At 41.4% G+C, this 144,179-nt stretch overlaps 2 protein-coding genes and 1 long non-coding RNA gene across 5 annotated transcripts in view; 2 read left to right on the top strand and 1 right to left on the bottom strand.

Moving 5' to 3' along the window:
- Positions 1-60,735: 60,735 nt before the first annotated feature.
- Positions 60,736-68,642, top strand: LOC117509300. The gene is made up of 3 exons (XR_004560371.1): positions 60,736-60,746; positions 63,248-63,253; positions 67,728-68,642. It is a non-coding gene; the product is annotated as an uncharacterized LOC117509300 (long non-coding RNA).
- Positions 68,643-68,980: 338 nt separating this feature from the next.
- Positions 68,981-127,527, bottom strand: LOC117508797 (pannexin-1-like). 3 transcript variants are annotated; one of them, XM_034168627.1, is made up of 8 exons: positions 127,383-127,527; positions 118,001-118,212; positions 111,418-111,533; positions 98,378-98,565; positions 89,692-89,970; positions 89,184-89,406; positions 85,785-86,034; positions 68,981-70,750 (listed from the first exon to the last, which is right to left on the bottom strand). In XM_034168627.1, the coding sequence occupies exons 2-8, from the start codon at positions 118,179-118,181 to the stop codon at positions 70,638-70,640; spliced, it is 1,350 nt and encodes a 449-aa protein (XP_034024518.1). In that variant the 5' UTR covers positions 118,182-118,212; positions 127,383-127,527; the 3' UTR covers positions 68,981-70,637. The 3 variants fall into 3 exon arrangements, with proteins under 3 accessions (XP_034024518.1, XP_034024519.1, XP_034024520.1); XM_034168628.1 differs by having other exon boundaries at positions 127,393-127,473; XM_034168629.1 differs by lacking the exon at positions 127,383-127,527 and having other exon boundaries at positions 118,001-118,292.
- Positions 127,528-132,022: 4,495 nt separating this feature from the next.
- Positions 132,023-144,179, top strand: part of rsf1a (remodeling and spacing factor 1a) — a 63,155-nt gene continuing 50,998 nt past the window's right edge. Inside the window, exon 1 of the mRNA XM_034168626.1 lies at positions 132,023-132,244. Coding sequence (XP_034024517.1) covers positions 132,091-132,244 — 154 coding nt within the window. The 5' untranslated portion in view covers positions 132,023-132,090. The remainder of the gene's footprint in view (positions 132,245-144,179) is intronic.

The following is a 144,179-nucleotide window of genomic DNA, read 5'->3' as shown; positions in this document are numbered from 1 at the left end:
ATGTAAAACTATTGACGAGATACTCTATCTCCCTTACAGAGTTTAGGTAGCTACTCTGCACTGTGTTGTTCTCTGGCATAGAGAACTACATAGAAGGAATCATATCCTTAAACCCTAGTTACAGCGCTTTCAGAAAGACTTCTAGTGTAATGAAACTTATTCCCTACTGCTGGGTAGTCCATCAGAGTAAATGTAAATGTTATTAAAAAATGATCAGACAGAAGGGAGTTTTCAGGGAATACTGTTAAGTCTTCTATTTCCATACCATAAGTCAGAACAAGATCTAAGACATGATTAAAGTGGTGGGTGGACTCATTTACTTTTTGAGCAAAGCCAATAGAGTCTAATAATAGATTAAATGCAGTGTTGAGGCTGTCATTCTCAGCATCTGTGTGGATGTTAAAATCGCCCACTATAATTATCTTATCTGAGCTAAGCACTAAGTCAGACAAAAGGTCTGAAAATTCACAGAGAAACTCACAGTAACGACCAGGTGGACGATAGATAATAACAAATAAAACTGGTTTTTGGGACTTCCAATTTGGATGGACAAGACTAAGAGACAAGCTTTCAAATGAATTAAAGCTCTGTCTGGGTTTTTGATTAATTAATAAGCTGGAATGGAAGATTGCTGCTAATCCACCGCCCCGGCCCGTGCTACGAGCATTCTGACAGTTAGTGTGACTCGGGGGTGTTGACTCATTTAAACTAACATATTCATCCTGCTGTAACCAGGTTTCTGTTAGGCAGAATAAATCAATATGTTGATCAATTATTATATCATTTACCAACAGGGACTTAGAAGAGAGAGACCTAATGTTTAATAGACCACATTTAACTGTTTTAGTCTGTGGTGCAGTTGAAGGTGCTATATTATTTTTTCTTTTTGAATTTTTATGCTTAAATAGATTTTTGCTGGTTATTGGTAGTCTGGGAGCAGGCACCGTCTCTACGGGGATGGGGTAATGAGGGGATGGCAGGGGGAGAGAAGCTGCAGAGAGGTGTGTAAGACTACAACTCTGCTTCCTGGTCCCAACCCTGGATAGTCACGGTTTGGAGGATTTAAGAAAATTAGCCAGATTTCTAGAAATGAGAGCTGCTCCATCCAAAGTGGGATGGATGCCGTCTCTCCTAACAAGACCAGGTTTTCCCCAGAAGCTTTGCCAATTATCTATGAAGCCCACCTCATTTTTTGGACACCACTCAGACAGCCAGCAATTCAAGGAGAACATGCGGCTAAACATGTCACTCCCGGTCTGATTGGGGAGGGGCCCAGAGAAAACTACAGAGTCCGACATTGTTTTTGCAAAGTTACACACCGATTTAATGTTAATTTTAGTGACCTCCGATTGGCGTAACCGGGTGTCATTACTGCCGACGTGAATTACAATCTTACCAAATTTACGCTTAGCCTTAACCAGCAGTTTCAAATTTCCTTCAATGTCGCCTGCTCTGGCCCCCGGAAGACAATTGACTATGGTTGCTGGTGTCGCTAACTTCACATTTCTCAAAACAGAGTCGCCAATAACCAGAGTTTGATCCTCGGCGGGTGTGTCGTCGAGTGGGGAAAAACGGTTAGAGATGTGAACGGGTTGGCGGTGTACACGGGGCTTCTGTTTAGAACTACGCTTCCTCCTCACAGTCACCCAGTCGGCCTGCTTTCGCGGCTGCTCGGGATCTGCCAGGGGGGAACTAACGGCGGCTAAGCTACCTTGGTCCGCACCGACTACAGGGGCCTGGCTAGCTGTAGAATTTTCCACGGTGCGGAGCCGAGTCTCCAATTCGCCCAGCCTGGCCTCCAAAGCTACGAATAAGCTACACTTATTACAAGTACCATTACTGCTAAAGGAGGCCGAGGAATAACTAAACATTCACACCCAGAGCAGAAAAGTGCGGGAGAGACAGGAGAAGCCGCCATGCTAAATCGGCTAAGAGCTAGTAGCTACGCTAAGCTAGCGGATTCCTAAAAACACGCAAAGTGAATAATGTGTAAATAATTTAGAGGTGATTCAGCAGAAGGAGTGCTTTAGTTAAGGCACGTAAAGATTACACTGGGAAACAAATCGTAATCTAGATAACTAGATCAATCTAACTGCGCAGATTAAACAGCTAACAGATACAGAAAAACACCGCTGTGCTCCGGAACAGGAAGTGATACAATACCGCAGTGAGAGCCAACCACCAGTAAATCACAACAGAGTTGCCTCAAAGTGCTTCACACAGGTAAGGTCTAACCTTACCTACCCCCAGAGCAACAGTGGTAAGGAAAAACTCCGGTTTAACCTGCTTTAACCTTGACATACTCTGTTATTCTGTCTGGTGTGTAATCACACGCGGTGCTTCACTCAGCTGTTAAGCCCCTTTCACATCGGCGTATTCGTAGAGCTGCTCATTGTGGTGTATCGTCTACGCTGAGTTGAGCAGCTCTGTGTTGAGTTTTTGCTTCTTACGCAGCAGTATGTTGAGGGTTACGCGCGTAGGATGGAAGATATTAAACATGTTTAATTTTCTTCAGCGTAGAGCACTGGACACAGTTTTAAGCAGGTCTGCACAGCGTTACTGCATGCAAGTCTGTGCAACACGGCGCTCCTGTACACAACCAAAAACTGAGTGCGTGAATGATTCAGCTGAGAACATAATCACACAGCCCACAGTGCCTGTGTGTGATAAGAACAGGGAGTCGAACCTCAACTCAGAAATCCAGAAACAGCAAGTCTCTCTCTCTGTCTCTCTCTGTGTGTGTGTCTGATCAAACTTGTGACTTTAAAATAAAAGCCTCGTCGCTGCATGTTGGTGCGATCATCAGAAGCCCTGATTGATCAGGTCTGATCAAATCAGCAGACCTGATTGGAGCAACCGGAGCTTTAAAAGTTTAGAGTCACAGCGCTTCATTCACGGCAGCTTTTACCACAGCCAGACTCAGCAGCATCTGTACACAATGAAAATGATCCACCAAGACAAATAAATAATAAAAATAATAATAATGTTAAATGACTCTGTTTCTGATGTGAACCATAATGTGCAGGAGAGAACAAAGCGCACTTCCACAGAGGCAGAACACATCACTGCACTTGGAAAACAGTGGACTGTATCATGAGGTTTTTACAGTTTCATTACTGCCACGTGTTTAGCCAAAGCTGCTGTGTTCTGCACAGGCAGCAGGAGGGAACTGGTTTTAAATAGCGACAACATGCGACTGTGTGCACACATTAAAAAGCGAACACACGCAGCTGCAAGCATATCCACAACACGGAAAAAAGGCTGAGTACCCGCGCATTTTGGGCATATTTAAATGAAACACAACACTGCAATACGCAGCTCTACGAATACGCCAGTGTGAAAGGGGCTTTAATTATCAGAGTCCGTTCATCTCTGCGATGCGTAGTGTTCAGCAGGTATGCTGCTCTTACTCCGTTCCTCTTCATGGAGTTCTGTAAACATCAATGGTTAATCTGTAGTTTGGGTTTTTTGCGCTTCTGCGCTGTTCAGGAACAGTGAGCACAGTCATCTTGTTATTCCAGTGGTTGAACCGTTCAGTTACTTTATGATCTAATCTGCTGACAGTCTGGAGTGATCTATACACAGTCGCTAAGTTTCTGAGTCAGTGCAACTGTAGTTCTCTGAGTGCAGTTTCCCAGAGAGTGTGAGCTGCTATATTGCTGCATGCATCTAAGCCTGGAACTGGAGCTGTCAATCTGACTGTCAGTCTGCCACATGTGCCCACCTTTAGGGGGTGTCATGTAGAACTACTGTAACATCCTGAATGAACAAAGACTGTGATCTGAACTGGACTCCTGAATGAACTGCACTTTTGATCTAAACTCCAGTCTGGAATGAACTGAGACTTTGCTTCTGAACTGAAAGCCTGAATGAACTGAACCTCTGAATGAACCATTTAGTTTAGGTTTATTTTCACTTCCAGATGTGTGCCCAAATACACCTTCATTATCTCACCTGCCCTCTCCCTTTCCCCCGCATTCCCAGCAGGGCCGCAGGCTCGCTTCCCTGGTTCCTGTCCCTGTCTTGTGGTCCTGTCTCATCAATCCAGTCCACGTGGTCCATCCTCCTTTTGTGCCTCCACTGCGCAGTCCCTTGTTTGGTTCAGTGAAAAGTAGCAGGGCTTGGGGGGAAAAAGCATAGACTTCATAGACAACTCTGTCTATTTCTCTCAATTTTCAATTCCGATGGAGCTTTATTGACATGGGAAACATACGTTACATTGTCAAAACAAGTGTTATATACAGCAAAAAGTCCTCCTGCTTATGTGCTCTCTGTCTGTTGTACTCTCTCTCTCCAAGAAATTACCTCTTCTTAAAACACCGAAACATGCACATTTCCAAAATGCCACAAAACCATCAATAAAAGTACTTAATTTCCTCATGTTTGAAGTCTGTTTCCGTAGATGATTGGATCCTTCCTCCCGTTAAAAGTCACAGCGACCAGCGTTAGCGCTCTGACTCAAACTGCAGACACTCCTGCCCCACTGCCCTGCACACAGCCCAGCAGCAGCCGCGCACAGCAGCCAGTCAGACTTTTCTGCCCACATACAGACAGGTCCAGGATCGGAAAACTTTCCAGGTTGTATCGGGAAATAACGATTTGTGAATCACACTGGTATTGGAAGCTGATCTCGATATTGGATCAGATCGGTCCGTCCCAGTCAAACTCCTCACCTGTCACTGTCCCAGGAGTGGGTCACCCCCAACGGGGCCGGGCGATGACATCTGGGCTCACCTCACTGGCTGTAGTGACACCTCCACCCCCCAAAAATTGATACGGTTTCCAATAAAGATTTCCTTAACCAATTGATCTGTAAACTGAGTATAAGCCAGTTTTGACTTTTCAGTGCCACAGTGGCTGCTGTGTAAGTTCAAAGGTCAATGCATATAAACATTGCGCATTCCCAGGATAATGGTGGCAAAGTACTGTCAAGTCTGCTTGTAGAAACGGGAACGATTGCAGCAGGTTCGTCGACTTCCCGAAAGGTTCGCTCGGTAAGTTACTGCATTTATAAGAGATATATATAGATGAAGATTATCACAGTCTGGCACTTTTTTTTTATTTCCTTCTGCACGTGTGTTGTGGCTGACGTCACCCAGAAAATTACACATCGGTAGGAAGCTCGTCAACTTGCAAACAAAAATCAAAATATTATCATGAATATAAATAAAGTTCATGACAAGCTTAGAACAGTCATCACTCCAGCTGAAGAAGTTAATTCAACATGATTAAAAGACGTTTAACTCTAAACAGACAGCACTGTTAGAACAGTTCAAGTCGTTAAAGTTTGCTGGCTGGTGCAAACTGATGAATGCTTAAAAATGTAGGAGTGATGCGTGTTCTCAGCAGTTCATAAACTTTATGTTCACCTGTCTTAATATTTTAATTTTGATTCATAAGTTATTTTTAGCCATTATTCCTGTTTCCATTTTTATTTGCACATTATGTACATTTGGCCACACTTTCTGTCTGACATGCAACGAATGAAAGAATGAAGTCAAATCATGTCTTTATTATAATATATAATAACATTTTATTAGGAGAGGAGAAAGGAATCCATCACTGGCTACCCTGTATGTCCTGCTACATATCGGAACATCTCATCAGTGGAGAGGAGAGAAACCTGCAGACGGGCTCCTTACAAACTACAGAGAAGGAAAAGCCGACACTGATACTTTGATTCACAGTGGTTGAAGGAAGTGTATGACCATCCATCTCGATTCTTTTTACTGCTGTGACCGCAGGACCTTTGTGGCCGGGATGGCGGTGGGATTGAACCCAGATGGCTCGCACTAAACACCATTCCTTTACCACTGTGGTATCGTTCCTTCTTGCACTGAGGGTGCCTCAGTCTGTCACTGAACAAGCTGGTCAGCTCCACTACAGTCCGATGCAGAGGGTGAGAGGAGTTGTCCATGATGGATTTGAGCTTGGTTAACACCCTCCTCTCAGCCACCTCCTCCAGAGACTCCAGAGGACAGCCCAGGACAGAGCTGGACTTCCTGACCAGCTTGTTCAGTCTCTTTCTCTCCCGCTCTGTGCTGCCCGGTGCCAAACAGACGACAGCATAGAAGAGCAAGAACAGAAGAGCAAGAACAGTCTCTTTCGCTTCAAACTGTAAGAAATTTACAATTATTGACCTTGGTGGTGAGCCAGTACCAGGCTGTTGTATCAGGGACCTGTGTGCACACTGGATCTGCAGGGAAATGTTATCAGGTAGCTGTAGCTCAGTTGCTAGCAGATTTGATTTGAATTTTATTGCAGAGTCACCTTCTGCATTTTCAGGTATCCCATAAATACAGATGTTGTTTCTTCTGGATCTGCTCTCCAGGTCAATCACCTCTTCGTGTAGTTTGCGCTGTTCTTTTAGTAGATTCATCAGGGCTTCTTTCATTACTGGGCCGCTTACTTCCATCTCCACAATGTGGTCTTGTGCTTCGGCAATGGCTTTGCTATGTGATGCTAATGTAGCCGCCTGCTCCATTAGCTCGTCCTTAACCTCCTTTTTAAACAAAGTAAGCTCTTCCCTCAATGTCTTTGCCATTTCCACCTTCATAACCAAAAATGCCTCACTTATGTCCTTTTTAAAGCTCCTGAAGTCTTCAGAGAGTTCTTTGGCTGTTGTAGAATGATCGTTTGTACCTATTGTTAGCTTGTTAGCAACTAGCTCATTGCCCTCTTCCTCCATCCGTATTTCTTTATTCTTCGACGTTTCTTCGTCACTCTTTGTAAAGACTTACAGTAGTGTTCAGAATAATAGTAGTGCTATGTGACTAAAAAGATTAATCCAGATTTTGAGTATATTGTTGTGTGGGCCGCCAGAAGAGGAGGTACTGCTGGCCCACCACCAGAGGGCACCCTGCCTGAAGTGCGGGCTTCAGGCACGAGAGGGCGCTGCCGCCACGGACACAGCCGGGAGTGACAGCTGTTACTCATTATGTCCTGACAGCTGTCACTCATTCTTCATCATCCCACTCCATAAAACCCAGACGTCATCTCCACCTCATCGCCGAGATATCGTACTTCAGTGGAGGTAATGTCCTCAGCCATTTGTGGTAACTAATAATCTGTCTATTGTGAGTGTTTACAGGAGTACCGGTCCTTAGTTTGTGGGGGCTGAGTAAGTGCAGGACGGCACTCTTTTCCCCTGAGGAATCACTGCGGTACTCATCAGCATATTGAGTGAGAGGTGGAGGTGGCATTCCCACCGTTGTTGTTACTGGTGTACACACACCCACACTTGACTGTCTTTGTTCTTCGCCAGCAGTACCAGATCCAACAGTCGGGGACGGTGATCACCTGGGAATTTGGGACTTGGCAGCTCCAGTATTCACCAGGTTCGGTGGCGGCGGAAATCGTGTGGTTCCGGCTCTTCTCAGGACAGACGTCTTCTGTCCTCGAGCCTGCCCAAACGTCACCTTTGTGGATTGACTGTAATCATATTCTGAGATTGTCTGTGTATTCGTTGTGCACCTTCACAACATTAAATTGTTATTTTGGCTCATCTATTGACCGTTCATTTGCGCCCCCTGTTGTGGGTCCGTGTCACTACACTTTCACAACAGGATATCTCGGCCAGCGTCATGGATCCCGAGGGGCGTCATCCATCTGTTGGACAGCCAATGGAAGAGCAGGGTGCACAGGCGTCTGCAGGAGGTGTGCTCGGTGAGTTGCAGCAAATCCTCACCGCCTTTACCGCTCGGCTGGATTTGATGTCCGAGCAAAACATCATCCTTAATCGCAGGATGGAGGCTCTCACCGCACAGGTGGAAGCGCGCGATCAGAGCGCTGCTGCGGCTCCTCCTCCTGCCAACCCGGTGCCGGGTATTAACATTCCACTGGTCGTTCAACAAACCCCCCCTCCATCCCCTGAAGCATACATAAGTCCCCCTGAGCCGTACGGGGGTTGTGTGGAGACGTGCGCGGACTTTCTGATGCAGTGTTCGCTCGTCTTTGCACAACGACCCGTGATGTACGCGTCTGACGCCAGCAAGGTGGCTTATGTTATTGCTTTGCTTCGGGGTAAGGCACGCGCCTGGGCTACGGCGCTCTGGGAACAGAACTCACGGTTGTTAGCAGCATACACTGGGTTTGTGGGGGAGTTCAGAACAGTGTTTGATCACCCTAACAGAGGAGAGACCGCTTCAACAATGCTGCTGTCAATGCGACAGGGGCGCCGGTGCGCAGCCGAATATGCAGTCGACTTCCGCATCGCGGCTGCGAGGTCCGGCTGGAATAACGTTGCGCTCCGCGCCGCCTTCATAAATGGACTGTCATTGGTCCTGAAGGAGCATCTGGTAGCTAAGGAGGAACCGCGGGATTTAGATGGGCTTATCGAGCTCGTTATACGGTTAGACAATCGGTTGGAGGAACGCCGTCGGGAGCGAGGCAAAGGACGTGGCCGGATACGCGCCGTCCCTCTCCCTTCCGGGTTCGAAAAGGGGCCGCCCTCCCCACGCTCCACAGCCGCAGCGCTCCGTGGGGCAACAGCTCCCCCTGTTGACGTTGTTAGGGAAACGCACAGAGCCAAAATGAGGAGGCTGGTCCGCGGGGAGTGTTTTCTCTGCAGCTCAAAGGAGCACATACAGAAAAACTGCCCCAAACGGCCACAACAACAACCGCCCTCAGAGACTGGGCTAAGGGGGGGTCAAAACATTCACGTGGGACACACACAGATTGCCACACGACTCCCAGTTACAATCCTGAGCGGGGATTTAACCCTTCAAGCCCCAGCACTGGTGGACACGGGGTCAGAAGGGAATTTGCTAGACAGCAGATGGGCAAGGGAGGTAGGGCTCCCTCTGGTGGCGCTTCCTTCGCCATTGCAGGTGCGGGCACTAGATGGCACCCTCCTCCCTTTAATCACACACAAGACACAACCAGTAACTCTGGTGGTGTCTGGAACCATCGGGAGGAGATTGAGTTTTTGTAACTCCTTCTACCTCCCACGTGATTTTGGGCTTCCCATGGATGTTGAAGCACAATCCCCGGATTGATTGGCCGTCTGGGGTGGTGGTTCAGTGGAGCGAACCTGCCATCGGGTGTGTTTAGGATCCTCGGTTCCTCCCGGTTTACAGGCTAAGGAGGAGGTCAAAGTCCCTCCCAATCTGACGGCAGTGCCGGTTGAGTACCACGATCTTGCTGACGTCTTCAGCAAGGATCTGGCACTCACCCTTCCCCCGCACCGTCCGTACGATTGTGCCATTGATTTGGTTCCAGGCGTTGAGTTCCCGTCCAGCAGGCTGTACAACCTCTCACGACCTGAGCGCGAATCAATGGAGAACTACATCCGGGACTCATTAGCTGCCGGGCTGATCCGGAACTCCACCTCCCCGATGGGGGCAGGTTTCTTTTTTGTGGGCAAGAAAGATGGCGGACTCCGTCCATGCATTGATTACAGGGGGCTGAATGAGATTACGGTTCGCAACCGATACCCGTTGCCATTGTTGGATTCCGTGTTCACCCCCCTGCATGGAGCCAAAATCTTTACTAAGCTGGATCTTAGAAATGCGTATCACCTGGTTCGGATCCGGATACAATACTGCGGTATTGTATCACTTCCTGTTCCGGAGCACAGCGGTGTTTTTCTGTATCTGTTAGCTGTTTAATCTGCGCAGTTAGATTGATCTAGTTATCTAGATTACGATTTGTTTCCCAGTGTAATCTTTACGTGCCTTAACTAAAGCACTCCTTCTGCTGAATCACCTCTAAATTATTTACACATTATTAACTTTGCGTGTTTTTAGGAATCCGCTAGGTTAGCGTAGCTACTAGCTCTTAGCCGATTTAGCATGGCGGCTTCTCCTGTCTCTCCTGCACTTTTCTGCTCTGGGTGTGAAATGTTTAGTTATTCCTCGGCCTCCTTTAGCAGTAACGGTACTTGTAATAAGTGTAGCTTATTCGTAGCTTTGGAGGCCAGGCTGGGCGAATTGGAGACTCGGCTCCGCACCGTGGAAAATTCTACAGCTAGCCAGGCCCCTGTAGTCGGTGCGGACCAAGGTAGCGTAGCCGCTGTTAGTTCCCCCCTGGCAGATCCCGAGCAGCCGGGAAAGCAGGCCGACTGGGTGACTGTGAGGAGGAAGCGTAGCCCTAAACAGAAGCCCCGTGTACACCGCCAACCCGTTCACATCTCTAACCGTTTTTCCCCACTCGACGACACACCCGCCGAGGATCAAACTCTGGTTATTGGCGACTCTGTTTTGAGAAATGTGAAGTTAGCGACACCAGCAACCATAGTTAATTGTCTTCCGGGGGCCAGAGCAGGCGACATTGAAGGAAATTTGAACTGCTGGCTAAGGCTAAGCGTAAATTTGATAAGATTGTAAGTCACGTCGGCAAGTAATGACACCCGGTTACGCCAATCGGAGGTCACTAAAATTAACATAAATCGGTGTGTAACTTTGCAAAAACAATGTCGGACTCTGTAGTTTTCTCTGGGCCCCTCCCCAATCAGACCGGGAGTGACATGTTTAGCCGCATGTTCTCCTTGAATTGCTGGCTGTCTGAGTGGTGTCCAAAAAATGAGGTGGCTTCATAGATAATTGGCAAAGCTTCTGGGGAAACCTGGTTTTGTTAGGAGAGACGGCATCCATCCCACTTTGGATGGAGCAGCTCTCATTTGTAGAAATCTGGCCAATTTTCTTAAATCCTCCAAACCGTGACTATCCAGGGTTGGGACCAGGAAGCAGAGTTGTAGTCTTACACCACCTCTCTGCAGCTTCTCTCCCCTGCCATCCCCTCATTACCCCATCCCCGTAGAGACGGTGCCTGCTCCCAGACCACCAATAACCAGCAAAAATCTATTTAAGCATAAAAATTCAAAAAGAAAAAATAATATAGCACCTTCAATTGCACCACAGACTAAAACAGTTAAATGTGGTCTATTAAACATTAGGTCTCTCTCTTCTAAGCCCCTGTTGGTAAATTATATAATAATTGATCAACATATTGATTTATTCTGCCTTACAGAAACCTGGTTACAGCCCACCCGGAAGCAAACATTTGCAAACATCAAACAAATGTTCATATAATGTTCGTGATGTTTGTCTGTTTGCATGGAAGCGAAAATTTGCGAACATCAAGTGAACGTTCATAGAATGTTCATTTACTGTTCAGCAAGCTTGCAAATGTTCATATAATGTTTGTGATGTTTGTCTAATGTTTGCATGAAAGCAAACATTAGACAAACATGTAAGCAAACATTTGCAAAAATCAATCAAATGTTTATAGAATGTATGCTTAATGTTCAGTGTGTTTGCGAACATTCACATAATGTTCATGTTGTATGTGTAAAGCTTGCCTCTAAATAAATGTATAAATTAAATTATTATTTAATTATTACAATTATTTTGTAAAATTTCATATTACAGGAAAACATTAAATATCATTTACTGCCTACAGAAAGTTAATGTTGGACTCCATTTAAATTATGTGTGCAAACATAGGTAGAATGAACAATAGGAAATGATTTCAACACTCATGGTAACCAATAATATGTCGATTTATGATTTATTCAGACCTACTGAATATACGAGAGTAGGCTGAAAAGTTCTAAGGCTCCCCATGAAGGAGTAATGCATTAACTGCATTATAGTGAGCCTTAGAACTTTTCAGCCTACCCTCGTATAATTTCAAGATTACTGTGATAAACTGACAGAGCTAACTCAGAAACATGTCTTGGGGCAACTTGCATAAACATGCACTCTGTTAATTGGAATATTATTTTTGCAATAAAAAATGTACATCACTACAGACTGTGATTGTCAGCTACTGAAATATGTTTTTTTATGGAAACATTGCAATGGCAGCTTATTATCCAGAAGTCCGACAGACCTGAGTTACATACATTTGCCATATTTTCTAAAAGCATAATATCTTTAGCATTTTTGGAAATAAGGAAAAATACATTAAAGGTATTAAAATTGATTTACAACATAATGTTTTCAACATGCATGAGCAGGAAACTGACATTTAAATAAAACAGCTCATAGACAAATAATATTTTTTACTGGTCACTTCACAACTTGCAGTTCAAACATTATCAGACATGTTTTTAAACAAACATGCTGAACATGAGATGAATAGTCACACATGTCACAGTCTAACAGTGTTTGGTGGGAATTATTACCATAACAACATATTTCTTCCTTTCTGATTCCTTTAATTTCAGCTGCTCAATTCATGTTTTCAGTGAGGCATGATATTATAATTATCCAGGGTAAAACATGTACATTGTACACATTATAACACCTGGATACAATCATTTCTGAATGTAAAATGCAACATTCTCATTCTGGTTAAAAAAAAAAAAAAAAAAAAAAGCTTGTAGTGCTCTCCACCAAACAGTTGGTGGCAGTGGTGCACCGAGTTGGGTTAAAACCCGCTGTTTAACAAAGAAGAAGAAGAAGAACACGACTTGGCTAACTAACAGTGCTGCATGCTCTCTGCTCTCTTTTGGCAAATAAAAGTTTATGTTCAAGACGTTAATTTGCCTGTTCAGTCTCTATACTACGATTAAGAGACCACTGAGAGCAGAAGAGGAGACTAACGCTGGATGATCATCGACTGGATCACAGAAAACCAACACAACCACGAGTTAGCAGCTAGCTTCAAATGGCGAGGCCTTCCTACAGTCATCACGAGGTAATGGAACCTGATGTGAGCACAAACCCATTTTAGACAGAAAAGACAGAACTTGCTTGAAGCTTGATTATGCCAGACATGGACTAATGAGAACCAAACCAGCACATTTTTGACTAGCACGGAGCTAACGTTAGCCACAGAGAGGCACAGGCCTAATTCATATTTTGTCCATGTTTTAATATATTCTGATATTAAGCCAGAAGCCTAAAGGTGTCAATAAGGTGTGTGGGCATCTCACTTCCAAGGACATGCAGGTTGGGTGAATTGGAAACTTTATAATTGTCCAGGTCACTTATAAAAGAGGTCTCGAGCCCAAAGGGACTAATTTGCTTAAATAAATGCTAAATTTAAAATATACATACTTTTTATGACCATGACTAATATATATACTCTGTCTTTAAGTTTAAGTAATGTCAGTGCCCAGAAAGAGACTTTATAAGGATAAGTTTGATAATATTTTCTGATCATTGTTTGTTCCCCACCACAGTACCATGCCTGCTGCCTTAAGAGTTGTTAAATCACTGAATCCTCCATCTGACCAGTCGGTTGAGTGTGTGTCTGCAGTTGATTCACATCAGCCCGATCTTTATCCCGAGGTTTGTACTATAATGGTTAAATAAGATGTTTCAGTGTCTTGTGCCAGAAGATTCTAAAAATTCACATCAGCAAGCAAAATATTCAAAATTTCTGGCAAGAAATATTCTGTTCTATTTGGGATATAATTTGAAAATACAGTAAAATCTGCCAGTAATGAAGTTGTATATACTACTTTCCTTATTTAAGAAATAATTTACAGGTCTTGTTACTTAATTGACATGTTTATTTATTGCTGATATAAAGTTACAGAATTCCTTTATAAAAACTCAGTTTCTATGTCCCTTGCATAATGTTTCATTTGCATAGTGTGTGCATACTGTCTATGGTACCATACACTTGAAACAGGAGGACTTGTATGCTATACTACTGAGGTTTACCACCTTATCTGGTGTGGGAAAAGTGATCTGTCCAAAAAAAAAAAAAAATTTTTTGAGATTCTTTTGGTGGGTAAATAGACCTGAGAAAGCACCAGAATTAGGGCTGAAACGATGAGTCGAGTAACTTGAATAATTCGATTACAAAAAATGTTTGAGGCAAATTCTGTGCCTCGAAGCTTAGTTTAATGTTGTAGCACATATGTCAGGCCTGTGTGTGGCGCTGTCAACATCCGCAGAAAAAAAAAACAAAAGCAAGCATACAGCTATCAAATTAGCAACGATAGCTACCGCTTTCCAATGTGACAATAAATAAAATAAAGCCTTTTCAAGAGAAAGATGGTCCACACTGATCATCTGAAATAGACTTACTGTGCATTTAAAGCGAAGGCATGTGTGTTTGCCTATTTTTCTGCTCTATTGGGGAGGGACCTATGACCCGGGTGGCCGCTGCTGTCTCTCTCTGCCCAGCGTGAGGAGCTCTCAGACCGGGCGAGTCACAGCTCTGTCCCCGGCTACATTGACAAACAGCAGAAGTCCACCCTTTCTTCTGTGTTTACCTCAGACTCACACTGAGTGTTTCACTTTTTAATGATGCATTTTTGGGCAACACACAACACTTCACAAACACGGTAACTTAAATAATAAAAAACTGACTGCGATGCTGCATGTTCAACCTCCAGCTGAAATGCATCTGCTGAAGAGAAAGAGGATAAAAAAATCACGCAGGGACCAGTCCATCAACCTTATTTAAAAAAAAAAAAAAAACTTGGTTAATTTTTACAAATGGACAAAACAAAATAGAAGGCTACATCCCATCGCCATTTCAGCAAAATGACAGTGACATTTGTCATGCTTATAGACAGCCCATTGATGTTGTTTAAAACGCAAAAGTACTTTTATCCGATTACTCGATTAATCGCCAGAATAATCGATAGAATACTTGACTGCTAAAATAATTGATACCTACAGCACTAACCAGAATGCATTTGAGATTTCACATTTTTCTGGGGGACAACCACCTGACCAACCATCAGGGCCTTGCCAAGATCTTTCAAGTTTGTTTTTTTTTTTTTTTTTGTTGTTTTTTTCCTCCATGGCTTTCTCTCATCACTGAGTGGTGGCCAAGTGGTTAATGCGCTTGGTTTCGGTGCAAAAGGTTCCGGGCTCAAATCCCACCCCTGCCACATTTCTCCATGTAATGTGGAGTTGCATCAGGAAGGGCATCCGGCGTAAAACCTGTGCCAATTCAACATGCAGATCCACCTCAGATTTGCTGTGGCGACCTCGAGTGCAAACAAGGGAGCAGCCGAAGGGACTTACTTACCTACTTACTTTCATCACTCAGTTCATTCACAGATTTGTCTGTGCTGAAGATGAAAGGTCAACAGCATTGGTTTAATCCTTTGTGAAGCATAGGATTTAATGTAAAGTGAGAACTTCTGTATTAAGGTTGTAACATATGGATCTATATACATTTTGTGTTCCAGGAAGAAGCAGAATGACATCATTCACAGTATCAACAGCTAAATGACAGAGTTGGTGCACTGCATCCTTGGGACTGTCCGAAAGTGTCGGTTCCCAGACATACCAGAGAGAGAACCATGTGGACGCTGCTAAGATGATCATCCGAAGAATGGCCAGCTAAACAGAAGTGTGGGCTTGAACAATTCTAAGCAGTGCCTGAAGTAATGGGCCTTCCAATAAAGTCACTCAAAGAAGTGAGTTAATGTGTTTCTGTTTGTTAGATCCTCATCACCTTAATAAAGTTTTGCTGTTTCATTTTTACGCAGTATATTATGAAACATGCTGTATTTATGGAAATACGGTAACTAAAGCCTTCACTTGCATGCTTTATACGCATCAGGCAACGCGTCGCGTCAACGCCTCCCACACCCCCGACGCGTTCCGTGTGGCAAGGGGGCGGAGACTTTTGCTCCAGATTGTTTTTTTTTTTTCTTTCTCTTCCAGAGGAAAGCTGAGTGATCGCCATGTTGTATGTGCGTCGATGAACCACGAAAAAGCTTTAATACAGCAGTCAAATTAATTTGAGGTTTAAAAAAAAAACATTTGCAAGGATTTTTCTTCAGAAAACTGCTCTGTATAAATGAGCAGTTCCCTGTGACACCTTCCTGTTTTGTAGGCATCAGTGGTTTCTGCCGCTAGTCTTCCATGTTTGGACCCGACACATTTTCTTTTGGACAGTGTGAAGCTTTGTCACAGTTCAGAGCGGCAAAAGTTGGATTGGGTTGAACTTTTACCACGTCAGCCTGTTGACAAGCAGGAATGTGCACACTCCCGGCAGAAGCGATGGTTTAGCTCGGCTTTGACGTGACGCTTCAGACACCTCTTGTTAAAGATTTGTATATATGTTATCACTGTTAAACATTTGGACCTTTGTCTTCTTTCTCATGAGAACGGTGTTGTGTTGTTTGCACTAACCCTGAGAATGTACGTGTTATTCAACCTTGTTTTAGCATGCTGGGGTCAATCTGAACTGGGAATGAAGAGCTGGATGTACTTATTATTATTATACAACTTGTTTTTGTAGCCGCTAACGACTGGGAGTGAGCATGACGGGGTCAGTCATGAACTGGGAGTAATAGACCTGAAGGTTGTTTTGACTGTTGTGATGTGATGCTTAGTGTGAAGACCAGGACACTCCAGGCAGATGCACAACAGCTGATAACTGCAACAGACGAACGAGATGTGCTGACCTCCGACGATAAGAGTAAAAGAAAGAAACTGTTTTTCCTTACAGCTGCACTTATTGACGTATGTGTTTATGTTACGGGAAGAAACTTGTCTCGCGTTGTTCCCCCCCCCTTAGGACAAGTTTTATGATGTAATGAGGGCTTCTCTAATAAAAAGAGCGGGAGCACAGGCCAGACTTTAGTGTAGCCTTGGTGTACAGCCTGGACTGCACTCCACGCGTGATTAATTTGACTTTCTGTCTCACTGGTGTTTCTTGACTCTGTTTGTCTTATCAAAGGTTTTAAGAATGTTTGGAGGAGAAAATACCCAACACCTCTAAAAAGCAATGCGTTTCATTGAAAATACTTTTTAGACCGATTTGTGGCGCCTCTGATGCTTCCAAAGCATGTGGTGTGAAAAGTCCTTTACACAAATAACAGTGGGTACAGAGGATTAATCATTTTTGTCTGATCTGCTTTCACCTGTGTGGTATACCTAATAACTAAATTGAGAAAATTCTGGAAGCAATATAAACAGCTTGTTAAAAATATAGGGCCTGTCCAATAAGGTGCTGAGTTGAATACCAGTTATGACCATGTAGCTCAAATTATACAATATCTGAACAGAAAAATGTATATAATTGCTTATGACTAACAAAGGAAATTTTCAACTTGCAGCTCAAGAGTACTAATGACAGACTTGATGGTGAGGACGAGGGAACCAGGCACCAGAGGAATGCCCTAATCAATACCTTAACTGCATACACCCCTGGAATGGAACAAGGGAAGTATACAGTAACAGTCATTGTCAGGGGCGGCTTGAACGCTACGGCTCCTGTTTATCTTTGGCAGCCAGGACAAGTCAGGAACTGTCAATTGCCAGGGACGTGCCACAAATTTAGAGTTGTCATGGCAACTGCAATAAAAGTCACATCAATGGACAGTACTACCATTATTTCTACAATTGTGCCATAATCCGAAGATGTCCTGTCCGAGCAGAATCAAAGAAGTATAGACGGGACCATCCTGAACTTTTTCCTGACCCAGATTACAGGTTTGAAAAACTAACAATCTTGCAAATCTGTTTTTTTTTGGGGGGGGGGGGGGCAGTCACAGTAGAGAGGCACCGTGACGTCTGGTCTCTGGCTGCGAATCCAACATGGCAGAATCCACTTCAAAACAGCTTCATTTCTGTGTAAATCTAACATGTCTATCATATATTATGTAAAAGCTACTGAAAAACACTTGAAAACACTGTTTTCACAACCTGATAACACCTCTGCAGTGATTTACAAGGAGCCACCAAGACACCCAGACAACTTAGGAGAAGTTAATAGGTTTACGTGGCTGTGACTGGAGAAATTGTGCACAGTGCAAGCTTTGCATTTTGCATCACTACTCTTAGCTTCATAGTGGAGTAGAGCACAGAAGGATTTTCTTTCACCAAAACAGATCCAATCCAGGCATCTCAGTTGTATCTTCTGGCCAATTTGTAGCTAAAGGTTCAGGTCTTCTTTTTTAAGAAATCCTCCTCTATACAACTTCATCATAAGATGGATAACTGGTGATACAAAATGCAAAGCTTGAACTGTGCATAATTTCTCCAATCACAGCCACGTAAGCCTATAACTTCTGGGTTGTCTGGGTGTCTTGATGGCTTTCCTCACTCTTCTTCTTCTTGCACACTCACTCAGGTTTTTCAGAACTGTTCATGCAGATTACCATAGAGTGCCATATTGTTTGTATTCTTCATAATTGATGTAAATAAAGTCCAAACCATTCAGTGGCAGCTTTACCCTCAGAGAGCCTCATCCACAACCACCACAAAAGACAGGCAGTACATGGTATTAAGAAGAGGGGTATGTAATCTTTTGATCAGGTTAATTTGAGTAGTTTGTGTTGTCATTATGATTTGAAAAGAGTAAACACTGTTGTTTGCTGGTAAATGGCTTCACCCAACCATGAACCATAAGCGAAAAAAAAAGTTTTTATTGTTCATATTCTCTGAAAAATGGCCAAAAAAAAAAAAAACTAAACTTCTGCCAGGGTATGTAAACTTTTGGCCCCACCTGTATACATATAGATTCAAATTAAATAATTATTAAGAAGACTGCACATATGGCTGAGGGTATTTTATACTCAACAAAAATATAAATGCAACACTTTTGGTTTTGCTCCCATTTTGTATGAGATGAACTCAAAGATCTAAAACTTTTTCCACATACACAATATCACCATTTCCCTCAAATATTGTTCACAAACCAGTCTAAATCTGTGATAGTGAGCACTTCCCTTTGCTGAGATAATCCATCCCACCTCACAGGTGTGCCATACCAAGATGCTGATTAGACACCATGATTAGTGCACAGGTGTGCCTTAGACTGCCCACAATAAAAGGCCACTCTGAAAGGTGCAGTTTTATCACACAGCACAATGCCACAGATGTTGCAAGATTTGAGGGAGCGTGCAGTTGGCATGCTGACAGCAGGAATGTCAACCAGAGCTGTTGCTCGTGTATTGAATGTTCATTTCTCTACCATAAGCCGTCTCCAAAGGCGTTTCAGAGAATTTGGCAGTACATCCAACCAGCTCACAACCGCAGACCACGTGTAACCACACCAGCCAGGACCTCCACATCCAGCTAGTTCACCTCCAAGATCGTCTGAGACCAGCCACTCGGACAGCTGCTGAAACAATCGGTTTGCATAACCAAAGAATTTCTGCACAAACTGTCAGAAACCGTCTCAGGGAAGCTCATCTGCATGCTCGTCGTCCCTTATCGGGGTCTCGACCTGACTCCAGTTCGTCGTCGTAAACCGACTTGAGTGGGCAAATGCTCACATTCGCTGGCGTTTGGCATGTTGGAGAGGTGTTCTCTTCACGGATGATGCGAAGGAGATGTGTTGCACTGCAGGAGGCAAAATGGTGGTCACACCAGATACTGACTGGTATCCCCCCCCCCATGAAACAAAACTGCACCTTTCAGAGTGGCCTTTTATTGTGGGCAGTCTAAGGCACACCTGTGCACTAATCATGGTGTCTAATCAGCATCTTGGTATGGCACACCTGTGAGGTGGGATGGATTATCTCAGCAAAGGAGAAGTGCTCACTATCACAGATTTAGACTGGTTTGTGAACAATATTTGAGAGAAATGGTGATATGTATATGTGGAAAAAGTTTTAGATCTTTGACTTCATCTCATACAAAATGGGAGCAAAACCAAAAGTGTTGCGTTTATATTTTTGTGGTTTATATTCTATAATATCAAAGCTTATGGTCAGATTAGTAGCATTACTTAATTTGCATTGTACATGGAATATTTTTGATAAAATTAAATTTTACCTCCAGAGAACCTTTTATTTGTGGATTAAACATTAATTTAAATTAATAATTTTGTATTTTTGTATATATTTTTTCATCATGAATTTCCTCAGGAAATTTATTGATTGTAATATGTTTGTGTTAAACTGTTCAGTTTCGCTAACTGACTAATCTGACTAATGTCATACTGAGTCTTCAAATCTGCGATTAAAAACTTCCATAGGAATTTTCTCAGGGAATTTATTGATAGTAATGTTTGTGTTAAAACTGTCCACAGTTTTGCTCTTAAGTATGACTTTTATTAATTGTATGTAGATGTAGTTTTTGTTTCAAGTGGTGATTTATGTTTAAGTTGAATTTATTTTTGCTCCTAAAATGTGTATTATTGGTTGTATGTAGATAAATAGATGAATTATTATTATTTTTTTTTTTTAAGGTTTCATTATTAATTCTAGAAGAGTTATTCTTATATCTGAACATTTTTTTTGGAGTAGCGTTTGTGGTTTACCGCTTAAGAAATGTTTTGTAACGTTGAAAATTTTTCATTTTCTGTGCTTTTTGAGCAATGATGTTTAATTCTGTAAAGATGAATTCCTTTATCAATTAAGTGATTTCAAAAGTTTGTCCATTACTTATTTTATATGTTCCACAATATAATTCCACATTGCAAGTCACTATTGAAATAAAACCTATTGAATTTTAAAACATTTATAAAGCTTGTTTTACTTTTGTTTTTAAAAAAAAAAAAAAAAAAACTGTAGGTAATTGAGCAAGAACATTGCACGAACATCATATGAACAAAGAATGAGGACAGGTAATGTTCGCATGCGAACACTCTACAAATGTTCATTTAATGTTCTGCTGCAACTGTTCATTTGGTGTTTGTGAACACTTGTGAACGTTTGTATAATGTTCATTGAATGTTCGCATGCAAACATTACCTGTCCTCATTCTTTGTTCATATGATGTTCATGCAGTGTTCATGCCACGTTTGCAAACGTTCTCATGCAAACGTTCAATGAACATTCAAAGAACATTTGGTTTCTGGGTGGGAGCAGGATGAATATGTTAGTTTAAATGAGTCAACACCCCCGAGTCACACTAACTGTCAGAATGCTCGTAGCACGGGCCGGGGCGGAGGATTAGCAGCAATCTTCCATTCCAGCTTATTAATTAATCAAAAACCCAGACAGAGCTTTAATTCATTTGAAAGCTTGACTCTTAGTCTTGTCCATCCAAATTGGAAGTCCCAAAAAACAGTTTTATTTGTTATTATCTATCGTCCACCTGGTCGTTACTGTGAGTTTCTCTGTGAATTTTCAGACCTTTTGTCTGACTTAGTACTTAGCTCAGATAAGATAATTATAGTGGGCGATTTTAACATCCACACAGATGCTGAGAATGACAGCCTCAACACTGCATTTAATCTATTATTAGACTCTATTGGCTTTGCTCAAAAAGTAAATGAGTCCACCCACCACTTTAATCATATCTTAGATCTTGTTCTGACTTATGGTATGGAAATAGAAGACTTAACAGTATTCCCTGAAAACTCCCTTCTGTCTGATCATTTCTTAATAACATTTACATTTACTCTGATGGACTACCCAGCAGTGGGGAATAAGTTTCATTACACTAGAAGTCTTTCAGAAAGCGCTGTAACTAGGTTTAAGGATATGATTCCTTCTTTATGTTCTCTAATGCCATATACCAACACAGTGCAGAGTAGCTACCTAAACTCTGTAAGGGAGATAGAGTATCTTGTCAATAGTTTTACATCCTCATTGAAGACAACTTGGATGCTGTGCTCCTCTGAAAAAGAGAGCTTTAAATCAGAAGTGTCTGACTCCGTGGTATAACTCACAAACTCGTAGCTTAAAGCAGATAACCCGTAAGTTGGAGAGGAAATGGCGTCTCACTAATTTAGAAGATCTTCACTTAGCCTGGAAAAAGAGTCTGTTGCTCTATAAAAAAGCCCTCCGTAAAGCTAGGACATCTTTCTACTCATCACTAATTGAAGAAAATAAGAACAACCCCAGGTTTCTTTTCAGCACTGTAGCCAGGCTGACAAAGAGTCAGAGCTCTATTGAGCTGAGTATTCCATTAACTTTAACTAGTAATGACTTCATGACTTTCTTTGCTAACAAAATTTTAACTATTAGAGAAAAAATTACTCATAACCATCCCAAAGACATATCGTTATCTTTGGCTGCTTTCAGTGATGCCGGTATTTGGTTAGACTCTTTCTCTCCGATTGTTCTGAGTTATTTTCATTAGTTACTTCATCCAAACCATCAACATGTTTATTAGACCCCATTCCTACCAGGCTGCTCAAGGAAGCCCTACCATTATTTAATGCTTCGATCTTAAATATGATCAATCTATCTTTGTTAGTTGGCTATGTACCACAGGCTTTTAAGGTGGCAGTAATTAAACCATTACTTAAAAAGCCATCACTTGACCCAGCTATCTTAGCTAATTATAGGCCAATCTCCAACCTTCCTTTTCTCTCAAAATTCTTGAAAGGGTAGTTGTAAAACAGCTAACTGATCATCTGCAGAGGAATGGTCTATTTGAAGAGTTTCAGTCAGGTTTTAGAATTCATCATAGTACAGAAACAGCATTAGTGAAGGTTACAAATGATCTTCTTATGGCCTCGGACAGTGGACTCATCTCTGTGCTTGTTCTGTTAGACCTCAGTGCTGCTTTTGATACTGTTGACCATAAAATTTTATTACAGAGATTAGAGCATGCCATAGGTATTAAAGGCACTGCGCTGCGGTGGTTTGAATCATATTTGTCTAATAGATTACAATTTGTTCATGTAAATGGGGAATCTTCTTCACAGACTAAAGTTAATTATGGAGTTCCACAAGGTTCTGTGCTAGGACCAATTTTATTCACTTTATACATGCTTCCCTTGGGCAGTATTATTAGACGGTATTGCTTAAATTTTCATTGTTACGCAGATGATACCCAGCTTTATCTATCCATGAAGCCAGAGGACACACACCAATTAGCTAAACTGCAGGATTGTCTTACAGACATAAAGACATGGATGACCTCTAATTTCCTGTTTTTAAACTCAGATAAAACTGAAGTTATTGTACTTGGCCCCACAAATCTTAGAAACATGGTGTCTAACCAGATCCTTACTCTGGATGGCATTACCCTGACCTCTAGTAATACTGTGAGAAATCTTGGAGTCATTTTTGATCAGGATATGTCATTCAAAGCGCATATTAAACAAATATGTAGGACTGCTTTTTTGCATTTACGCAATATCTCTAAAATTAGAAAGGTCTTGTCTCAGAGTGATGCTGAAAAACTAATTCATGCATTTATTCCTCTAGGCTGGACTATTGTAATTCATTATTATCAGGTTGTCCTAAAAGTTCCCTAAAAAGCCTTCAGTTAATTCAAAATGCTGCAGCTAGAGTACTGACGGGGACTAGAAGTAGAGAGCATATCTCACCCATATTGGCCTCTCTTCATTGGCTTCCTGTTAATTCTAGAATAGAATTTAAAATTCTTCTTCTTACTTATAAGGTTTTGAATAATCAGGTCCCATCTTATCTTAGGGACCTCGTAGTACCATATCACCCCAATAGAGCGCTTCGCTCTCAGACTGCAGGCTTACTTGTAGTTCCTAGGGTTTGTAAGAGTAGAATGGGAGGCAGAGCCTTCAGCTTTCAGGCTCCTCTCCTGTGGAACCAGCTCCCAATTCAGATCAGGGAGACAGACACCCTCTCTACTTTTAAGATTAGGCTTAAAACTTTCCTTTTTGCTAAAGCTTATAGTTAGGGCTGGATCAGGTGACCCTGAACCATCCCTTAGTTATGCTGCTATAGACATAGACTGCTGGGGGGTTCCCATGATGCACTGTTTCTTTCTCTTTTTGCTCTGTATGCACCACTCTGCATTTAATCATTAGTGATCGATCTCTGCTCCCCTCCACAGCATGTCTTTTTCCTGGTTCTCTCCCTCAGCCCCAACCAGTCCCAGCAGAAGACTGCCCTTCCCTGAGCCTGGTTCTGCTGGAGGTTTCTTCCTGTTAAAAGGGAGTTTTTCCTTCCCACTGTAGCCAAGTGCTTGCTCACAGGGGGTCGTTTTGACCGTTGGGGTTTTACATAATTATTGTATGGCCTTGCCTTACAATATAAAGCGCCTTGGGACAACTGTTTGTTGTGATTTGGCGCTATATAAAAAAATTGATTGATTGATTGATTGAAGGGAGACGAATGGAAGACGGCATTTAACACCCCGTTAGGTCACTTTGAGTACCTGGTCATGCCGTTCGGCCTCACCAACGCCCCCGCGACGTTCCAAGCCTTGGTTAACGACGTCTTGTGGGACTTCCTGCACCGATTCGTCTTCGTATATTTGGACGATATTCTCATCTTTTCTCCGGATCCTGAGACCCATGTCCAGCATGTACGTCAGGTCCTGCAGTGGTTGTTAGAGAACCGACTGTTTGTGAAGGGCGAGAAGTGCGAGTTTCACCACACGTCTTTGACCTTCCTGGGGTTTATCATCTCCTCTAACTCCGTCGCCCCTGATCCGGCCAAGGTTGCGGCGGTGAGAGATTGGCCCCAACCAACAAGCCGTAGGAAGCTGCAACAGTTCCTCGGCTTCGCTAATTTCTATAGGAGGTTCATTAAGGGCTACAGTCAGGTAGTTAGCCCCCTGACAGCCCTGACCTCTCCAAAAGTCCCCTTCACCTGGTCAGATCGGTGCGAAGCCGCGTTCAAGGAGTTGAAACGACGGTTCTCTACTGTGCCAGTTTTGGTGCAGCCCGACCCTAGCTGCCAGTTCGTGGTTGAAGTGGACGCCTCTGACTCAGGGATAGGAGCCGTGCTATCCCAGAGTGGAGAGACTGATAAGGTTCTTCACCTGTGTGCCTACTTTTCACGCAGGATGACCCCGGCTGAACGGAACTATGACGTCGGCAATCGAGAACTCCTTGCGGTGAAAGAGGCTCTTGAGGAGTGGAGACACCTGTTGGAGGGAGCGTCTGTGCCGTTCACGGTTTTCACTGACCATCGGAACCTGGAGTATATCAGGACCGCCAAGCGGCTGAACCCCAGGCAAGCCCGCTGGTCACTGTTCTTCGGGTGTTTTGACTTCCAGATCACCTATCACCCCGGGACCAAGAACCAGAGGTCGGATGCCTTGTACACGAAGAGGAGGTCAAAACTGCACTGTCGGATCCACCGGAGCCCATCCTGCCTGAGTTGACTATCGTGGCCACCCTCACCTGGGACGTGGAGAAGATCGTCCGGGAGGCCCTGGCATGAAGCCCGGACCCGGGAACTGGACCAAAAGACAAGCTATACGTCCCACCAGAGGCCAGGGCTGCAGTCTTGGACTTCTGTCACGGTTCCAAGCTCTCCTGTCATCCAGGGGTGCGAAGGACTGTGGCAGTTGTCCAGCAGCGCTTCTGGTGGGCGTCTAGGAGCCGACGTCCGGGAATACATCCAGGCCTGTACCACCTGTGCCAGGGGCAACGCTGACCACAGGAAGTCCCAAGGTCAGCTCCAACCGCTTCCTGTGCCTCATCGCCCCTGGTCCCACATCGGCCTGGATTTTGTCACGGGTCTCCCACCGTCCCAGGGCAACACCACCATCCTCACGATAGTGGACCGATTCTCCAAGGCGGCCCACTTCGTGGCCCTCCCGAAGCTCCCTACGGCCCAGGAGACAGCGGACCTCCTGGTCCACCACGTCGTCCGTCTGCATGGGATACCTACTGACGTAGTCTCGGATCGTGGTCCCCAGTTTTCCTCTCATGTCTGGAGGAGTTTCTGCAGGGAACTGGGGGCCACCGTGAGCCTCTCGTCCGGGTACCATCCACAGACGAATGGACAGGCAGAGCGGGGCCAACCAGGAGCTGGAACAGACTCTCCGCTGTGTAACATCCGCGCCACACCGACGGCCTGGGAGTAAACCATCTGTCCTGGATCGAGTATGTGCATAACAGCCAGGTGTCTTCTGCCACCGACCTCTCCCCATTGAGGTGTGTTTGGGGTACCAGCCCCCATTATTTCCCGTGGTGGAGGGAGAGGTCGGTCTGCCCTCGGTCCGGGCCCACCTTCGGAGGTGCCGTCGGGTGTGGGCACACCGCCCCTTTCTGCCTTGTTGAAGGCCCGGACGAGGGCCAAGACCCATGCAGACCGCCGGCGGTCCCCGGCCCCTGCATACCAGCCCGGGCAGGAGGTGTGGTTGTCGACGAGGACATCCCACTACAAGTACAGTCACCAAAAACTGATGGACAGGTTCATCGGCCCATTTCGCATCCTCAAGGTCCTCAGCCCTGCCGCAGTGAAGCTCCAGCTCCCAGCTTCACTGCGGATCCACCCGGTGTTCCACGTCTCCAAACTCAACCGTACCACACCTCACCCCTCTGTGCTCCCGGTCCGGCGCCGCCTCCTGCCCGGATCATTGACGGGGTGCCGGCTTCGACAATGCGCCGGCTCCTGAACGTCCGTCGAATGGGCCAGGGGTTCCAATATCTGGTGGACTGGGAGGGGTATGGACCCGAAGAACGCTCCTGGGTGAAGAGGAGCTTCATCCTGGATCCGGCCCCTCCTGGCCGATTTCTACCGCCGACACCCCGATAAACCTAGTGGGGCGCCAGGAGGCGCCGTTGAGGGAGGGTCCTGTTGTGTGGGCCGCCAGAAGAGGAGGTACTGCTGGCCCACCACCAGAGGGCGCCCTGCCTGAAGTGTGGGCTTCAGGCACGAGAGGGCGCTGCCGCCACGGACACAGCCGGGAGTGACAGCTGTTAGTCATTATGTCCTGACAGCTGTCACTCATTCTTCATCATCCCACTCCATAAAACCCAGACGTCATCTCCACCTCATTGCCGAGACATCGTACTTCAATGGAGGCAATATCCTCAGCCATTTGTGGTAACTAATAATCTGTCTATTGTGAGTGTTTACAGGAGTACCGGTCCTTAGTTTGTGGGGGCTGAGTGAGTGCAGGATGGCACTCTTTTCCCCTGAGGAATCACTGCGGTACTCATCAGCATATTGAGTGAGAGGTGGAGGTGGCATTCCCACCGTTGTTGTTACTGGGTGTACACACACCCACACTTGACTGTCTTTGTTCTTCGCCAGCAGTACCAGGTCCGACAGTCGGGGACGGTGATCACCTGGGAATTCGGGACTTGGCGGCTCCAGTATTCACCAGGTGCGGTGGCGGCGGAAATCGTGTGGTTCCGGCTCTTCTCAGGACAGACGTCTTCTATCCTCGAGCCTGCCCACACGTCACCTTTGTGGATTGACTGTAATCATATTCTGAGATTGTCTGTGTATTCGTTGTGCACCTTCAACAACATTAATTGTTATTTGGCTCATCTATTGACCGTTCATTTGCGCCCCCTGTTGTGGGTCCGTGTCACTACACTTTCACAACATATATTTCTTATTGTTACATGGGAAACAAGGTCTCAGTAGATTCTGACAAAGCCAACAAGACCAAGCATTCATGATATGCACACTCTTAAGGCTATGAAATTGGGCTATTAGTAAAAAAAAAGTAGAAAAGGGGGTGTTCACAATAATAGTAGCATCTGCTGTTGACGCTAAAAACTCAAAACTATTATGTACAAACTGCTTTTTTTTTTTAGCAATCGTGTGAATCACTAAACTAGTATTTAGTTGTATAACCACAGTTTTTCATGATTTCATCACATCTACGAGGCATTAATTTTGTTGGTTTGGAACCAAGATTTTGCTGGTTTACTAGTGTGCTTGGGGTCATTGTCTTGTTGAAACACCCATTTCAAGGGCATGTCCTCTTCAGCATAAGGCAGCATGACCTCTTCAAGTATTTTGACATATCCAAACTGATCCATGATACCTGGTATGCGATATATGGGTGATTCTTAGACTACGGGCACTTATGTCCTTTGATCATATTGTATGAAAAACAGAAAAAAGGGGAAAATTCACACTTTTATAGTTATCTTTACAATGAAAGTGTGTTAAGAAATTTGTTCTAGTAGTCTATGATGACTTTTTCACCTTTTTTCAGCATCAATATATGCAAATATTGCCGTTTTGTGCTTGTCCCACACCCAGACTTTTGATCTTCAGTGATAAAAATGAATGGTAAAGAAACGTTTTTTCTAATGTTTTAAAATATCTCTGAATAAAATATCAGTAAAATAATCAAAACATAATTGGGGTATTCAGTGTCATACAACTGTTGTGATTTTTTTTAAACAAAATGTAGTTGTCCCACACTATTGCCGTAATTTCCACCACAACCCTGTAATGTCCCTAAACAGTTTGTATGAAAGATTGTTTGGATAGTTTCTATGGAGATAAACAGTGACATCATAGCACATCTATATAGCGCCAAATCACAACAAACAGTTGCCCCGAGGCGCTTTATATTGTAAGGCAATGGTGTGGTGGAAATTACATTTACAAGGCCAATAGTGCCCGTAGTTAAAGAATCACCCATATAGGCCCAACACCATAGTACAGGGGTGGCCAAGTTCAGTCCTCGAGAGCCGCATTCCTGACACTCTTAGTTGTCTCCCTGCTCCAACACACCTGAATCCAATGAAAGACTCGTTAGCAGACTTTTAATGAGCCTTTCATTGGATTCAGGTGTGTTGGAGCAGGGAGACAACTAAGAGTGTCAGGAATGTGTCTCTCGAGGACCAAACTTGGCCACCCTTGCCATAGTAGGAGAAACATGCCCATATCATGATGCTTGCACCACCATGCTTCACTGTCTTCACTGTGAACTGTGGTTTGAATTCAGAGTTTGGGGGTCGTCTCACAAACTGTCTACCCAAAAAGAACAGTTTACTCTCATCAGTCCACAAAATATTCCTCCATTTCTCTTTAGGCCAGTTGATGTGTTCTTTGGCAAATTGTAACCTCTTCTGCACGTCTTTTATTTAACAGGAGGACTTTGCGGGGGATTCTTGCAAATAAATTCTCTTCACACAGGCGTCTTCTGTCACAGCACTTAGAGGTAACTCCAGACTGTCTTTGATTATCTTGGAGCTGATCAGTGGTTGAGCCTTTGCCATTCTGGTTATTCTTCTATCCATTTTGATGGTTGTTTTCCATTTTCTTCCATGCGTCTTTTTTTTTTTGTCCATTTTAAAGCATTGGAGATCATTGTAGATGAACAGCCTATAATTTTTTGCACCTGCGTATAGGTTGTCCCCACTCCAATCAACTTTATAATAAAACTACGCTGTTCTTCTGAACAATGTCTTGAACGTCCCATTTTCCTCAGGCTTTCAAAGAGAAAAGCATGTTCAACAGGTGCTGGCTTCATCCTTAAATAGGGGACACCTGATTCACACCTGTTTGTTCCACAAAATTGACGAACTCACTGACTGAATGCCACACTACTGTTATTGTGAACACCCCCTTTTCGACTTTTTTTTTTTTTGCTAATAGCCCAATTTCATAGCCTTAAGAGTGTGCATATCATGAATGCTTGGTCTTGTTGGATTTGTGAGAATCTACTGAATCTACTGGTACCTTGTTTCCCATGTAACAATAAGAAATATACTCAAAACCTGGATTAATCTTTTTAGTCACATAGCACTACTATGTGACTACGAGTTTAAGAGTCTTTTAAAGAACTGGTTGAGACGGAGCTCACTACCACACGTCTGTCACATAGTGTCCCCCTCCCTTTCCGTGAAAGAAGCTTCTTATTTCAATGACATAATGTTCCAAATGTGACTCTCAATGTATTGATAATAAAACACTCTTTAATTTCTCTCATCTGCTTTTTTTTAATATATATATTAAATAAGAAGAAAGCTACCTTTATGATAACCTAGTATGGTGTTTGCATAAGTGAAAAGCTGATACATACAAAGAGAAAAATTACCATGACATAATTAACAATTTTAAACATGAATACAACAATTTCAGCAGTTTAGTTGTTCTAAGGAGAGCATGAGAGCTACATACTTTCAGAGAAAAAAACGAGCTTAACGGCGTGAAGTTAGACAGTAGACAGTAGTTCACTGTTCAGACAGTAGTTCGCGATGAAGCAGTTCTGGTTGCATTATGGGAAAAAAAATGTTTTTAAAATGGAAATAAAGTGCCCTGTTGAATTCTATCAATCAATCAATCAATTTTTTTATATAGCGCCAAATCACAACAAACAGTTGCCCCAAGGCGCTTTATATTGTAAGGCAAGGCCATACAATAATTATGTAAAACCCCAACGGTCAAAACGACCCCCTGTGAGCAAGCACTTGGCTACAGTGGGAAGGAAAAACTCCATTTTAACAGGAAGAAACCTCCAGCAGAACCAGGCTCAGGGAGGGGCAGTCTTCTGCTGGGACTGGTTGGGGCTGAGGGAGAGAACCAGGAAAAAGACATGCTGTGGAGGGGAGCAGAGATCAATCACTAATGATTAAATGCAGAGTGGTGCATACAGAGCAAAAAGAGAAAGAAACAGTGCATCATGGGAACCCCCAGCAGTCTACGTCTATAGCAGCATAACTAAGGGATGGTTCAGGGTCACCTGATCCAGCCCTAAACTATAAGCTTTAGCAAAAAGGAAAGTTTTAAGCCTAATCTTAAAAGTAGAGAGGGTGTCTGTCTCCCTGATCTGAATTGGGAGCTGGTTCCACAGGAGAGGAGCCTGAAAGCTGAAGGCTCTGCCTCCATTCTACTCTTACAACCCTAGGAACTACAAGTAAGCCTGCAGTCTGAGAGCGAAGCGCTCTATTGGGGTGATATGGTACTACGAGGTCCCTAAGATAAGATGGGACCTGATTATTCAAAACCTTATAAGTAAGAAGAAGAATTTTAAATTCTATTCTAGAATTAACAGGAAGCCAATGAAGAGAGGCCAATATGGGTGAGATATGCTCTCTCCTTCTAGTCCCTGTCAGTACTCTAGCTGCAGCATTTTGAATTAACTGAAGGCTTTTTTAGGGAACTTTTAGGACAACCTGATAATAATGAATTACAATAGTCCAGCCTAGAGGAAATAAATGCATGAATTAGTTTTTCAGCATCACTCTGAGACAAGACCTTTCTAATTTTAGAGATATTGCGTAAATGCAAAAAAGCAGTCCTACATATTTGTTTAATATGCGCTTTGAATGACATATCCTGATCAAAAATGACTCCAAGATTTCTCACAGTATTACTAGAGGTCAGGGTAATGCCATCCAGAGTAAGGATCTGGTTAGACACCATGTTTCTAAGATTTGTGGGGCCAAGTACAATAACTTCAGTTTTATCTGAGTTTAAAAGCAGGAAGTTAGGGGTCATCCATGTCTTTATTTCTGTAAGACAATCCTGCAGTTTAGCTAATTGGTGTGTGTCCTCTGGCTTCATGGATAGATAAAGCTGGGTATCATCTGCGTAACAATGAAAATTTAAGCAATACCGTCTAATAATACTGCCTAAGGGAAGCATGTATAAAGTGAATAAAATTGGTCCTAGCACAGAACCTTGTGGAACTCCATAATTAACTTTAGTCTGTGAAGAAGATTCCCCATTTCCATGAACAAATTGTAATCTATTAGACAAATATGATTCAAACCACCACAGCGCAGTGCTTTTAATACCTATGGCATGCTCTAATCTCTGTAATAAAATTTTATGGTCAACAGTATCAAAAGCAGCACTGAGGTCTAACAGAACAAGCACAGAGATGAGTCCACTGTCCGAGGCCATAAGATCATTTGTAACCTTCACTAATGCTGTTTCTGTACTATGATGAATTCTAAAACCTGACTGAAACTCTTCAAATAGACCATTCCTCTGCAGATGATCAGTTAGCTGTTTTACAACTACCCTTTCAAGAATTTTTGAGAGAAAAGGAAGGTTGGAGATTGGCCTATAATTAGCTAAGATAGCTGGGTCAAGTGATGGCTTTTTAAGTAATGGTTTAATTACTGCCACCTTAAAAGCCTGTGGTACATAGCCAACTAACAAAGATAGATTGATCATATTTAAGATCGAAGCATTAAATAATGGTAGGGCTTCCTTGAGCAGCCTGGTAGGAATGGGGTCTAATAAACATGTTGACCTACCTTTAAAAAAAATCCAAAATAAAACAATGATTTGGTTTTGATGCTTAAAACAGTAATTTGGTTGTAATGCTTAAACCAAAAATTAAATCTGTCAACTCCTTACACCTCACTCTAGTAACAAGTGATCACTCTAGTCGAGTGATCAACACGCAGTCACTAAGTTCAACATCACAAATATCATGCACCAACACGCATTATTAAGAAACCTATTCAGGTGCATTAAGTCATGTTAAAAATGTCAGAAATGTGCCAAGAATGACGCAAATATGACATTCGTAACGCGTCTTGCCTATGTGTAAACGTACCATTAGAGATAAGGTGAGAAGTTTGGTTATCCATGAGGAGCTCGGAGTAGAGCAGCTGCTCTTTTGCATTGAGAGCTGAGGTGGTTCGGGCATCTGGTAAGGATGCCCCCTGGGCACCCTTGAGAGGTGTTCCAGCCATGTCCAGCTGGGAGGAGACCCTTGTAAGACTCAGGACTTGGTGGAGAAATTATATCTCCACACTGGCCTGGGAACACCTTGGGATCCCCCAGTCAGAGGTGGTTAATGTGGCCTGGGAAAGGAAAGTTTGGGCTCCCCAAATTTGGAATGATCTGCCTGTGCACATTAGGCAGGCCTCTTCACTGTGTGTTTAAAAGCAATCTTAAAACCCACTTTTATTCACTGGCTTTTAACATTGTATGAGACTTTGCTCTGTTTTAGTTGTTTTTATTTGTTCATTGCTGTTTTTATTGTTGTTGGGTTGCTTTGTTGTTTTTTTATAACCCCCATGTACAGCACTTTGTTTCAGTTGGCTGTTCCAAAGTCTTCTATAAATAAAGAGGGGTTGTTTAAAATACATAAAAATCAAAAAGTTAAAACCATCAATATCGGCTCCAGTAAGAAGAGAATTAGCATGAATAAAAAGGCTAAAGATTTCAACATTATAAATTTAATATCAGCCAAAAGACATTCATTTAGACACCACATTAAAATATCTTCATTAGACAAGGCATTTATATGCTGTTAAATATCTGCCAAAGAATCCACCAGTTTCCACAGTTTGTCCAAGTCTGCTTTTTCTCTGGTGCGTCTCTTCTGAAAATGAAAATAAATAAATACATAATCAGAAAACTCCATGTTTGCACTTTAGATTCGTATTAGTAGATCATGTGGTTTTTCTAAGAGAGTTTGAAAATTTCAGTGATCAAAAGGGACACCTGAGACAATCTCACCTTAGATAGTTGGCATCCCTGCTGCAACAGTGGAGGAAGGACGCAGAGAGAAGGACTGGCCTGATCTCTGAGTGGAGGACTGGAGCAGAGAGGACTGGAATGATCTCTGAGTGGAGGAAGATGTGGACGGATGGGGGGCTGTAAGCAAAACACACAACAGATTTGTTACTAATCTGCAACATAACTGAATTCCATAATAAAAATGAGGAGAAGGTGGAGCAGTGTAGACCTGCAGGGACGCCTGTGAGAATCTTACCGGTGGTCGTGGTCTATATGGTTGTTTTGCAGTTGAGGGCGGGTGAGGGACAAAAGGTCTCTGTGGAGGAAGGAGAGAGTAACGTAAGTATGAGACACATGACAAATTCACTTCAAAAAGGAAGATTATGATTTTTCTCACTGATGCACCACATAACGGAAATTCCAGCAAAGTCCACAGACTTCAACATCGTCTGTCCACACAAGACTGACTTTGACAAGAACTGTTTTCTCCAGAACAATTCAAAAACTGCTGTTCTGTCAATAAGACAATCTCACCTTAGATAGTTGGCATCCCTGCTGCAACAGTGGAGGAAGGAAGCAGAGAGAAGGACTGGCCTGATCTCTGAGTGGAAGAAGATGTGGACGGATGGGGGGCTGTAAGCAAAACACACGACAGATTTGTTACTAATCTGCAACATAACTGAATTCCATAATAAAAATGAGGAGAAGGTGGAGCAGTGTAGACCTGCAGGGACGCCTGTGAGAATCTTACCGGTGGTCGTGGTCTATATGGTTTTTTTGCAGTTGAGGGCGGGTGAGGGACAAAAGGTCTCTGTGGAGGAAGGAGAGAGTAACGTAAGTATGAGACACATGACAAATTCACTTCAAAAAGAAAGGAAGATTATGATTTTTCTCACTGATGCACCACATAACGGAAATTCCAGCAAAGTCCACAGACTTCAACATCGTCTGTCCACACAAGACTGACTTTGACAAGAACTGTTTTCTCCAGAACAATTCAAAAACTGCTGTTCTGTCAATAAGCTTTGATTATTGGTGTTTTCTCAAATTCCACTCTGAGCTTTTTAAATGTTCTCATCTTCATGACATTTCTATTAATTCATTTTTGATGTTATCAAATATGTTCTAAGAGCATTGCTGTAAAAAAAAAATATCCACTCACTGTTCTGTTGCTCAGCTGAAGGGAAATCAGCAGCCCTTCTATTTCTTCCTTTTTCGCAGCAACAGACTGTGTTTTCACAGAGTCAAAAGTGCTGCACAGTTTGTCTGCAGCTTCACTTTTCTCTTCTTGCTCATCACTAAGTGATGGTGACATGCCTAAGTCACTGTCGGTAGAGATGGAGATGCAGCTACTGCAGGAAACATCAGATTTTGCAGGAGAAGCTTCAGTTTCTGAGGCAGAGTTTGACTGAGAACTTTCTTTTTCTGAAACTGGCTGTGAACCATGATGGTCCTCAATGGTCAATGACTCCAGATCACTGGTATGGTCTTCACCAGCTGGAGATAATTCACCATCAGTCCTGACTGCTTCTTCCTGTGGGCTTGACAGGACTGTTGGCACATGTTTGTCACACTGTTCTTCAGAAACTGCAGAGGATCTGCTATCATCATCCTGAGGAACCACATCTAATATGACAAAAGCAAATCACATTAGGAGATGTCCTGAGCACATTAAAAATGAAAATATTGGACATATGATCACATTCACAATGGTACATTGTTCAACACTCACGGCAGTTCACTGGAGAGTCACAGGCCTGTTCAGAATCAGCCGTTTTCTGGGTTTCAGACCTGAGAAGGGAAGATTTTTTTTCATTGATGACATATTAATGACAGAGTTATAACAGGTGAGCACCACAGTGTTTGATTTTCAGCTGGGTGAAGGAGGTGGTTTGATACTTACTCCTCTGTGGATGAGGTGGAGTCTGAGACCTGGAAGTTGGGATCCCACTTCTCATTTAGTCCTTCCTGAGTTCTTTGATAGAATTTGCTGTAGCTCTGAAGAAAAATGGTCAAATAAGAGTGAAGATATGAATAAAAAATATTTATGCTTGAATTAATGAAAACAGATAAAGGAACTGACACGGGAGCACACACACACTGTACTTTAAACATCCAGACCAACTAAAAACCAAATGGATCCTGTGGTTCTTGCTTTACCCTGATCTCCTTCATCGGGTTGGCCTCCTTTACTTTCATGTGCTCATTCTTCTTCATCTTCAGCTCCTTCTTCAGCTGGATGGCGCGGGCCCTTCGGATGTTCACCTGTTCATTGAGGGCCTTGATTCTGTCCTTGATGTCAGCATTGTCTGAACTGGAGTCTGAGAGCAAATTAAGACAAATTTAGGATACAAAACCACATCCAGGCTTCTGTGAGTAGCAAAGGCACCTGGAGTTACACTTTCCAGAACAAGTAGAGATCTGTCAGTGACGAGTGGAAGGATTCTGTCATTAAATATGGACATTATATCTTGAACATGTAGAAAAAAAGTTACAGCTCAGCAAGTTCTAAAAATACTGTGATAAAACTGATAACGTTATCATTTTGGGTTCTATAATTGTGATGTTAAAGTTTCATACTGTTTCCCACGTGCACTCATATTGTGTTTGTGTGTGGGGCAACTGGGAAACTCACCAGTCTCGATGCTCAGAGGAGACTTGGCACGCTGAGAGGTGGAGTGACGCCGTTTCTGGGTTTTGGTGCTGTCTGCAGAGTGAGAGGCAGCTTTGGTGACGTTTTCCTCAAGTGAAGGAGACTGAAAACACCAAAGAGAGAGAAAAGTGTGACTCCAGGACATGTTAACAACACACTGAACTCTGAAGAATGTTTCTCTGTGTGACAAATATCATGCCATTCACACACGCAGACTGCAAGTTCCATGAAAAGTGTTGTCACGTGACGGCGTGTTTCTGCTCAGAACAGAAGCTGTTCAGGGCAGCAAACTTCACTATCTGCAGTCAGCGGGGACCAGTTTAAAAACAGATATAGAAAATATCCAAAAGAACAGAACGCACAAGCAAAGAAATCCTCAAGTTACCAAAAGGAAAAATCCTGCCACAGGCAGTAGGATTGACCTCAGACACTGGAAAATAAAATAAAATAAATCACCCTTTTAATGAATGGTCGGGGAAATGACCCAAACTGCCAATTATGAGTGATTTTTGAAGCAATCAACAGACTGGAGGTATTCTTCAAAATATGGGCCCCTGTATGAATCCAACACTGATGGTAGATTCAGGAGACGTGGACTCTGTCCTTCTGTGTAGACATTATGATCTTGTTGTATGAGATAGGGCTGTGTTCTACATCACGCAATCATTGTGATAAACATCTGAGAGCAAAATGTAGTATGATGTTTTGATGGTAGCACGAGGGGAAGACATAAATTAGGCAGTGACTGTCAATGCTTCTCCTACAATTACTATTATATTTTAAATTTTAATATGATCTTAATGTTTCTGTTTTTTTTTTTTAATTAGGAACTCTTTGGTGCAGTTCAAAGAAATGGTGCAGAGTTTCTGCACTCCCATCTTCAGACTGAAACCAGGACAATGTGATGAACATCCTAATTAGTATTTCTGCCTGATAAATAATGACAGTGTTTATGCACTGGTAGATGTTTTCGTTCTCTCACCTTGATGCTGCTGTGAGCTTCTGTGCCTTCTGATGCATCCTGACCACCTCCATGTTCTTCTGATGGGATGCTTGTTTCTTTTTCCTGCACCACGCTGCTGTCGTCTGAAGAGACGTGGTGGCTGCTGCTGGATTTGTCACTGAGAAGAAGTTAGAAAACCAGTTAAAACAATGTTGCCAAAGAGACTCCATTTGGAAGCTTAAAGACTTTGTTCTTATTGCACCTGTCACAGTCGGGGTTGTGCTGCACCTGCTGGTCTTCACTGGAGGCACGGGATTCGGTAGGAACCACCAAAGTTTTCAACATCAGAAACTGTACCAACTCTTTCAACTGAGTGACAAGAACACAAAGACCAAAATGTTGATTGGTTGTGTGCATTTACTGAAACTTAACTGATCAGTCGTTGCTCCAAAATGAGGTTCTGAGTTATTTTAACAGACAACACGGGGGTGATTGCTTACCTCCCTGATGTTTTGGGCAGCATCAGCTGTATTCTGTGCGATCTGTACCAGACTTTCTTTCATCTCGACATGATCCTAGACACGAAAAATACACATAGAAAAATAAAAATAGATACGTACTGTATATACCCTTAGAATTCAGATGAAACGTACAGTAATTCCGCCATAGTATTGTAAGCTCACGAGAACCCCCTGGGAGACCAGAAATATTTGGTTAAAAATGCCAACAAAAAAATCTTCTATGGAGTAACTGTTATTTTCAGTGTATTTCAAGTTATGTCGCTGGTCCTCCAGATCCTGTAGATGAGTCCCTTTTTTGAAAGATCATCTCAGCATTGACACTTTGCCACCACAAAATAATTTGCAGTGAAAAAAAATCTTAGTACCTGCAGTATTTGGTAGACAGACACAATCTGTTGTGCTGTGGAACTTCTGCATTTGCTCTCAGTATCGTCCAGCTGCTGGGTGGAGTCGAGGCTGTGGAGTTCTGCTTCCAACACAGATTTCTCACTGTCCAACAACAAACAACAAACGTGAAAAAAATCTGCAGTTTTAACATCTCTGTGTGCAGCATGAGTTAAAGAAAAGCTCATTATGTTGGTGTGCTTGTGATGAGTGTACCTGGAAGATGAAGAAGATCTCGGAGAGGTCAAAGACGTCTGTGTGTCTTCCTTGTTCACTTTCACCTCCTCCACCTGATCTTTGCTGCAGGTCTTCTGCTGTTTCTTTTGTGTAGGTGTCACACCCGCCTTTGAGGGAAGACCAGAAGACTTACCGAATTGTCTTTGCTTCATTTGTCGATCCTGCATTGCCTGAATTCTCCTTTCTTCTTCTTCCTTCTGTTTCTGCTTCTCTTCTGCTTGCCGCTTCCTTCTTTCTTGCTGTTGGCGGGCCATGTATTTTTGCACCTCATTGACATCATAGGGCTTTTCTTTTCTATCTGTTCAACATTTGGGAAAAGGCAAAATCTTACAATCGGAACTTGAGAAAAAGGACACAAACACCCTGAGACACTGACAGAGACCTTAAAGCCTCGGTCCCACCGAATAATAATCCATGAATAGAGTCAGGCATGGCTGTGTAGTGATTATTCGAAGAATGACCCACATTTTCATCGATCACATATCCACTACTAAGGCGCCTCTATGTGCCTCTCTGTACCCCGCATGTGCCACGTAGCAGCCTCTAGTGAGCCACGACCGACCAGTCATTAGAGCCTTGAATGGCTCATATCAGCCATGTATGAGCCACGCAGTGCCATGTAGCACAACATCGGTGCACGAATGACATGTTCGGTCCTATCGTCTGCCCCTCCCGCACTTGTTTTCCTCATGGAGCACACACACACATTCACATTGCCTCAATTCGGATGACGGACTGTCTTAAAGTTTAGTGTACATAAACAATCAAATGTATATGTATGATGTTTTAATTCTGATGTGTGCCATTATTACGTTCAGCTTGTAATAATTGTGAATTAATTGTATTTTTGTCTGAGGTGATTGGGTGGGAAGAAATTTCGTTGCACTTGTATTTTATTTGTCGCTGTTATTGCTTGTCAAATGTTTCTTTTGTGTCACTTATTACAATCCCAATTCCAAAGAAGTTGGAATGTTGTGTTAAATGTAAATAGAAACAGAATAAAATGATTTGCAAATCCTCTTCAACCTATATTCAATTGAATACACCACAAAGACAAGATATTTAATGTTCAACCTGATAGACTTTTTTGTTTTTGTGCAAATATTTGCTCATTTTGAAATGGATGCCTGCACCATATTTCAAAAAAGCTGGGACAGTGGCAACAAAAGACTGGGAAAGTTGATGAATGCTCAAAGAACACCTGTTTGGAACATTCCACAGGTGAACAAGTTAATTGGAAACAGGTGAGTGTCATGATTGGGTATAAAAGGAGCATCCCCAAAAGGCTCAGCCGTTCACAAGCAAAGATGGGGCAAGGATCACCACTTTGTGAACAACTGCATGAAAAAATAGTCCAACAGTTTAAGAACAATGTTTTGCAATGTTCAATTGCAAGGAATTTAGAGATTCCATCATCTACAGTCAAAGTGAAAGCCATACATCAACAACATCCACAAACGCTGCCGCTTCTCTGGGCTCGAGCTCATTTTAAATGGACAGATGCAAAGTGTAAAAGTGTGCTGTGGTCTGATGAGTCCACATTTCAAACTGTTTTTGGAAATCATGGACGTCGTGTACTCTGGACAAAAGAGGAAAACGACCATCCAGATCGTTACCAGCGCTAAGTTCAAAAGCCAGCATCTGTGATGGTATGGAGGTGTGTTAGTGCCCATGGCATGGACAACTTACACATCTGTGATGGCACCATCTTTGCTGAAAAGGTACATCCAGGTTTTGGAGCAACACATGCTGCCATCCAACCACTGCTGCATTATCAATTCAATCAATCAATTTTTTTATATAGCGCCAAATCATTAGTGACATCTTATATATTTTTAATGGGATGAGCCAGCTGTGACTCGTATACTGATGTTATATACAGACAAGAGGAGAAAAATGAGTCATGAATTGAGCACATTTTGCTTTTCTGTGGTTTCTCCTCTTTTGCAACAGTTTTCTTCATTCTTATAAAAAAAATTACTTGTGCTTTCAGTATCTTGAGGTACAAGGTTGCAGTAGAAAAAAAATGATTGGTGGAGTTTGTTGTTTGTCTGCGGGTCATACCTGTTCTAGTTTGTGTTTCAACTGGCTGTGGATGTGGCCTGTCCTTTTTGGACAACTTGGAAGGTGGACTCAGCACCATTTTCTCCAATGTTTGTCTCTGTAGATGTGGAACTGATTACTGCAGAGGAACAGAAAGGGAACACCTTACATGTTGCCACCCTCATTATTTTTATAAAAACATTTGCACAAATACTCATGAACAATTATCCAATCCAATCCACTTTATTTATATAGCACATTTAAACAACAGAACAGTTTCCAAAGTGCTGCACAGAAAAATAATTATGCAAACTATACAAGACAATAAACCAACTCAGATACTAATAAACATAAAAACAATAAAACAATAAATAAATAAAACACTGGGCCAAAAGACAACAGAGGACCATACAACTCACGCAGAGCTAAAAGCCAGAGAATAAAAGTGGGTCTTCAGACGAGACTTAAACCACTCCACTGTGGAGGCTGTTCGAACGTGGAGAGGCAAAGCGTTCCAGAGTCTGGGCCCAGCCACAGAGAAGGCCCTGTCCCCCCTGGTCTTGAATCTCGTCCTAGGCACCACGAGCTGGAGCTGGCCCTCAGACCTCAGAGCACGTGCTGGGGAGTAAATTTGGAGGTCTACAATATATTGTGGGGCCAGTGTGTTTAAGGCTTTAAAAACAAATAATAAAATTTTAAAATCAATTCTAAAATTAACAGGGAGCCAGTGCAGACGCAAGAATGGGTGTGATATGTTCATGTTTTTTGCTCCCAGTTAAGAGGCGTGCAGCAGCGTTCTGGACTAACTGCAATCTGTGAAGTGTATTTTGATTAATTCCGAAAAAGAGTGAATTGCATTAGTTCAGGCGTGAAGAAATAAAAGCATGCATGATACGCTCCAAGTCTGAAAAGGATAACATTGATTTAATTTTGGTTAAAAGACAAAGCTGATAAAAGCTGGATTTAACAACCGCATTGACCTGCCTATCCAGTTTAAAATCAGAGTCCATAATGATGCCAAGATTGGTGGCTGATTTGAGTGTCATCTGCATAAAAATGATAAGATATGCCATGTTTACTAAACACCTGAACTAAAGGGACAAGGTACAGAGTAAAAAGAACAGGCCCAAGAATAGAACCCTGGGGGACTCCACAGTTCAGAGGAACAGAGGACGAGGTGGACTCCCCCAGCCTAACAGTAAATGAGGGGCCTGTAAGGTAAGAGTGGAACCAGTCCAAGGCTGTCCCCCTGACACCCACACAGTTCTCAAGAAGGGATAAAAGGGTTGCATGGTCGACTGTGTCGAAGGCAGCAGTCAGGTCCAAAAGCACCAAAACGGCAGAGTCACCAGAATCGGTGATTAAAAGCAGGTCATTAAAAACCTTTAAAAGTGCAGACTCAGTACTGTGAAACAATTTAGAACCTGACTGAAAACTGTCTAAAATGTTGTTCGTTCCCCAGACCTCTTCTGGGATTACCAGCATTTTTACACTACTCCTCTATCTACCAAGCGCTGCCAAATGGCAGCACTGGGGTACTTTACATCTCATTAGGCCACATTTTGTTATGTACATGGGGGCCATTAGATCAGAATGTGCAAGTGCTGGAAAGCCAGCTCACAACACATACTCACTCTGTTGACTGAGAGACACAGAGATGGCTAAGCTTTATAGCACAGAGCATATAATATATTTTGGACATCCAGTGTGGGCAGCAAAGTACTGTGCATATGACAATAAAGCTTTGAATCTTGAATCTAAATTTCTTCTACTAAGTGTTGTGTTTTTTGTAACAAGTTCACAGAAAGGAGATGTGGCAGTGCCAGGTGTGTTCAGACAAACTAGGTCAAATGTCACCTGGTAACAATAGAAATAATAAGAATATAGAAATAACAAAACATTAGCATAATAACTATTGAAGTAATAGTGGTACAAATATCATTCCTAAAGCTATGGGTATGTCTTTATGGTCAAAGAATCTGATAAAGTTGAAAAGTTTATTTTATTCTTTATAACTAAACATCTGTTTTTTTCTTATGTACTTGGGTTCTGTCTTTAGAGTTACTTCTTACAAATGTAACTGAAACTATTTTTTATTTTTGCTGACACAAAGAGGACAAATGTGCAAGCTGAATAAGGTGCTACTGTGTATTAGCTCATGAAAGGGGGTCGTTGAGATGTAAATCCAGGGAGTGCAGCTGCCATTTGGCAGCACCTTGGGATTTAAAGGTATAACTGCCATTTGGCAGCACCTTGGGATTTAAAGGTATAACTGCCATTTGGCAGGTCCTTGGGATTTAAAGGTATAACTGCCATTTGGCAGGTCCTTGGGATTTAAAGGTATAACTGCCATTTGGCAGGTCCTTGGGATTTAAAGGTATAACTGCCATTTGGCAGGTCCTTGGGATTTAAAGGTATAACTGCCATTTGGCAGGTCCTTGGGATTTAAAGGTATAACTGCCATTTGGCAGCACCTTGGGATTTAAAGGTATAACTGCCATTTGGCAGGTCCTTGGGATTTAAAGGTATAACTGCCATTTGGCAGGTCCTTGGGAGTTCTATTAAAGAGTCATGGGGGATACAGTCTGAGGGACAAAATGAAGGTTTGAGATTTTTAACAATGTTTGATAGATCTGAAGATAACACAAGTTCAAACCGGTCTAACACAGCAGAACAGGTGTGAGCCATGACTGAACTGGCCAAAGTGACAGTCATCCCAGCCCTAATACTGGCGACCTTATCAAAAAAGAAATTTGAAAAAGCCATTACAAACAACTTGAGTCACTTCCAAAGTGGTGGATTGGCCAGGGTTTAGCAAAGATCCAATAGTTTTAAAAAGAACACGAGGTTTATCCCAGTTATCAGAAATTAAATTAGAAAAATATTTTGCATTTTCAGACCTGACCATATTTTGGAATTTTCTCCACCTATTTTTAAGAATTTGATAGGAGACGGTCAGTCCATCTTTCTTCCATTTGCACTCCGCCCTCCTACACTCATGTCTGGCCTGTCGCACAGTTTCATTCAACCAGGGCTCCTGCCTGGGTTTAGGGCGCATAGCTTTGAGTGGAGCAATAGTGCTCATAATGGTATTGCATGCCGAAAGAAAAGTAGATGCAATTTGTTCTGTGTCTTGGCATGTGACAGCTACATTGTTTTTTGAGGCAACAAAAAGGGAGGAGAAATTATCTCCCGCTCCTGGCCTCAGTTGCCGGCGACAGCATGCAGAACTGCTGGGTTTATTACTGCTATCCAAAATAAAATTAAATAACACCGGACGGTGATCAGAGAACACTGCATCCAAAAGCTGAACATTACTGACATCAAAACCATTAGTTAAAAGCAAGTCCAACCTATGACCAAATATGTGCGTTGCTTCAGTAACATGTTGCATAAAATTAAAGGTATCAATCAATTCTAAAAACTCAGTAGCCAAAGGCTTGGACGGACAGCAAACATGAACATTAAAATCACCCAGAAGTAGGATTCGATCATACTGTGGAATAACAGCTGCAAGCAAGTCAGAGAAATCCTTTAAAAAATCTTTGTTGTGCTTGGGAGGCAATAAATAAGTGCGCACAACACAGGGTTGCGGTGTCCCAGTTCAAAACAGCACAATTCAAATGACGAAAAACATCCAGGCACCATACTTTTATATGCCAAACTGTCTCTGAAAATAGCAGCAATGCCACCACCCCGACCACTGCTTCTTGGAACTTTAATGAATGAACAGTTTGAAGGAACCAGGTCAACAAAGGCTGAGGACTCACCCGCAGAGATCCAAGTCTCAGTCACAAACAATACATCCAGAAAGTATGTGGAGAAGAAATCCTGCAAAACGAAAGTCTTATTCATCACGGAGCGCGCATTAACTAGCGCACAGTTGATAATCTGGATATTAGCCACCGAAGCTACCTGGCTAAGGCCTCGGAGGTTGGCGTGGTTTATGCCTGGAGAGACTTCAGCTCAAAGTGTCTTGACGTAACGTCCAGGGCTCCACATCAAGCAGAGGGACCACAGGAACCAGCCAGGCCCCAGAAAAATTCAAAGCGCAGCGTGACGTGATACGATGAAAACAGTCCACATATTCAATGGGGATATTGTACAAATCTGCAGAATGTGTCAGCTAAAGCTTCAGCTTGACAAGAGTACCCCCACGCTTCCCTTGATGTCTCCTCTTTCGTTTGACAGGTAAGATGCAAGTACGCAGGAACATTAGCCAGCAGAGGAGGGGAAAAATAAGTTCCACTATTACGATATGCCTCCAACGAATACACCGCCGATTTTATTTTCAAAAGCTCATAGCGGTTATAGCTCAGCAGAGAGTCAATGGACCTTGTCATCAAACATAGTATGATTAAAAAACATACAACTATCACCAGTGCAAGATGGCGTGCCAAGCATGCCAGCGCCATCTTGAGCCAAACGACTGTCTGTGAAGATTAGTCTCTTACAAGTAAAGTAACAATATCTGGGTCGTCTGCTGCAAACATTTCTACTACCACACATCTGTGAAGAAAGCAAACTGAACGTAGACCAAGGTGCTCAGAGCACTGGGAAATTATACTGGATACTTGAATTGGCTTCTCCCACTCACCCAGTTTTATTATGATCACATTTCAGCACACCCCACAATCTACCAACAAAATACTGTCCCAATACTTTTTGAACCAAGTTGTACGATTGGCTCCAAATCATTTGAGTTAAGCAGATATGGACTTCAGTTTCACCTGCCTCTGAGGGGAAAGTGCTGTGTAAATGCAGTTCATTCACCATTTCACAAAGAGTGATACTTTGACATACACAAACCTTAGAACTGAAGTCCAACAGAAAGATTCGCTTCAAATTCAGAAGTTTAGTATTTCACTGCTGCTATCACCAAATGCCAAACTGCCACTGAATTCTGACTGAACCACAGACCTATAAAGTAAAAAAGATTAAAGACAGTATTGAAGAAGATTAATATAAATAAATCAATACATACATACATACATACATACATAATCATCACAAATTACAGTACAGTATATTGTTCCCAACAAGTTCACCTAGAGCCTATTAAGGAATCTAATGGCAGATGGGACAAAGGATTTTAAATATCTATTTGATTTGACTTGACAAGCGAACGAATACCTCCTCTTGGATGGGAGGAGTCAAAACTCTGCATGAAGAGGATATAGTGAGAATACTCACTATAATTATGCCATCAGTCAATTTAATTTTCAGTTCAACAACTGTAATTTAAATTACAACAGATTTACTATCAGCTAAATATTACTTCACTTGGTTACATAAATAATCAATATATAACATAACAAGGACCTTTGTTCATGGCACTTCCACTTTATGCAACAATTTTGGATATTGAAGACTTAACAGTATTCCCTGAAAACTCCCTTCTGTCTGATCATTTCTTAATAACATTTACATTTACTCTGATGGACTACCCAGCAGTGGGGAATAAGTTTCATTACACTAGAAGTCTTTCAGAAAGCGCTGTAACTAGGTTTAAGGATATGATTCCTTCTTTATGTTCTCTAATGCCATATACCAACACAGTGCAGAGTAGCTACCTAAACTCTGTAAGTGAGATAGAGTATCTCGTCAATAGTTTTACATCCTCATTGAAGACAACTTTGGATGCTGTAGCTCCTCTGAAAAAGAGAGCTTTAAATCAGAAGTGCCTGACTCCGTGGCATAACTCACAAACTCGCAGCTTAAAGCAGTTAACCTGTAAGCTGGAGAGGAAATGGCGTCTCACTAATTTAGAAGATCTTCACGTAGCCTGGAAAAAGAGTTTGTTGCTCTATAAAAAAGCCCTCCGTAAAGCTAGGACATCTTACTGCTCATCACTAATTGAAGAAAATAAGAACAACCCCAGGTTTCTTTTCAGCACTGTAGCCAGGCTGACAAAGAGTCAGAGCTCTATTGAGCCGAGTATTCCTTTAACTTTAACTAGTAATGACTTCATGACTTTCTTTGCTAATAAAATTTTAACTATTAGAGAAGAAAATACTCATAACCATCCCAAAGACGTATCGTTATCTTTGGCTGCTTTCAGTGATGCCGGTATTTTGGTTAGACTCTTTCTCTCAGATTGTTCTGTCTGAGTTATTTTCATTAGTTACTTCATCCAAACCATCAACATGTCTATTAGACCCCATTCCTACCAGGCTGCTCAAGGAAGCCCTACCATTATTTAATGCTTCGATCTTAAATATGATCAATCTATCTTTATTAGTTGGCTATGTACCACAGGCTTTTAAGGTGGCAGTAATTAAACCATTACTTAAAAAGCCATCACTTGACCCAGCTATCTTAGCTAATTATAGGCCAATCTCCAGCCTTCCTTTTCTCTCAAAAATTCTTGAAAGGGTAGTTGTAAAACAGCTAACTGATCATCTGCAGAGGAATGGTCTATTTGAAGAGTTTCAGTCAGGTTTTAGAATTCATCATAGTACAGAAACAGCATTAGTGAAGGTTATATATGATCTTCTTATGGCCTCAGACAGTGGACTCATCTCTGTGCTTGTTCTGTTAGACCTCAGTGCTGCTTTTGATACTGTTGACCATAACATTTTATTACAGAGATTAGAGCATGCCATAGGTATTAAAGGCAGTGCGCTGCGGTGGTTTGAATCATATTTATCTAATAGATTACAATTTGTTCATGTAAATGGGGAATTTTCTTCACAGACTAAGGTTAATTATGGAGTTCCACAAGGTTCTGTGCTAGGACCAATTTTATTCACTTTATACATGCTTCCCTTAGGCAGTATTATTAGACGGCATTGCTTAAATTTTCATTGTTACGCAGATGATACCCAGCTTTATCTATCCATGTAGCCAGAGGACACACACCAATTAGCTAAACTGCAGGATTGTCTTACAGACATAAAGACATGGATGACCTCTAATTTCCTGCTTTTAAACTCAGATAAAACTGAAGTTATTGTACTTGGCCCCACAAATCTTAGAAACATGGTGTCTAACCAGATCCTTACTCTGGATGGCATTACCCTGACCTCTAGTAATACTGTGAGAAATCTTGGAGTCATTTTTGATCAGGATATGTCATTCAAAGTGCATATTAAACAAATATGTAGGACTGCTTTTTTGCATTTACGCAATATCTCTAAAATTAGAAAGGTCTTGTCTCAGAGTGATGCTGAAAAACTAATTCATGCATTTATTTCCTCTAGGCTGGACTATTGTAATTCATTATTATCAGGTTGTCCTAAAAGTTCCCTGAAAAGCCTTCAGTTAATTCAAAATGCTGCAGCTAGAGTACTAACGGGGACTAGAAGGAGAGAGCATATCTCACCCATAGAATAGAGCAACAGACTCTTTTTCCAGGCTAAGTGAAGATCTTCTAAATTAATGAGACGCCATTTCCTCTCCAACTTACAGGTTATCTGCTTTAAGCTGCGAGTTTGTGAGTTATACCACAGAGTCAGGCACTTCTGATTTAAAGCACTCTTTTTCAGAGGAGCTACAGCATCCAAAGTTGTCTTCAATGAGGATGTAAAACTATTGACGAGATACTCTATCTCACTTACAGAGTTTAGGTAGCTACTCTGCACTGTGTTGGTATATGGCATTAGAGAACATAAAGAAGGAATCATATCCTTAAACCTAGTTACAGTGCTTTCTGAAAGACTTCTAGTGTAATGAAACGTATTCCCCACTGCTGGGTAGTCCATCAGAGTAAATGTAAATGTTATTAAGAAATGATCAGACAGAAGGGAGTTTTCAGGGAATACTGTTAAGTCTTCAATTTCCATACCATAAGTCAGAACAAGATCTAAGATATGATTAAAGTGGTGGGTGGACTCATTTACATTTTGAGCAAAGCCAATTGCGTCTAATAATAGATTAAATGCAGTGTATGTTTACTGTAAATATGTTTGCTGACATTTATTAGCATATGGTTTTGTTATTTTAAATGAAATGTTGTTGACTTGAATGATTATGCAAATTAAATGAGTTATATTGGTAGTTAATTTTAAACTTTCTGGACAATATTCCTGCAATATTTTCATCTGCTGTCTTGGGAGAGGAGTTATCACGGGTTTGTGACCCACCGCTGTACAGAGGAACCAAGCTGTACTATTGGCTCCAAACCATTTGAGTTAAGCAGATATGGCCTTCAGTTTCACCTGATGGACAAAGTGCTGTGTAAATGCAGTTCATTCACCATTTCACAAAGAGTCATACTTTGACATACACAAACCTTAGAATTGAAGTCCAACAGAAAGATTTGCTTCAAATTCAGAAGTTTAGTATTTCACTGCTGCTATCACCAAATGCCAAACTGCCACCAAATTCTGACTGAACCACAGACCTATATAGTAAAAAAAGATTAAAGCATTGAAAAAGATTAAAGCCAAGTAAATAAATAGCAAAGAATGCTTTAAATATTAAAGATTAAAGGCAACATTCTAGTATTCAAAACATCAATAACATCAATCTTCATTATATTTAAAGTGTCATTTTATGTTATATTATTCTCAGACTGTTACCCTGTTAAATCCAGGGATCTAACATCTGTTTGAAAACAAGCAAATCACAAATATCATATAAATGTCTCTTACAATGTTTTATGTGAATTTTTTATCTGCCTTTTTAACAATGCTTTAATCTTGCAGCACTTTGAGATTTGACCTAAATCTAAATTGTTACCTCTGCCAAGGAGGTTATGTTTTCGGTCACGTTTGTTTGTTTGTCTGTCTGTCAGCAGGATAACTAAAAATGTTTTGAATGGATTTTGATGAAATTTTGTGGAGTGGTTGGAAATGACAAGAGGAACAAGTGATTAAATTTTAGTGGTGATCCGGATCACGATCTGGATCCCGATGCTAATGCGTTAGCATGTCTATGGCATTTTCAATGTTAAAAGTTAGCATTAAGTTAGCATCAGCAGCAGTTAGCATCACCCATATTGGCCTCTCTTTATTGGCTTCCTGTTAATTCTAGAATAGAATTTACAATTATTCTTCTTACTTATAAGGTTTTGAATAACCAGGTCCCATCTTATCTTAGGGACCTCATAGTACCATATCACCCCAATAGAGCGCTTCGCTCTCAGACTGCAGGCTTACTTGTAGTTCCTAGGGTTTGTAAGAGTAGAATGGGAGGCAGAGCCTTCAGCTTTCAGGCTCCTCTCCTCTGGAACCAGCTCCTAATTCAGATCAGGGAGACAGACACCCTCTCTACTTTTAAGATTAGGCTTAAAACTTTCCTTTTTGCTAAAGGTTATAGTTAGGGCTGGATCAGGTGACCCTGAACCATCCCTTAGTTATGCTGCTATAGACTTAGACTGCTGGGGGGTTCCCATGATGCACTGTTTCTTTCTCTTTTTGCTCTGTATGCACCACTCTGCATTTAATCATTAGTGATTGATCTCTGCTCCCCTCCACTGCATGTCTTTTTCCTAGTTCTCTCCCTCAACCCCAACCAGTCCCAGCAGAAGACTGCCCCTCCCTGAGCCTGGCTCTGCTGGAGGTTTCTTCCTGTTAAAAGGGAGTTTTTCCTTCCCACTGTCGCCAAGTGCTTGCTCACAGGGGGTCGTTTTGACCGTTGGGGTTTTTCTGTAATTAATGTATGGCCTTGCCTTACAATATAAAGCGCCTTGGGGCAGCTGTTTGTTGTGATTTGGCGCTATATAAATAAAATTGATTTGATTTGATTTGATCATGTACCCGAACGCATTTGTTTTCAAATTGTAATATTTCTTAAATTTATTTTTGTTTGATGAAATTTTGTGGAGTGGTTGGAAATGACAAGAGGAACAAGTGATCAAATTTTAGTGGTCACGATCCGGATCCCGATGCTTACGCGTTAGCATGTCTATGGCATTTTCAATGTTAAAAGTTAGCATTAAGCAGTTGCAGCTGTCATCACGTTCGGGTGCATTTGTTTTCAAATTGTAATATTTCTTACATTTATTTTTGTTTATATATTAATAATCTAATGATTATTATATACAATTTTAAAGAAAGAGACAAAAAGAAATAGATCACTGTGCCAAGGAGGGAATCTCTTTAGGGTCAGTGACCCTATGGCCTTGTTTAGAGAAGTGTTTCATAAATGTTAAAAAATTCATATATTTGCAGTTTAGTTGAATAATAAATTGAATTTTGTCAATTATTTGTTTTTGTCTATAAGCACATGCAATATCAGTATCAGTGCTCAGATGACAGTAGCTTCTGGGAAAGGTGCAAGTTGCAATAAACTGTGATGCCAAGCGCTAAGGATACATGCTATCCAGTCACAGCAGATGAAACTTTTTTTTACTACTGAGCAAACATCATTGTTACATTTTTTTAGGTTCAATGTTTCCACGGCGTGTAGATGTTATGCCGTCAGTGACCCCATGGCCTTGGCGGAGGTTTGCACTCTCTGAGTGCTTCTAGTTTTAAATGAAATGTATTATTATTATTATTGTTGTTGTTGTTGTTGTTATTATTAAAACACTGCCTGAATAAAGAGAATGTGTGAGCTATAACCAGAGAGAAGCACTGAGTCCTGAGCACTGAACTCATTTTATGCAATTTTGCATTCTACATGTGATTATACCCTGAATTGAAATGAACTGAAACTCTTTAATGTCCCCAGAGGGCAATTTGGTTTGCAGCAAAATTTCAGAATTAGACAATAAAATCTCACATGGCACATGTGATAATACAAATCAATACATACATACATACATACATAATCATCACAAATTACAGTACAGTATATTGTTCCCAACAAGTTCACCTAGAGCCTATTAAGGAATCTAATGGCAGATGGGACAAAGGATTTTAAATATCTATTTGATTTGACTTGACAAGCGAACGAATACCTCCTCTTGGATGGGAGGAGTCAAAACTCTGCATGAAGAGGATATAGTGAGAATACTCACTATAATTATGCCATCAGTCAATTTAATTTTCAGTTCAACAACTGTAATTTAAATTACAACAGATTTACTATCAGCTAAATATTACTTCACTTGGTTACATAAATAATCAATATATAACATAACAAGGACCTTTGTTCATGGCACTTCCACTTTATGCAACAATTTGACAATCAATATCAGAATGTTTGGTTCAGTTATTTAAGGCCAATCTTAAAATATGTTTGCTGACATTTATTAGCATATGGTTTTGTTATTTTAAATGAAATGTTGTTGATTTGAATGATTATGCAAATTATATATATATATATATTGGTAGCTAATTTTAAACTTTCTGGACAATATTCCTGCAATATTTTCATCTGCTGTCTTGGGAGAGGAGTTATCACGGGTTTGTGACCCACCGCTGTACAGAGGAACCAAGCTGTACTATTGGCTCCAAACCATTTGAGTTAAGCAGATATGGTCTTCAGTTTTACCTACATCGGATGGGGAAAGTGCTGTGTAAATGCAGTTCATTCACCAGTTATTACTTTGACATAAACAAACCTTAGTACGGAACTCCAACAGAAAGATCCAGTTCAAATTCAGAAGTTCAGTATTTTCCTGCTGCTTCCACCAAATGCCAAACTGCCACTAAGGCTCACTGAACCGCAATCCTACAAAGTAAAAAAAAAGAAGACTAAAGACAGTATTGAAAAAGATTAAAATCAGCCAGCTGATAACAACTAGAATGTTCTGAGATTAAAGGCAACATTCAAAACATCATTAACATCAATCATCATTAAGATTTAAATGACATTTTATGTACAAACCTGGACTGTTTGAAGACAAATATCATATAAATGTCTCTTATGATGTTTTATGATAATTTTAATCTGCATTTTATGATGCCTTTGATGTTTGGAATTTCAGAATGTTGCCTTTAATCTCATAAGATGCTGTCAGTAATCTACTGATTGGCTTTGAGCTTTTCTATACTACTGTAACCCATCTAAAGATGGGTTAAATAATAATTTTTAGTCATTTACTGTACTATGGATTTTATTTAGAAAAACTGGAACTTTATTTTGGGTGAAACCGGAAGTAGTATGCTATAATATTTGCGGTAGCTTAACATATAATGCACGGACTGAGCACTGCTTCTGTTTCTTCTGTGAGGGTTGAAAAACGATAGAAAGGGGTATGAAAATGTGCTTGTTTTGCACTAAAACTAAGAAATGATTTAGTCAATGATGTAAACTGATTAAAATTCTGTTTTAGAGATTGGAGAACCGTCGAAGAAGCACTTATTTGTCCTGGCTTCTCCTGTTGAAGACGGCCTAGTTTTTTTGCTTGTTCATAATGAGTGTGTATGTGGAAATAACCACAGGGTGACCATGCTAGCTGCAATTAAAGGTGTGTTGCACATTTTATGTTTGTTTTTGAAGAATGTAATGTACTAAAAAGTATTGATTTGATGGTTGAGTCAAAAATTCATATTGATTCATCCTGTACTACTAAAATAAGCACATTGTGAGACTTTTAACACTGAAATGCTTAGTCACCTACGCTATATGTGACTGAAGGTTAAAGCTGTACTCAGTAGAAAGGTAAAATGTCATTTTAAGTTCATTAAGATGGGTAAAAGCAGCAAAGTTGTAATCTATGTTAATTTTGTTAATTATAAACAATGTATTTCCTTTATCTTATTAAAATCTAAAATCCTATGTTAAAAAGGGTTCAGAGTAAAGACTTTTCACACTCTGAGAATGCGCATGCATGACTTCTGTGGGTTCAAAGGTCGAGAGGTGTAAAAACGTAAACAGGAAGCTCGGTCGATCAGTGACAGTGTCAGTCAAACAACTGTCTAAAGTCTCATTTGTCTGAGCTGTTTTGGTGTTTCGAGCCCACTCGTTCTGTACACAGAGACCATAGGAAGATTCCAAGGCAACATTATAATGTACAAATCACAGATGATGTTTGAGAAAGCCTATATTAGAAGGCAAAGGCTATACACCCAACCGTTGGGCAAATAAATATAATGTCCTACCTTATTCGCCCAACCGTTGGGCAGATAAGTCATACATTGAGCGTTACATGCACAACCGTTGGGCACATAAATATAATGTCTTATCTTATTCGCCCAACTGTGATCGTGTATTTGACATGTTTTGTGCATCTAAACTACATTTTTTACACCACTTTAAGGCTCTGTTGTGGCGTATGTTTGACACATTTAACGGCGCCATCTTTAATTACTGCGAAAACACCGCAATGGATGAAAGCAGACAAACTTCATAAGCATTTTGAACGGAAGCCTGTTAACAACGAAACGGTTTTTGAACAAAATGCTGCTTGTTGGCTGTAAGATGGTGTTAGTTTGACACAGTTCCCTGGGTGTGATGAGCCAAACAGAAAGGCTTTAGATCACAGCCCCTCCGCAGGGTGCAAACCCTCCCGCAGCCAGCGAAAAAATATCCGCCTTTTTTCCCTCCCACGTTGAAACCGGAAGTTAACTTAAAAGTGCGCTCATTGGTCGGTCGTGATTGAACGTATATGCTCGTGAATTTAGTTTATTGACCCAACAGTTGGGCGTATAGCCACTCTCATATTAGAACGGAGTGACTATACACCCAACCGATGGTTCAATAAAGTAAATACGCGAGCATATACACCCAACCACAACCAACCAATGAGCGCGCTTGTAAGTTCACTTCCGGGTTTAACGCGGGGAAAAGGACAGATATTTTCTCACTGGCTGCAGGAGGGTTCGCAGTCCGCAGAGGGTTTCTGTGATCTAAAGCAGTTCTGTTTGGCTCATCACACCCAGGGAACTGTGTCAAAGAACACCATCTTACAGCCAACAAGCAGCATTTTGTCCATAAAAACTGTTTTGTCGTTGTTAACAGGCTTCCGTTCAAAATCCTTATGAAGTTTGTCTGCTTTCATCCATTGCCTAACAGAATGTTTATCAGCTATTATTGATTTTCTCAATCGTGTGAATTTTTGCCAAGCTTTTACATCAACGTGTGCATGTACACCTATAGATGGTAGGTCATAATTACAAAAAAAATGTACGGTAATAGGGGGCTAAGTAACAGGTATACCAGTGTATGTGACCTGTTTTAATTCCGATTTCAGATGCCCAGCGTCTACTGCTGTGTGCAAAACTGTAACAGCAGCACATATCATCTCAAGAAATGGAAACAGAAAACCTGTGAACTTCATGGAATGAACCTTGGTGTTGGCAGTTGTTTGTGTGAGCCTCGCTTCCAACTGTTCCCATTTCCAAGAGAGGAGGAGACCAGGAAGACATGGATCAGGAATGTTGGTCGCAGGGATCCGGAGCACGTCTGGAAGAGCTGGACCCCGAACAAAGATTCCAGGGTTTTTAGCAAGCATTTTGAAGATGGAAGGCCAACACCGGAACACTCGTACCCGACCATTCTTATGGGCAGCGCTTCGCGACTGGAGAAAGGGAGACGAACCATCAAGAGGACGGCAGTAATTAAAACAAAGAAAGAGAAGATCATCAACACCAAAGAATGTGAAAGCGCTCCTGATCCAGATGATTGTTGCCATCCTGCGTGTGACAGTGTACCAGTTGGGACTGTTTCTTCAGGTCATCAGTTTGCTTCACAAAATGAACACAATTACTTCCTGAAATGTACCCACTCTTCTTCCACATGCCTCAGATGTATGGACAAGGAGTGGGAGATCCTGAAGCTGTGGCAGAAAATTTCTGAATTGGAAAACGAACTCTTGTCACAAAGGCAGAAGAACTCTGGTAATTCCTCTGTCTGCCAACGGATAGAACCAAATGTCAACCCTTGATGTTGCAAAAACCAAATATGTTGCCAACCTACGGATACATGTTGAACGAGCCATCAATTGTATCAAGTGGTTCAGGATTTTGAAAAACACCATGCCTACAGTTTTGATGCCAGCTGTTGATGACATAATTGCTGTATGTGCTGGGTGAAGTAATTTGCTTGGCCCTCTAGTTCCTTAAATGTGTACTGACCAGTAGCAGTTTTGCTACTAAGACTAAAATCTCACCGACAATAAACATGTTCCAACATCAGAAAAAGTCATGTTCAAGTCTATTGGGAATACTGTTTTTACATCATAAAGAATTTTGAAAACTTCTTCTAAAATTTGTATGTATTGTAATTCAGGAGAAATATGAACTCAGTTTGCCTTTTTTGCTAAATCCTCACTCGTCTCCTTCTTTCACAGTCCCTTAGTTTTTGAGAACCGTCTGCTCAACACAGATTTACCATTGAGTACCATACTGTTTGTATTTCTACATATTAATGTAAATAAAGACCAAGACATATTCACTGACTTGGAAATGTTCATGTATCCGTCCCCTGACTTGCCCGAAGAAGATTGAATGTAAAAGTGATGGTTTGTATGTGCTGTACTAAAGGGGGCACTTACTTATTCACACCATCATTTTGGCTTTTAGATTTTTAATTCATGATGTAGAGGTTACTTTTCCCTGTGAGTTTGAAGGGCATCATTTTAGAAATTTTAATATACAAAGAAAGCCTGGATTTTTGTTTTGTTGTTTGATGTCCTAAAAGAATTAAAACACGTAAAAGCTCAAGGGGGCACTAACTTTTTCACAGCACTGTATTTGTGACTCCCATTTGGCCTTGTGTTTGTGTGAAATAAGCATCACTTGTTTTAAGATGAATCTCACCATGCTCCTCCACATCGAAAGGAGCCAGCTGAGGTGGCTCAGGCATCTTTTCCAGATGCCCCCTGGACGCCTCGCTAGAGAGGTGTTCCGGGCACGTCCCATCGGGAGGAGGCCCCGGGGAAGACCCAGGACACGCTGGAGGGACTACATCTCTCGGCTGGCTTGGGAATGCCTCGGGGTTCCCCTGGAGGAGCTGGGGGAGGTGTGTGTGGATCGGGAGGTCTGGGCGGCTTTGCTTGAGCTGCTGCCCCCACAACCTGACTCCAGATAAAGCGGAAGAAAATGGATGGATGGATGGATGGATGATGGGCTACCAGCTGTGGGGGCCGTGGCAGCTACAGAACCTGGGCAATTGATTTCCACGAGATCGAGCGAGGTTGTGATGTTGGGATATTGTGCACAGACAAGCAATCCACATTCCTCCACTTTCAGGTTTCTGTGATTCAACTGCTGCATGAGCTTAGAAAAGGCCACTTTAGCCTCTTTTTCATTTGCCTTCCATATTTTAATGAAGGAAGATTTTTTGCAGGTGATTGGTATCGGAGCAATTTGGCCAGAAGGGGATTTACTGTCTTATCAGTGATTTTTCATCAAATTAGCTTTGGTGTACACTTGGCGGAACAGAGATGCTGTTATCGCTGTTAGCGCCTTGGGGCAACTGTTTGTTGTGATTTGGCGCTATATAAAAAAAAATTGATTGATTGATTGATTATCCTACCATCACGCTGCGCAAACCACGGTGGACTGTCCATCTGACCAACAGTTTGGCGCTTTATAAAAACAGTTTCGGGGGAGATGACTGAGCATTTCCATTGGCTCCTCACAAGAGTTGGCAGCCAGGAAAACATCATTAACAGAGGGTGACAGAGAAGTGGCGGGAGTTACAGTCAACTGTGTCTCTTGTGGCCGTACAGAATGGATCACCAAGTTGGCAGACAAGACTTTTCAGTGATTTGACCAGTGGCTTGATGGCCTCTTGCTTGGATCAAAAAGATTCCTGTAGGCAACACTTTTAGTCATCCTCCCTGCATCTGACACAGAATGAGATCATTTACGTGTAGTTACTTTCAAGTGTTATCAAATGTACACAGTCATTACAAGTCAACTTTTCACATTTATGCACATTGCAAGGAAGTTTTTTTCCAGCTTCATCTTCTGGCTAATGGTGCATTTACACATAGGCAAGACGCCTTACAAATGTCACATTTATGTCATTCATGGCACATTCCTGACATTAACGTGATTTAACGCATCTGAATAGGTTTCTTCATAGCACGTGTTGGTGCATGATATTAGTGATTTTCACGGAGCATGTTTTTGGCTGTCAAATAATCTTCCACGAATGTCACGCACCACCCTCATTTTGCCTCATGTCGTGGAGGTCGCAACTGAGCGTGTTGATCCGTCTTGATTAGTGGTGATCCTTAATACAGCGCGACAGCGTTCTTCTCTGACGTGCGCACAATTAAACCCTGCTGCACCACATTCAGTTTCATTGCTGCAGTATGCTGAAGAATGACAGTGATGCCAAGTCAACTAAAAGTCTCATTCTAGTGCTCCTCAGCGCGCTCCTGCAGGTGTTTGGGAAAAGAGTGAGATGAGAGCCACATGAAACCACACATCTGGCTCTGTCCGTGTATTATATTGTCATTATATTGTGCAGTATGGTTTTCCAAAAATAAAAGAAATTCATAATAACCACTTATACCTGTGTCCACTGGTCATTGCTGTTACTCTTAGCTCCTATGAGCCTAGGTACTGACGTGTGCATAGTCAGAAGTGGGTTACACTACCTTTTAATCTTTTTAACATTAAGCTCACAAATCTTTATATCTTTTTATAAATGACATAGTACATTATTCTTAAACTGTTACACTGTTGAATCCAGGGATCAATTATCAATTATCTAAAACCTGGATTATTGGAGGTAAAGCAATCACAAATGTCAAAGAACTCTCACACTTGGGCATTGCTTGGGAACCCTGCTAGTTCATGGAAAAAAAAACTTGAAATTGATCAAAAAATATATAGCAGGTGACTTGCTATCAGACTGCATTTTCTGGGTGTTTCTTGGCCGTCTGACTGCGAATGGCTACAGACCTGGTCGCCGTCTTCGGCATGCCCAGTTCAGGGATTCCTGGTTGCAATGTGACAGCGATGTCCAGCCACCATCACCTTCTGCCTCAGTGTGGGAATCCCACAACAAATTTGTTTTAAGAGGATATGGGCACTTCAAGGACCAATCAGATTTCAGCTGGGGTCCGTGTCCTCTGTCTGCACCCCTGGTAAGTATGCAGGACATACAGTAGTGTTCAGAATAATAGTAGTGCTATGTGACTAAAAAGATGAATCCAGATTTTGAGTATATTTCTTATTGTTACATGGGAAACAAGGTACCAGTAGATTCTCACAAATCCAACAAGACCAAGCATTCATGATATGCACACTCTATGCCGCGTTCACACCGGGTGCGATCAGACGCTACAAATTCGCGTGGGTCGCCAGGCGACGGACGCGCCTCCTTTGCCCGGTGTGTCGCTCTGCTTGGGTGGACTTTTGCTGTGAAAATTCGCCCCGGTGCATCATCAAATAGGAGGAGCTTCCATTCCGCTCGCCGGCTCCGGTTGTCAGTCAAGCTAACATGATGGACCTTGATCACACGGAGCGAGTTGTTGTGAAAAGCTCCCAATACAGAGAGTATCATTATTTGCTGCAGGAGCTGTGTCTGGGTGACGGATGCTTTCAGCGGTCGTTCCACCTCTGCGAGACCCAGTTTGAGGATCAACTGTCCCGTTCACACGCACACATGTAAACAATTAAAAAAAAAAAAAACTCAGCTGCTTGCTGCAGCTGGCAAAAACTCTGTCATAATTGTGAAATAAAGGACAAAAGAGACATAAGTCCTGCTCACAGGCTGCTACCAGATACTGGACATGTTCACATCTTCAGTCAAAGTCCAGACATCTCCACGTCACTACATATTCAGTCCCTGATTGGTCATCGCGGCGCGACTAGACAAAGAAGTTCAGATTTTTGAACTTGGGGAGTAGGGCAGCGCGACGTGAGGCAACGCAATATCGCGCCACAAACGCGCAAAACTCTCAAAATCGCTTCACTCGCCTCCATCTCGTCGCGCTGCGCGGTTTGCCGCCAAAACGCGTCCTTACATAGGGATTACATGGCAACCTGTGGCTGCAGTCACTCATGTCACGCCTGGTGTGAACGCGGCATTAAGGCTATGAAATTGAGCTATTAGTAAAAAAAAGTAGAAAAGGGGGTGTTCACAATAATAGTAATGTGGCATTCACTCAGTGAGTTCATCAATGTTGTGGAACAAACAGGTGTAAATCAGGTGTCCCCTATTTAAGGATGAAGCCAGCACCTGTTGAACATGCTTTTCTCTTTGAAAGCCTGAGGAAAATGGGACGTTCAAGACATTGTTCAGAAGAACAGCGTAGTTTGATTAAAAAGTTGATTGGAGAGGGAAAAACTTATACGCAGGTGCAAAAAATTATAGGCTGTTCATCTACAATGATCGCCAATGCTTTAAAATGGACAAAAAAACAAAACAAAAAAAAAAAACAGACGTGTGGAAGAAAACAGAAAACAACCATCAAACCAGAATGGCAAAGGCTCACCCATTGATCAGCTCCAGGATAATCAAAGACAGTCTGGAGTTACCTGTAAGTGCTGTGACAGTTAGAAGACGCTTGTGTGAAGCTAATTTATTTGTAAGAATCCCCCGCAAAGTCCCTCTGTTAAATAAAAGACGTGCAGAAGAGGTTACAATTTGCCAAAGAACACATCAACTGGCCTAAAGAGAAATGGAGGAATATTTTTTGGACTGATGAGAGTAAAATTTTTCTTTTTGGGTCCAAGGGCTGCAGACAGTTTGTGAGACGACCCCCAAACTATGAATTCAAGCCACAGTTCACAGTGAAGACAGTGAAGCATGGTGGTGCAAGCATCATGATATGGGCATGTTTCTCCTACTATGGTGTTGGGCCTATATATCACATACCAGGTGTCATGGATAAGTTTGGATATGTCAAAATACTTGAAGAGGTCATGTTGCCTTATGCTGAAGAGGACATGCCCTTGAAATGGGTGTTTTAACAAGACAATGACCCCAAGCACACTAGTAAACCAGCAAAATCTTGGTTCCAAACCAAAAAAATTAATGCCTCACAGATGTGAAGAAATCATGAAAAACTGTGGTTATACAACTAAATACTAGTTTAGTGATTCACAGGATTGCTAAAAAGCAGTTTGAACATAATAGTTTTGAGTTTGTAGTGTCAACAGCAGATGATACTACAACCCCTGGCAAAAATTATGGAATCACCGGCCTCGGAGGATGTTCATTCAGTTGTTTAATTTTGTAGAAAAAAAGCAGATCACAGACATGACACAAAACTAAAGTCATTTCAAATGGCAACTTTCTGGCTTTAAGAAACACTATAAGAAATCAGGAAAAAAAATTGTGGCAGTCAGTAACAGTTACTTTTTTAGACCAAGCAGAAGGAAAAAAATATGGAATCACTCAATTCTGAGGAAAAAATTATGAATCATGAAAAACAAAAGAACGCTCCAACACACCACGAGTATTTTGTTGCACCACCTCTGGCTTTTATAACAGCTTGCAGTCTCTGAGTCATGGACTTAATGAGTGACAAACAGTACTCTTCATCAATCTGGCTCCAACTTTCTCTGATTGCTGTTGCCAGATCAGCTTTACAGGTTGGAGCCTTGTCATGGACCATTTTCTTCAACTTCCACCAAAGATTTTCAGTTGGATTAAGAGACAGACTATTTGCAGGCCATGGCATTGACCCTATGTGTCTTTTTGCAAGGAATGTTTTCACAGTTTTTGCTCTATGGCAAGATGCATTAAAATCTTGAAAAATGATTTCATCATCCCCAAACATCCTTTCAATTGATGCGATAAGAAAAGTGTCCAAAATATCAACGTAAACTTGTGCATTTATTGATGATGTAATGACAGCCATCTCCCCAGTGCCTTTACCTGACATGCAGCCCCATATCATCAATGACTGTGGAAATTTACATGTTCTCTTCAGACAGTCATCTTTATAAATCTCATTGGAACGGCACCAAACAAAAGTTCCAGCATCATCACCTTGCCCAATGCAGATTCGAGATTCATCACTGAATATGACTTTGATCCAGTCATCCACAGTCCACGATTGCTTTTCCGTAGCCCATTGTAACCTTGGTTTTTTCTGTTTAGGTGTTAATGATGGCTTTTGTTTAGCTTTTCTGTATGTAAATCCCATTTCCTTTAGGCGGTTTCTTACAGTTCGGTCACAGACGTTGACTCCAGTTTCCTCCCATTCGTTCCTCATTTGTTTTGTTGTGCATTTTTTATTTTTGAGACATATTGCTTTAAGTTTTCTGTCTTGATGCTTTGATGTCTTCCTTGGTCTACCAGTATGTTTGCCTTTAACAACCTTCCCATGTTGTTTGTATTTGGTCCAGAGTTTAGACACAGCTGACTGTGAACAACCAACATCTTTTGCAACATTGCGTGATGATTTACCCTCTTTTAAGAGTTTGATAATCCTCTCCTTTGTTTCAATTGACATCTCTCGTGTTGGAGCCATGATTCATGTCAGTCCACTTGGTGCAACAGCTCTCCAAGGTGTGATCACTCCTTTTTAGACGCAGACTAACGAGCAGATCTGATTTGATGCAGGTGTTAGTTTTAGGGATGAAAATTTACAGGGTGATTCCATAATTTATTCCTCAGAATTGTGTGAGTCCATATTTTTTTCCTCAGAATTGAGTGATTCCATATTTTTTCCCTCTGCTTGGTCTAAAAAAGTAACCGTTACTGACTGCCACATTTTTTTTTATAGTGTTTCTTAAAGCCATTTGAAATGACTTTAGTTTTGTGTCATGTCTGTGATCTGCTTTTTTTCTACAAAATTAAACAACTGAATGAACATCCTCCTAAGCCGGTGATTCCATAATTTTTGCCAGGGGTTGTATTATTGTGAACACCCCCTTTTCTACTTTTTTTTTTACTAATAGCCCAATTTCATAGCCTTAAGAGTGTGCATATCATGAATGCTTGGTCTTGTTGGATTTGTGAGAATCTACTGGTACCTTGTTTCCCATGTAACAATAAGAAATATACTCAAAACCTGGATTAATCTTTTTAGTCACATAGTCACATAGCACTACTATTATTCTGAACACTACTGTAGATGAGAAACAAAAAATACTACCATCTTGTCCAAACTCTGTGGAGTCAGAGTGTGGAAAAATGTTAACAAATCTACTGGTCACGTTAACAAGCATCAGCTGCTGTGTGTTGCCACATCTTTTTGTTACAACTGACCACAACTTGCAGACTTTTGGCCATTGTCTGCATATTTCCCATCCCAGGACAAAATGTAAAATAGACACAGCAACCAAATAACACAGAACTAAGACACAAGGAGCAGTTTGCATCATCTTTTATTCTTACTTATCATGTAACAGGGTAACATATGTCATAGAATCCAAAGGACACTGACTTTGTTTGACATCTACTTCAGAGACAAAGCATTCAACAGTCAAAACTATTCCTTTTGTTAATCCTATTAACCAATAATTTGCACCACCTTTTCCAACTAAAGTGGAATAACTTTAACTTTTCACCCCTGTACAAACTGAAATTACTCATAATTTTTGCTGTTTTTATACCATAACGGCAAAACATTCATACATATACGTACATAACTACAGTGTATCCATAAAGTTTTCACAGAACATTTTTTCCACATTTTGTTATGTTACAGCCTTATTCCAAAATGGAGTAAATTCATTTTCCCCCTCAAAATTCTACTCACAACACCCCATAATAACAGCATGACATTTTTTTTTTGCAAATTTATTAAAAATAAAAAACTAAGAAATCACATGTACATAAGTGTTCACACCCTTTGCTCAATACAATATTGATACTATACTGATGCTCCTTTGGCAGCAATTACAGCCTCTAGTCTTTTTGAATATGATGCCACAAGCTTGGTGCACCTATCTTTGGGGAATTTTGTTCATTCCTCTTTGCAGCACCTCTCAAGCTTCATCAGGTTGGATGGGGAGTGTCGGTGCACAGACATTTTCAGATCTCTTCAGAGATGTTCAATCAGATTCAGATCTGGGCTCTGGGTGGACCACTCAAGGACATTCAGAGTTGCCCTGAAGTAACTCCTTTGATATCTTGATTGTGTGCTTAGGGTCATTGTCCTGCTGAAAGATGAACCTTCACCCCAGTCTGAGGTCAAGAGCGCTCTGGAGCAGGTTTTCATCCAGGATGTCTCTGTACATTGCAACATTCATCTTTCCCTCAATCCTGACTAGTCTCCCAGTTCCTGCTGCTGAAAAACATCCCCACAGCATGATGCTGCCACCACCATGCTTCACTGTAGGGATGGTGCCTGGCTTTCACACCAGAGAGTTCAGTCTTTGTCTCATCAGACCAGATAATTTTGTTTTTCATGGTCTGAGAGTCCTTCAGGTGCCTTTTGGGAAACTCTAGGTGGGCTGCCATGTGCCTTTTACTAAGGAATGGCTTCCATCTGTCCACTCTACCATACAGGCTTGACTGGTGGATTGTTGCAGAGATGCTTGTCCTTCTGGAAGGTTCTCCTCTCTCCACAAAGGAATGTTGGAACTCTGACAGAGTGACCATTGGATTCTTGGTCACCTCCCTGACTAAGGCCCTTCTCCCACTATCGCTCAGTTTAGACAGCCAGCCAGAAGAGTCCTGGTGGGTCCAAAGTTCTTTCATTTACAGAAGATGGAGGCCACTGTGCCCAATGGGACCTTCAAAGCAGCAGAAATGTTTTTGTACCCTTCCCCAGATGTGTGCCTCGAGACAATCCTGTCTTGGAGGTCTACAGACAATTCCTTTGACTTCATGCTTGGTTTGTGGTCTGACATTCACTGTCAACTGTGGGGCCTTATATGTAGACAGGTGTGTGTGTCTTTCCAAATTGTGTCCAATCAACTGATTTTACCTCAGGTGGACTCCAATGAAGCTGTAGAAACATCTCAGCTCAATTTTGAGCTTTATGGCAAAGGTTGTGAATACTTGTCTATATTATATATATATATATATATATATATGTGTGTGTGTGTGTGTGAGATCGGGTATTGCAAAGGCTTTGCATCCGTCTGTCTGTGCTCAGGATAAGTCCAGTCCTATTACTGCCAGGGTCTTCAAATTCACAGAGAACATTCCTGAGGCACAGACCTTGGACAAGTTCAAAGATGGCTAACCTTGACCTATTTTAAGAGGTCAAAAGGTCACATCCTGGCTTCTTAAAAGCTCCAGACTCATTAAGGTATTTCATTCCACACAACATATTCAAGTCTTCAGTTCTTATTGTCATGTAACTGTAGTATCTCAGTTGTCATAATTTTATCAACAAGTTCTGTTGCCATGGAAAATGTGTTATTCACATAACTTTTCTCCACATAAATCCGTTACCTGGAACAACACATGTATCACTAAAAGAAACAAATTTACAAAATTGGATTGACAAAAGTAGAATTTAGGTAAAACAAAAAATGTATTTAATTCCAATGGCCAACTGCTTCATTATAAAGGTTTCTCACAGAAAAGGCATTACCTAACAAATTTAAAGAATTTAGCTCACTAACAGACTCCATTCCCAGTGGAATGATAATGAAAAAAAGAAAAAAAAATGTGCAACCTACTACTATTAACACACTCTCTCTCTCTCTCTCTCGCTCTCTCTCTCTCTCTCTCTCTCTCTCTCTCTCTCTCTCTCTCTCTCTCTCTCTCTCTATATATATATATATATATGGCATTGACATCCTGCATAAAAAATGCATTAATAAACATATCAGAGAATGTTTCTATAATATTGGGAAAACACCACAAACATGTTTCCAAATGGTGAACTTTAATGCATCCAATCAATCACAGAAGCGCCTTTGCTTTGTGTCCCACAGACATGTCCACCACCTGCTGGACGGTTAGTGGATGCTCAATTAGAAGCAGTTGTGCTGGTCAGAAATTATTCAAATAAGATGCTGATCAGAAAATAAAAGTTAGTTTCTCTTATAAGAGGACAGCAACAACTTCTTGACAAAACTTTCACCATCACATTAAAAAAATGAGAAAACTCAGTTAAATATATACATTCATGTTCAGTAAACAGATGAGTAACATCATAAAAGCAAGTCCCATCGGCTTCTTCCTCGTTTCACTCGGGATCTCCACAGTCAACATGTTTTGTCACAAGTTTTACACCAGATGCACTTCTTGAGGCAACACGCATTACATGGAGAATGGACAGGGTCTCGAACCGGGAACTGTCTGTGCCGGAAGCAAGAAGACTAATTGCTTGGCCACAACCCCTACCCAAGAAAGAACATTAATCACCTTTTAGAAAATGTTTCAGAGTGTGTTACAGATGGAGCTGATCGTGCGCCAAACACACAGACCACAGCTTCCATAGAACGAGAGCACGTCCCTGACTCGCACACAAAGACTGTACAGGCTGACTTCCAAAACGGTACCATGTAGACTAGGGATGTTGTAAAAGTCAAGCAGCACGAACAAACATCACATACCAAACCCTACACTGAAAAAAGAGAACAGTTGAACCAACTTTTAAAAAGTGTTACAACTGGCAAAACCTGAATGAATTAAGTTGTTTGAACTTAAGTTTGTAAGTTAGAGTTGATCTAACTTGCTAACTTAAGTTCAAACAACTTAATTCATTCAGGTTTTACCAATTGTAATGCTTCTTTAAGTTTTTTTTTTCCAGTGTAGTGCAGGTTCTTTCCACATGTGGGGGCCTACAACTAATGATTATTTTCACTATTAGTTGTTAGGTCCATAAAATGTAAAAAAAAAAAGAAAAAAAATAGTGATAAATGTCAGCCAATGTTGTCCAGACTCCAAGATGACACCTTTAAATGTTTTATTTCATCCACAACCCAAAGATATTTAGTTTACTGCCAGAGATGAGTGAAATAAACCAGAGAATATTCACATTTAAGAAGCTGAAATCAGATAATTTTTCAATAAATGATTAATCAATTATCAAAATGGTTTTAGATAAATGTCATTGATTAATAATCTATTCACTGTTGCAGATCCACACGTGGGTCGGAATTATTCCACAACACTGACATCAGGGTCTAACGTGAAAAACAGAAAACTGACAATCAATATCAAAAAAAAAATCAAGAATGCTTTTCCAAAAATCAGGCAGATGACCTCGACAGGAGCATAATCTCCAGATTTCACATCCAAATTATATGTCCACTGTCAAATTAGCTACTTCTGATTAAAGGTCATTCTTCCAGTGTCAGACATGATTTTCAGCTTTAGATTTTCAGCTGCCAGTTTGTAAAACAGATTAACATTCCTCATTTAGAAATCACACGAAACATGTGAGAGAACCTGACACAGTAACAGTTGAGATGAGCGCAGTTGTCCTCCTGGTAGTGATGAAAAGCACCGACCTGCCAAATGTTCCTCTGAGCAAATATAAAGTAGACATTTAGACAATGAAAATCTTTTACATTAATCTGTTTCTCCTATTTAAGGCCAACAGCAGACCTTGTCTTCATACTTTCTGCAGCAGAGGCGATTTCTCTGAGACTCCAAGGGAAGCTCAGCTTCCCCGAAAATGTCAAAAATTAAATGGTCAAATATATGTACAGTTTTACATTTCATTAACTACAAATGCGTTAGAGAACATTCATCTTGAAGACGAGTTCCTTCAGAATTAGCTGCTTATCACAAATCGACTGACTTGTTTTTGTTAACTTCTCATACATTCCTTTAGCGTCAATGTCATAGATTTCAAGAAATCATTTTCTTATACCATCTATGGTCAATGCATTTCCCTGTAGAAGCCGAGTGTCTTTTCACCTCAGTGGGACTGCATGGAACAGTTTTTTTTTTCCATTGCCTCAAAACTGGACAGTCATTGGATAAATGCCATGATTTTGTCCCGCCCTCGGACGCCCAGTGTCTCTAGGGGGTGAATGGAGCTGTGGGCTGGCCTGGACGCTCAGCTTCTGCATGATGATGGGAGGATCAGTCCAAAGGCTGAACTCCCTTTTGATTGACAGCTACTTTGAGATATACACCGTCACTTAAATCATTGGGAGCTCCGCCCCATCGCAGATTTTGCAAGTCAAGTCGAAGACAAACTTGGTATTTGCTTGGCGAAATTACTTGACCATTTCCATTGTTCATTTTTACACTAAATAAAACACACTCATAGTATTACCTTGTTTCAGTTTAACATAATGTAGTATGTTATGTTAAACTGAAACAAGGAAATACACCTTGTCACTAATCCTGTTTGTGATATTCATAGACAGGATATCAAGGCATAGTCAAGGGGAGGAGGGTTTTCAGTTTGGTGGGCTCAGGGTCTCATCACTGCTTTTTGCAGATGATGTGGTGCTGTTGGCTTCATCGGCCGGTGACCTCCAACACTCACTGGATCGGTTCGCAGCCGAGTGTAACGCGGCTGGGATGAGGATCAGCACTTCTAAATCTGAGGCCATGGTTCTCAGCAGGAAACCGATGGATTGCCTACTCCGGGTAGGGAATATGGCCTTGCCCCAAGTGAAGGAGTTCAAGTACCTCGGGGACTTGTTCACAAGTGAGGGGACAATGGAGCATGAGATTGGCCGGAGAATCGGTGCAGCAGGGGGGTATTGCATTCGCTCTACCGTACTGTTGTGAAGAAAAGGGAGCTGACCCAAAAGGCAAAGCTCTCGATCTACTGGTCAATCTTCGTTCCTACTCTCACCTATAGTCATGAGCAGAGGTATCAAACCCAGCTTCAGAAAGTAAAAACCCTCCCATGTGTTGCTTCTACCTGTGCACCTAAAACAGGTGATCTCAATAATTAGCTCATCCACCTGCCTGAAGAGCTGAACTAATTACAATCAGATGGTTTATTGGGAAGATGGAACAAATATGTGGCTGGACTTTTACTTTCTGAAGCTGGATTTGACACCTCTGGTCATGAGTGTTGGGTCATGACCGAAAGAACTAGATCGGTACAAGCGGCTTCCTCAGGAGGGTGGCTGGTGTCTCCCTTAGAGATAGGGTGAGAAGTTCGGTCATCCGTGGGGAGCTTGGAGTAGAGTCGCTGCTCCTTCGCGTTGAAAGGAGCCAGCTGAGGTGGTTCGGCATCTGGTAAGGATGCCTCCTGGGCACCTCCCAAGGGAGGTGTTCCAGGCAGGTCCATCTGGGAGGAGACCACGGGGAAGACCCAGGACTAGGTGGAGAAATTATATCTCCACACTGGCCTGGGAACGCCTTGGGATCCCCCAGTCAGAGGTGGTCAATGTGGCATGGGAAAGGGAAGTCTGGGGTCCCCTGCTGGAACTGGAGCAACCCGAACCCGGAATAGCGGTTGAAGATGAGTGATGAGTAATAATGTAGTATGTTGCGGTAGCAGAAGCTGGGATTTTCCCAGCATGTACTGGTTAGCATGTTTGCTGATAAAACTATCAGTTTATACCATTTCTCGCATGTTATGTGGTTCACATTGATTGTTGACTGTTCTTTATGTCTTTTAATCTTCTGAGTTACCATTGTAACCTGAAGTATTTGTTTTGCCACACCATGAGTGTGAGTGTTAGCACAGATACCTTCCATCAGCACACGCACAGCGTTAGTGTTTAAAGTGTAGGTGACACGTAATCCCATGTTTTCATGAATATTTAAGACTAACATTAAAAGACAGTTTAAAATTTCTCCTTTCCTGGTGCGCAGTTCTTGAAGAGATAAATATTCACATTTTGAACTGCGCACCACTAAAAACCAGGAACCGGCAAGTGCCAACATTGGACATGAAGGAGGAGGAAGTGGCGTCAGTACGAGAACCATTATCTTAACAGCCCCATTTATTTATGGATTTTCACAGGCTACTAACAGCCCTGTTTCCACAAAGTGGTTCGGGTCAGAGCTGCACTGCATTTTTGGTGTCAGAACGATTCATTTTTGCCGGCAGAATCTTTGTCAATTGGCGGGTGGAAACACTTATATTGACGAGTGCGTACGCACAGTGTCCGTGGCTTCTCCACTTGGCACAGAGACAAAACTGAGTCTTTTCAGATTATTTTATTGTTTTCTGTATCATGGGATAATGTTGGTGCGTGCAGACAGACGTTTTGAGCACATGAAGCGCTGCAAGTCTTTCTTGCAGTGCAAAGTGGCTCATTAACAAAAGACTCAATCCATCAGCTCCAATAACGGATTACAGCCGGCGTTGCCGGCACCAAACTCCCGTGTGACAAATTGACTTTTCTTCAGCCAAGACAGGAGGAATTAAATTATTTTCAGCTGTCGTTTTTAAAGGTGCATAAGTTTAAAGATGATCTCACTGAAACGGACAGGTAAGACTATATATTTACTTCTTGTGTGAATGGTTTTAATATTTAATAATAACATGTTCCGCTACTAACGTACAGTACATTAAATGTATTGAAGAAGGAAACAATATTTTTTTAAAAAATAGCAAATATTTTCACTCCATGTCATTTTTCAGATTTGAAATTGTTTCTCAGGAAAAAAAAAATCCACACTTCCGCCTCACTTTTTTCTGATGTCACAGATAATAAAACTATTTTTTTTTAATCAGTTGATTATGACCAAAGAGCTGGCAAACAACAACAACAACAAAAAACAAAAACAGTTTATCACCTCCACTCGTCCCGAAATCGCCTTATTAAAATGTTTTTATAATCACCATTCTGAGTTCTGAACTCTGCCAGTATCGTCACTGTTGTCAGACTGAAGGTTTTCCTCAGAAGTTTAATGCCATCTAAATAAGACTCAAAACCATAAATGCTGTGTCCCCCACAGCTGCTTCAAAAACACCTCAGACTGGACTTAAAAACAAAACAAAACAAAAAACAAAGCTCCACACAAGAAAAAAAAATGTCCGAAAACAACTCGACCTCTGCTGTGTTTAGTTATTTGGGCTTGAATCAGCAGGTGCTGTTCTGGTGATGACGTAGCAACAATATGGCCAAAGCTGAGGGCTTAACGGGGCTGAAATAGAGCGTAGGCTTCAGACAGTTGTAGTTTATCTTTCACCTGCGCAGTTATTGACTTTTATTAAGGATTTTTTAAAATATAAACATTTCATAATTTTTAGTGATTGCGCACATTTTTTTGTGTCACTTACCCTTTAATACTAAAGGGCGTGGTCTAGGTGTCATGCGGTGTTTGGAGGCACAAGAGCAGTTTATCTCTCAATCTGAGTTATTGTTATAACAACCCACTCATCTGATACAAGAATCTCAACATTTCTTTTTTCAAGTTTAATGTTGTTTCATTAGTTTGTTCAATCAATCATTCATGACGCTGGTTCACTCGGAGTAGACTAGGCAGCTAACAAGGTGCACACGCGATGGCAGACGATGCTAATACTGTTGACCTGATTTTGTCAAAGCCATTTGATAGTTTTCCTTACAAAAAGAAACTTAGAATTAAACAGCAGGACAGATCAACACCTGAGACTGATTTGGTGCAACAAGTAGGGAACAATAACAGGTCGATTCCGCTCTCCTGGTATGACAAAGTTAATTGGCTGACTGGAAGTGCTGTGATAAAGAAAATGTACTGTTTGACCTCTTGATGAAACCATCTCAGGGATGTCTGGTCTGGTGAACTGGGTTTTGGGGATCTGTCCAGCTTTGACCGGGCATATAAAAGGCATGAAAAGAGGAATAAACATGAATCCATGTGCCATTGAGAGGACACTGGTCAAGTCCTGGAAATGACGCCTACTTGGTTTGACAGGGTCACAGACCAGGGCAGAATTCATGTATAAATAAATTGACAAATTTTATCATATAAGCCACCAATCAGCTTCCCTTCTTAGAAAGACCAGCAGCCGCCACTGTTCTGCTGGTACGGGGATTTCTACTGCACACTAAATTATTACTGCACCGGTTTAACAGGACAAAAAGTCTTACTGTGCACGGATCTCAGCTTTCATCAGATACACAATGTTAAATAACATTAAAAAGACAATGTAATGCACAGAAGACCAAAATGTAAACATACATTTATCGCTGTAAAATCCTCACAACACGAGATTCAGAGGAATTAAAAAAGGACCCAAAGAGGTTGGCTGTGGGTGTGGTCAGTGTGACATCATCATTCCACAGCCAGTGAAGCAGAAGAGTCAAATTGGTCTGTTTTGATTCAGTTCTTAAACCTGTACTGAGACGTGGTGTCACTTGGACGTTCCCATTGATTAGTGTGGGTAATTTAAACACAAAGTGGTCACGGCACCAGCAGTTAGCTTAAATTTTCAGGTGTGGTCTTGTAGGCCCCGCCTCATTTCCTCTCTTGCAGCCAATCACACAGCTCGTTGTCTGAGAGGGCTTTTGCTGCACTCGCCTGGTTGTCGCCTGACATTTCAGTGTTTCCTGGCAGCATGGGAGTGAGCTCTGGGGGGTGAGAATCACAAAACAACCAAAATTAGTGATCATCAGCCACAAAAAAACAAACAAAAAAAAAAAACAACATGTGACCATCTTGCCTCGGTCACATTAGCTGCAAGAGACAGAGGCAATGCATCCAGCTGCCATTCATTTTCAATCAGAGAGGGCGTTTTACACCATCAAGAGACAAGTGGTCACCATACCACCCACTAGGTGGGGCCAAAGCAGACACAAAGTCTATTTTATCCAAATGCTGAGCAATGTGACACAATGGCTGCTAGGGTTGCCAACTCTCTGAAAAATAAATAAGGGACACCTCACTGCCAGGGCCGACCGGCCAACTGACCATTGCCTTCACCCTTCCCAGCGTCTGTGTGAAATGATTTTTAACCATTTGACTGTTGACTTGACCCTGAATTTAGGTAGATGCACACATGCATTTGTTCTGATATGAACACGTGGAAAACAAATTATTATTTAGCAATTTATTTTTAGTGCAAAATAAATTTTCACTCACAATTTCAATATGAGCATTCTGTCTTCTTTAAAAATAAATCTCTGTAGTGCTATTGCTTAACTTAAAATTGTATAAATTAACAAAAAAAAAACAATAGAAAATTTGCATCATCCAAAACAATGTAACAGTGCAAAACAATGCAACAGTGCACATTTACACATTTAGTGTAATAAAAAGTGCAAAAAATAAAGTCTGTAAGGTAAACAATACTGTTGTTGCGCACCTTTTCCACCCAGCCATTTTCCTTTTCTCATTCTCCCTGTATTTTTACATTCTTTTTTGTTTGTTGTTTTTTTTTTTTAGGAGGAGGAGTAACGACGTTACAGACATTGCTGTCCGTAGGCATATCTGCAGTGCCAGTGTCGGTGTCTGTATCGATATCAGCCATGCTGATTTGTTATTGTCGTCCAGCGACCGTCGTCGGCTCATGACGTCGGTATCTTCTTGCGAGCAGATGTCCCTCGACCAATAAGATAAGAGTGATTCTGTATTGTCAACTCGTGTCTGTCAGCTCATTGGTGAAAAGCAGGAGAGAGGCTGGGATCAAATTTACTGTAAGTTTCCATATAAAGCGCCAGTCAATTCCATTGACATTTTACAGACTTTTTGATTCTCACAGAAATACGGGACAAACTGCGTCCCGTTTCAGGTCAATACGGAACGCACACTTATTTCCAAATAAGGGACGATTCCGTTTTTCAAGGGACGGTTGGCAACCCTAATGGCTGCCAATCCAAGTGAAGGCAGCGCCACATATGTACGTACTCTGACATACGGGGAGTGACAGAGGCTACTGAGCATTTTAGTAGTAGTAGTAGTACTAGTGCTGCAGAACTGAGGAAGCCAGAGCACCGGGACGGAACCCATGCAGACATAGGGACAACATGCAAACTCCACACAGAAAGGGCGGGAAGCGATCCCATGACCTTTTTGCTGTGACGGATTAGTGCTAACCACAAAGCCACCAATGCCGCCCAGGGCAGGTAATCGGCTAGTGGGGGAGGTGATGGTCTAGTGGTTAAAGTGTTGGGCTTCAGACCAGAGGATCCTCAGGTTAAATCCCAGCCTGACTGGAAAATCACTAAGGGCCCTTGGGCAATATCCTCAATCCCCGAGTTGCTCCCAGTGTGTAGTGGGCGCCTTGTATGGAAGCAGCCTGACATCGGGGTGAATGTGAGGCATTGATGTGTAAAGCACTTTGAGCATCTGATGCAGATGGAAAAGTGCTATATAGACGCAGTCTGTTTACCAAGTATATATCAGCATTAGAATCTTTTTATACTGTCTAACATACATATCGGCTTCCAAAAATCCATATTTGTCAGGCTCGAAGACAGAGCCGGCCCAAGGCATACGCCAACCACGCGGTCGCTTAGGGCCTCCACGCCACCAGGGGGCCCCGAGGGCACCGAGACGTTGTGATCAAAAAGTAAATTTTGATGAAATTAAAATAATATTGAATCATTTAAATGAAATTGTATTACACCCGGAAAAAAAAGAAATTCATTTTGACAAAATACCAATACTAAGTTAATTGATGCCTCCTGTTGGCTGCTGCCACTGTTGGGCAAATTTAGATGCACCGCTTGGGTCAGGTGGTCGATGACTAATCGTGAGGAACGAAGTGAGTGAAAGTCATGTCTCAGAAAAGAAATGATCCCTCTGGAGCGGAGAAAAGAAAAAAGAAGTTGGAACACGAGAAAAAACAAGACAAAGGTAGGTTTACATGTCCAAAATTACAATTTTTGTTGTCACTATTTGCGAAATGCTCCGTTCGTTTAGTGTAAACCCTTACCAAAAAAATAGTACTGATAAGTATATAAAAAGTAAACTGGAAGTATACTTGAAACATACTTGCATGTACTACTTTTTTTGGTGTCTTAAAGTCAGAGGCGACTGCTCTGCAAGTGAAGCTCAGCTTCCCCTAAAATGTCAAAAAATAAGTGATCAAATATATACTGTTGTGTGTACATGTCAGTGACTAAATATGCGCTACAACGCGCTCAACTTTTGTTCAGAATCAGCTTCTTATCACTGGTAACGACGCGGCTTTCCTCTCACTCAAACCCGCAGCTTCACAGTGCTTTAAACAGCGTCCACAGACTTCAATAGCGACACAAAGCATGCAGTGAAACGAGACGAGTCATTGGATAAATGCTGGGCTTTGTCCCGCCCATCGGACGCTCAGCGTGTCTGGGGGTCTATGGAGCAGTGGGCTGGCCTCGGCTGGCCCGGACGCTCAGTTTCTGCATGATGATTGGATAATCTGTCTGAGGCTGAATCCCTTTTTGATTGACAGCGAAATGAGTGAATCAGCGATCTTTTGGTGTAAACATCCGTTGGAGCATTTTCATTTTGTTCTGAGTTGAACCGGAGACTTTCCTAATCCTCTTAGCGGCATTTTCTTTGTTAAAAATGACTAGCGACAAATCGAGCTTCGACTTCTATCGCAGTTTCTGTCCCTACCGAGCAGCGGGTGCTGCTGAGCTCCTCCACCGTCACAAAGCGCTCACAGGCGGACACACTTCACACCAGCCTCGCGCCAGTCCCAGCTAGCGAGCTAGCTAGGTAACAAGCTGCACATAATGGCAGACAATTTGAATGTTGGGGACTGGATTTTGGCGAAACCATTTGATAGTCTTCCTTACGAAGAAAAACGTAGAGATAAACAGCAGGGCAGATCAACTCCTCAGATTAATTTGGTGCAAAAGGTGGGAAAAGTAGCTCAGCTCTCAGTGGTTTGCAGGCCAAAGTTAAAGCAATAGCCCCCAGTGCAATGTTTGTGCATTGCTATGCACACACACTGCTGTTATGTTGTGGATTCATATGTTCATTTTGGAGATTATTTAAGTATTGTATTTATTATTTAAGTATTTAATTTTGATTACAACTTTATTTTTCTGTAAGATAATGTGAATGTCATTTGATTCTATTTTGTATTTGGATATTGAACATTTTGCACACCATTGCACATCTGAAAGAAATTAAACTATTTAACGTGTTTATTATAAATGCAGTCTCCTGCCTGCTGATGTTCCTTTCAAATAGTTAAATTAATGAGCCATACTTATACATCACTCTGTATGTAGAAGTTAATTAAAACATATGAGTTTGCTACCCCTTTAAGGTTAAAAACAAGAATGACACCGGTATGATGTAAGATAATTACATCTCTTTTCTCAAAAATTCTTGAAAGGGTAGTTGTAAAACAGCTAACTGATCATCTGCAGAGGAATGGTCTATTTGAAGAGTTTCAGTCAGGTTTTAGAATTCATCATAGTACAGAAACAGCATTAGTGAAGGTTACAAATGATCTTATGGCCTCAGACAGTGGACTCATCTCTGTGCTTGTTCTGTTAGACCTCAGTGCTGCTTTTGATACTGTTGACCATAAAATTTTATTACAGAGATTAGAGCATGCCATAGGTATTAAAGGCACTGCGTTGCAGTGGTTTGAATCATATTTGTCTAATAGATTACAATTTGTTCATGTAAATGGGGAATCTTCTTCACAGACTAAAGTTAATTATGGAGTTCCACAAGGTTCTGTGCTAGGACCAATTTTATTCACTTTATACATGCTTCCCTTAGGCAGTATTATTAGACGGTATTGCTTAAATTTTCATTGTTACGCAGATGATACCCAGCTTTATCTATCCATGAAGCCAGAGGACACACACCAATTAGCTAAACTGCAGGATTGTCTTACAGACAAAGACATGGATGACCTCTAATTTCCTGCTTTTAAACTCAGATAAAACTGAAGTTATTGTACTTGGCCCCACAAATCTTAGAAACATGGTGTCTAACCAGATCCTTACTCTGGATGGCATTACCCTGAGCTCTAGTAATACTGTGAGAAATCTTGGAGTCATTTTTGATCAGGATATGTCATTCAAAGCGCATATTAAACAAATATGGACTGCTTTTTTGCATTTACGCAATATCTCTAAAATCAGAAAGGTCTTGTCTCAGAGTGATGCTGAAAAACTAATTCATGCATTTATTTCCTCTAGGCTGGACTATTGTAATTCATTATTATCAGGTTGTCCTAAAAGTTCCCTAAAAAGCCTTCAGTTAATTCAAAATGCTGCAGCTAGAGTACTGACGGGGACTAGAAGGAGAGAGCATATCTCACCCATATTGGCCTCTCTTCATTGGCTTCCTGTTAATTCTAGAATAGAATTTAAAATTCTTCTTCTTACTTATAAGGTTTTGAATAATCAGGTCCCATCTTATCTTAGGGACCTCGTAGTACCATATCACCCCAATAGAGCGCTTCGCTCTCAGACTGCAGGCTTACTTGTAGTTCCTAGGGTTTGTAAGAGTAGAATGGGAGGCAGAGCCTTCAGCTTTCAGGCTCCTCTCCTGTGGAACCAGCTCCCAATTCAGATCAGGGAGACAGACACCCTCTCTACTTTTAAGATTAGGCTTAAAACTTTCCTTTTTGCTAAAGCTTATAGTTAGGGCTGGATCAGGTGACCCTGAACCATCCCTTAGTTATGCTGCTATAGACGTAGACTGCTGGGGGGTTCCCATGATGCACTGTTTCTTTCTCTTTTTGCTCTGTATGCACCACTCTGCATTTAATCATTAGTGATCGATCTCTGCTCCCCTCCACAGCATGTCTTTTTCCTGGTTCTCTCCCTCAGCCCCAACCAGTCCCAGCAGAAGACTGCCCCTCCCTGAGCCTGGTTCTGCTGGAGGTTTCTTCCTGTTAAAAGGGAGATTTTCCTTCCCACTGTAGCCAAGTGCTTGCTCACAGGGGGTCGTTTTGACCGTTGGGGTTTTACATAATTATTGTATGGCCTTACCTTACAATATAAAGCGCCTTGGGGCAACTGTTTGTTGTGATTTGGCGCTATATAAAAAAATTGATTGATTGATAATTACAAATAATGCTAATGATTGTGGGTACGTTACACACATAACAGTGTAGCCTATGGAATAATGAGGCATCTGGTGCTGAGGTGATGGTAGGGGGGCCCCCAAATGAAATTCTGCTTAAGGCTCCATAAAGGCTTGGGCCGGCCCTGTTCTAACGTTGTTACATTCTCTCAGATATTACAGAAAATAAATTGTGTGAGTGGAATTGCAATCATGCTTGCTCCCGGCTCGAAGCGCACACAAGTCAGTCGTCTCAATACGAAAAATCGGTATCCCACAAGCCTGCAAAGGAGAGAGTGCTGCTGCCACGCACCTGATGAACATACGGGGAGCAAAGGAGACCCAGAGAGGGAGGACTCTGAACTGGTACGCCCATCACTCGAAGGCAAACTGGAGGAACTGCCTGTGGTGAACTGACATCCTTCAGGTCCACACTGATAAACCAGTCCCCCTGCCAAATTGCCCAGAGAACGTCCGTTGTGCAGAATGTGCAAAAACGCAGCACCTTCACATACTAATTTAAATTTCTGAGATTTAGAATTGGATGCAAACCACCATCCTTTTTTGGAACTAGAAAATAAATTGAATAGAATCCACTTAATTGAACTGAACTGTGGATAAATTCTATGGCTCCTTTCTTTGGGAGTTCTAAAATTTTCTGCCTGAGAACAAGAGGGCTCTCTGGCACTGTAACAACCGTAACTTTTACCCCATTGAAGTTGGGGGGTGGGGGGGGGTATGACTGAACTGAATATTGTAGGCCCTGATCAATGTGGAAATCACCCATTGGTCTAAGACCAAGGCCCTCCACTGGTTGAGCTGTGTGTGTGTGTTACTACTTCACTTACTGCTATGCAGTAGCAGTAAGTGAAGCACATTCAGGACACAACGCAGTCATCACTCTGGTGAAAGGCAGTAAAATGGGGAGCAGAAAGCACACTGTCCTGTAAACACAAGCGGTAACAAGTTAAGACACCAATCGCTCACTCAGTAAGCACATTTACTCACTGTGAGTGGTAGCTTAGGAAAGAACTAGATGTCTTGCAGCCTCTGTAGCTCCAACTAAGAAGGTTGGCTCCGACAAGATAAGCAATCCAAAATAATTTCAATCTTCTGCTCTCATGCGACAGATGGAAATAAAGGAATGAATGCTGGGTGACATGGTCTCATATACTGTTGGCTGACGTCACCCAGGTCACGCCCACTAACGTGACTTTGTTGGCATACATCTGCACATGTGCGTGTGGGACAATCCAGGTGCTAAGCACCGCCCTCTGACAGTCAGGAGGAATGAAATAGAACAGGTTTTCTGAGGTGGAGTTTTCAAAAACATTGTGTCACCGTGTGAAACTCTGCTCACCTCTCTCACTGAACCGCACACCCTGTATTCCACATCTCACCACTTCCTGTCATTTTTCACTCTGGCATCTCAATTGTGATGTCATTTTTGACTTTACATGATTGGTTCACTTACCTGTCCAGCTGACAGGGTTTTGAAGATTAGATTTAATATGCTTATAACTGACATCATAGATTTTATAACTTTCAAGCTTCAAAAAAACACTGAATCTACACCCACAGGCTGGTGAATAGCTTATAGGCATTGTGTAACTGTACTGCACTGACAACAATTGAAACACTGATATAAAAAACAGACTCTACAGTAGTGTTCAGAATAATAGTAGTGCTATGTGACTAAAAAGAATAATCCAGGTTTTGAGTATATTTCTTATTACATGGGAAACAAGGTACCAGTAGATTCTCACAAATTCAACAAGACCAAGCAATCATGACATGCACACTGTTAAGGTTATGAAATTGGGCTATTAGTAAAAAAAAAAGTAGAAAAGGGGGTGTTCACAATAACTAGCATCTGCTGTTGATGCTACAAACTCAAAACTATTATGTTCAAACTGCTTTTTTAGCAATCCTGTGAATCACCAAACTAGTATTTAGTTGTATAACCACAGTTTTTCATGATTTCTTCACATCTGCGAGGCATTAATTTTGTTGGTTTGGAACCAAGATTTTGCTCGTTTACTAGTGTGCTTGGGGTCATTGTCTTGTTGAAACACCCATTTCAAGGGCATGTCCTCTTCAGCATAAGGCAACATGACCTCTTCAAGTATTTTGACATATCCAAACTGATCCACGATACCTGGTATGCGATATATAGGCCCAACACCATAGTAGGAGAAACATGCCCATATCATGATGCTTGCACCACCATGCTTCACTGTGAACTGTGGCTTGACTTCAGAGTTTGGGGGTCGTCTCACAAACTGTCTGCAGCCCTTGGACCCAAAAAGAACAGTTTTACTCTCAGTCCACAAAATATTCCTCCATTTCTCTTTAGGCCAGTTGATGTGTTCTTTGGCAAATTGTAACCTCTTTTGCACGTCTTTTATTTAACAGAGGGACTTTGCGGGGGATTCTTGCAAATAAATTAGCTTCACACAGGTGTCTTCTAACTGTCACAGCACTTACAGGTAACTCCAGACTGTCTTTGATCATCCTGGAGCTGATCAATGGGTGAGCCTTTGCCATTCTGGTTATTCTTCTATCCATTTTGATGGTTGTCTTCCATTTTCTTCCACGCATCTGTTTTTTTTTTTTTTGTCCATTTTAAAGCATTGGAGATCATTGTAGATGAACAGCCTATAATTTTTTGCACCTGCGTATAAGTTTTCCCCTCTCCAATCAACTTTTTAATCAAACTACGCTGTTCTTCTGAACAATGTCTTGAACGTCCCATTTTCCTCAGGCTTTCAAAGAGAAAAGCATGTTCAACAGGTGCTGGCTTCATCCTTAAATAGGGGACACCTGATTCACACCTGTTTGTTCCACAAAATTGACGAACTCACTGACTGAATGCCACATTACTATTATTGTGAACACCCCGTTTTCTACTTCTTTTTTTTTTTACCAATAGCCCAATTTCATAGCCTTAAGAGTGTGCATATCATGAATGCTTGGTCTTGTTGGATTTGTGAGAATCTACTGGTACCTTGTGGTTGGCTCTCACTGCGGTATTGTATCACTTCCTGTTCCGGAGCACAGCGGTGTTTTTCTGTATCTGTTAGCTGTTTAATTTGCGCAGTTAGATTGATCTAGTTATCTAGATTACGATTTGTTTCCCAGTGTAATCTTTACGTGCCTTAACTAAAGCACTCCCTCTGCTAAATCACCTCTAAATTATTTACACATTATTCACTTTGCGTGTTTTTAGGAATCCGCTAGCTTAGCGTAGCTACTAGCTCTTAGCCGATTTAGCATGGCGGCTTCTCCTGTCTCTCCCGCACTTTTCTGCTCTGGGTGTGAAATGTTTAGTTATTCCTCGGCCTCCTTTAGCAGTAACGGTACTTGTAATAAGTGTAACTTATTTGTAGCTTTGGAGGCCAGGCTGGGCGAATTGGAGACTCGGCTCCGAACCATGGAAAATTCTACAGCTAGCCAGGCCCCTGTAGTCGGTGCGGACCAAGGTAGCTTAGCCGCCGTTAGTTACCCCCTGGCAGATCCCGAGCAGCCGGGAAAGCAGGCCGACTGGGTGACTGTGAGGAGGAAGCGTAGCCCTAAACAGAAGCCCCGTGTACACCGCCAACCCGTTCACATCTCTAACCGTTTTTCCCCACTCGACGACACACCCGCCGAGGATCAAACTCTGGTTATTGGCGACTCTGTTTTGCGAAATGTGAAGTTAGCGACACCAGCAACCATAGTCAATTGTCTTCCGGGGGCCAGAGCAGGCGACATTGAAGGAAATTTGAAACTGCTGGCTAAGGCTAAGCGTAAATTTGGTAAGATTGTAATTCACGTCGGCAGTAATGACACCCAGTTACGCCAATCAGAGGTCACTAAAATTAACATTAAATCGGTGTGTAACTTTGCAAAAACAATGTCGCACTCTGTAGTTTTCTCTGGGCCCCTCCCCAATCGGACCGGGAGTGACATGTTTAGCCGCATGTTCTCCTTGAATTGCTGGCTGTCTGAGTGGTGTCCAAAAAATGAGGTGGGCTTCATAGATAATTGGCAAAGCTTCTGGGGAAAACCTGGTCTTGTTAGGAGAGACGGCATCCATCCCACTTTGGATGGAGCAGCTCTCATTTCTAGAAATCTGGCCAATTTTCTTAAATCCTCCAAACCGTGACTATCCAGGGTTGGGACCAGGAAGCAGAGTTGTAGTCTTACACACCTCTCTGCAGCTTCTCTCCCCCTGCCATCCCCTCATTACCCCATCCCCGTAGAGACGGTGCCTGCTCCCAGACTACCAATAACCAGCAAAAATCTATTTAAGCATAAAAATTCAAAAAGAAAAAATAATATAGCACCTTCAACTGCACCACAGACTAAAACAGTTAAATGTGGTCTATTAAACATTAGGTCTCTCTCTTCTAAGTCCCTGTTGGTAATGATATAATAATTGATCAACATATTGATTTATTCTGCCTTACAGAAACCTGGTTACAGCAGGATGAATATGTTAGTTTAAATGAGTCAACACCCCCGAGTCACACTAACTGTCAGAATGCTCGTAGCACGGGCCGGGGCGGAGGATTAGCAGCAATCTTCCATTCCAGCTTATTAATTAATCAAAAACCCAGACAGAGCTTTAATTCATTTGAAAGCTTGACTCTTAGTCTTGTCCATCCAAATTGGAAGTCCCAAAAACCAGTTTTATTTGTTATTATCTATCGTCCACCTGGTCGTTACTGTGAGTTTCTCTGTGAATTTTCAGACCTTTTGTCTGACTTAGTGCTTAGCTCAGATAAGATAATTATAGTGGGCGATTTTAACATCCACACAGATGCTGAGAATGACAGCCTCAACACTGCATTTAATCTGTTATTAGACTCAATTGGCTTTGCTCAAAAAGTAAATGAGTCCACCCACCACTTTAATCATATCTTAGATCTTGTTCTGACTTATGGTATGGAAATAGAAGACTTAACAGTATTCCCTGAAAACTCCCTTCTGTCTGATCATTTCTTAATAACATTTACATTTACTCTGATGGACTACCCAGCAGTGGGGAATAAGTTTCATTACACTAGAAGTCTTTCAGAAAGCGCTGTAACTAGGTTTAAGGATATGATTCCTTCTTTATGTTCTCTAATGCCATATACCAACACAGTGCAGAGTAGCTACCTAAACTCTGTAAGTGAGATAGAGTATCTCGTCAATAGTTTTACATCCTCATTGAAGACAACTTTAGATGCTGTAGCTCCTCTAAAAAAGAGAGCTTTAAATCAGAAGTGCCTGACTCCGTGGTATAACTCACAAACTCGCAGCTTAAAGCAGATAACCCGTAAGTTGGAGAGGAAATGGCGTCTCACTAATTTAGAAGATCTTCACTTAGCCTGGAAAAAGAGTCTGTTGCTCTATAAAAAAGCCCTCCGTAAAGCTAGGACATCTTTCTACTCATCACTAATTGAAGAAAATAAGAACAACCCCAGGTTTCTTTTCAGCACTGTAGCCAGGCTGACAAAGAGTCAGAGCTCTATTGAGCTGAGTATTCCATTAACTTTAATTAGTAATGACTTCATGACTTTCTTTGCTAACAAAATTTTAACTATTAGAGAAAAAATTACTCATAACCATCCCAAAGACGTATTGTTATCTTTGGCTGCTTTCAGTGATGCCGGTATTTGGTTAGACTCTTTCTCTCCGATTGTTCTGTCTGAGTTATTCTCATTAGTTACTTCATCCAAACCATCAACATGTTTATTAGACCCCATTCCTACCAGGCTGCTCAAGGAAGCCCTACCATTATTTAATGCTTTGATCTTAAATATGATCAATCTATCTTTGTTAGTTGGCTATGTACCACAGGCTTTTAAGGTGGCAGTAATTAAACCATTACTTAAAAAGCCATCACTTGACCCAGCTATCTTAGCTAATTATAGGCCAATCTCCAACCTTCCTTTTCTCTCAAAAATTCTTGAAAGGGTAGTTGTAAAACAGCTAACTGATCATCTGCAGAGGAATGGTCTATTTGAAGAGTTTCAGTCAGGTTTTAGAATTCATCATAGTACAGAAACAGCATTAGTGAAGGTTACAATTCAATTTGTTCATGTAAATGGGGAATCTTCTTCACAGACTAAAGTTAATTATGGAGTTCCACAAGGTTCTGTGCTAGGACCAATTTTATTCACTTTATACATGCTTCCCTTAGGCAGTATTATTAGACGGTATTGCTTAACGTTTCATTGTTACGCAGATGATACCCAGCTTTATCTATCCATGAAGCCAGAGGACACACACCAATTAGCTAAACTGCAGGATTGTCTTACAGACATAAAGACATGGATGACCTCTAATTTCCTGCTTTTAAACTCAGATAAAACTGAAGTTATTGTACTTGGCCCCACAAATCTTAGAAACATGGTGTCTAACCAGATCCTTACTCTGGATGGCATTACCCTGACCTCTAGTAATACTGTGAGAAATCTTGGAGTCATTTTTGATCAGGATATGTCATTCAAAGCGCATATTAAACAAATATGTAGGACTGCTTTTTTGCATTTACGCAATATCTCTAAAATCAGAAAGGTCTTGTCTCAGAGTGATGCTGAAAAACTAATTCATGCATTTATTTCCTCTAGGCTGGACTATTGTAATTCATTATTATCAGGTTGTCCTAAACGTTCCCTAAAAAGCCTTCAGTTAATTCAAAATGCTGCAGCTAGAGTACTGACGGGGACTAGAAGGAGAGAGCATATCTCACCCATATTGGCCTCTCTTCATTGGCTTCCTGTTAATTCTAGAATAGAATTTAAAATTCTTCTTCTTACTTATAAGGTTTTGAATAATCAGGTCCCATCTTATCTTAGGGACCTCGTAGTACCATATCACCCCAATAGAGCGCTTCGCTCTCAGACTGCAGGCTTACTTGTAGTTCCTAGGGTTTGTAAGAGTAGAATGGGAGGCAGAGCCTTCAGCTTTCAGGCTCCTCTCCTGTGGAACCAGCTCCCAATTCAGATCAGGGAGACAGACACCCTCTCTACTTTTAAGATTAGGCTTAAAACTTTCCTTTTTGCTAAAGCTTATAGTTAGGGCTGGATCAGGTGACCCTGAACCATCCCTTAGTTATGCTGCTATAGACGTAGACTGCTGGGGGGTTCCCATGATGCACTGTTTCTTTCTCTTTTTGCTCTGTATGCACCACTCTGCATTTAATCATTAGTGATCGATCTCTGCTCCCCTCCACAGCATGTCTTTTTCCTGGTTCTCTCCCTCAACCCCAACCAGTCCCAGCAGAAGACTGCCCCTCCCTGAGCCTGGTTCTGCTGGGGTTTCTTCCTGTTAAAAGGGAGTTTTTCCTTCCCACTGTAGCCAAGTGCTTGCTCACAGGGGGTCGTTTTGACCGTCGGGGTTTTACATAATTATTGTATGGCCTTGCCTTACAATATAAAGAGCCTTGGGGCAACTGTTTGTTGTGATTTGGCGCTATATAAAAAAATTGATTGATTGATTGATTGTTTCCCATGTAACAATAAGAAATATACTCAAAACCTGGATTAATCTTTTTAGTCACATAGCACTACTATTATTCTGAGCACTACTGTACGTTTGGTACTTTTCTCGACTCATGCTGCCTGGTGACACAGCTGCAGTCAGAATCGTAATTTTGCCTCATTTGATCTTGTGTTGTACAATCCCACTAAACCTCATTTCACATTAATTTGTTTGGCACATTCATATTTGGTCAGTAATGCTGATTGTTGGTGGCTTTAAGATCAATATAATTTACCTTTCAGATCCACTCAGTAAAGGATTTAGGTGGTTGAAGATGTTCAATCAAGCTGTGCAGTGACCAACAATACTTTAGATTTGGTCGTGGCCCCATGGTGTTGTCACGTCTCTTGCACCAACTGTATGTAATAATCCGTTCATTTGCTTCAGGACATCATTGTCCTGTCAATGTGTGATGATGTCCTTATATCATTAAAACATCCCAGTTCTACAACTATGAAAGAAATCTGTTCTCACTGGGCAGCTTCCCTCCCACATCTGTGGGTTAATTTATTGGGTTGCTGGTGTGCAGACACAATGGTTAATTCTTAAAGGGTAACTGTTATGTCTCGAGTCCCACTGACACATCAGTTGGCCGGCAATACGACTCTTTTACGAGCATGTCGTATCTGCGTTATTTTTTGACAGATATTCATGCTTTTATTTTATAGAATTAACAAATTTTAAAAAATGAAAATTTTGCCATTGGAAATTGTGTCATTACGTTGTTTGTCCAGCAGAGAACGCTCCTACATCATTGTCTACAACGCTGTCAGGCATAGATGGATCCCATAACGGCCATATTAGCTACAAGAAACAGAGGCAAAGTGTTAAGCTGCCATTTATTTTCAGTCAGACAAATTGACAAGAGACAAATTGTCACTGTGCTCCAGCTAGTCAAAGCCGAAACAGACGCAAAATCTGTTTTTGCAAACAGATTTGCAAATGTGACTGCCAATCCAAGTGAAGACAGCGTGATAGCATTGTGACGTCCAAGTCCTCTGTGATGACATATGGCCTGCCCCAGGGTTCTGTTTTAGGACCCTTATCGATTTCACTTTATATGGCACCCCCTGAACACATCCTATACTTTCCTTTAACCTACACATTAGGGAGATTACAAATAATGCCTTTTTTCATTTACAGCATGTAGCAACGATTTCGCCTATTATTTCCATTTCTAATGCATAGACATTGGTTTGTGCTTTTGTTTCATCTCAAATCACTCACTGTAATGTACTTGTATTTTTCTGGCTTGCTGCACACTACTATTAGAAGTCTTCAATTGTTTCAGAATACGGCTACCAGATTGTGCTCTGCATTGCCAGAATATATGATTACTATGTGGTATAGAGGTAAAGAAAACATTAGCAAGCCAAAGATGCCAGCTGACATAAGACCGTCTGATTTAGTAGAGTGTTTTAATTAGGATTTAAGACATCTTTCCTCACAAACCTATGAAAAATACATCAATGCCAGTAGGTTGGGTCTGGTTATCAGATAGGGATTAGTCTGTCTGGTTAAATTTCTGTGGTTGGCTACTGTAAAGTGAGTGGTTATTGTATATATTTTAAGTTACGTTTGTTTTAAAACCATACTTGCATTTTAATGTACTGTTATTTATGGATGTGTTTCTTTAATTACAAGAGCACTTCGAAATGTATAATCTGCACCAGAAAGTGCTGTACAAATAAAGTTTCCACTTTTCACAAAACACACACACACACACACTCCACCAGTTTGAGACACCTTGCCATCTGTCAAATAAGTGAACATAGAACATCTAGTTCTCCTACATAGACAGCAAGTCCTATGTAGGCCCTGAGGCCAGTTGGGGTTCATGCTTATCCCTAGATTCCTTAGTGTGAAGTAGATTAGAGTCTACAACTCTCCCTGAATAGGCTTAAGTCCATCATAGGTTACTTCCCGAGCCAAGACCTGTACCCAGTTACAGCTCTGTGGACCAAAACAATGCAGACAAAGTGTCTTGTTCAAAGACACAGATAGTGTGACAAGGAATCAAACCCAGGTCTACTAGTAGCCCAACTCCTATTGCACTGATCTGTGTCAACAGTACGTACAAAACCTTTGACTGAGCCCTAGCCCCGTCTTCACTGTGCTCACCTTTCATTTCTGTTTCCATCCTGGTGTTTGGACTTTTGGAGTTGCTGCTTGTTCTACTGTCAGACAGAGCGAGTCCATCGGGAGAATCAAGTGCAGCATTGTTTTTGCCTTGATCCTCCTTTTCTGCAGGTTGAGGCACTTTTTTTCCATCTACAGTGTCCATCTTAACCACACAAAGAGTCTGCAGCAGACCCATAGCATCAAAATTTTCTCCACCACATTCACCTTGTTTTCGCAGTAACTCCAGCACCTACATTTAGAAAGGCAAAAATAGATTAAATTTACATAACTTTTTTTTTTGTGACTTCGGGGAAGAAGCAGATCATTCTGATGACACGCGTTACAATTATAGACCAACTTACAGTAGTGTTCAGAATAATAGTAGTGCTATGTGACTAGAAAGATTAATCCAGGTTTTGATTATATTTCTTGTTACATGGGAAATAAGGTACCAGTAGATTCAATAGAGTCTCACAAATCCAAAACAACCAAGCATTCATGATATGCACATTTTAAGGCTATCAAATTGGGCTATTCGTAAAAAAAGTAGAAAAGTGGGTGTTCACAATAATAGTAGCATCTGCTGTTGACGCTACAAACTCAAAACTATTTTGTTCAGACTGCTTTTTTTTTAGAAATCCTGTGAATCACTAAACTAGTATTTAGTTGTATGACCACAGTTTTTCACGATTTCTTCACATCTGCGAGCAGGGGCGGTCCTGGAGGCAGGCCGGGACGGCATCGCGCGGGGGGGGTTCGTGGTTACAACGCGCTCAACTTTTGTTCAGAATCATCTTCTTATCACTGGTAATGACGCGGCTTTCCCCTCACTCATTCAGCAGCTTCACAGTGCTTTAAACAGTGTGGACGCTGAGCGTCTACAGACTTCAATAGCGACACAAAGACTGCAGCGAAACGAGATGAGTCATTGGATAAATGCTGGGCTTTGTCCCGCCCATCGGACGCTCAGCATGTCTGGGGGTCTATGGGGCAGTGGGCTGGCCTTGGCTGGCCCGGAAGCTCATCTTCTGCATGATGATTGGATGATGTCTGAGGCTGAATCCCTTTTTGATAGACAGCAAAATGAGCGAATCAGCGATCTTTTGGTGTAAACATCCATGGGAGCATTTTTTAATTTTCATTCTGTTCTGAGTTGAACCGGAGACTTTCCTAATCCTCTTACCGGCATTTTCTTTGTTAAAAATGACTAGCGACAAATCAAGCTTCTATTTCTGGTGGGTTTTTTTGTAGCTGCTTGTGTTTGGAGACTGACTTCTATCACTCTTTCTGACTTCTATCGCAGTTTCTGTCCCTACCGAGCAGCGGGTGCTGCTGAGCTCCTCCACCGTCACAAAGCACTCACAGGCGGACACACTTCACACTAGCCTCGCGCCAGTCCCAGCTAGCTAGCTAGCAAGCTGCACATAATGGCAGACAATTTGAATGTTGTGGACCGGATTTTGGCGAAGCCATTTGATAGTCTTCCTTACGAAGAAGCCATGGCTGCTGTCATGGCTTCAGCTCTCAATCCCGTGCAATGTTTGTGCATTGCTATGCACACAGACTGAATCTGGTTCTGTCTCAGGGGGCTAAATGCTTATCTAGGTGCAGAATATTTTTTGCATCACTCTGGTTTTGCCACATTTTTCTCAAAATTCACAAAGAGGATGTCTTTTCTTGAGTCTGCAGGCTGCTCAAGGTTGCCCAGAAATGCTCCTACTCAATGGAATTTCACATCATGGATAGTGAGCACTGTGGCAAACAATTATGATGCCCTCCTGCAAACTTTTGAGATGATCATTGCAGACAAGTCCATGGATGATGACACATTAGACTGTGCCAATTTCTTTGTGTTTGTTATTGCAGTAGTCATTAAAACCGGAAATTTGTTCTTGAAAATAGCTGTTGTGAGTTAATTTGTGGGATTGTGGGTGTTCTGGACGAAGTTAGTGTTTTCATAGGTGGTGGGGCGGAGGTGGTGTGCGTGGGGGGGAGCACGCAGGGGGGTTTCGCCCGGGGAGTAAATCACTCTAGGACCGCCACTGTCTGTGAGGCATTAATTTTGTTGGTTTGGAACCAAGATTTTGCTCGTTTACAAGTGTGCTTGGGGTCACTGTCTCGTTGAAACACCCATTTCAAGGGCATGTCCTCTTCAGCATAAGGCAACAAGACCTCTTAAAGGATTTTGACATATCCAAACTGATCCATGATACCTGGTATGCGATATATAGGCCCAACACCATAGTAGGAGAAACATGCCCATATCATGATGCTTGCACCACCATGCTTCACTGTCTTCACTGTGAACTGTGGCTTGAATTCAGAGTTTGGGGGTCGTCTCACAAACTGTCTGCGGCCCTTGGACCCAAAAACAACAATTTTACTCTCATCAGTCCACAAACTATTCCTCCATTTCTCTTTAGGCCAGTTGATGTGTTATTTGGCAAATTGTAACCTCTTCTGCACATAGTAGAGAAGCTTGAATCTTCGACTGGACTGGGTTGCTTGACGCGAGGACGTTTCGCTTCAAATCGCAGAAGCTTCCTCAGCTAAAATTCTTGCTCTGGTAGTCTGTCTTCTAAGACAGAAGACAGACTACAGTCGAAGATTCAAGCTTCTCTACTATGGAAACCACCTGGATAACTGAGAGCCTACTTTCTGAACATGTGCAGAAACTCTTCGGCACATGTCTTTTATTTAACAGAGGGACTTTGCGGGGGACTCTTGCAAATAAATTAGCTTCACACAGGCGTCTTCTGTCACAGCACTTACAGGTAACTCCAGACTCTTTGATCATCCTGGAGCTGATCAATGGCTGAGCCTTTGCCATTCTGGTTATTCTTCTATCCATTTTGATGGTTGTTTTCCATTTTCTTCCACGCGTCTCTGGTTTTTTTGTTCATTTTAAAGCATTGGAGATCATTGTAGATGAACAGCCTATAATTTTTTGCACCTGCGTACAAGTTTTACCCTCTCCAATCAACTTTTTAATCAAACTACGCTGTTCTTCTGAACAATGTCTTGAATGTTCCATTTTCCTCAGGCTTTCAAAGAGAAACGCATGTTCAACAGGTGCTGGCTTCATCCTTACATAGGGGACACCTGATTCACACCTGTTTGTTCCACAGAATTGACAAACTCACTGACTGAATGCCACACTACTGTTATTGTGAACACACCCTTTTCTACTTTTTTTTTTTTATTAATAGCCCAATTTCATAGCCTTAAGAGTGTGCATATCATGAATGCTTGGTCTTGTTGGATTTGTGAGACTCTACTGAATCTACTGGTACCTTGTTTCTCATGTAACAATAAGAAATATACTCAAAACCTGGATTAATCTTTTTAGTCACATAGCACTACTATTATTCTGAACACTACTGTATCAAGCCCAAATACCTTGATGTATTTGTAGGACTTCAGTTCACTGATATTCTCCTCAAGGAAGAGCAGATACAGAGTAAGGTCGTCCCTTTGGCCACCGGGAGTTGGGAGAATGCTCACGGTGGGTAGTGACTGGTAGGTTTCCAGGAAATGGGCATATCCATGGCACAAGAGTGGGCGGAGACTGGAATAGATCACCACAGGAATAAGTCCAGTGAAGATGACCAAGTTGACAAGGCTGAAAACAAAGTCAAACAGAATTATTCGTATTTCAAACATGGCCAAGTGGTTGGTGCACTTTGTTTTGGCGCAGAAGATTCCTGGTTCAAATCCCACCCCTGCCACATCCTGCGTAAAACTTGTGCCAATTAAACATGCAGATCCACCTCGGATTTGTTGTGGCGACCCCGCAGCAAAATAAGGGAGCAGTCGAAGGACTTACTTTACCAAGAGCTGAAGATAAAGTAAAGGTAATGGGGTTGTTAAAGGGGGGAATCAAACTCAGCTGTGACTGGACAAATACCTGAGCAAAGAGAAGATGCCGACAGCGATGAGTTTACACTGCACTTTCTCAGGGACTGTGGGGTCAGAAGTGAGCAGGCCAACACGCAGTTTGCATCCAAACTCGTCAGTGACGGAGGCCAAGCGGAGGTAGTAGCCCAGGTAGATGCAGGCACACAGCAACGTGATCAGAGTCAGGCCACGACACAACAGGTAGTAAAGCAGCAGCACACGAGAACAACGTTTGGTTGCCAGGAAGTTCTCCATCAGCGGGTAATTGAAACAGCCCTCTGTGGGGTCACTGGGCGAGGAAGCAGAAATACAGGTGAAAGAATAAAAACATGATGTGGCAGCAGAAATGGTCATAATTAGGAATATGACAATTTATCATATAAAATAATATTGTGATAATATGCATTGTCCTGCAATAGACTGGCGGCTTGTCCGAGGTGTACCCCTCTTTGGACACTGGTCATTGTAGCAAGTACAATGAAAGGTAAGGTGCAAGCCTTTCAGTGCAAATATGAAACAAAGTAAACCACACACAGACTTAAAAGGTCTGGGGAAGAAAATAAAATAAACATAAAATTTAACAGAGTGACAATGTGTGTTCAAAGTACAAATTAAAGAAAGGAAAAAAGTACGTAGTAGCAAAAAAGAGATTGTACATAAAAAAGAATAGTATGTAATGTCTTCTTGTGCAATGACCACCGGGACCCTTTCCTGGAATAAGTGGGTTTAGGAAATGGATGGTTAACTACTTCTGGCCAAAATTAAATGAGAAAAAAGTAAATAGTGCAACACAGAAGTCAAAGTTTGGGTGCTGGCTTTCTTATAGGGGCAGGGGTCAAGGTTGTGGGGATGTAGATTCCATATTGCTCATGTCTGACCTTCCGGCTGTGTGTTAAGGGGCTTGGAAGCGGGTTTGGAATGGCATTATCATGAAGCGAGGGAGGAGTTGTCTTCATCTTAGTTTTAGGGATTCCCAACTTGGTGGTCTACACCATGTTGACGCCTCCCCTTGTGTTGAACACATTGGACACGTCCAATGCAGCGGGGGAGGGGGGGGGGATTTCTATGCCACTATCTACCTTTTTGAAGGCATGGTTTTTTCAATCACTTTTTTCCCCCCACTCATGGGTAGTGGTTGTGTGAAGTCATTTATTGTCAAACAATTGTGTTTACTCTTTTTAAATCACAATGACAACAGAAACTAACCAAATGACCCTGATCAGACATTTACATATCCTGGTGATTTCGCCCTAATAACATGCACACAAGTTCACACAAACTGATTTCAATGGCTACAAAAGGTAGCCATCCTCACCTGTGATCTGTCTGCTTGTAATCAGTGTGTGTGTATAAAAGGTCAGTGAGTTTCTGGGCTCCTGACAGACCCTTGCATCTTTCATCCAGTGCTTCACTGACGTTTCTGGTTTCTAAGTCATGGGGAAAGCTAAAGTATTCTCAAGGGATCTGAGGGAAAAGGAGACTGAACTGTATAAGAGGAAAGGGATTTAAAAAGATATCCAAGGACTTAAGAATCCCAATCAGCAGTGTTCACACTCTAATCAAGAAGTTGAAAATGTGAAACCTAACCATGGTCAGGTTGACCAATAGAAATTTCAGCAACAGCTGCCAGGAAAATTGTTCGGAATGCAAAGAAACACCCACAAATAACTGCAGCTAAAACACAGGACTCACTGATACAAAGTGGTGTGGCTGTTTCAAGATACACAATAAGGAGGAATTTGAAGAAAAATGGGCTGCATGGTCAATTCGCAGAAGAAAGCCATTACTAGGCAAATGCCACCAAGTATCCCACTTAGAATACACCAAACAGCACAGAGAACAAGGTCATTTGGAGTGATGAGATCAAAATTGAACTTTTTGGCTGCTTCATTGATTCTCTGCTTCGCTGCTTTTCAGAAGTGGCAAGTCCGCTTCTTAACCCCTCTCAAACCCATTAAAAGATGTCAATCGTGAATCACTTTTGTGCAGATTAAAGTCACTAACTGGGACGCTTGTCTTGTTGCGGGCAAGAAACAACAACTGTCCTCCGTTCCATTTGTACCGCTCCAAATGCTGCGCCGCTCTCTGACAAGTCAAGTTAGAAAGACAGAGTTCAATCAGTATTAATAACTTCAAAGCGAATTGATGTTTTAAATAAAATTACACATGTTGTAATACAGACAACAAACCAAAACATTTTTTTCTTCCAAAATCAGATGTTGTCCGTGTTTTATGAATTACATCCTGACGTGCAGTGTAGCCAGCTGAGCTCAGCTCAGAGGGTATGGAGTTACATTCGTGTCATTAATATCTGAAAGTAAATGCTTTTGACAAAAACTACATATTTTGATCATTTCTATTTACGTCCAGAGATCAAGGATCCACCATGTACAGATTTTATAAGTGTCCAGAGACCAATTTCATATTACTTTAAGACTGAATGAAATGTTGTTGACATAGAAAACCTGTAAAGCCTACTTTTAGTACACAGAAAATTCGCAGGAGGTATTGATAAGGGAATCGATAAGCGGGATTGATAATGGCATTGATAAAATCTTATCAATACCCATCCCTAGAGAGGAGTCAAAGCCTATGATGAAAGGCACACCATTCCTAATGTGAGGCACGGAGGTGGATCGTTGATGTTTTGGAATGTGTGAGCTACAAAAGGCACAGGAAACTTGGTCAAAAATGATGGCAGGATGAATGCAGCATGTTATCAGAAAATACTGGAGGAAAATTTGCACTCATCAGCCTGGAAGCTGTGCATGAGCTGTAGTTCGACGTTCCAACATGTCAACAATCCAAAACACAAGGCCAAGTTGACCCGTCATTGGCTACAGCAGAATAAAGTGGAAGGTGATGGTCTAGTGGTTAAAGTGTTGGGCTTGAGACCCGAGGATCCTTGGTTCAAATCCCAGACTGACCGGAAAATCACTAAGGGCCCTTGGGCAAGGTCCTTAATCCCCTAGTTGCTCCCGGTGTGTAGTGAGTACCTTGTATGGCAGCACCCTCACATCGGGGTGAATGTGAGGCATTATTGTAAAGTGCTTTGAGCGTCTGATGCAGATGGAAAAGCGCTATATAAATGCAGTCCATTTAATAAAGTGAAGGTTCTGGAGTGGCCATCTCAGTCTCCTGACCTCAATATCATTGAGCCACTCTGGGGATCAAGCAAGACAGCCCAGGAATTCATAGGAACTGGAGGCGTTTTACCTAGAAGAATGGGCAGCTTTACCATCTGAGAAAATAAAGAGCCTCATCTACAAGTACCACAAAAGACTCCAACCTGTCATTGATGTTAAATGGGGCAATACATGGTATTAAGACCTGGGGAATGTAAACTTTTGATCAGGGTCATTTGGTTACTTTCTGTTGTCATTATGATTTAAAAAGAGTAAACACAGTTGTTTGACAATAAATGGCTTCACCAACAACTAACCACGAGTGAAAAAAGTTTTTTTTTGCGTTACCATTCATATTCTCTGAAAAATGGCCCCAAAAAAAAAAAAAAAAGTCCAGAGAGTCCAGCTCACCTGTCATCTCTGAAAACCAACACCTGCTGCTACACTTTAAAAAAAAAAAAAAAAAAAAAAAAAAGGCTCTTTAAACAGCAATTATTTTATTATTTGAAAAAAATAAAAAAATCTGTTTCCTTTTCTATTTTACCATTAAATGAATAAATCATTAAACACGTCCATGAAGTCAAAGTTTAGTCAAAATGACATTTGCACAGGTAGAAGCCCTGCCCCTATTGTGTATAATTTCAAAGCACAATCACTAGAATAGTCAAATTCAAATGTTAGAAATCACTCTGTCTTGATTACAACATTAAAAGCAATCACATAGTCAATGAGGACATAATTAAATGTTGAAATGACAATGAAATGGCCATATTTGATGGCCACGGGTAATAATTTCATCATGAGGTTTATGTCATTTTGAGAAATCCTAATTAACAGGCACACTGCAGTCATTCTTACATCATTTCTAGTTGTGTTAATAATTAATATTTATATTTACGGTGTCTTTTTTCCTGGTTGAAATGCAGATATGAATGAACGAATCTACCAGATTATAAATGTACACATTACTTTTCATGCTATTTTACTTGTCTAAAAATAAATGTCCAGCGTGTTCAATGCAAGGGGAGGCATCAAAATGATCAAATGGCGCATTCAGTGTGAAAGGCCCTTAATGGGTTTTAGAGCGATGGGCGACACGTTTAACGCCATGAATACGTTCAGTGTGAAAGGCCCTTTAGACTGCTCATTGCCATCAGCATTTGTTGGTTTGGGTTTATTTGTTAGAAGGTCATGGGATCCAGGGCTGTACAGTGCGAGCGTTTTGCTTGCATATTGCGCCTAAAATTTGATTGTGCGAGGAAAAAAAAATAAAATGGGCGCACGTGTGCGAAAATGTATTTCAACCCTTTCATTCGCATTTTGCTCCTAAAATAAATACAGTGGTCCCTCGCTAACGCGGTTCACCTTTCGCGGCCTATCGAGCCGTCCTGCCGTCATTTGAACGTTCAAACTTGGATAAGACGGCTGATTAAAACGGTGGCCGTCTTGTTCAAAGCCGTCTAAAATGCGCAGTTTACTGGAGGAGCTGTGTGTGTGTGTGTGTGTGTGTGTGTGTGCGCGCGCGCGCGGAGTCAACTCGCTGCAGACTGTGAACGGAGGCACGAGACGTTACATTCTGCTGAGAACCATCAGTGCACGTGACACAGTGAGCCCGGAGCAGAGAGAGCGGATTTTAACCCGAGTGAACATAAAAAAAAACCCAACAACAACAAAAACTACTTTTCTTTTCTCTGCTCTTTCTCTGCCGGTGTTTTTCTGACAGCACCGTGCTGTTGACACCATGTGCGCGTCAAAAATCCTTAAAAACATCCTTAAAAAAAAGACAACATATGAATGAACTGAGGAAAAATTACGCAAACACTGGATAAAAAAATAAAACCCTGCTGCAGTGATGTTCAGAGGCACAGATCACAAAAAGCAGGTGAGAACTCTGAACTTTAACAGCTGCTATTTTCCAAAGGTATTTATTTGTTCAATCTTAAGCGATGAGGAGAAATAAATGACTTCATCACACTAAATGAACTGGAGTCAGAATAAAAATACAAGCTGCTGATTTCTGTTATTTTCCAAAGTTATTATAAGCTGCAGCTATATGTTTTATTCATTTCAAAGTGAGTTACCTCTTATTTTATTCTGATTTATTTATACAAAAAATATGGGGAGTCAAATCAGCTTGCATTGTTCTGTTCAGTTTATATCAGTTTTCCTGCACATGTCCAGGTATTTTTCCTCTTTATAAGAGTTTGGTGTTTGCATTTGCACCACAGAGTTTTAAAACAATAAAATGTTCACACTTTTCTTTAAAGCAGTTCTGTAATTTCAGAAATGCAACAGAAACAACCACAAATCAGAAAAAGTTGGGACTATAAGTAAAATGAAGATAAAAATAAAAATGTTGCAGAGTTGTCTTGGTGGCTTCCCTCACTTGTCTCCTTCCAGCATGGACATTTAGTTTTTGAGAAATGCCTACCTGACACAGATTTACTATAAAGTACCACACTGTATTTCTGAATGATTGTACACGCAATAAAAATATAAACGCAACACTTTTGGTTTTGCTCCCATTTTGTATGAGATGAACTCAAAGATCTAAAACTTTTTCCACATACACAATATCACCATTTCCCTCAAATATTGTTCACAAACCAGTCTAAATCTGTGATAGTGAGCACTTCTCCTTTGCTGAGATAATCCATCCCACCTCACAGGTGTGCCATATCAAGATGCTGATTAGACACCATGATTAGTGCACAGGTGTGCCTTACACTGCCCACAATAAAAGGCCACTCTGAAAGGTGCAGTTTTATCACACAGCACAATGCCACAGATGTCGCAAGATTTGAGGGAGCGTGCAATTGGCATGCTGACAGCAGGAATGTCAACCAGAGCTGTTGCTCGTGTATTGAATGTTCATTTCTCTACCATAAGCCGTCTCCAAAGGCGTTTCAGAGAATTTGGCAGTACATCCAACCAGCCTCACAACCACAGACCACGTGTAACCACACCAGCCCAGGACATCCACATCCAGCATGTTCACCTCCAAGATCGCCTGAGACCAGCCACTCGGACAGCTGCTGAAACAATCGGTTTGCATAACCAAAGAATTTCTGCACAAACTGTCAGAAACCGTCTCAGGGAAGCTCGTCTGCATGCTCGTCGTCCTCATCGGGGTCTCGACCTGACTCCAAGTTCGTCGTCGTAACCGACTTGAGTGGGCAAATGCTCACATTCGCTGGTGTTTGGCACGTTGGAGAGGTGTTCTCTTCACGGATGATGTTCACACTGTCCAGGGCAGATGACAGACAGCATGTGTAGCGTCGTGTGGGTGAGCAGTTTTCTGATGTCAGTGATGTGGATCGAGTGGCCCATGGTGGAGGTGGGGTTATGGTATGGGCAGGCGTCTGTTATGGACGAAGAACACAGGTGCATTTTATTGATGGCATTTTGAATGCACAGAGATACCGTGATGAGATCCTGAGGCCCATTGTTGTGCCATACATCCAAGAACATCACCTCATGTTGCAGCAGGATAATGCACGGCCCCATGTTGCAAGGATCTGTACACAATTCTTGGAAGCTGAAAATGTCCCAGTTCTTGCATGGCCGGCATACTCACCGGACATGTCACCCATTGAGCATGTTTGGGATGCTCTGGACCGGCGTATACGACAGCGTGTACCAGTTCCTGCCAATATCCAGCAACTTCGCACAGCCATTGAAGAGGAGTGGACCAACATTCCACAGGCCACAATTGACAACCTGATCAACTCTATGCGAAGGAGATGTGTTGTACTGCATGAGGCAAATGGTGGTCACAACAGATACTGACTGGTATCCCCCCCCAATAACACAAAACTGCACCTTTCAGAGTGGCCTTTTATTGTGGACAGTCTAAGGTACACCTGTGCACTAATCATGGTGTCTAATCAGCATCTTGATATGGCACACCTGTGAGGTGGGATGGATTATCTCAGCAAAGGAGAAGTGCTCACTATCACAGATTTAGACTGGTTTGTGAACAATATTTGAGGGAAATAGTGATATTGTGTATGTAGAAAAAGTTTTAGATCTTTGAGTTCATCTCATACAAAATGGGAGCAAAACCAAAAGTGTTGCGTTTATATTTTTGTTGAGTGTAAATGAAGTCTAAGAAATAGTCACTGATTTGGAAATGTTCATGTTTTCATCCCAACGTTTCTCTGAAAATGCTGCAGACCTTAATTTAGGAAATTCTGTATGATCCGACTAGTCGACTAATCGCAAAAATAATCGTTGACTAGTCGATTATCAAAATAGTCGTTTGTGGCAGCCCTATTTTCAAACCATCTCCCAAGATTTTCGAATAAGGGGGTAGTTTTTCCATCAGACCCCAGTAAAAAATAAAATTATAAAAAAATATCATGCAAAAAAGCCCATGATAGGGGGGTGATTGTCTGAAGGTTTTCCCTAGATAGGGGGTATATTTTCAACATGGGGAACAAGCATAGGTACCCCCTTGAATTGGGGAGTGGGGGAGCCGGAATTTTTCTACTCAGGTTTGAACTTTGAGAGTGTTTACACACAAGAGAAAAGTGAGAAAATGTTCATGCCTGATTGAGAAAAGTGCATAAAGTGTGTAGTGAGGGGTTTTACAGCTTTAAAACGTCTATAATAATTGTAAAAAATAATGCTGGCCACTTCGCGGATTTCGCCTATCGCGGGCTATTTTTAGAACGTAACTCCCACGATAAACGAGGGACCACTGTATATCCCATAGAGAAAACCATTCCCACATCTGTACAAATCGACAAGAGTGTGTGTGAGAGTGTGTGCTGTGGACCGTTGGTTGAATGTAGCTAAGCGTAGCAGGCGACCTGAGTATAAAAAGTGGGACGGGGATGTTATGTGTGTGTGAGGGTTTAAAATAATACAAGAAATACACAGCAAAAAGTAATGAAATGGACAAAAGCAATGATGTAAATAACGATAGAAAAGGAAGTAAAAAACAATGAAATAAATACAACATTAGAATCATATAAAATGTGCATGTGTGTGTAGAAAAGGTACTCTGTATGTGTCTTTGCATTAATAATAAAATTGTATCAAGAAATTTCACAGTGCTCCTAAATTTTTTCATTTAGGAGCACCTGTGCTCCTAGTGAAAAAGCTAAGCGTACAGCCCTGGGATCGTTTCTCACATATGGCCTTTATCCCCTATCTGCACAAATTTCATCCGATTATTCACGTTTTTTTTTATGTTTTTTGTGAATCACAAATTTTTAAACATGTTTTAAACTTTCTTGATTGCGCACTTTTTTTTTCTCCTCTCTTTTTTTCTTTACAGCGGTACGTATACTAAAAGAAACTATTTTCAGGCCCTGATTGGGTATCTTTATTTTTGCACGAAAAATGCACACAATCAGGCGTCAAACAGACAAGAGAAGTTAATCTTAAGACCCATTGTGCCTCACTTGTACATATCAAAATTTCATGAGCTCAGGACCCATCCAGCATTACAGCTCCACTTGAAAATGTGTCACATCACAGATGTAAAAGATAGCCAATTGTTAATTTCATTGTGTTATTAAGAAGAAACAAAAATCATAACCTGACTGAAGCCATCAAGCATACCTGTCTGGAGTGAGCAGGCCTGACATGGCCATGCGTTTGGCCAGAGTGACCGCACGGTTGTAACACCGGTCTAGCTCTTCCATGATGAAGCCAAGGTCTGACTGCAAGAGCGGCGCCACAGAAAACCTCCAAAATAAGGCCGGGGCGTACATGAGTATGGCCACCAACAGCAGGATATAAGGGAAGAACTGGAAATGGTAGACAGAAGAGAAGAATGCGGTGAAGACGTGATCAATCAAAATTAACACTACTCAAAACTCTATTATTTATTTGGACTTTATTTTTCCATAGTGTCTGTTTGAGCAACTGGAAATGGGTACCATGAGAGCTGTAGCAATGATCAGCCATGCTGGGACTCTGGGGACACAGCAAACAGTACTTCGAAGCACGTTAGTCAACTCAGCCACCATTGCACCTCATGTTTTTCAACTGTAACTGTTTGAACGAAGTCAATCAATCAATCAACTTTTTTCTTGTATAGCGCCAAATCACAACAAACAGTTGCCCCAAGGCGCTCCACATTGCAAGGCAAGGCCATACAATAATTATGAAACACAGTCTACGTCTAAAGCAACATAACCAAGGGATGGTCCAGGGTCACCCGATCCAGCCCTAACTATAAGCCTTAGCGAAAAGGAAAGTTTTAAGCCTAATCTTAAAAGTAGAGAGGGTATCTGTCTCCCTGATCTGAATTGGGAGCTGGTTCCACAGGAGAGGAGCCTGAAAGCTGAAGGCTCTGCCTCCCATTCTAGCAAGCAGCACATGCAGACCGTGGAAGAACTGTCAAATTTAAATATGAAATTAGCACATAAATGTACACTGCTGAACTGTCCAACAGGTGGCAGTGCACAGCAGGTGGCAAAACAGCACATGATGCCCTCCTTTTTATGCAAACTCTGGAACGATGTCCAAAACATGGGTTTGAAAGCAGTGTCGAGTAGCCACTGCCATCCCCAGCTACATGTTCTATCCATTCTTTGATTCCAGTTTTTGTTTTCAGCTCTGGTGTATTTTTGTGTAGTATTTGCCCAAATACTGGGTATCATGTTTCTCCAACTGCAGCCACAGAAACACATAAGTCCTTCGGACTTGTTTGGGTGTCTTGGTGGCTTCTCTCACTATTCTTGTTCTTGCACAGTACTCAGTTTTTGAGAACTGCCACTCTCAGCACGTTTACCATACAGTCAAATCATGTTTGTATTTCTTAATGACTGATCTAAATGAAGTCTACAGTGACATGGAAATGTGCATATATCATCTCCTTTCGTGTCAAAAGGAAACTGTAACGGTGATGATGTGTGAACAATCGTATTTACTGAGAGTAACAGATGGATTGGAGCTACCTAGGAGCTGTAGCAGACCATTGTGGACAGATTTGAGCCAAAAGATGAGACTCTTCATTTACCAGTTAGTCCTACAATCACTTGTGCTCCTCAACTTTAGGTAACGACTGAAGGAATAAGGTACAAGTGGCAGAAATGAAATTCTTCCGTCAGGTATCTAAACGGGTTTACACTCTGGGACGAGATGAGAAGCCTGACTATCTGGGAGGGACTGAGTAGAGCCACTGCTTCTTCACATTGAAAGGAGGCAGTTGTGGTGGTTCAAGCACCTGGTGAGGATGCCCCCTGGAGGGGTCTTTCAGGCAGGTAGAACTGGAAGGAGGCCAGGGAATGCCTTTGGAATCTCCAAGGAAGAGTTAGAGGAGTTGGCTGAAGATAGGGAAGAGTATGATGAGCTGCTTAGTAGGGATGAGTGAGTACACCACTATCTGTATCTGTTCAACCATCTAAATTATCTGTATCTGTACTTGGGGTGGGCAGGGACTAAACTGGAAGTGGGTGTGGTTTAACTTGGAATGGGTGGGGCTTACATCTGTACATCATTTTCAGTCTGAAATTGATATGGATTGATCCACAGTTGCTATATTTATTGTTTATTTGAAAACTTTTTACAGAACAGCCTCAAAATTGAGATTCAAATCAATGATTTTGATCACAAAAATAAGAGAACTCTTTACAAAACAAGTTTTTATGAACTCAGAACATGAATATTCTTAAGGGTATGAATGAATATTTACAGAACAGCCTCAGTATTGACATTCAATGTTTTTGATCACAATATTAAATGAACTATTTACAGATCAAGTTTTTTAAACAACTCAGAACATGAATATTCTTAAGGGTACGAATGAATAACAGAACAGCCTCAGAACTGTCATTCAATATAGTAGGAAATTATGAAGTAAGTATGCATGAACAAGAGTTGTCATAATCAACACAACTTTGTTTTTTATTGTTATTATTTTTTAATTTTATTATCAAACTGTGATTTCTTTCAATTATTTATTTTTACTACGTAACGTTCTTGGCATTTTGATTAAGGTGTGCGTGTGTGTCCGTGTACATGTGTGTGTGAGAGGGAGCGAGAGAGAGGTTGTTCTAAAAACTGTTTATTTTTTAATGATCTGTGTGAACTTGGTGATTCATGCAAACATCCAGTGATGGCAAACAGAGAAATAATATGTCAGCCTTGTTCACTGTATTCTTCTCAAAAGCACCGCGTTCAGTAGGAGCAAAGTGTTCCAACTGACTTTATATCACGAGGCTGGCAAACAAACAGTTAAAAAGAAAAAAACGACCGGAGTGGAGTCAGTGAGCGATGCAACATGAGCCACTTTCAATGTTAACTAGTTGAGTTAACGCGGTTTTAGAAAAGAACAGTTTGGACCACGTATCATCCTGACTTATCACATTACGTGGTAACATAGGTCAAATGTCACAGAATCCAATAGACGCAGACCTTGTTTAACTTTTACTTTGGAGACCAAACATTCAACACAATCAAAACTATTCTATTTATTAATCCTACTAGCTCAACCAATAATTTGCATCACTTTTTACCAAAATTGGAGCAACTTTAACTTTTGACCCCTGTACAAAATGACACTGACATTTCAAATCAAATCAATTTTATTTATATAGCGCCAAATCACAACAACAAACAGTTGCCCCAAGGAGCTTTATATTGTAAGGCAAAAGCCATACAATAATTACAGAAAAAACATTTGTCACCATTCGTGCTGTTTTTATCCCGTAACTCCATAGAATTCAGTCACAGATAGTCCAAACTATACCTTTTTGGAATCCTTATAATCAGGCAAATAATGTGGAATATTTTTCAATATGATTGGAGCATGTTTTAATTTTGACCTGTGTAATTCTTCAATTGACCCCTACCTGACCACCGCTTGAAAAGTCAAGTGGCCAATCGTTTTTTTCAAAACAGGAGTGTCTAAGGAGTATTTCTGCCAAATTTGATGCTTTTATCACCATTTGCATGATTGTTTCACTTATCTGCTGCACTAATGAAACACATTCACCAAGTAATGGTAATACCGTACAAACCACAACAGAGGCAAATTAAAGAAAAATTAAGGAGCACAGCAACGTGAGTTACAGCCAAGCCAAACAGAGAGAGAGAGATCCTGTGTGTCTGTGTGTGCATGAGAAGCAGCAGAGAGACGTGTCTGTGTATGGAGTGGCGGGCACTGTGTGTGACTGGCCAATCACAGAGTGTGAAGACGGTCAGTTAGCCAATAAGGATTTTCCTTCAGCACGAGCACAGATATTGATGAGTTTTATTCAGATCATGCTTGTGCTTGTCAAAAATTCTTTATCCGTACCGGATACTTGTCTGAAACGAGTATCCAGCTCAACCCTACTGCTTAGTCTACTGTCACCGCAAACCAGATAAGCAGCAGCCAATGAATGAATCAATGAATAATTCAATAATATTTATATTAGTTTGCCCAGTAAAGTATGGGCTCTGAGAATGGAGGGACTGTGTATAAAAATGGCTGTAATGCCTAAATTGTTAGAAGAACTTTATCCGTTTCATTTTGGCTCCATTGTGGTGGTGTACAGAGGCAAAGATATGAAAAGGGTGTCACTATCCAAATACTTATGGACCTGACTGCGTGAACTAACCTGCTATGGAATGCTTGCTGCAGACACCACCGTGTGCATGTTTATGGCTAAATACTGCAGCATTCAGATAAAGTGACCTTGCTTTTAAACAGTGAAGAATACGTGTTAAAGCTTTGGTAACTTGTCTGAAGTGCAGTAAAAAGCAAAGTAATGCATATTTTAAAAAAAGAGAAATGTTTTATGTACAATATTGTCATTATTCTGACTGATCTTTTACTTGGCAAAAACTATTTAGATGAGGAAACAGTGGCAGCACCAGGAAATTTTTCTTGGGGGAGGCTGAGTTAAAAGTTGGAGGGGCTCCACAAAATGTCATTGAAATGAACAATATATAGTAAACTGCTTTATAAATACCAAGGTGTATGTTTTAGTCACCCGTGCTCCTCTAAAATGTGGTATCAATGCACACACACACACACCAATTAGAATCACGTGCTTTGTGATCCACAAACACATCTTTCTGATTTGTAACGTGTGTGGGTTTTTACAAATAAATGTTTATTTGCGAAACGAAAAATTCTGTTTGTGAAGGGTGATTCAGCATCGGTGGATCACCGAACACACACATTCAGCACTTTGCTCAGTTATGCAGTATTGAGACATTCTCAGTGCAAAACTGCAGCTGAGATCCACACATATGTCAGTCGCTGTTCACATTATTGACAGAATTATTGGGGAGGCTGAGGGGGGGCTTGGCTCATTATTGGGGGGGCTTAAGCCCCCCCTTAGTGCCGCCACTGTGAGGAAAACATGTCTATACATGTTTGAAAGTTCTTAACTAAATTATCTGCATTATGATCACCTCTAAGGAGGAAAAAATAACTTTACATACTAAGTCCTTTATTAGATCATGACAATTCTAAGTTTAAAATCTGAGCACACCTGATCCTGTGAGATGGCTAAAGTGAAGCAGAGCAGTTTCTGATTAGGAAGCACATCAGGCGTAAAACTTGCACCAAATCTCAATAAAGATCTGAACCAGATCCACTAAGGGGGTGTCAATTACTTTGCACCAACAAATTCTTTATGACTTAAGGCCCGGACACACGGCACTAACAAAGGACCACGAAGCCCAAACGAAACAAGAAATCTGGACTTTCGTTGGCATCTTTTATCCTTCGTTCCTGCAGCTGGCGCTTCATTAGGATTTTTAAACTGTCAAAAAATTTGAACAAATGCTGCCGAAAACCTCAATTCCTCCGTATTTCATTTTGCTGCTGTTCTTGACGGTTTCTTATCGTTTGCTTAGTCTTTGTAACGTTAGTGTTTAGTTTCACTTCATTCGACCAGCTGAATGTTTTTATACAGTACAGAAGCCGGTTTGTGAGCGTTGGTGTGGAGGAGAGATGCAGCTCCTCTGCTGGCAGTGCTGGTGTGTGGTGTGGGGCTTCTGCCGCTGCATGTGACGGGGTGAGTGCAGCTGCTGTAATGCCGTGGTGCTGGCCGGCCAGGAAGAATTTGTCGGCCTCCTCCACCAGCGCACAGCAGTCCATGATCATGGTGTTGACCAGCACTGCGCGCCCCTGAGAGTTGCTGCACAAAAAGTCCAGCCGATGTTCTCTCAAGAGCTGCAGCATTCTGTCCATGAACTCTGAAGGGCTTGCTGTCCTCCAGCCCATGCAGAGAGAAGAGCCTGCTGGTCCTTTCAGCGTATAACAGTTCACAAGTTTTGAGGAGGTGATCTTTGATGGGTGTGTATTTGTTCGCAGCAGGGGGTGGGTGGGCTTTGCAGGAGCGTGATCAGCCTCGTTGCCGTGGAGCTGCTGAGGTCCAACACGATACTTGATGGCTGTGTATTTGTTCGCAGTAGGGGAGCTTTGCAGGAGCACGATCATCCTCACTGCCGTGGAGCTGCTGAGAGGTGACACAACGTAATAATATTTTGTGTCGTCTGCGGTGATCTCTCGGAGCAAACCGCGCCTCCATTCGTGCAAACCAGGCAGCATTTTACAGAAGCGTGACTTTGAGCATGAAGTGTGGAAAAAGTTCCAGCAGCAGCAGACATTCACACGTGAACAGCTTTGATCCACAAAGGTGTGACATATGAAAACAGAAAACCCAGTGCGATTGCAAATGGCTACATTCTTTTCTGAACAATGTTTCAGTCGAATTATGTACGAGATAGTCCTTTTGTGCATGTGTATACATGCACTATAACACATCCAAACACTGAATGCATTCATCCAGAGTGAATCAGCCAGAGAGAAGGTGAAGCGCGTGCGTGTCTGATCCACGTACGCAGCGCCTGTGCATGCATGATCAGAACTGGTAATCGAACCCACACACGTGCGTGTGACTAACTGCTTGATCCATACAGCTGTAGCGCCCGGTGATCAGAAACACCAGGGTTTTGAAGAAGAAAAAAAAAAAAAAAAAAAAAGGCAGAGAGAAAGAGACAGCGCCCCCAACCCCCGAAACAAGATACAGGATCTTTACGTGCTCTTTTGAGTTTAAATGGCAATATTTTCTATAATATATCATATTTTCTGGCAATATTGGGTACACAGAAGGACTCTGAACTTTGTGATCTGATGTTCCCAGCTCTGACAAGTCTCGCTGTACATCTGGAAATGTGAGTGCTGTTTGCTTTACCATTTTGAGAATGAGCGCATTTCTACAATGCAAAAAAAAAAAAAAAAAAAAAAAAAATTGGTGTGTTTGGACTGTATATTATTTAGTATGTGTGGTTAGTGTGCCTCATTTTTTCTTTTTAAAAAATGAGGCATCTTATGAATGTTGAGCAAGTGCTTCAGTTTGTTTTTTTTGTGTGTTTTTTTTTTATATATAAATTGGAGCAAGACAGAGCGTGCAGCGTGTCATTAGAGTCTGAACAAGACAGTGAGGATTCTGATGATGAAGGAGATGATCCCTCTTTTGTTCTGGGCAAGCAACCAGAGCAGGTGGATCCACCAACGTGCACACAGATCTCCACAGTGGGTTGGATTGCACGCTTCTCTTTGCAGCTTCTCCAGGACTCAGGCGCTACAGAGCTCCATCCCAGTGCCAAGTCCTGGAAAGCAGAGCAGGATGCAGACACACACTGCTCCAGCAGTGGCTCCAGGTGCATTTAGTTTAAAGCAGGGGTGTCCAAACTACGGCCCGCGGTTCAGTTTTTATTGGCCCACAGCAAATTCTGAAAATATAATTAAATATGGCCCGCACAAGAAGCCTGAGGTCAACTTTGTTGCACTTCTCAGTTTCAACACTAGAGGGAGCCAGCGGCTGGCTCCATCTAGCCAGCCACAGAAACGAAATTAAGCAAAGAAAACTTTTACACCACCGAAGAAGAAGAAATGGCAGCACCGAAGAAACGCAAAATATTAAGTGAATGTAGAAGATTTCAAACACGGTGGAAAAACGAGTATTTTTTCAAAGAAATCAATGGAAAGTGTGTCTGTTTGATTTGTAACGAAGATGTTGCTGTGATGAAAGAGTATAATGTCCGTCGGCACTATGAGACCAAACATCAGAGCTACACATCGTACACCGGTGCCGAACGAACACAGAAAGTCAAGCAAATGGCAGCTAGCCTGCAAGCTCAACAGCAGTTTTTTTTTTTCATGCTAACAAAATACAGGAAAACGCCACAACAGCAAGTTATGAAGTCGCTAAACTTATTGCCCAGCACGGCAAACCGTTTTCAGACGGTGATTTCATAAAGCAGTGCCTCATCAAAGTCACAGAAATAATGTGCCCAGAAAAAGTGCCGGATTTCAACAATGTGAGCTTATCCAGAAATCAATCAATTCAATTCAATCATTTTTTTTTTATATAGCGCCAAATCACAACAAACAGTTGCCCCAAGGCGCCTTATATTGTAAGGCAAGGCCATACAATAATTATGTAAAACCCCAACGGTCAAAACGACCCCCTGTGAGCAAGCACTTGGCTACAGTGGGAAGGAAAAACTCCCTTTTAACAGGAAGAAACCTCCAGCAGAACCAGGCTCAGGCAGGGGCAGTCTTCTGCTGGGACTGGTTGGGGCTGAGGGAGAGAACCAGGAAAAAGACATGCTGTGGAGGGGAGCAGAGATCGATCACTAATGATTAAATGCAGAGTGGTGCATACAGAGCAAAAGAGAAAGAAACAGTGCATCGTGGGAACCCCCCAGCAGTCTACGTCTATAGCAGCATAACTAAGGGATGGTTCAGGGTCACCTGATCCAGCCCTAACTATAAGCTTTAGCAAAAAGGAAAGTTTTAAGCCTAATTTTAAAAGTAGAGGCTTTTCAGGGAACTTTTAGGACAACCTGATAATAATGAATAACAATAGTCCAGCCTAGAGGAAATAAATGCATGAATTAGTTTTTCAGCATCACTCTGAGACAAGACCTTTCTAATTTTAGAGATATTGCGTAAATGCAAAAAAGCAGTCCTACATATTTGATTAATATGCGCTTTGAATGACATATCCTGATCAAAAATGACTCCAAGATTTCTCACAGTATTACTAGAGGTCAGGGTAATGCCATCCAGAGTAAGGATCTGATTAGACACCATGTTTCTAAGATTTGTGGGGCCAAGTACAATAACTTCAGTTTTATCTGAGTTTAAAAGCAGGAAATTAGAGGTCATCCATGTCTTTATGTCTGTAAGACAATCCTGCAGTTTAGCTAATTGGTGTGTGTCCTCTGGCTTCATGGATAGATAAAGCTGGGTATCATCTGTGTAACAATGAAAATTTAAACAATACCGTCTAATAATACTGCCTAAGGGAAGCATGTATAAAGTGAATAAAATTGGTCCTAGCACAGAACCTTGTGGAACTCCATAATTAACCTTAGTCTGTGAAGAAGATTCCCCATTTACATGAACAAATTGTAATCTATTAGACAAATATGATTCAAACCACCGCAGCGCAGTGCCTTTAATACCTATGGCATGTTCTAATCTCTGTAATAAAATTTTATGGTCACAGTATCAAAAGCAGCACTGAGGTCTAACAGAACAAGCACAGAGATGAGTCCACTGTCCGAGGCCATAAGAAGATCATTTGTAACCTTCACTAATGCTGTTTCTGTACTATGATGAATTCTAAAACCTGACTGAAACTCTTCAAATAGACCATTCCTCTGCAGATGATCAGTTAGCTGTTTTACAACTACCCTTTCAAGAATTTTTGAGAGAAAAGGAAGGTTGGAGATTGGCCTATAATTAGCTAAGATAGCTGGGTCAAGTGATGGCTTTTTAAGTAATGGTTTAATTACTGCCACCTTAAAAGCCTGTGGTACATAGCCAATTAACAAAGATAGATTGATCATATTTAAGATCGAAGCATTAAATAATGGTAGGGCTTCCTTGAGCAGCCTGGTAGGAATGGGGTCTAATAAACATGTTGATGGTTTGGATGAAGTAACTAATGAAAATAACTCAGACAGAACAATCGGAGAGAAAGAGTCTAACCAAATACCGGCATCACTGAAAGCAGCCAAAGATAATGATACATCTTTGGGATGGTTATGAGTATTTTTTTCTCTAATAGTTAAAATTTTGTTAGCAAAGAAAGTCATGAAGTCATTACTAGTTAAAGTTAATGGAATACTCAGCTCAATAGAGCTCTGACTCTTTGTCAGCCTGGCTACAGTGCTGAAAAGAAACCTAGGGTTGTTCTTATTTTCTTCAATTAGTGATGAGTAGAAAGATGTCCTAGCTTTACGGAGGGCTTTTTTATAGAGCAACAGACTCTTTTTCCAGGCTAAGTGAAGATCTTCTAAATTAGCGAGACGCCATTTCCTCTCCAACGTACGGGTTATCTGCTTTAAGCTACGAGTTTGTGAGTTATACCACGGAGTCAGGCACTTCTGATTTAAAGCTCTCTTTTTCAGAGGAGCTACAGCATCCAAAGTTGTCTTCAATGAGGATGTAAAACTATTGACGAGATACTCTATCTCACTTACAGAGTTTAGGTAGCTACTGTGCACTGTGTTGTTATATGGCATTAGAGAATATAAAGAAGGAATCATATCCTTAAACCTAGTTACAGCGCTTTCTGAAAGACTTCTAGTGTAATGAAACTTATTCCCCACTGCTGGGTAGTCCATCAGAGTAAATGTAAATGTTATTAAGAAATGATCAGACAGAAGGGAGTTTTCAGGGAATACTGTTAAGTCTTCTATTTCCATACCATAAGTCAGAACAAGATCTAAGATACGATTAAAGTGGTGGGTGGACTCATTTACATTTGAGCAAAGCCAATTGAGTCTAATAATAGATTAAATGCAGTGTTGAGGCTGTCATTCTCAGCATCTGTGTGGATGTTAAAATCGCCCACTATAATTATCTTATCTGAGCTAAGCACTAAGTCAGACAAAAGGTCTGAAAATTCACAGAGAAACTCACAGTAACGACCAGGTGGACGATAGATAATAACAAATAAAACTGGTTTTGGGACTTCCAATTTGGATGGACAAGACTAAGAGTCAAGCTTTCAAATAAATTAAAGCTCTGTCTGGGTTTTTGATTAATTAATAAGCTGGAGTGGAAGATTGCTGCTAATCCTCCGCCTCGGCCCGTGCTACGAGCATTCTGACAGTTAGTGTGACTCGGGGGTGTTGACTCATTTAAACTAACATATTCATCCTGCTGTAACCAGGTTTCTGTAAGGCAGAATAAATCAATATGTTGATCAATTATTATATCATTTACCAACAGGGACTTAGAAGAGAGAGACCTAATGTTTAATAGACCACATTTAACTGTTTTAGTCTGTGGTGCAGTTGAAGGTGCTATATTATTTTTTCTTTTTGAATTTTTATGCTTAAATAGATTTTTGCTGGTTGTTGGTGGTCTGGGAGCAGGCACCGTCTCTACAGGGATGGGGTAATGAGGGGATGGCAGGGGGAGAGAAGCTGCAGAGAGGTGTGTAAGACTACAACTCTGCTTCCTGGTCCCAACCTTGGATAGTCACGGTTTGGAGGATTTAAGAAAACTGGCCAGATTTCTAGAAATGAGAGCTGCTCCATCCAAAGTGGGATGGATGCCGTCTCTCCTAACAAGACCAGGTTTTCCCCAGAACCTTTGCCAATTATCTATGAAGCCCACCTCATTTTTTGGTGCGGAGAATCGAGGACTTGTCCGCTAACTTGAAACTTCAGCTGAGAGATAAAGCTTGTGCTTTTGATTTTTACTCGATAGCATGCGATGAGAGCACAGATGCCACAGACACCGCGCAACTGTTAATTTTTTTTGCGGGGAATAGATGATCATTTTTGCTGTACGGAGGAGCTGCTTGATATGATGAGCCTAAAAGGCACAACGACGGGAAAAGATATTTTTGAAGCTGTGTCAGAGGCAGTTGAAAAGATGGGGCTTAAATGGGACAAGCTCTGTGGAGTAACAACTGATGGAGCTCCGGCCATGGTGGGTGAGCGCAAAGGAATGGCATCGTTAGTGTGCGCCAAGGTAAAAGAGAGCAGAGGTGAGGCTGTTAGGATGCACTGTATAATCCACCAAGAAGCACTGTGTGCCAAGACTGTCCAGCTGTGTGATGTGATGAACACTGTTGTAAAAACTATCAACATAATTCGAGCTAGAGGACTGTACCACAGAGAATCTCAGGCTTTCCTATCTGATGTGGATGCTGAATACGGGGATGTACTCTACCACTCTGATGTGCGCTGGCTCAGCCGCGGCTCTGTGCTGCACCGGTTTTATTCGCTGAGATCAGAAATCGACCAGTTTTTAAAAGAGAAGGGCCAACCTCTTCATGAACTAAGTGACCCTCTGTGGCTGGCAGACCTGGCATTTTTAGTTGATCTTACACATCATCTGAATTCACTGAACAAGAACCTACAAGGCAGAGAACAGCTGGTGCCACACCTGTATGCACACATGAAAGCCTTCTGCATAAAGCTCCGCCTGTTTGTGACACAACTACGAGGCTTTAATGCTGCACACTTCCCTGCACTGTCTGAGAAGGAGAAATATGTGTCTGTGATTGCATCTCTCATGACAGAATTCAACCAGCGTTTCCAAGATTTTTCTGTCATTGAAAAACAAATCAAGCTGTTCTCGACCCCCTTCCTGGTGGAAGCAGAAGAAGTGGAAGAGAGTCTGCAGTTAGAACTGATTGAAATGCAATGTGATGATTCTCTGAAGAGTCAACATCAGCTTCTCTCCCTCCCTGAATTCTATCAGAGTTTGGATAATGCCAAGTTTCCTCTGATGAGACGCCACGCAAAAAGAATGATGAGCCTGTTCGGCTCAACATACATATGTGAACAAACATTTTCTCTGTTGAATCAGAACAAAAGCAGACTGAGAACCAGAATGACTGATAGCCATCTCTGTGAAGTCCTTCGTGTCTCAACCACCAAACTTTCTCCTGACATGTCAGCCATCCTTCAATCCAAAGGACAGCATCACTGCTCCCACTGAGGGCAATGTTCTTCATGTTATAGGTGAGTTAGAAATACACACAGTATTCATGTGTCAATATGTCACCTAGTGTGTGGCCCAGCCCTTTGTTTATTTCTCTGTATTTGGCCCTCACTAAAAAAAGTTTGGACACCCCTGGTGTAAAGCGTCGAGATCAACATTAGCTTCGGTTTCATTTTGTTCCTCTTTCATTCTTTTTGTGCTCTTGATTCACAGGCTATTTGGTGATGGGAAGAGTAGAAAGCACATTTGTTCACCTTTTCTCAACGACTTGTGACTTTTTTACTTTTTTCTTTCGTTCAGGAATCATTGTATGCCGGGCCATTAAAAAAACAACAACAAAAAAACCAACAACAACAACAACTCAAGATTATGGATTTAAAATCAATATGCTGGGATAACTGATGCACTCCAAGTGATGTCCACCATTTCTGCACATCTCCACAGTTTTACTGAATTAAAGCTCTTTTGAAGTTGTTACAAAATAAGTGGCATATGTATTATGCTCATACAGCTCAAAATATTAAAAAAGTGCTGAACAGTACGGCGGCGAGTTGCAGTCATACCGCATTCTTACTGCTGTGTGAATGGACATTCAAGCATCATTCGTGCAATTCACACAAGAGCTGATTCACACATTCTCTGTAGCTCTCTATGTGTTTGAGTGTGTGTGTACCTTGTGTAGCCACAGAGGTAGTGTGTGAGTGTGCACAGCAGCCCAGCAGTAAGAGTCAACATATGAAGCCTGCCTCCATGAAAAGTTAGTGGGGGCAAAACAGCTGATCTGAGTACCTGAAGAAAAGAAAAGAAAAAAAAATGTTATCAAGCATTCAGAGTGCACAGACACAGTTGTGATCAGGCGTTTACATACACTCACCATGGACATGAATGTCACGGTAATTTTAGGCTTTTAATGATATCTTTGAACTGTTCTATTTGTGCTGAGCCAGTGATGTGCAATCAACCATACATAAGTCTGATTTAAAGTCATTCCTCATGAGCTGTTTGGGTATGCATGTTTTTATTTTCACTCAATCTAATCGAAAAACATCACAGCTAAACATTAATATTCAGTGCCCTATTTTTAACTAAACAAGACTTCCAGGACTTACATAAAATGAAATGTGACATTTCTCATGTATCTTTCAAATGACTAAAAGAAGACAATATCAGCACCTGCATGGCTTAAAACTTTCCTTTTCGCTAAGGCTTATAGTTAGGGCTGGATCGGGTGACCCTGGACCATCCCTTGGTTATGCTGCTTTAGACGTAGATTGTGGGGGGGGTTCCCATGATGCACTGTTTCTTTCTCTTTTTGCTCCGTATGCATCACTCTGCATTTAATCATTAGTGATCGATCTCTGCCCCCCTTCACGGCATGTCTTTTTCCTGGTTTTTTTTCCCTCAGCCCCAACCAGTCTCAGCAGAAGACTGCCCCTCCCTGAGCCTGGTTCTGCTGGAGGTTTCTTCCTGTTAAAAGGGAGTTTTTCCTTCCCACTGTGGCCAAGTGCTTGCTCATAGGGGGTCGTTTTGACCGTTGGGGTTTTCATAATTATTGTATGGCCTTGCCTTACAATATGGAGCGCCTTGGGGCAACTGTTTTTTGTGATTTGGCGCTATATAAGAAAAAAGTTGATTGATTGATTGATTGATGTGAGGACATGAAATAAGTGAGAACAAGAGCTGAAGAACAAAAGTTGAAGTCACAGGTAAGTGTCCAATTTTCTTGAAAACAAGATGTCCAGTTGAACCTGGACAACTAAAACCTTCAACAGTCATGAACATGAGCTGCCTGAGTCTAACAGAATTTTGATGGCTTTTATAGAGATTTTAAGCAGTGAACGCTTTAGTGAACATAAATGAATCTGCGTTCTTCTACATTGATCATTAACTCAGTGGTTCTCACATTGTGGAGCAGGAACCCTGTGCAACACACAGAGGGACTTTAAGAGTGTCTCCTTTGTTCATAGTTATTTAAATTAAAATGTACTTGTTTGTTAGCATTTATTATGATGCTGCTTATTTCTCAATAGATTTCACTTATACCCTCGTCACACTAGAGCACAAATGCCGCACGAACTGACATTCAAATGACATTCATGCAATTCATGCAGCAATCAAACTGCATTTGAATGCCTCCTATAGCATTCCTACAGCAGCCAGCACATTCGTGTTTTGCTCAAGCTGGAAAACATTTGAAAGGTGGTGAGTTGCAGTCATACCGCTTTCTTACTGCTGTATGAATGGACATTCGAGCATCATTCGCGCAATTCAACCTGCAGTCAAACTGTATTCGAATTCCTCGGACAGCAATCGTGTGGCACTTAGGAAAATATGCCAAATTTGCATGACCAGCACGAATGTAGAGAGCAGGCACACTACTGTCATGCTAGATTCAAATGGGGAAATATTCGTACGGCGGTCGTACTTTTGTGTGAGTGCGTCCTTGAATGGCTTTAAACTTGCAAAGGAAATGGCAACCCATCAGCACTGGGAGCAGTCTGATCACATCGGCACGTCACAACTGCCCCCGGTGAGCTGGACCCCCCACCACCCGTGCATCCTGTTAAGGCCCAGTCACATGGCACTTAATGAAGGGCAACGAAGCCCTAACGAAACAAGAAATCTGGACTTTCGTTGGCATCGTTTAACCTTGACTGTGACATAAAACAAGTTTAAAAGCCAAGAAAATAAAAGATAACAGGTTGAATCTGCACCCCCGCTGAGGAAGAAGAGACAGTGGAGGGTGAAAACTGGGGGCCATCTGCGCTCTGGATTCCAACCATGCACATACATACACATGGATTGGCTCCCACTGGAGTGGAGCACACAATCGGAGTTAACACACACTTCAGGGGAAAACTTCAGTACTGACAAATACTGTCAGGCGTAGCCATTTCGTTTTATTTATTTTATTTGTAATTTTTATAGAGAAACAGTGCGTAAAAGCAGCACTCAGTTTTGGATTTGAGTGTGCAAAGAGCATTGCATTTGGTTGCTTTGCAGTGGTTGGTGGTGGTGATGCTTTCAAAGTTTTTTTTTTTTCTTAAATCTGGCACAACTGTGTAGCTACAAATGCCTGTTCTCCATCTTTCCCTGTTGGCCAGTCAGCGCCAGCAATTTTACCAGCTCCAGGTTTTCGTCAATGACGGACTGATGGAGCTCTGTCTCTCCTTTGGGACCAAAGGAGCTGATGTTGAATTTACAGTCTGTCATGTTCTGCTGCAATGAGTGCACCTCCTTGGGGTTGCATTTCAGTACCGCTTCTTAGAAAACCCTCTGTGATGTGGAACATGTCAACAAGCCCGCCTGGCTCATGATTGCAGCTTGGCTGGAAGGTACTGGACAAAGTAATCCTGCCCACGCCCTAAAGCTGATAATGATCGACTTCCCCGGTCGAGGGTCTCTGCTCAACACCATAGTTGGGTTAAGTCTTTAATATCTTTAATACAACCCCTGGCAATAATTATGGAATCACCGGCCTCGGAGGATGTTCATTCAGTTGTTTAATTTTATAGAAAAAAAAGCAGATCACAGACATGACACAAAACTAAAGTCATTTCAAATGGCAACTTTCTGGCTTTAAGAAACACTATAAGAAATCAGGAAAAAAATTGTGGCAGTCAGTAACGGTTACTTTTTTAGACCAAGCAGAGGGAAAAAATATGGACTCACTCAATTCTGAGGAATAAATTATGGAATCACCCTGTAAATTTTCATCCCCAAAACTAACACCTGCATCAAATCAGATCTGCTCGTTAGTCTGCATCTAAAAAGGAGTGATCACACCTTGGAGAGATGTTGCACCAAGTGGACTGACATGAATCATGGCTCCAACACGAGAGATGTCAATTGAAACAAAGGAGAGGATTATCAAACTCTTAAGAGGGTAAATCATCACACAATACTGCAAAAGATGTTGGTTGTTCACAGTCAGCTGTGTCTAAACTCTGGACCAAATACAAACAACATGGGAAGGTTGTTAAAGGCAAACATACTGGTAGACCAAGGAAGACATCAAAGCGTCAAGACAGAAAACTTAAAGCAATATGCCTCAAAAATCGAAAATGCACAACAAAACAAATGAGGAACGAATGGGAGGAAACTGGAGTCAACATCTGTGACCAAACTGTAAGAAACCGCCTAAAGGAAATGGGATTTACATACAGAAAAGCTAAACGAAAGCCATCATTAACACCTAAACAGAAAAAAACAAGGTTACAATGGGCTAAGGAAAAGCAATCGTCGACTGTGAATGACTGGATGAAAGTCATATTCAGTGATGAATCTCAAATCTGCATTGGGCAAGGTGATGATGCTGGAACTTTTGTTTGGTGCCGTTCCAATGAGATGTATAAAGATGACTGCCTGAAGAGAACATGTAAATTTCCACAGTCATTGATGATATGGGGCTGCATGTCAGGTAAAGGCACTGGGGAGATGGCTGTCATTACATCATCAATAAATGCACAAGTTTACGTTGATATTTTGGACACTTTTCTTATCGCATCAATTGAAAGGATGTTTGGGGATGATGAAATCATTTTTCAAGATGATAATGCATCTTGCCATAGAGCAAAAACTGTGAAAACATTCCTTGCAAAAAGACACATAGGGTCAATGTCATGGCCTGCAAACAGTCCGGATCTTAATCCAATTGAAAATCTTTGGTGGAAGTTGAAGAAAATGGTCCATGACAAGGCTCCAACCTGCAAAGCTGATCTGGCAACAGCAATCAGAGAAAGTTGGAGCCAGATTGATGAAGAGTACTGTTTGTCACTCATTAAGTCCATGCCTCAGAGACTGCAAGCTGTTATAAAAGCCAGAGGTGGTGCAACAAAATACTAGTGATGTGTTGGAGCGTTCTTTTGTTTTTCATGATTCCATAATTTTTTCCTCAGAATTGAGTGATTCCATATTTTTTTCCTCTGCTTGTTCTAAAAAAGTAACCGTTACTGACTGCCACAATTTTTTTTTTTTCCTGATTTCTTATAGTGTTTCTTAAAGCCAGAAAGTTGCCATTTGAACTGACTTTAGTTTTGTGTCATGTCTGTGATCTGCTTTTTTTCTACAAAATTAAGCAACTGAAATGAACATCCTCCGAGGCCGGTGATTCCATAATTTTTGCCAGGGGTTGTATGATGTGAGCGCAACACCCAGCAGTGTGACACAGGAGGTCTTCAAAACAGTAGACCACAGCGCTTGCCCTGCCACCTCCCTCCCCCACTTGCTTTCCACCCAGACTCTTCGGGTGGCATATACGGCATTAGAGGGGCATTCTGAATATTTCTGCTGCATTCTGCTGGCATTGTGGAGTTTTGTGTTGTTTTAATTCTTTGTCTTTTATTTCATTCTGTTTGTATTTTTTCGTGGTGGACAGTTTATATCCGCATTTGACCTGCACTCTGGATAGTTCACCTGGATTCCGGAGCTGTTGTACTCCAAATTACACAAATCATTTGAGCTGGCTTTATACGACATTCCGGGTATTCATACACGGCTGTATGAATGTGTGTCCCGTACGAATGCAGCTCAAATTCTATTTGTTTTTCCAATTTGTGTGATTCGTATGCCATTCATGCGCTACTATGATGGGGCCCTTATGTTTATATGCAGGTCAATGCACCCCAAGGTTAAACAGTTTTAGGGTTCACTGTCTTGCTCAAGTACACTTCAGTATCAGTAGCAATTGGGGCTCAAACCCACTGACCCTTTGGTTAATGGACAACCTGCTCCAGACTGCACAAATATTGAATTACTTTATTTACCTGTTCCAGCTAGATAACATAAGTCACCATGTGATCCAAAACAGAAATTTAAGTTTTTTTTTTTTTCCTCATTATTCTCTATATATATTTATTTATATTCCATTTTAGAATAAGGCCGTAACCTAAACTCTGGAAAAGGTGAAGTTCTGTGAATACTTTCTGCATGCACCGTATGTACAATGACAATAAAGGGTCTTCCTCCTTCTTTGTCTGTGAGCGTGGACAAGACACTTCATCTACACTCTCTCATTCCACCCAGTTGTAAATGAATAATAGCCTTGGATTGGGAAGTAACATTTGATAGACTGGCGTCCCACCCAGTGGTAGTCATAGACTCATCTACAGCAACACCTTTAGGCCACTAATGTGCCACTCTTCAGGTGCATTTGGAGCTGTGTGAGGAAAAGCCTCTGGCACAAACATTCTGACCATACCGGACCTTCTGCGGTGACACCAAGCAAAGCCAGCACAGTCAAAAGAACCCACTTTGCAAGCACCTGCCATTTAAAATAAGTTTGTCCTTTCAATTACGTAGGGCAGATAGCTCAGTGGATAGGAGTTGGTCTAATAGTATGTAGAACTGGGTTTGATTCCTGTTCACACTACTTGTGTGTCCTTGGACAAGACACTTTGGCCCAATCCCAATACTCTCCCCTCACTCTACCAGCTCACCTTTTCCCATAATTTTGCACATTCACACGTATGTGCAAAATGATGAGAAAGGGTAGAGTGTTAGACCGAAGGGACAGCATTGGGATTGAGTCTTTGTCTGCATTGTCTCAGTACACCCAACTGTAAATGGGTAATGGCATTGTAGGTAATCAGAGTCAGATTCCCCCCCATTTAGGGGGAGTCATAGACTCTCATCCACCTCCCACTACAGTATCTGGAGATAAATATTGGCACCAATGGGCCTCAGGGCCTACATAGGTCTTACTACTTCATCATAATCTTTCAACTACTTTTAATGTCATTTTCCTATTTGGAAATTACTCACTAAAGACTGTTTTTCCCAGGTAAGAATAAACACAGTTATATTTATAGGCAACATGTACAGCAACTACTACCACTCATAGGCAAAGAAGAATGGAGGCTACGATCTCCCTATTTATGTATGTGGACACTACATCCCTCACTGGCTACTTTCAGGATGAGGGGATGGACCTTTGGTCAGCCTGGGTGGTTGCCAATCACGACCCATGGTGGTTCTGTATGGTGGTGGATGCAACAAGGTGCGACACCAGTGCATGCTCCCAGACCTGGCTGATGCACTCTCAGTGCATATCTAGTTTAACGGTTTAGTCTGGCTTCTTTTAGCTCCATGCTAGCTTCAATCCGTGTTAAACCTCAAACAGTGAATTCAGGGTTTTATTTGTGCCATATTAAATCAAGCCTTTCTTCATGTCCTCTCAGAGACCTCCCCTTAATGTGATCCTAACTCACTGGGTCTCATCTTAAACTTTGTTATCCTGACTATGTATCTGCACTCACCAACTGAAACTTCTTGAGCAAAAGCCAGAGAGATGAGAAGCAGAGGAAGACCCACTGCCACACAGGTCACCAGCTTGTCCACAGCCAGCTCTGTCCGGACACTGCGATACCGAGCCTGGTTTGGTTCCTTCAGCAGGAAATCACTGAACACGTACTCTGTAGCCACGTGGGCGATGGCCATCTCACCACACCGCTGTCAAGAACAGGTACACCTATGAAAACAAACAAGGTGTTTTTGGTACTTTCTGGGGAGAACATGTTCTTCCAAAGTGTGGAGACCAATTTGCAAAGCAAATATGATTTGCACATTACATAACAGCCTAGGTGCAGCCGCCAAAGTACAGCTGACAAACTCAAAGAAGCAAGTCCTATATAGGCCCTGAGGTCCATTGGCACCAGTGCTCATCTCTGGACTCTGTAGCATCAAGCAGATGAAAGTCTATGACACCTCCTGGATGGGACGCCAGTCTGACGCATGTTACTTCCCCAGCCAAAGCCACTACTCATTTATAGCTGGGGGGACTGAGACAACGCAGATGAAATGTGATGTCCAAGGTAGCATGAGTGAGACTTGAACCCAGGTCTACATATTGACAGGTCAGCTCCTCATCCACTGAGCTACCTGCTCTACAAACTCAGCAGATTCTAAGTTTCTTGATTTTTATCCTGCGATTGAAGAATATTTTTTCAAACTGGTATGAATAAAACTGTTCATTCATCAGTTCTTAAAAATTAATTAGTCTGGAAACAAACTTCAAGATTCAAAGCTTTTATTGTCATATGCACAGTAAAGAAACATGTTTCCCTGTGCGATGAAATTCTTACTTTGCTGCCCAAACATATAATATATATATATATATAAACTAAGTATAAAATATCTAAATATAAGTGGGGGAAAAAATGAAATAACATAAAATAAGCATGCTGGTAAGAACAATAGAATATAACAAGCAATGTAATAATGTAATAAAAAGAAATATACACTGTAAGAAGGGAAAAAAAAAAAAACTTGTCAATTATCCTTCAGCGCTCAAGTCTACAAAAACACGGTCACATTACAACACACCTCACAAGATGTTTTTGTGTCAACATGCTACTCAATGATGTGACAGCATGACTTTTAGATGGTTTTAGGCACAGAAAACCTGGAGTCACACGCAGGATCTGTGACAGTATTAAACTTTAAAATATCAGAGCATCAGCCTGAGGCTGAGCTGATGATCTGATCTCCAAAGGCTGAAGGAGCAAAAGACACGCACGTCACACATAACAACAGTGAATAGATAAATAACAGCCCGACTCCTTGATAACTCAAAAACATCAAATGTTGTCATCTTGTAAAGTAAGTCCCCAGGGCCTCACCCTTGTTTACAACTTGGGGTCGCCACAGCAGTTTTTTGCCAGATCCCCTTCCTGATGCAACTCCATATTACATGGAGACTGAGCAGGGGTGAGTTTTTTAGTTTTTTTATTTATTTATTTTTTTTTTTTGGGGGGGGGGGGGGGAGCAATTTCACAATATAATATAAAAAAATAAACAATTCTCCATAATGAATATACAAAGACAAGAGAAAAAGAGGCATTCTGATATGGTGGAGAAGAGGTAGAAAAAGATTAAAAACAAAAGGTATTGTGCAAAATCAGCCATCATAAATCCCCCCCCAAAAAAAGTAGTTTAAATAAAAATAGAACCAACTAAAAAACACACACGAAACGCCCTCAACTCACCCCCAACTCAGTCTGAACAGCCACATAAATCTGTAAAGAACAGTGACAGGCGTGAGTTCAGTCTGGCAACACCTACAATTCCGTAAAGTAAGACTTTAAAAGGTTGCCATTTATGGAAAAACTTCCCAGTGGATCATCTCACTGTATATTTGATTTTCTCCAATTTTATGAAAACATGGTTTCTTTTAACCATTGAGAAATAGAGGGACAGCTCACTGATTTCCAATGTAACAAGATGCTCCGTCTCATTAACAAAGATGCAAACACTACAATATCCTTCTGTATGGAAGTTAAAGAAGTTGAACTATCAGGGATCCCAAATATAACTACCAATGGGCAGGGCTGCAGAGTGATTCCAAGAACTTCTGATATAATACCAAAGAAACTAAGCCAAAAATTATGCAGGTTCGGACAAAGGAAGAACATGTGACTTAAATGGCAAGGGGGTGGGGTGGGGGCATGACATCCATCACACTTTGTCTTCTATCTCTGGAAATATTTCAGAAAGTCTTGATTTAGAAAAATGAACCCCATGTAGAATTTTAAATCGGATAAGTCCAAGCCGTGCTTAAGAGGAAGTGGTTTTAGCCCCATCGATAGCTTTATCCCACAGTGCAACCTTTATGAGTATATCAGAATAATAGTAGTGCTATGTGACTAAAAAGATGAATCCAGGTTTAGAGTATATTTCTTATTGTTACATGGGAAACAAGGTACCAGTAGATTCAGTAGATTCTCACAAATCTAACAAGACCAAGCATTCATGATATGCACACTCTTAAGGCTATGAAATTGGGCTATTAGTTTAAAAAAAAAAAAAAGTAGAAGAGGGGGTGTTCACAATCATAATAGTGTGGCATTCAGTCAGTGAGTTTGTCAGTTTTGTGGAACAAACAGGTGTGAATCAGGTGTCCCCTATTTAAGGATGAAGCCAGCACCTGTTGAACATGCTTTTCTCTTTGAAAGCGTGAGGAAAATGGGACGTTCAAGACATTGTTCAGAAGAACAGTGTAGTTTGATTAAAAAGTTAATTGGAGAGGGGAAAACTTATACGCAGGTGCAAAAAATTATAGGCTGTTCATCTACAATGATCTCCAATGCTTTAAAATGGACAAAAAAAAACAGACGCATGGAAGAAAATGGAAAACAACCATCAAAATGGATAGAAGAATAACCAGAATGGCAAAGGCTCAGCCATTGATCAGCTCCAGGATGATCAAAGACAGTCTGGAGTTACCTGTAAGTGCTATGACAATTAGAAGATGCCTGTGTGAAGCTAATTTATTTGCAAGAATCCCCCATAAAGTCCCTCTGTTAAATAAAAGACGTGCAGAAGAGGTTATAATTTGCCAAAGAACACATCAACTGGCCTAAAGAGAAATGGAGGAAGATTTTGTGGACTGATGAGAGTAAAATTATTCTTTTTGGGTCCAAGGGCCGCAGACAGTTTGTGAGACGTCCCCCAAACTCTGAATTCAAGCCACAGTTCACAGTGAAGACAGTGAAGCATGGTGGTGCAAGCATCATGATATGGGCATGTTTCTCCTACTATGGTGTTGGGCCTATATATCGCATACCAGGTATCATGGATCAGTTTGGATATGTCAAAATACTTGAAGAGGTCATGTTGCCTTATGCTGAAGAGGACATGCTCTTGAAATGGGTGTTTCAACAAGACAATGACCCCAAGCACACTAGTAAACGAGCAAAATCTTGGTTCCAAGCCAACAAAATTAATGCCTCGCAAATGTGAAGAAATCATGAAAAACTGTGGTTATACAACTAAATACTAGTTTAGTGATTCACAGGATTGCTAAAAAAGCAGTTTGAACATAATAGTTTTGAGTTTGTAGCATCAACAGCAGATGCTACTATTATTGTGAACACCCCTTTTTCTACTTTTTTTTACTAATAGCCTAATTTCATAGCCTTAAGAGTGTGCATATCATGATTGCTTGGTCTTGTTGGATTTGTGAGAATCTACTGGTACCTTGTTTCCCATGTAACAATAAGAAATATACTCAAAACCTGGATTAATCTTTTTAGTCACATAACACTACTATTATTCTGAACACTACTGTACCTAGTCTCTTTTCCTTTTCCCATGCAAGCTTGATTTTACTGATCAAATCTGAATTAAAGGATAAGATGCAATTTTAAGACTTCAAAATACATCGTCTTTTGTGTGGATTAAGGGAGTGCAAATCTTCCCAGGACTGTTTAAGGGCATCAGTGAAAAATTTGCAAAAGTCTTAGAAATAAAGCTACGGATTTTAAAATAGCGAAATACATGTGTTACAGTAGTGGACAAGTTGGCAAAGGAATCAAAAAGCCCCTCTGCAACTAAATCTTTCAAACATTTCAAGCCCTTATCATACCAGAGGGAAAAGGTTGTGTCTAAAATTGAAGGGGAAATAAATGATTGTTCTTAACTGGTGCTAAAATAGAGACAGGTACAAATTTGAAATGATGTCACAAGTGATACCAAATCTTAGGGCCCTTTCACACATAGCACGAACAAGTAGGAATCAGTGTGAATCACGGCAAAACAGCCCAAATGATCGAGCCGACGTCGGGAGGGAAACACAGTCGGGCAGGAGTGAGCAATCCCACTGCGATGGTTTCATACCTGCTCGTGCCTGTGCACGAAACCGTCGTGGCGGGAACACAGTGTGAGCAGCTGGAGGATGTGGAACCACATCACGCATCTGCTGTGGAAAAAATGAAAATAAAAAAATAAATGCCACCCGCAGGATTCGAACCTCCAATTTACAAAAGCTCTGATTAACAGAAACTTTACCACTGTGCTACCATCACTGTCCTATAACAGGAGCATAAAATGCCTAAAATCAACAAGGAGATGAAAGTATTTAAGAAAAAAGAGAAATCAGACAATGTAGATGGCAAAAAAAGCACCATAATTGCCCCTGTTGTGGAGGGGAAAAAAAACAGCTGGAAAATGTTGCACCACATCGCGCCTCTGCTGTGGAGAAAACAAAATAAAACCACACACCATTAAAAAAAAAAAAAAACAAACACTGCATTTTATTTAATCCTTCTTATCAAGCGGACAATACAAGTATGAACCGTCTGTTCGTCTGTAATTTTGGACGTACAGTCATGACATGAATGAAGCAGCGTGCTTTTATCATGTCCACATCTGCTGGCCCGGTGTGTCCGGCCAAGGACTGCATTTATATAGTGCTTTTCTATCTGCATCAGACTCTCAAAGCGCTTTACAATTATGCCTCACATTCACCCCGATGTCAGGGTGCTGCCACACAAGGCGCTCACTACACACCGGGAGCAATAGGGGATTAAAGGCCTTGCCCAAGGGCCCTTAGTGATTTTCCAGTCAGGCGGGGATTTGAACCCATGATCTTCTGGACTCAAGCCCAATGCCTTAACCACTAGACCATCACCTCCCCAACATATTGGTTGGCCAATAATATTGGCTGATATGAGCCTTTCACTAACATATCAGTATCCATGTTGTTTTTACAGATAAGAAAACTTTTATTTTACCAAATAAACAATCTAGAAAAATACTTCAGTTGTTGGAAATGGAGTCAGCGGAGGATGCTCCAATGGCACTGTTTACTATGCAGTCAAGCATGGCTGGGACCTCATCACCCCTTGGTCACATTACAGGAGCCAGAAGCAAAGCAACCAGCTGTCATTCATTTTTAATCAGGGTGGGCGTTTTACAGCTACAACAGACAAGCGGTCACTGAGACGCCAGATGGGCAATACCAAAATAGACTGCCAATCTGTGAAGGCAGCATGACGTACTTTGCTTGGTTGTTGGTTATATTTAATAAAGTTCATGATTAGGCTGTAAAAATAAATAAACCTCCAATGTTTGTTTTTGGAATGAACCTGTGGGCCACATCTAGAAATGTGTCTAGTCATGAATGCTGCTGATATTCCTGTCAAAGTGATGACACATTTACTGTATGACATCAGCTGTTCTGTTTTTAAGGCTCTTTTTGCTGATCAATGTAAATGTTTCAGGAAGCTGGAGCATGTGGTAAAGCACAGATTAAAATATTACTGCAGCATTCTTATGATTGTGGGCACCATAAATACACCTGACTTGCCGTGACATGAGTTCAGGTTAAAAATGGACGAGACTGGCACCTCTCCACCCATGACTGTCCTCACACAGCACAAGCACATTCCCGTGTTCAGCAGCACCTTCATGTGATCTTGGCTTTAGAGGAACAGGAACCACTTCAGGCAAAGCTGATTTAAATAGCAAAATGGTTGGATTTAGGCAATATTTATCATCTATGGCAAACGCTCAAAGCTCCGTACAGTCAGACATTTCTCTCTCCCCAGTGTTAGTGTGCTGCCAAGCAAGACCAGTCGATCACACAATGAAATCAACTTAAAAATTAAGGACCTTGGTCAGCAGCAGTTTGGTAATGATAATCAGAGGACGAAAATTTCTTTTTTGTGTGGTTCCCCCTCATTTCCTGTCTATGAACCTCTGGTCACATTAGCCCATTTCTCTAAAGGCACCTTGACACTTGCACAAATTTTATCCCCACATTGTCACGCAATCGTGTGTGCCAATAGGTAAACTGTTGTAATCTGTGAAAATTCATGAAAATTTTGAAATGTTCAAAATTTCAGGCACGTATTAATTTCATGCCAACTGCGTGAACTAGTCGTGAACATTGTGTGTCACTGTGCATAGGGCATCTGAACCTCAAATTAGATTTTGACAAGATGTTACATCCATAATAAACATAACTTTACAGATACATTATCTAATTCATAAGAATGAATGAAAATGCAACTGTTTTACCAATCCATTACAATATACGAGGTCTGTGAGAAAAATAACGTACCTTTTTATTTTTTTCAAAAACTATATGGATTTGAATCACGTGCGATTACATCAGCCAACCTTGAACCCTCGTGCGCATGCGTGAGTTTTTTTCCACGCCTGTCGGTTACGTCATTCGCCTGTGGGCAGGCTTTGAGTGAGGAGTGGTCCACCCCTCCCATCGGAATTCCTTTGTCTAACAACTTGCTGAGAGACTGGCGCTTTGCTTTATCAAAATTTTTTCAGAACCTGTGAGGCAGATCGAAGTGGACACCATTTGAGAAATTCAGCTGGTTTTCGGTGAACATTTTAACGGCTGATGAGAGATTATGGAGTGTTACTGTCGCTTTAAGGACTTCCCACAGAGCGGGACGTCGCGCCGCGCTCTGAGGCGCCGTCGTCAGCCTGTTTCGAGCTGAAAACCTCCAAATTTACGCCTCTGTTGACCCAGGACGTCGTGAGAGAACAGAGAAGTTTCAGAAGAGCTCAGGATCAGCAGTTTATCCGGACATTCCACTGTTAAAGGAGATTTTGTAATGAAAGACGTGTGGATGGATTGGTGCGTCGGCAGGCAGCCGGTGTGGCGCACCGCCACAGAAAAACGAATTATCATTGAGACAAAATTCCAAATGTGTTCTCCACCACACAACAAGCACAAGATGACCTGCAGCTGTAGATAATTTCTCTGTGATTCTGGGAGTGATGAGAGAATGATTTCATCAGCCAAGTTCTGAGAGCAAATGCATCATCAGCTACCAAATTTTATGCCATAGGCTTTGTTTTATACAGCGTGGCATCAAGCGGGCAAAGTGGGAGGCACTGGCATGATGAGTTGCATGGCAGTGCAGGGATCAAATTCGTGCAAATGTCAAGGTGTCTTACTTTTAACTCCAGTGCAACTTATATACAAATAAATGTGTTCTTTAAGAATAATAAAATCTAATTATATAGGGCTTTCCCAGGAATCAAGCACTAAAAAAGAGAGGGAAAAAGAAACAGTACGTTGGCTTCTCCCTTTTCACTTGGTGTCACAACAGCAGATGCATTATTGATCTGCATGTTGATTTGGCACAAGTTTTACACCGGATGCACTTCCTGACACAACTCCACATTAAACAGAGAATATGCAAGGGTGGTCTTGAACTGAGAAACTTCCACTCTGAAAACAATGAGCAACAATAATAAAAATACACTACAATCCATTAAAAAATACCACATTAAGAGCTGATAATAAAGAAAAAAAATGTGTGACATATGGGTGATTATTTTTCCCTCTTTAAGCAGATTTGTTTTTTTTTTTTTTACATGTGCAATTTATACGCCAGAAAATACCTAATTTATTTTGCTTGTATGGAGTTGGATGCAAATCTTTGGGAACAGCTCTGCAAATAAATATGCATTTATTTTTTTACATTTTTTACATTAAAATTAAACAAGCTTTTTAGCCTCATTTCGAAGCAGAGAGAGGTTAATGTTATGGTGATCTGCTCCACCCTTTAGTACAACACATACAAACCATCACTTTTATAGCCAGTCTTCTTCAGACAAGTCAGGGGGTGGACACATGTACATTTACAAGACACTGAATATGTGTTTGACTTTATTTACATCAGTTATGAATTAATACAAACAGTATGGTATTTTATGATAAATCTGTGTGGAGCAGATAGTTCTCAAAAACTAAGGAACTGTGCAAGAAGGAGAAGAGTGAGGAAAGCCATCAAGACAACCAGACAACCCAAAAGACTTTATAGGCTTCTGTGGATGCAACTGGAGAAAATGTGCACAGTGCAAATTTTGACTTGTACATGACCAGTTATACAGCTTCATGATGAAGTGGTATAGAGGAGGATTTTTTTTTTTTTTTAAGAGAACTTGAAAGTTCAGCTACAGTTTGCCAGAAGGCACATCAGAGACTTAAGCCTACATTTGATCTGTTTTGTTGACACTAAAGGGGCTCTTACCTATTCACACCATCATTTTGGCTTTTAGATTTTTATTTCTTTTAATTCATGATGTAGAGATTACTTTTCACTGAGTTTAAAGGGCATCATTTTAGACATTTAATGAAAAGGAGAAATTTTGTTTTGCTTTTTTTTTTTTTTTTTTTTGATGTCCTAAAAAAATTAAAACATGTAAAAGCTTAGGGGGTTTTATATAGCTGGGGGATCATTTTGTTTGTCTAGTAGTAGGTGCATTAAAAATAAAAAAATAAAAATCAGTCAGTCAACATTTTAACATCTTGTCCAACCTACCAAGTAAATCACAAACCAACATGCAACACGGTAACTTACAAGATGCGGGCAGACCAAATTCAATAAAAAAAATACTGAGCCCAATTTAACCAAACACCAAGGAATAGCGAGACTATGATTAGTTCTTGTGTCCATCACTTTACTGGCTATAAAAGTGATTGTCATATGGTACATGTGCACCTATGCAAGCTGTTATTTTGTGTTTATTTAATACAATTCATGTTATAATCCTGTTTTCTACATCAAATCACATTTTTAAAAAGCCTTTTTAAATTTTGAGGTGATTAAATAAAAAGAAATATATATCTATATATTTCCAAGTCGACCCAAACTGTATTTTGCCTGTCTTTGTGAAATAATTTTATCTTTAAAGAGAACAAAAATCTCCTCAGCACGATATGCAAAACCACAAACAATGCAATCAACATGGAATCTAACTTTTCAAATACGGATTTTCTAGAGCATCTCGTAGTAAAAGAAGAATTCTCGCCCACCAACATGAGAGCACGAAAAACAAGTAGCTCTGAAAGAATCTGACTTACGATTATCATTTAAACAGGTTTACCTTAACGCACCAAGTGTCTGCCTGCTGTTCGCGTTTAAAGCCAGCGGCGTCGTCGGTGGTGCTAAACTTCTTTGTTTCTCGTGGAGTGAAGTTTCTCACTCTGAGTGAAGTCTGCGCTGAAATCACCGAGAAGCAGCACAAACTCCACGAGAACTGCACAGTAATGAAGCTCTTTCCTGTCAGACGCTCAACTTCTTCCGCCCCGCTTTAATATGCTGCCTTCACGGTCGCCACTTTGCCTCGGATTTTACATTCAAGCATGCACACACACACACACACACACACACACACACACACACACACACACACACACACACACACACACACACACAGAGCGAGAGAGAGAGAGAGAGAGAGAAAGTAAATGCAGTTGCATTTGACAGTTATGTCAGACAAAAACTGAAGAAGATATACTACTTAGTGCAGCAAATAACTGAAGCAATACTTCACATGGTGATACAAGCACCAAATCCAGCACAGATTCTCCTTAGACATTACTCTTTTGCAAAAACCGACGGACCACTTGAATTTTCAGTAGGCGGCCACGTAGGGGTCAATTGAAAAATTACACAGGGGTTAAAATATAAAATGCTCCAGTCATACTGAAAACTATACCACATTATTTGTTTGATCATAAAGATTCCCAAAAGGTATAGTTTGGACTATCTATCAATTCAATTTCAATTCAATTTTTTTTTTTATATAGCGCCAAATCACAACAAACAGTTGCCCCAAGGCGCTTTATATTGTAAGGCAAGGCCATACAATAATGATGTAAAACCCCAACGGTCAAAACGACCCCCTGTGAGCAAGCACTTGGCTACAGTGGGAAGGAAAAACTCCCTTTTAACAGGAAGAAACTCCAGCAGAACCAGGCTCAGGGAGGGGCAGTCTTCTGCTGGGACTGGTTGGGGCTGAGGGGAGAGAACCAGGAAAAAGACATGCTGTGGAAGAGAGCAGAGATCGATCACTAATGATTAATGCAGAGTGGTGCATACAGGGCAAAAAGAGAAAGAAACAGTTGCATCATGGGAACCCCCCAGCAGTCTACGGTCTATAGCAGCATAACTAAGGGATGGTTCAGGGTCACCTGATCCAGCCCTAACTATAAGCTTTAGCAAAAAGGAAAGTTTTAAGCCTAATCTTAAAAGTAGAGAGGGTGTCTGTCTCCCTGATCTGAATTGGGAGCTGGTTCCACAGGAGAGGAGCCTGAAAGCTGAAGGCTCTGCCTCCCATTCTACTCTTACAACCCTAGGAACTACAAGTAAGCCTGCAGTCTGAGAGCGAAGCGCTCTATTGGGGTGATATGGTACTACGAGGTCCCTAAGATAAGATGGGACCTGATTATTCAAAACCTTATAAGTAAGAAGAAGAATTTTAAATTCTATTCTAGAATTAACAGGAAGCCAATGAAGACGAGGCCAATATGGGTGAGATATGCTCTCTCCTTCTAGTCCCCGTCAGCACTCTAGCTGCAGCATTTTGAATTAACTGAAGGCTTTTTAGGGAACTTTTAGGACAACCTGATAATAATGAATTACAATAGTCCAGCCTAGAGGAAATAAATGCATGAATTAGTTTTTCAGCATCACTCTGAGACAAGACCTTTCTGATTTTAGAGATATTGCGTAAATGCAAAAAAGCAGTCCTACATATTTGTTTAATATGCGCTTTGAATGACATATCCTGATCAAAAATGACTCCAAGATTTCTCACAGTATTACTAGAGGTCAGGGTAATGCCATCCAGAGTAAGGATCTGGTTAGACACCATGTTCTAAGATTTTGTGGGGCCAAGTACAATAACTTCAGTTTTATCTGAGTTTAAAAGCAGGAAATTAGAGGTCATCCATGTCTTTATGTCTGTAAGACAATCCTGCAGTTTAGCTAATTGGTGTGTGTCGTCTGGCTTCATGGATAGATAAAGCTGGGTATCATCTGCGTAACAATGAAAATTTAAGCAATACCGTCTAATAATACTGCCTAAGGGAAGCATATATAAAGTGAATAAAATTGGTCCTAGCACAGAACCTTGTGGAACTCCATAATTAACTTTAGTCTGTGAAGAAGATTCCCCATTTACATGAACAAATTGTAATCTATTAGACAAATATGATTCAAACCACCGCAGCGCAGTGCCTTTAATAACCTATGGCATGCTCTAATCTCTGTAATAAAATTTTATGGTCAACAGTATCAAAAGCAGCACTGAGGTCTAACAGAACAAGCACAGAGATGAGTCCACTGTCCGAGGCCATAAGAAGATCATTTGTAACCTTCACTAATGCTGTTTCTGTACTATGATGAATTCTAAAACCTGACTGAAACTCTTCAAATAGACCATTCCTCTGCAGATGATCAGTTAGCTGTTTTACAACTACCCTTTCAAGAATTTTTGAGAGAAAAGGAAGGTTGGAGATTGGCCTATAATTAGCTAAGATAGCTGGGTCAAGTGATGGCTTTTTAAGTAATGGTTTAATTACTGCCACCTTAAAAGCCTGTGGTACATAGCCAACTAACAAAGATAGATTGATCATAGATTGACTATCTATGACTGAATGTTTTGGAGTTATGGGGTAAAAACCTTAAGAATGGTGACAAAGGTCAATTTCAGTTTGTACAGGGGTCAAAAGTTAAAGTTGCTCCAATTTTAGTAAAAAATGGTTAAAATTGTTGATTGAGCTACTTGGACTAATAAATGGAATAGTTTTGACTGTGTTGAATGCTTGGTCTCTAAAGTAAAGGTCAAATAATGTTGATGTCCATTGAATTCTATGACATGTGACATATGTTACCCAGTAACATGATAACTAAGCATGGTACATGGTGCAAATTATTCCTTTTTGAAACCATATTAACTCAACCAATAATTTGCATCACATTTGAGCAAAATTGGAACAACTCTAACTTCTGACCCCTACACAAACTGAAACTGAACTTTGTTACCATTCTTGTTGTTTTTACCCTGTAACTCTATAGATTCAGTCATAGATAGTCCAAACTATACTTTTTTAGAATCTTTACAATCAGACAAATAATGTGGTATAATTTTCAATATGACTGGAGCACTTTTATATTTTGACCTCTATGTAATTCTTCAACTGACCCCTACATGGCCGCTTATTGAAAATTCAAGTGGCCCGTCAAATTGTTGGCCCAGTGCTTATGTACTTGAGATATTTAGAAGAGCTATATTGAGGAACTGGTTAAAGATTCACTGATGGTTACTATTAAACACTAATGTGAAGTCATATATCACTTCTCTATTTGACACATAACAGTATTCTGTGTTCATCAAGGATAAAATGGGAGAATTTTGGACATATATGATTCCATTCGAAAAACGCTCCATTCCATATATTACCAGAGGATTTGCCAATCCAATATGTTGGATCGGTATTGATCTAATATTAGCCAAAACTACTGAACTGGATATTGTAAATTTACAAAATAAATAAATAACAAAATCTATCTGATTTCAATATTCTATTACATGTCTGAGTCATATCCATGTAAATACAGGGCCAGTATTGCAGATAACGATACTTTTCCAATAATAAAGGTCGATGCATCATCAATTTGGTAAATCTGAATGAATTTTCATGGCCCTTAAGTGTTTTTTGGGGGGGATTTTTGCCCCTTTGGCTTATTAATTAGTTAAAACCCAGGTGATAATTTGGGCAAAGTTTATAGGTAAATAGAAAATACTAAATTATCATAATAAAGCTTTTTGTTTAGAAACAACAGAACAGTAACAAAACAATTTATTGCCATAAGTTGCCATGTCTGGATTTTTCCTTAAATAAATAACGTGCACAAAATTATCACTTGAGATTAAATTAAAAGAAATTATTTTTCCAGGTAGAGTGTTTACATTGCATATTTATACAGTGTATATATTACATACAGTAGTGTATATAGGAGAGAAACTGAAACTAAAGTATTGATCTTACTACACTGTAATCAATTAACATCAACACCAATGTTGGTATCGATATTACCGATATTTGGATGGATCCACCCATCACTGTTCATTACTTTTTGAGTTATATTCCTCTAACAGTCAAACAAACAAACAGACAAATGCCAGTGAAATAATATTTAACATACCTATTTAGAGGGAAACCTTAAAACCAATAAATTTGATGAATGTGGTTCTTTTCTTCGGAGCCCGTCTTGGAACATGGTGGTTAATTTTTTTTGGGGGGGGGCCCAGACGGGCTTAGTACTTTCCTAGGTTTTAGATATACAGACTATAGTTTATACTGAGTAGTGAACAATTTATTCCCCAAAATGGCAGCACTGCGCCGCCATTGTGTGCCTCACTGTTTGACGGGGGGGGGGGGGGGGGGGGGGGTATTTTTGCGTCCTGTTGTTATGGTTACAATACAGTCTGTGGTTGTCACCGGAATCGCGATGTTTCCAAAACATCAGGTTGCGAACCTTGTGTTCACGTTGAGGGAGGCTACTTCAGTTTTGTTTTTAGCACCGGAGCTTTAACTTTGAAGCAAAACTGATGTAGCCAGTGTGAACTGGCTACATCAGTTTTGCTTTTGATGCCACAGCTTTAACTTTGAAGGCGCTTTCCGCCGAACTCGTTCGCTGTTTTTAACTTGACACCGGTAGTTTCCTTGAGTTCTTCCATTCATTCGAGCAGCATCATCCCAGCAGCAGCGGCCCTCCCCTCCCGCTTCTGTCCGCCTGGAAAGATGGCTGCTCCGGCGGTGGCGAGCGGCTCTGGCCCGGCGCTCTGCCCCAGCTTCGCGGTGGTCTGTTCGTTTCTGGAGCGTTACGGAGCGGCGCTCGACCTACCGGACATGACCTTCGTGCAGATGGAGACGTATCTGCGGGACACGAGCGGAGGTAAGCCCGCGGTGGAGCAGGAGGACGAGGTGATGGTGGTCGCGTGTGTTTTGTGTGTCTGTGGGAGCAGAGCTGCTGCCTGGCTCGGCCCGGTGCTCCGGTTCCCACTGAAGACCACCGTCGTCGTTCTGCCACTTCTGTTTCCACCACATGAAACGCTTCCACACTCCGGAGTGTGTCGTCTAGACCAGACGGACCCCGTGTCTGCGTGGCTCTGAGTTGCGTTTGCCTGTGTGTGTTTTTTATACTCTGAATGTGAAAAGTTGCTGCCGTGGTTAGCCATGATGCAGCTAGCTGCTGCTCCGGAGCCGTCAGGTGGATTTTTTTTTCCCACGGGCCTTGTCTCGCAGGCACTCGGCCCACTGTGGCACCGTGATGTACCGCGTGTAGCATGTTCGCTCTAACGTTATTTCACTCCTGCGGTCCGTCTTTGATGACTGTAGAAATTGTGAGCGATATTAGCTGAAAACGCTGGATTTTTAATAATTATTATTGGTAAAACGGCTGTCCGGTCTGCGCAGGCGCGCAGTAGGAAGTAGCCGGTGGCTAACGATTAGCACGATGGAGACTAGTTTATTCTGTGAAGCGTGGCCCATATTTGCCGTATTTTAGAGTGTTTATTATAGGTATTATTCTGAAACGTATCCACTATACTCGTAGTTTGTAAACTGCGTCAGATAGTTTTTCGTTACCAAGGGTTCCCCTTATTCTTTATCGTAATTTTCCTAATGGCACCGACTACAGTCACGGCAGATTTATCCCAAAACATGAATTCCGAGTGGCTAATTGACGTCACGTGACATCCCCCGTGCCGTCCGATTCGTTAATCCCAACTAATTTTGACCTCAAAACAAACACACTAATTCTAAAACTAACCCACGCATTAACACAGAAACTAACGCTAATCATAAGTATCCATTATAATATGAATCCATTGTTTTTATTTGAATATTTACTTATTTTGTGGATTGCTTATGAATTTGACACTTATCTCCTGTATTATGTGAACTATGTGACTCCTTTTGATTTTAGAAGAGGGCACATTGTTTGCTAAACTGTATGGAAGTTAGTTTCCACATGTACTGTTACCAGGATCAGCCAAAAAAGTCTGCCTTCAATGCCATTATTTCAATAACAAGCAAGATATCAAAGTGAAACTCATATGATAATAGCTAATCCTTTATTTATTCACTATCACTGCACCATATGTAGGGATGGGTATTAATAAGATTTTATCTATATCGATTCCGTTTATCGACCCGATTCCTTATCGATACCTCTTGTGAATTTTCTGTGTACTAAACGTAGGCTTTACAGGTTTTCTATGTCAGCAACATTTTATTGAGTCTTAAACTAAATAAAAATGAAATTGGTCACTGGATCCTTAAACTGTGGACAAAATTAACTCTACATGGTGGATCCTTGATCTCTGGACATTAATAGAAATAAACAAAATCTGTAGTTTTTGTCAAAAGCATTTCCTTTCAGACCTTATTGGCATGAATGGCTTTCCATACATCTGAGCTGAGCTCAGCTGGCTGTGCTGCACGTCTGGATGTAATTCATAAAGAATGCAGGACATTTCTTTTTGGGAGGAAAAAACATTTTAGTCGATTGTAGTTTGTCTGTATTACAGCGTTTGGAAAGAGGTGTCATTTTATTTAAAGCGGCAATTCGTTTTTAAGTTATTAATTCCGACTGGACTCTGTCTCGGCAGAGAGCGGCACAGCCTTTGGAGTTGTGCCAATTGAACGGTCGACGATTCTCGTTTCTTGACTGCAACAAGACAAGAGTCCCAGTTAGTGACTTTAATCCATACAAAAGTGACACACGATTGACATATTTTAATGGCTTTGAGATCCCAAGCGGTTGCTGCTTCTAAAGAGCAGCGAATCAAAGAACCAATGAGCCAGCGGATCGCAGCATTGCTTAATTGGTTCATACATTAAAGCGGTGTCACGCTGCAGGGTCTGTAAGCAACGTAGAGAAATGATCATTTTCCTGACGAACACCCTCAAAAACAATGGCTGCTCTGAAGGACCGATAAGGGAATCGTTAAGCAAAAAGGCTGTTGTTGTCGGTGGATCGAATCATTTCTTAACAATACCCGAAAAGAACTGGTTTTCGATACCCAACCCTTTTGCCTGCAGTCTGAGGCATGCACAGAATCACTTTCGACATAACATGTGCCTAGAGTCCTCTGTTAAAATGGCAACATACATGGACGTGCTGTTGTTGAATTCTTCATGGTGGAGGGTTGTGCACTTGTGGACATTCATCAACGAGTGTTGTCCTGCGAAGCCTGTGTAGATGTTATTACAGTCTAGAAGTAGCTAAGGAGTTTGAGAAATTAATGATGTCCTTTCAGCTGGAGATGTTTTGATGACATTTTTGGGCACTGTGATAATTCTAACACAATTTTTGACACATGGCAACACTTTCAACTCCAGCTGATATGTGCACACTTTGCAGAAGCTGCTCACATGCTTGAAGCTGTTTCCTTCTGGAAAAGACGTAATGATGTAGTACGGCATTGCTCATCCACACGCACACACAAGTCGGTAAATGCAGAATGTGTTTGAATTTTTCCTTTTTTTTCCCCACCTTAAAAGAACACCCAAAGGGACATTCTTAGACTAGTAATTCAGAGGTGCATGCAGCTGTGTGTGAGAGAAGACACCTTATTTCTTCACAGACAGGATGCAAAAACTTGTCTTGCATTGGCATAAGTGTGTGGAAAGGGAAGGTGACTATGTGGAAAAGTAATGATACTGTCTGATAGAGAATATTCCAGGCTTCATGCAGATGTGGGAGTCATGTGAGTATCTTGCTTCTTATTTAAATAATCTAGGAGGATCAATCAATCAATCAATTTTTTTATATAGCGCCAAATCACAACAAACAGTTGCCCCAAGGCGCTTGGCTACAGTGGGAAGGAAAAACTCCCTTTTAACAGGAAGAAACCTCCAGCAGAACCAGGCTCAGGGAGGGGCAGTCTTCTGCTGGGACTGGTTGGGGCTGAGGGAGAGAACCAGGAAAAAGACATGCTGTGGAGGGGAGCAGAGATCGATCACTAATGATTAAATGTAGAGTGGTGCATACAGAGCAAAAAGAGAAAGAAACAGTGCATCATGGGAACCCCCCAGCAGTCTACGTCTATAGCAGCATAACTAAGGGATGGTTCAGGGTCACCTGATCCAGCCCTAACTATAAGCTTTAGCAAAAAGGAAAGTTTTAAGCCTAATCTTAAAAGTAGAGAGGGTGTCTGTCTCCCTGATCTGAATTGGGAGCTGGTTCCACAGGAGAGGAGCCTGAAAGCTGAAGGCTCTGCCTCCCATTCTACTCTTACAAACCCTAGGAACTACAAGTAAGCCTGCAGTCTGAGAGCGAAGCGCTCTATTGGGGTGATATGGTACTACGAGGTCCCTAAGATAAGATGGGACCTGATTATTCAAAACCTTATAAGTAAGAAGAAGAATTTTAAATTCTATTCTAGAATTAACAGGAAGCCAATGAAGAGAGGCCAATATGGGTGAGATATGCTCTCTCCTTGTAGTCCCCGTCAGTACTCTAGCTGCAGCATTTTGAATTAACTGAAGGCTTTTTAGGGAACTTTTAGGACAACCTGATAATAATGAATTACAATAGTCCAGCCTAGAGGAAATAAATGCATGAATTAGTTTTTCAGCATCACTCTGAGACAAGACCTTTCTGATTTTAGAGATATTGCGTAAATGCAAAAAAGCAGTCCTACATATTTGTTTAATATGCGCTTTGAATGACATATCCTGATCAAAAATGACTCCAAGATTTCTCACAGTATTACTAGAGGTCAGGGTAATGCCATCCAGAGTAAGGATCTGGTTAGACACCATGTTTCTAAGATTTGTGGGGCCAAGTACAATAACTTCAGTTTTATCTGAGTTTAAAAGCAGGAAATTAGAGGTCATCCATGTGTTTATGTCTGTAAGACAATCCTGCAGTTTAGCTAATTGGTGTGTGTCCTCTGGCTTCATGGATAGATAAAGCTGGGTATCATCTGCGTAACAATGAAAATTTAAGCAATACCGTCTAATAATACTGCCTAAGGGAAGCATGTATAAAGTGAATAAAATTGGTCCTAGCACAGAACCTTGTGGAACTCCATAATTAACTTTAGTCTGTGAAGAAGATTCCCCATTTACATGAACAAATTGTAATCTATTAGACAAATATGATTCAAACGACCGCAGCGCAGTGCCTTTAATACCTATGGCATGCTCTAATCTCTGTAATAAAATTTTATGGTCAACAGTATCAAAAGCAGCACTGAGGTCTAACAGAACAAGCACAGAGATGAGTCCACTGTCCGAGGCCATAAGAAGATCATTTGTAACCTTCACTAATGCTGTTTCTGTACTATGATGAATTCTAAAACCTGACTGAAACTCTTCAAATAGAACATTCCTCTGCAGATGATCAGTTAGCTGTTTTACAACTACCCTTTCAAGAATTTTTGAGAGAAAAGGAAGGTTGGAGATCGCCTATAATTAGCTAAGATAGCTGGGTCAAGTGATGGCTTTTTAAGTAAGTAACGCTTAACCTTAGCCAGCAGTTTCAAATTTCCTTCAATGTCGCCTGCTCTGGCCCCCGGAAGACAATTGACTATGGTTGCTGGTGTCGCTAACTTCATATTTCGCAAAACAGAGTCGCCAATAACCAGAGTTTGATCCTCGGCGGGTGTGTCGTCGAGTGGGGAAAAACGGTTAGAGATGTGAACGGGTTGGCGGTGTACACGGGGCTTCTGTTTAGGGCTACGCTTCCTCCTCACAGTCACCCAGTCAGCCTGCTTTCCCGGCTGCTCGGGATCTGCCAGGGGGTAACTAACGGCGGCTAAGGTACCTTGGTCCGCACCGACTACAGGGGTCTGGCTAGCTGTAGAATTTTCCACGGTGCGGAGCCGAGTCTCCAATTCGTCCAGCCTGGCCTCCAAAGCTACGAATAAGCTACACTTATTACAAGTACCGTTACTGCTAAAGGAGGCCGAGGAATAACTAAACATTTCACACCCAGAGCAGAAAAGTGCGGGAGAGACAGGAGAAGCCGCCATGCTAAATCGGCTAAGAGCTAGTAGCTACGCTAAGCTAGCGGATTCCTAAAAACACGCAAAGTGAATAATGTGTAAATAATTTAGAGGTGATTCAGCAGAAGGAGTGCTTTAGTTAAGGCACGTGAAGATTACACTGGGAAACAAATCGTAATCTAGATAACTAGATCAATCTAACTGCGCAGATTAAACAGCTAACAGATACAGAAAAACACCGCTGTGCTCCGGAACAGGAAGTGATACAATACCGCAGTGAGAGCCAACCACCAGTAGAGGCAAGCAAGGATGCAGATCTTTTCATCCAGCCCTTCTAAATTTGAAGTGTTGGCCAAAACTACATATTTGTCTGTGTTTTCATAGGTGTCATGATAATTGACATGCTGTGACATTTTAAAGAAGCAGTTTGATTAATCTTGGTCTTGTAGAAAATGTGCATGTCAGATTCACAACATTGTGCAGTTATTAAGTTACATAGATTTTTCCTTCTTATTTGCTCTTCTCATTACATTTGAGTCCTCTTTGGTTGCACAAAATCCAAAAGATTTAAAGTTTATTAATAAACCTGCAAAATAACAGCAAAAAGTATGTATGTGATGTGTCCCGTGCACAGAACTTTCAAAATTAATTTTCTTGTGTGACCAATTTTAATTCATGACTGGATGCATAAATATCAGTGTTTGTTATTAGTGTTTGGCCATTTCCACAGCTGCTGGAACACAAACAGTCTGTATCGTGAAGTGTCACCCAGTGTTTCAGTATGAAAGTGTGACTGTGAAGGTTTTTAGCTATTGTTAGAACCCAAGCATTTTCTTTTCCTAAAAGTATTTTAGGTTAGTTATTTTTATTTAATTTTAATTCAATGGTAGGGATGGGTATTGTTAAGATTTTATGCCATTATCGATCAGATTTCCTTATCGATACCTCTTGTGAATTTTCTGTGTCCTAAAATTGGCTTTACAGGTTTTCTATGTCAACAACATTTTAAATTGGTCACTGGATCTTTGGACATAAATAAAAATAAATAAAATCTGTAAATTTTGTCAAAAGCATTTTGGCATGATTGTCTCTCCATACTTCTGAGCTGAGCTCAGCTGGCTGCTGCACGTCAGCGCAGGACGTCTCATTTTGGGAGGAAAAAAAACATTTTGATCGATTGTGGTTTGTTTGTATTATACAATATTTGGAAAGAGGTGTCATTTGATTTAAACGGTGTCTCACTTTGAAGTTATTAATTCTGACTGGACTCTATCGTTCTTACTTGACTTGGCAGAGAGCCGCACAGCGTTTGGAGGTGTGTGAACAGAACAGAGGACAATTCTCGTTTCTTTCTCGCAACATGACAGGAGTCCCAGTTTGTCCCAGTAATGTGCATGAAAGTGGTGAAAAACAAAAAAGCTGAAACCCAAAATTACCCCCAACACCACCCACACAAAAATCTTTTAATTCTAGAAGCTCTGAAATGCAATCTGGGACTATTCCAGACAATAAACTGCAGTGAGTGCAGCATCTATTTAGTGAGGGGGGAAAAAAAACAACTTTCCTTATTCAAATTCATTCCAGTAGTATTCTGCTCTTACAAGGATTTTGCAGTTTTCTAGTTTGGCAGATAGTTCTGGAGGAAATCAATGAAGAAATTAACAAATTGAAAATATGCTTTGACTGAAACAAAAATGTCATTAAACTTAAGTAAAACAGGGATGAAGTGGCAGTGTAAGAGTCACTACGTGTTCACAGGAATCAGTTATTTACATTTATTTATGTTCATTGTTAGTTGGTTATATCTTTTCTGTTTTGTTTTATCGGGTTCTTTTTGTCTCTTTCTCTAAAATTGTATTGTAGCATTATTATTCATTATTATTATTATTGTTGTTGCTATTATTATTAATACACTCAACAAAAATATAAACGCAACACTTTTGGTTTTGCTCCCATTTTGTATGAGATGAACTCAAAGATCTAAAACTTTTTCCACATACACAATATCACCATTTCCCTCAAATATTGTTGACAAACCAGTCTAAATCTGTGATAGTGAGCACTTCTCCTTTGCTGAGATAATCCATCCCACCTCACAGGTGTGCCATATCAAGATGCTGATTAGACACCATGATTAGTGCACAGGTGTGCCTTAGACTGCCCACAATAAAAGGCCACTCTGAAAGGTGCAGTTTTATCACACAGCACAATGCCACAGATGTCGCAAGATTTGAGGGAGCGTGCAATTGGCATGCTGACAGCAGGAATGTCAACCAGAGCTGTTGCTCGTGTATTGAATGTTCATTTCTCTACCATAAGCCGTCTCCAAAGGCGTTTCAGAGAATTTGGCAGTACATCCAACCAGCCTCACAACCGCAGACCACGTGTAACCACACCAGCCCAGGACCTCCACATCCAGCATGTTCACCTCCAAGATCATCTGAGACCAGCCACTCGGACAGCTGCTGGAACAATCGGTTTGCATAACCAAAGAATTTCTGCACAAACTGTCAGAAACTGTCTCAGGGAAGCTCATCTGCATGCTCGTCGTCCTCATCGGGGTCTCGACCTGACTCCAGTTCGTCGTCGTAACCGATTTGAGTGGGCAAATGCTCACATTTGCTGCCGTTTGGCACGTTGGAGAGGTGTTCTCTTCACGGATGATGCGAAGGAGATGTGTTGCACTGCATGAGGCAAATGGTGGTCACACCAGATACTGACTGGTATCCCCTCCCAATAAAACAAAACTGCACCTTTCAGAGTGGCCTTTTATTGTGGGCAGTCTAAGGCACACCTGTGCACTAATCATGGTGTCTAATCAGCATCTTGGTATGGCACACCTGTGAGGTGGGATGGATTATCTCAGCAAAGGAGAAGTGCTCACTATCACAGATTTAGACTGGTTTGTGAACAATATTTGAGAGAAATGGTGATATTGTGTATGTGGGAAAAGTTTTAGATCTTTGAGTTCTTCTCATACAAAATGGGAGCAAAACCAAAAGTGTTGCATTTATATTTTTGTTGAGTATATATAAATAAAAAAAATTACACAGAACACAGAGCCATTAATTATACAGAAAACAAATGCACACAAACGTGCTGAGTTGTGAACTGCTTAATGTTAACTTTAACATTGAAAACACCATAGACATGCTAAGGTGTTGGCATTGGTCCTGTTTTTAAGTTATAAAATACATTGATCAACTGTTTCAGAAGACCGTAACAGGTCGGTTTAACATAAAAAGGTAAATATTATAGGGCTGCAGCTATCGATTATTTTAGTAATCGAGTATTCTATCGATTATTCTGGCGAGTAATCGGATAAAAAGTACTTTTGCATTTTAAAACATTAACAGTCCAGGGCTCTCCCTAAGTAATGGCACAGTGTCACTCTGTCATCATGGAGATTGTCAAATTTAGTGTATCCCTTTCTGTTTTCCTGGGTATTTATTTATATTTTTTCACATCTTTACAAGTTTTGGATCTTTCCTGGTGTCAGGAGTTCAGCCAAAGTCGGGCCAAAGTCTTGACATTTTGCTGAAATGGCAGTGGGTTGTGGCTTTCTGTTTTTTGTTTTCCCCAACTTGTAAAATTTAATCTTATTTATTTATTCATTTATTAAGGTGGTGGACTGGGTCCCTGCATGAATTTCTTTTTAACACACTCTCTGCGATTCAGCCAATGCATTTCATTTTAAGCTGGAGGCTGAACATGCAGCCTCGCAGTCACTTTATTATTATTATTATTATTATTATTTTATTTGAGTTCCTGTGTTTGTGAAGCATTTTGTGTTGCACAAAAAAGTGAAAATTAAAAAGCAAAACACTCATTGCGAGTCTAAGCAAAACACAGAAGAAAGAGTGGATTTCTTCTGTCTGTGGCCGGGACGGAGCTGTGAGGGCAGTGCTGAGCCGCTCATACCGGGCAGAGAGAGGCAGCAGTCGGCTGCGACGCATAGAGCGGACAGCGGACAAAACTGTGTTTAAAAAAACAAAACAAAAAAACAAATACACTGCTTCGCTTTAAATGCACAGTAAGCTATTTCAGATGATTAGCATGGACCATCTTTTTCCTAAAAAGCTTTATTTCACTCTGTTTGTCGCGTTGGAAAGCTGTAGCTTTTGTGCTAATTTGATTAGCGCTTACTCCAGTCTTCTTCTGTTTGTTTTTCTGGGGACATTACAGTGCCACACACATGCCTGGCATATGTACTACAACGTTAAACGAAGCTTCAAGGCACAGAATTTGCCTCAAACATTTTTTTTGTAATCGAATTATTCAAATTACTGGACTAATCGTTTCAGTCCTAAAATATTACTCACAGACATATGCTCTTTAGGGTTTTAGCGAGGAAAAATTAAGATGAAACAAAATAAAACAAAGAACTAATGAAGCAGCAGATTGAAGCACTGCTTCATTGATTCAAGGTTCAAAGCAAAGCTGCACCGTCAGAAATGGCAGACCCACTGTAGGGTCTGTAATCAATGTAGAGAAATAATCATTTTCCTGACAACCTCCTACAAAAAAACAACGGCCACTCTGAAGATCCGATAAGGGAATCATTAAGCAAAAAGGCTATTGATGTCGATGGATGTAATTATTTCTTAACGATACCCGAAAAGAACCAGTTCCCTATACCCATCCCTATTCAGTTTCCAGAGCGATGTATTCTTTGTATAAAAATGTTATAATTACAGTAAAAAAAATGTAACTAAAATGTGGCCAGTATTGTGAATGTCCATCCATCCATTTTCTTCCTCTTTATCTGGAGTCGGGTCGCGGGGGCAGCAGCTCAAGCAAAGCCGCCCAGACCTCCCGATCCACACACACCTCCCCCAGCTCCTCTGGGGGAACCCCAAGGCGTTCCCAAGCCAGCCGAGAGATGTAGTCCCTCCAGCGTGTCCTGGGTCTTCCCCGGGGCCTCCTCCCAGTGGGACGTGCCTGGAACACCTCTCCAGCGAGGCGTCCAGGGGGCATCCGGAAAAGATGCCCGAGCCACCTCAACTGACTCCTTTTGACGTGGAGGAGCAGCGGCTCGACTCCGAGCTCCTCCCAAGTGACCGAGCTCCTCACCCTGTCTCTAAGGGAGCGCCCAGCCACCCTGCTGAGGAAACTCATCTCGGCTGCTTGTACTCGCGATCTCGTTCTTTCGGTCATGAGCCAAATCTCATGACCATAGGTGAGGATCGGAACGTAGATCGATCGGTAAATCGAGAGCTTTGCCCCCCTACTCAGCTCTCTCTTCACCACGATGGTCCGATACAGCGACCGCATCACTGCAGATGCTATTGTGAATGTATGTACAGTCAAAGCACAGTTCATCATATTTGAACAGACAAGTAGTTACTTTTCACCACTGTGCTTGTTTAGGTGTATAGAAGCAGGCTGCAGGCACTGTGTGGATTTTCACTCATAATAATAATAAAACATTTTTTTATTGGATATGTTTACAGCATAATTAAATGGCAGCACAGTGGATTAGTGGCTAGCAATGTTGCCTCACAGCAAGAAGGTCATAGGGTCGATTCCCACCTGTGGCCTTTCTGTGTGGAGTTTGCATGTTCTCCCGGTGTTTGCGTGGGTTTCCTCCTGGTGCTCCAGTTTTCTCCCACATTTAAGAGCCATAGTCTGTAACTGTGGAATGGTTCATAGAAGGAGGTGATATAACATGTTTCATTAAGCCACTGAAGTTTTTTTTCGGGGAAGATATATTGTCCAAACGGACAAGAATTAGGTTTTTTTTTTTTTTAATGCAAAAATCCCTTTGGGCGGAAAACTGTGACATAGTCAAAATGTGAATTTTGACCTTTGAATTTCTTTGTGTGCCCTCAGTAAGCCTCATTGATCTTATGGTATATGAATATGGATGGAGTTCTCCTATTTAGCGTTAGATTTTTCAAGGCTAACTGAGGGCACTGCCTATCGGTGGCGCTTCAAGTCACAACTTTGGCATTTTGGGCTACATTTGGGACCCTCCCAGGGCCTGCGCCCTGAGTAAGCCTTGCTCATTTATGCATATTTGGATACACTGAGACAAGTTCTTTCCAAATTAGCATAAATGGCGGTGGCTTAGTTAGGGTGCTTTTGCATAGGTGGCGCTCTTTATGTTAAGAACGCGATATTTCGCGATTTTCATTTGGCCATATCTCGGTGCGCCCCCTGTGGATTAAAGGGTTAAAGAGGCGTTTTGCCTCATTAACCCTCCTTGTGCTAAAATGTTCACACCAGATCACACTCCAGTTAATCAAGAAAGACAAAATGTTAGTTCTCTGACACTTCAATAGGCAGCTCAACTGGCAGGTTGGTAGCACTTCAGCAAAGAGGGCAAGGTTTATTATCTTTGAATTATTTCTTATTTTGAATAAGTTGTCTTTGCTCAGTGCTCTGGAATCACTAAAGTAATTCTCCCTAATGGTTGGTGGCGGCGACTATGAGAAAATAGGCATCTTTTGTTTGTGGATCTTGATTGTGATATGAGATGAGATTTATTGTCATTGTCACTACACGAGTGCAACAACAATGAAATTACGTTTACATGCCGCTTACCTCAGACAGAATACAGCAATTAATCCACAATTATTACTTGTTTACCATAATAATGGCACACATCAGAATTAAAGACAACACATGTACATTTGACACTGTTTATGTGCACTAAAGTTGAAGTACTCCATCATCCGAATTGAGGTAAAGTGGGTGAAGGCCGCAGCAGGCGTGGCATGTGGGCCCCGTATTTGTCAGACTAAGGCAAGTAAAGGGCTAATGAGGCAAAAAGCCTTCCTGATATCTTTATCATGAATAGCAGAGATATCCGGTTGTTAAGTGTGACTTAACGCATCATGTGATTTTCAACTTCCGGCTCCAAACAAAAAA

Source organism: Thalassophryne amazonica, chromosome 4 (assembly GCF_902500255.1).
Source record: "Thalassophryne amazonica chromosome 4, fThaAma1.1, whole genome shotgun sequence".
Classification (NCBI taxonomy): Eukaryota; Metazoa; Chordata; class Actinopteri; order Batrachoidiformes; family Batrachoididae; genus Thalassophryne; species Thalassophryne amazonica.
The sequence above is the reverse complement of the archived record's forward strand: the minus strand, read 5'-3'. Positions and strand labels throughout refer to the sequence as shown.

Coding starts and splice junctions, on each gene's coding strand:
- LOC117508797 (XM_034168627.1), bottom strand. CDS start 118,181: ATGGCCATCGCCCACGTGGCTACAGAGTACGTGTTCAGTGATTTCCTG. Junction 111,534..118,000: donor TGCTCAAGAAGTTTCAGTTG/GTGAGTGCAGAT, acceptor TCTTTTCTTCAG/GTACTCAGATCAGCTGTTTT. Junction 70,751..85,784: donor GATGGAAACAGAAATGAAAG/GTGAGCACAGTG, acceptor CTCACCCCCCAG/AGCTCACTCCCATGCTGCCA.